General features: G+C 43.4%; 3 protein-coding genes across 14 annotated transcripts; 1 reads left to right on the top strand and 2 right to left on the bottom strand.

Moving 5' to 3' along the window:
* Window positions 1-38835: 38835 nt before the first annotated feature.
* On the bottom strand, window positions 38836-114902 carry ARHGAP40 (Rho GTPase activating protein 40). 8 transcript variants are annotated; one of them, XM_044986193.1, is made up of 15 exons: window positions 114842-114902; window positions 64535-64734; window positions 60171-60391; window positions 55528-55606; window positions 54253-54413; window positions 53047-53212; window positions 52598-52689; window positions 52410-52487; window positions 51962-52121; window positions 50355-50437; window positions 48997-49203; window positions 48210-48350; window positions 46483-46643; window positions 45438-45493; window positions 38836-42521 (listed from the first exon to the last, which is right to left on the bottom strand). In XM_044986193.1, exons 2-15 carry the CDS (start codon window positions 64713-64715, stop codon window positions 42415-42417), a joined length of 1893 nt encoding a protein of 630 aa, XP_044842128.1. In that variant the 5' UTR covers window positions 64716-64734; window positions 114842-114902; the 3' UTR covers window positions 38836-42414. The 8 variants fall into 8 exon arrangements, with proteins under 8 accessions (XP_044842128.1, XP_044842129.1, XP_044842124.1 ...); XM_044986194.1 differs by having other exon boundaries at window positions 64535-64731; window positions 114842-114887; XM_044986189.1 differs by lacking the exon at window positions 114842-114902 and adding an exon at window positions 85614-85780 and having other exon boundaries at window positions 53047-53209.
* A 1487-nt stretch (window positions 114903-116389) lies between these two features.
* Window positions 116390-123076, bottom strand: ADIG (adipogenin). 5 transcript variants are annotated; one of them, XM_044985529.1, is made up of 4 exons: window positions 121734-122635; window positions 121252-121336; window positions 118737-119035; window positions 116390-117700 (listed from the first exon to the last, which is right to left on the bottom strand). In XM_044985529.1, exons 2-4 carry the CDS (start codon window positions 121262-121264, stop codon window positions 117467-117469), a joined length of 546 nt encoding a protein of 181 aa, XP_044841464.1. In that variant the 5' UTR covers window positions 121265-121336; window positions 121734-122635; the 3' UTR covers window positions 116390-117466. The 5 variants fall into 5 exon arrangements, with proteins under 5 accessions (XP_044841464.1, XP_044841461.1, XP_044841462.1 ...); XM_044985526.1 differs by having other exon boundaries at window positions 121078-121336; window positions 121734-122629; XM_044985527.1 differs by lacking the exons at window positions 121252-121336; window positions 121734-122635 and adding an exon at window positions 122720-123076.
* A 204-nt stretch (window positions 123077-123280) lies between these two features.
* Window positions 123281-137410, top strand: ACTR5 (actin related protein 5). The gene is made up of 9 exons (XM_044985524.1): window positions 123281-123803; window positions 125056-125285; window positions 127112-127281; window positions 128333-128550; window positions 129109-129291; window positions 131243-131365; window positions 133802-133941; window positions 135007-135139; window positions 136733-137410. Exons 1-9 carry the CDS (start codon window positions 123414-123416, stop codon window positions 136988-136990), a joined length of 1845 nt encoding a protein of 614 aa, XP_044841459.1. The 5' UTR covers window positions 123281-123413; the 3' UTR covers window positions 136991-137410.
* Window positions 137411-144179: the final 6769 nt, after the last annotated feature.

Here is a 144179-nt window from a genome sequence, read left to right as displayed (position 1 = left end):
AATTAACATTGTAATTGCCTTTTAACTATTTATCAATCTGGAAAAAGAAAGAGAGGGGGAAAAAAAGAAAGAAAAGACCACAGGCAGCACGGATAGCTCAAGACTGCAGCTGTCAATCTGCACCTCCATCTATTTCTATTTAAAGCCAGCCACTAAGCTATGCTAATAAATAGCCAACTGCAGGGCATTGCAACTGCCCTACTAATGGACAATAAGAACATAGACTTAAACACATGCAGTGCACTCTGCTTACAGGACCTGATCCAAATACCAATGAAGTCAATGGGAAGTTTCCATTGACTCCAATGAGCTTTGAATCAGGTCCATATACAGAGCAGTAGGACATATGCACTTACTTGATATTAACCATGCATTACATTATTACATACATTACCCATATTATAGGGCAAATTAAAACAAGATGCCCAATATAACTGAGTCAATAAAGGATTTAATTTATTATGGTAAAATCATGGTGGCACAGAAGAACAATTCACTGCAGCTTTTAAAATGGTTCATCTGAAAAAATAGCCTTTTTATCAAAATAAATCTGCATTGCATCTGCCAGCCACTTCTCCAGAGCTATTATATGGCTAACAGCAGCATTATCTATACCACTCCTTGGCCTCCCTTTGATCACTAGGCAGCTAGCCATATTTGATACATGTACAGTCTAAAGGAGAGTTGGCTTGAGTCTGCCTGTAAACTATTTGCTCAAACAGATCATGCAATTAAACAATATGAACATAAATGAAATGGGCTATATTTCTGGAAGCCTTGCTCAAAAGCATTCATGTATGGCTCTGTTCCTTAGAATGTGCTAGCAACCTTATTTGGCTAGTCTACTTTTAGATATCAAAACATTTATACATTATAATGCAACCATCACTATAGTATCTGAATGGCAATTCTTTCTGAGGCTGGTAGAAATGCAGTAGTTGATGGTGTCACAGCTATCGCTCTCTTCTCCTTCACCCAACATATTTATGAATAGGGAAGATGTAATGTTATCTTCAACACTTTTGTTCATGATGTGAATTCTCCCATGGACCTCACTAAAGCTGCACTGAGAGAATGAAAGCAGCAAAGAGTCCTGTGGCACCTTATAGACTAACAGACGTTTTGGAGAGAATGAAGTGAACTCTAGCCTTCCTGTGCTTCAACCCACTTCAGCCTGTTCTTTCCAGATCCAGATGTTGTCAGATGATCCTGGTGTGGTGTTCTGCTCTGTTCAATGTTGATATCAATTGGCTGCGTGCGTGTTCCCTCTGTGTGCTGCCCCGGCTCTACGCAGATCCCTGACACAGCAGACCCCGAGAGAACCCCCAATGTCCAGCGACTCTAGTAAGGTACGAAGGCACCCGGGCCAGGTTTATTGTCAAATGAAGCACAGTAATAGTTCCCTCTAGACTCTACTCTACAGGACATACTACGAATATGTGCCCCCTGGCAATGGACTCAGCTTAGTCAGTGGCGGGACTTTCCACTGCCCCCTAGGCTGGACAAAGACATCCACTCAGAGGTGCATTCTTATACAGAGGTACAAACAAGTTACACATCACTCCTGACGTATTGAGGTGCAACCCCTCTACGTAGTAAGGTGCCATCTCTCACCTTGTACATGTTGTTTCGAACAAAACAACTCTATCCATCATATTCCCTTTTGGCCTTGTCATTGGGATGGGTCAGCTTGTTCCTTGTTATCTGTGTGGAATGTACAAGTATGCGAATATTCTGATATCTGGTGTCCGGTACCTTTTAGGTATGTCTCTTTCTGCAGCATCAGCCCTTTCCTTGCCAGCTTCTGTGAGCAGGGCCTGCCTCTGGCTCACAGCGTAACTTTGCTTTATATTAGCAAAGTCTTGACCATTACTTTAGTTCAGGACTTGGGCCTCATACCAGGCCTCTGATACCAAGGTTTATATCTCAGGGCCTTCTCTTACTACACCAGAAATCTTACACAGCGCTTTAACCTGTAGCAATTGATTGAGCTCCAGGAACAGGATCGGCAGGTCCAAGTGGTATCAATAAAAGAGGGAGGAATGGCATAGGGCAGCCAGATTTCACCTGCATGTTCTCAGAAAAAGGAGTTCTGGGATTTTGTCATGATACTTTGACAGAAGGAGCCCAAAGGAGCCACAAAGAGCTTTTTTCCTGAGTTTGGAGCGTATTTTTAGCATAATTTTGTTTGGGAGATATTCACTGCCCCTTTGTAATGTCACTTACCAGAAACACTGAACGTTACGTTTTCTTTTTTGTTCAGATACACCCATTAATTATCAGCCTGATGCAAGACATACAGACCACATTCTACCCCACATATAGTCTTAGTGAAATTAGGGTTATGACAAGTCGGCAAGGTAGATACTGTTGTCTGTTAGCCTCCTTTAGAGATAAGGAAATGGAGCTGCAGAGTAGTTAAAGGCCAGATATTTAAACAAACTATTTTACACTCATAATTTGCAAGTGCAAATAAGCCCTGGCTTATTTTTGTGCCCCTAATTAAGTATATCTGCAACTGACATTTAAGTGCCTGATTTGCAAGTAGAGCTGGGTGCTTAAAATCAAAATGACTTAAATTCAGCTGCAAATAACGGCAGGTATTAAATCTCACCTCTATTAGTGAGCACTAAATTACAGGAGCAAGAATAGAGGCTTGGTTCAGCCAGGCTGAATGTAAGGCCTTATGTTACTAGTCAATGGTCCCTGCAAACACAATATGGCCCAATAGCTTTAGTTTAGGACTGGGATTTATAAAAGTATGGATGAAAATTATGTTTCTGGTTTTATCTTTTCTGCTTAGGACTAAAGAAAGGGGAAAGGGAAGGGGAAGTGATTGTTGATTGCCCAGCTCTTTGTAAAGAGGATGAGAAATCTGTCAGAGAAACATCACTCCTGCGTCAGGCTGGGAACAAACTACTGGGGCCTGCCTAGACCTGAGCCCTTTTAAATGCATTACTACATCCCCACTTTAAGTAATGAGACATTTAGGCTGCCAGGTAAGTAACCTCCGGGATTCCCTAAGACTTTTCTAACAGGATGAGTCATCAGATGCTCTATGACAAATTCAGTTCCTCGGGTCCTTTGCTTCAGTGCAATTAGTCTCTGCTTCTACCATCCTAACCTTGCAATTGTGTCAGTTCCAGCTGCAACTGTATAAACCAAAGAGACAAAACTGAGCCATTTCCCCGTGTATCCAGTCACTAGCTAGTCCACATTGCTCCTGATTAAAGTTTTCCCTCCACCTTTGGAGCAAGAAGGATATGATATAGGCATGCGATCATCAGGGGAAACATTGTTTAAGAATATAAAAGCTCCCATGCTGGGTCAAACTATGGTCCATCTAACCCAGTATTCTGGGTCCAACAGTGGCTCATAAAAGAGCTTCAGTGGGAGTGTACAGAACAGAGCAATTTTGCAGCAATCCACCCATAGGCCACTCCCAGCTTTTGGCAGTCAAAGATTTAGGGTTGCCCCAATCATAGGGTTCCATCCCTAGCCATCTTGGCTAATAGCCATTGGACTGCCTGTCCTCCATGAACTTAACCAGTTCTGTTTTGAAACCAGTTACACTTTTGGCCATCACACCCACCCCGGCAACGAGTTCCACGGGTTAGTCACGCACTGGGTGAAGAAGTAATTCCTCTCGTTTGTATTAAATCTGCTGCCTAGTAATTTCATTGGGTGTCCCTCTGGTTTTTATACTGCGGGACAGGGTAAATTAGTGCAGCCCTAATCTTTTTAGTCTCCTCTAGTATAGAAGCTGTTAATAGACTTTAACTCCAGCTTTGCAAACTAGATGCTAAATCCAAGATGACGACACTGAAGGAAGATGGGATTTCACATGCAAAATTAGTACTGTGGATATATCACAGACAGTACCACAGTTCCAGAATTATTCTACCATAGGAACTCTACCATAGACCTATTAATCTCCTGTCAGTTAATTAATCTCCTGTCAGTTAATTAATCTCCACAGGCTCTGCATTAGCAGCGATGTTATCCTAGGCTTGGGTGGACACTTGGCCCAAAGATTCCAAATCATTTTTAATTTTGCAAGTGATATCCCAGATATTTCCTGATGCATTTTAATACCACTGAGACAAATACCAGGTAACCAGATGAGTTTATAACTAGATGTTTACACCACAACACAATAGAGTATCATGATAGATTCAGTATCATGGTGACAAGACACCAATATCAAAATGCCATGATACAAGGACTTTGTTCCAGAGGAAGAGATGAGAAAGTGACAAACCCAGTCCAGATCATAACCAAATACACTGCTAGCTTTTGCACAAAGTCTAATTTGTGAGGTCATGCCAGATGCAACAATGCTAGACATAGCACTTGCTGTGGAAGCTGGCTGTAAGACTTATTCTGAGGAATTTGTCTCTTTCATTCCACCCTCGCATTGTTCAAGACTTTCAAAAGTGATGAATGATTTTGGGTGCCCAGCCAGCTTGCAATTCTATAAAGGAATGTTCAGAAGCTTGGATCCTCAGCACTTTCTGAAAAATCAGGCTCCTGTCTCAAGTTGGACACCCAAAATTAATAGTCACACTTGAAATGCTTGGCAGAGGGGTCTAGAAGTTAATCCAATATTCAAGGTGTGGTCACACCAGAACCATCTAGGGAGGGACGAATGCCTGTGTGTCCTGGTACAGGGTGTAACAAATGCCTTCAGTCTTCTCTGTCCCCTGCCATTTAAAGACAATTCAAAGCTAAGTTGGCAAATTAACACGTTCTAAATATGTTTTTCCTGTATTAAACGACAGTCCCCAGTAAAATAGATGATGGTCATTCTGTCCCCTGCATTTCTAACCTTTGTACATTCCCCCAGGTTCCTTGTGCCTTCCTCCCTTTCCCCCTCCTCGTTCCACCGCTCACACATCTGATGAATAGGGTGGGATTTTGTACTCATTAAAATTTCATTTTATTTTTAAACAGACATGCTGCCATTTCAAAGGCTCCCTGATGAGAAGGGGATTTGCAGCCTGGGGAAGAAAGCGAAAAAGGGTGGGAGGGGGGAGAGGTTGGAGGCTGAGTTTGAGATGGGAGGCATTTAATGAAGTGATTGCAGAAGGAGCTGTCTGCAGGAGATGGGGTTGGCTTGTTGCCTGCTCTGCTGTCTGAAAAAAAGCAAAGCTAATAACCTCAATTACAGCCCAACCTCTCCCAGGGCAGATCATGACACCTTTTGTTTATTTGAATCCTCAATATGAACACAAAAATTGTTTTTCTGTTGCATCAGCATATGTTGTACAGACAGCAATGAAGCAAACAGACCTCATTGGAGGAGACAGAAATGCTATCAACAAAGAATCAGAATTGCTTCCAAAATGTGCCTTATATTCTGGCATCATTAATGGCTCTGTTGGGCTCCCAACTGTTTTAATTGAACAGCCTGAGGTCAATAGGACACCTGGGACTTGTCCGGAAGTGATGCAGTCTTCTCTTTTTTAGGGCTCAGTTCTGCATCCCTCACTCCCCTAGACTAGTGTTTGTATGTCTATTGACTTCAGTGGGACTGGACACATTCAGAGGACAGGCATTTCACTTCTGTGTGACTTGCTCAGGTGAATGATACTTGCATGAGTAATGGGTCTTTGGCTTTTCAAGCTTGTGGCCAGTTTGAAGCTATTCTGTAATCATTTATCAATATCCTACCTTGGCCTGGTTACTGAGATATTTACTGTCTGAATGTACTAGTTTAGCTCTATATGAGGCTGCCAGAAAAAACACACACCAGGAAGGAAGAAAATGGTTCAGGGTAGCCACCCCGCAGCAAACACATGACAGTTGTTCAGGGGCAAGGCCAGAACTATTAGCTTTGATATTTCTGCCTTCTCTCCAGCCAGTAATTTGGACCAGGATAGGGTGAGGCCCATGAACACAGACGAACAAGAAAACTCTGGGAGGACACCTATCTCAAGACACCTAGGCAGGCCTAAAGACACCTATCTCAAGGGAGGCACTAGTTGTTTGGCGGAATCAGACGCAGGGCCCTGCTAGGGTGTCTTTAGGCCTGCCTAGGTCACCATTATGGGATGATAAGACTTTAGGTAAGATAAATGTGGGTAGACTGTCTAGTGTTTTACAGGTTTCAGAGTAGCAGCCGTGTTAGTTTGTATCCGCAAAAAGAACAGGAGTACTTGTGGCACCTTAGAGACTAACACATTTATTTGAGCATAAGCTTTCGTGGGCTACAGCTCACTTCTTCGGATGCATAGAATGGGACATATATTGAGGAGATATATATACATATACAGAGAGCATGAAAAGGTGGGAGTTGTCAGTGTTTTACAATCCTTTTTTCCTCTAAACTGTGTTTGTTCCCACTGCTAAAATAACCAATACTTTTGTTTTAAAAAGGCTTTCTGGTCACTGTCCACCATTGATCACAGACAGCCAACAGGAAGAACCACAGGTGCCCAGACTCAATCAAACACGACTGAGCATAATGGTTGATACATAGGGTGCAGTAGCTCAGTGCCTGGTCTAAGTGGGAGAATTGTCCTATTCCACCCAGAGACACATAAAGGCAACAGGCCTAAGACTTAAGTGAGAGGAGTTCCCTTAGAGAGACCAGAAAGGAGGAAGCAATGCAGCTGCCCTGTAACTCTGACAAAGCTGCCATGAAGTACATTAGAAAAGTGGTCATGGTCACATGCCCTTGCTGTAATGTATAAACCACTGGGCTTCGCAAGTGCTGGGGAATTCTAACTGTAATTATTCAGTCACAAGCAAATACAAGAACGTTGCTAACCGTTTGAAATTTAAACACACCCTAGATAATCTGTTCTTCCCTAGCCCTCCATGTGGGCGGGTGAGATTCTGTGGCCTGCATTGTGCAGGAGGTCAGACTAGATGATCATAATGGTCCCTTCTGACCTTAAAGTCTATGATTCTCTGTTTTCCCTGTACCCATCACACCAAAGCAGACATGCCATTACACATGGTTTTCACAATATTGCTCTGAGTTAACTAAGTTTACTGTGTAAACTTCAGTAGGGGAAACCTTGCATGAATATAACTGAGGGCAGATTTTCATAATCACCAACAAAACAGGGGCAGCTATAGTAGATAGTGAGACCTTGTAACGCAAGTGCCAGAAGTCAAGAGAAACACACATCCTATATGCACACATTCACATGAATATAGTCACTGAGCCAAAAATCTGACCCATGTACACTTGTGTAAAGTCTGAAGGAAATATTGAACTACTGCAGATTCACAGTGGCAGAGTGTAGGGGACGGGAATACACACACACACACACACACACACACACACACACAGTGTTTCTCCCTTGTATCACTCAATAGAAATGTAAAATGCAATCTATTGCTTGACATTCTGAATAATGTCAAAGTCCATACTGTTATGTAACAGGTTACCGGACTGTGTTAAATTACACTTACACAGATCAATCAAAACCTTTTGCTCCCTGCATGGCACAAGTGTGGTGAAGTTACTCTGTCGATACATTTCACACATGAAAAACCCAGGACCTAATAAACAATCTAGCAGTTCAAGTTAGATATCCTTGCCTCGGGCTAGAAGTCAGAAATCTTTTCTTTGCAAAGGAAGCTTTGCAATTTAACCTTTGTCCGATTTCACACATGATTGGCTTGTAGCAGAAACAATCAGAGGAAAGGTTATTAAAAAAAGAGGAGGTTATTGCCTCTTTGGGCTTGTTTGTTTGTATCAGGTGCAAGACAACTGAGTAGTCAACAAGGTATGAAAGGGCAAAGGGACAGATGCTTGGAACACCCAGTCCAAAAAAAAAAACCCAGTCACAAGGCAAAATCCCATCATGGGAAGATTTTGAACTGTCCCCTCTTCTGGAAAACTGATCTTCATTCATTGGGGGTCTCATCAACAATTTGCCAAGAGCCCTAGGGAAAAATGTAATATCCACAAAATGGAGCAGATTGCAGCCTCCTTTTCTTCACTGTGGAATTGTAGCCTGCACAAACTACAGATCCCAGCATGCAGTACCTAGATCAAGACAGTGCATTGCTTGCTGGAGCCTGTAGTCTTGAGGGGCACCACCAGATCCAAAATCAAAATATTGGCCATATCTCTGGGGGCAGTGGCAGCTCTCCCCAGAGCTTGTTTGCTCATTTTCTTTGCCCAGTGATCATGACCCATGTGTTGATGTAACTGTGCATGCACTTTTGTGCACACCCTGATTACATGTGCACATCTAAATGAGAGCATTGTGCACACAATCCCTGGCCTGTGCATGCCTAAGAGCACAAGCACTTAGCCATACATTTCTTAGAAAATATGGGCCTGGTCATCCTCTCTGAGAATGCTACCTTGAGAATGCAGCCTGGACTTGATGAAAGGCTGCTGGCATTCTCTGGCACTACTCTCAGCCCTTGCTAGTATCTTCCTCATCTCTTAGATACCAATGCACTAAGAACTGCTGATAGACCATCCTTAGATTTCTTTAGGCATAGCTGTGGGTCAAGTGGCAGCATACTGTTCGAAAGCTAGCAGACCAATCATGCAAGCTACTAAATACTATAGTGCAAATTGTCCTTCTACTGCTGTCAGTGGGAGATCTGTCCTTAAAAATAATTTTCCATTCCACTAACATACAGTAGCTGTATTACTACACTTTAATTAAAACATGGTAGCATTTAATTTAAGACAAGTTCAGCTGGATATCAACCCAGAGAGGCAGTGATCACTTTAAAATCTGTGCTTCGGTTTTCTGAGGTTAGCAAAATTACGGCCATAAATTAAGGAGCAAAGGATGCTCTGTTTCCTTTGTTGGTGAGAACAGTTTTGCAAAAAAAAAGAGAAAGAATAAAAGAAGGAACAGGCCTGTAGCATGCATGTTGTGGATGTTTCTCAGAGGCCTGTGGACTCCAAGCTGATTAGCAATTGACAATGACCTTTCTGTGTCCCGGAAAGATAAGCCTGGAGCAGAACACTGCAGGCAGCTGATAGCAGCTATTCCCACAGCAGGGCACTAGGGCTCTGAAGAGAGGTGGAATAGGCAAGACTTCCAGCTCCTGTCAGAAGGGTGGGAAAATTGAGCGCTACAAGGATATGGGGAAATGAGCATTACAAAGGGTTTGAGTTAAACAAATAGAAGAAGTTGAATTAAAATTCTTCTTGTCCTGCAGGAACAGAGTTCTCTCTGATTCAAAAAGAAAGCAGTTTTATTTAATTCTAAACACCCAAGAGACTAATTCAAAACCATTTAAGTTTGCTAAATGACAACAGCATACTTAATTTATTGCATCATTTACCAAGAGGCAAGGAAATGAAGAGTTGAGGACTTCTATAAATCTTACACAAAATGATAGAATTGTAGAACCATAGGGTTAGAAGGAACGGCAAGAGTCATCTAGTCTAACCCCCAAATACATTTTATTAGGTATACAGGAATGCATATTTCATTACAACAAGACACCCTTATCTCTGACCCATGGATTGTGGAGGGGATTTTTATGTAAAAATTAATAATTTTGTTTGTACAAGATAAATAGGAATGATTATCAGATAATAAATATTTAATCGCCCAACAGTAGACGTTGTCCTTAGAGAACTTGCTCTTGAGAATTATTTTGTTTATATATTTTAATGTAATATTAATTCAGGGTAATATTAAGCATTCAGATGGACCCACGTTTGAGGCTGACCATCAAGGAAGACACTGTGGAGCCATTACTCATAACAAGTAGTTCCATTGAAGCTATTGCCTGGGTAAGTGCTCACCAGGGTGAGAAGGTCATACCTATATCTTTTTTAGGTTCCCCCCACCCCCAAAGATTTATTTATATTACATTAGAGCCCAGAGGCCCCAAATGAGATTGGTTCCCATTGTGCTAGGCACTGTGCAGACATAGTGAGAGAGAGAGATTCCCTGTCACAAATATGTTACAATCTAAATATACAAGGCAGCCCAAGGGGGGATTACTATCCCTTTTTACACATGAGGGACAGCACTACAGAGAGATTCTTGCCCACGGCCATACAGGGAGTCTGTGAACCAGGAATTTAACCCAGCTTTCCCAAGCCACAGTCCAGTGCCATAACCACTAAACAGTCTTTTCTGTATTTTGAGATTGCTGATGGAAGGATTGTATTTACTTCTGGTCTAAAGTTACAATCCTCCAGACATTTGCCCCAATTTTAGAATCAGATCTTTGAGATTTGGCTCTATTTTAGATTTTTGTTCCTCTCTCTCTCTCACACACACACACAATTTTTTGACTCTGCGTTTCTGGGCTCTGGCTAGGAATCAAAGTGCCAAAATTCCTTAGTAAAGATTATGCTCACAGAATTTCTGGCTGACATCAGAAGTGCCAGACTCCTCCCAAGGAATCCCATTTTCATGATTTTTTTTCAGTCTAGTTATGCAGGCTCGAGTGATTCAAATAATATGGAGAAGCTTCTGATAAGCATCAGACTGTATGGATTCTATTCTGACCCAAACCCATGCTCTGAACCCTTGCCCATCACTAGCAGGGAGCAGAGACAGCAATTCCAGTAGGGTCCTAATGCTGCAAGGTGCTGCGAGCCACCTCTGAGGTATTTAGTACCCAATGATTTAAAAGGGAATTGAGAGTGTTCAGCATTGTACAAGCTCAGTCCCCAAATAAGCTGGCACAGGACAAGCTTAAGATCTCAGAGAGCTTCAGTTTCATTTCTGTGTAGCAACACTACTGACTGCAGTATGAGGACTAAGCCAACGCAAGACCAGCAGCAGTCATTGCTCGGTCTTTCACTGCCCAACTCTAGCACACATACTCCTCCGTAACTCCCTTTCCCTCATGCATTATCTTTAATCACACGCATAATGGAGGTTCAATTTGAGCCCTCAGCTGCATTTGCTTCCTCATTATTCAAAGTGCTGTAATTTTCTCTGTAATAAACAATTTTCTCCTGCTCTTTTTGGCATTGTTCTTGCCTGGAAGTTCAAAGAGAGGTTGTTTAGTTTTTGTATTGTTACACCGGCGCCCTGGGCCGGTAATGAAGATAAAAACCCAGGGCTCTTTGCACGAGGCTATGAAGAGAGTGAAAGCTTTCTTTGTTCTCTGTCAGACAGCACCCTGGAAATGATTACCATCATTTGCAGCCATTTGCTGACACCATTTTCGATCCCCAGCCCCCATTCCACCTTAGAGGGCCGCTCCATTGTGTACACTGGCTGGTACTTATGATGCCCAATCTTCTCTTCAACACCCACCATAGTCCTATTTCCTCTCAGGTTCAGACTGGAGCCTGATCTCTGGGACACCATGAGTGGGGGAGAGTCTCAGATTCTGGGCTTCAGTCCAAGCATCTACAGAGCAATTTTTAGCCCCACATCCCAAGCTCTGCAAGCTGGAGTCAGTGTAGACATACCTTTAGAGAGCTGGTGGCCAGGAAGAGGTGTGCAGAGTGCGTAAAGCTCCCTGTTTACTGGGAGTAGAGTGGGGTTTGCATCTGGACCTGGGGAAGGGTCTCAAAGAGCATAGAAAGCGGGGGGGGGGGGACACAGGGAAGAGAGGGAGGGTCACTGGAGGAGAGGGGAGAGAAGAACAAAAACAGCACTGAATTAACTCACATCCAGCCCACTCCCCCCCCCCATACAGGGTGACCAGACAGCAAGTGTGAAAAATTGGGACAAGGGGTCGGGGGTATTAGGCGCCTATAGAAGAAAATGCCCCAAATATCGGGACTGTCCCTATAAAATAGGGACAGCTGGACACCCACATTAGAATCCCAAGGGGTGGATATATTCAGCCTTTGCCTTTAATACCAAGCAGCACAAATGAATTGCTGGGGTCCTTGCACCAACTGGCAGCTCACTAGCTATGTCCACCTCCTCTTTGAGTGGGACCAAAGGAGTAGATGCCTCTCTACCAGATCTCCCCATCTGGCAATAGGCCAAGGACCCAGAGGTGGAGGTAAAGTGACTCCTTAGCTTCACCTCAGGTAGCAGGACCAGAGGGAAGGTAGCTCAAAGCCCATTCTCTCTTCTGGCTTTGGGGCCCACCACTTGCTTGGGTCCCTGTACATGATAAGGCCAGCCCTGTAACAAACAAAGATACACAAAGTAATTAATAGCACTTACGATTTCTGTGCCTTAACAATATGAGGAGAAGGAATGTTTCAGGCAATATGAACCTGACTTACGTCTAGAACTGCAAGGTCCTGAGCTGCACCATGTGGTGCTAAGCACCCTCAACTTCAACCAACATCCATGGGAGAGGAGGATGCACAGCACCTCAAGGAGTGCTCAGAACTACAGGTGGTTGGAAAACAATTTCTCTCTCTCACACACACACACACACACACACACACACACAACCCAAACTATTTTCTGTAAAACAATATGAATTTTCATTGAAAAAACTAAAACTGGAATCTTTCCATTTGAAACCAAAACTTTTTTTTGTTTTTGTTGAATGCAAAAATTTAATCACAAAAAGTTCCATTTTCTGATGAAGTAGCTTCTTGAAGAAATTTCAACATGCTTTATTCAGGGATCAGAGGGAAGGTCCTCTCATGGTTCAGTAACTAGTTAAAAAGATAGGAAACAAATGGTAGGAATAAATGGTCAGTTTTCATAATGGAAAGTGGTAACTCGTGAAGTCCCCCAAAGATGTTTACTGGGACCTTTGCTGTTCAACATTCACAACTCATCTGGAAAACGGGGTGGACAGTGAGGTGGCAAAGTTTGCTGACAATACAAAATTACTCAAGATAGTTCAGTCCAAAGCTGACTGGGAAGAATTGCAAAGGGATCTAACAAAACTGGGTGTATTGGGCAACAAAAATGCAGATTGCATTTATCAACATTGAATTTCAAGTGATGCACCTGGGAAAACATAATCCCAATGATACATACAAAATGATGGGGTCTACAATAGCTGTCACCACTCAAGAAAGATCTTGGTGTCATTGTGGTTAGTTCTCTGAAAACATCTGCTTAACATGCAACAGCAGTCAAAAAAGCTAACAGAATGTGAGGAACCATTAGGAAAGGGATAGATAAAAAGACATAAAATATCATAATGTCTCTATATAAATCCATGGTATGCCCATATATTGAATACTGCATGCATTTCTGGTCCTATCTCAAAACAGATATTAGAATTGGAAAATATATAAAGAAGGGTAACAAAAATGATTAGGGGTATGGAACAGCTTCCATATGAAGAGAGATTTAAAAGGCACTGTTCATTTTAGAAAAGAGAGAGACAACTAAGGGGGGATATGATAGACATCCATAAAATCATGAATGGTGTGGAGAAAACATATTTACCACCCCTTCACATAACACAAGAACCAGAGGTAACTCAATAAAATTAACAGGCAGCAGGTTTAAAACAAACACAAGGAAGTACTTCACACAATGCACAGTCAGCCAGTGGAATTTGTTGCCAGGAGAGGTTGTGAAGGCCAAAAGTATAAATGGGTTCAAAAAATAAATAAGTTTATGGAGAATAGGTCCATCAGTGGCTATTAGCCAGGATGGTCAGGAATGCAATCCCATGCTCTGGGTATCACTAAACCTCTGACTGCCAGAGGCTGGGACTGGACAAGGGGATGGATCACTTCATAATTGCCCTGTTCTGTTCCTTCCCTCTGAAGCATCTGGCCACTGTCAGAAGATAAGATACTGGGCTAGACTGTAGCCCAGTGGGCTAGCTTACCTTTATTATATTCACTGCTTTGCATTCTATTCAGCAATAATGCAAGAAACCTACAGGCCTGTAAGACATTAGCTTCAGCAAGTTAAGGCTTAAGGCCTACGAACTTTGAACAGATGAACTTTGCACACAAACTGCCCAACAGAAAACCAAGTATTTGGGGAGCTGAAAATAGAGTTTAAAGGGAAGTTCTGACCCTGGGTACGAGTCAACCACAGAAGTGTCCTGGCAATGAACTGACGTACATAACAGGTACATGAGATACATCTAAGGCCAGCCTGTTTCCTTGCCTATATATCTTTTCTAATTTTCTTACAGGTTTGCTTATTTGTTTCATTATAATAGGTTTATATTAGAGCAGGGGTCGGCAACCTTTCAGAAGTGGTGTGCCAAGTCTTCATTTATTCACTCTAATTTAAGGTTTCGCATGCCAGTAATACATTTTAACCTTTTTAGAAGGTCTCTTTCTATAAGTCTATAATATAGAAAACTATTGTTGTATGTAAAGTAAATAAAGTTTCAGAATGTTTAAGAAGCTTCATTTAAAATTAAATTAAAATGCAGAGCCCCCTGGACTGGTGGCCAGGACCCGGGCAGTGTGAGTGCCACTGAAAATCAGCTCGTGTGCCGCCTTCGGCACCTGTGCCATAGGTTGCCTACCCCTGTATTAGAGTATATTTTGGCTGTAAACTAGGGGACTTACAGGCCACATCCTGTATGTTGAGCGAACGCAAAGTTAGCATACATATGTTTGGGACCTAGACAGATGGTAATGAGTTAAAGCATAAGGTCCATATATAGCTGCAACATTTAACATAGAGGATGTGTTGAAGTAGGTTGGCACAGGGGCTTCTTAAGTTCATACCCTTTTAAACTTAACAGGTACACCACAACTTGGAAAAAAACTGAAATAACTGGTTAGGACAGAAATAACAAATGTGATACCTAACAACAAAAGGGCCATGGTAACGAATTGACGTATATGATAAGTGGAAATCATTGATATACTAACCTATAGGAAAAAGACACTCCAACATTAGTAAGGTGAGGAAATACAAATAAGGGAAATGGGAAAAAAACCTTACTGAATATGCATCAAATATAATGGCGTCAGCAAAGCATATTATAAAAGTGGCATCACAGCCTAGGGGCAGTAGGAGAGGGAGATGTAGTCCTTGAGAGGTGCCAGAATGATGGCCACTGGTGATGATGGGGAAGGTGATGGTGATGAAGAAGATGGTGGCTAACATTTCAGGTTGTTCTACAGGAGATGGTGTGAATATATGGATGTGCAGATGTATGTTCTGTAGTATCTCTATCTACCTTACTGAGTGGGGGTGTTCGTGACTGTGCTAAATGTATTAAAAAATTATATTTGTAAATATAAAATACTTCCTATAGTGAGAGTGTTGCAACTTAGCACATTGGGGTTCCCAACTATATCATAATTTAAATATTAAACTATTAAATTTAAATAAATTTAACTGGGCCTGATCTTGGGGCAAGAACCTTTCAACCCTCAAAGTGATAACTAGGGATTCTTAAGTAATCAATATAATTAATACATAATCTAAAGATCAGGCAACAAGATGAACCATTGGTCTGACCCATTACAGCCATTCTTATGTTCACCATGCAAAATCAAGCCCATAGTGCATCTGATTATAGTGCTTCTTTAGGGAGAATGACAAGGGTATAAATAGTCTCAGTTGCTCAAAAACACAAAGTTAATCCATCCGATAGTAAATACACAGTTTTTTCTTAATTGACTCTTTAACTGTGCCCATGTTGATCCAGGCACCACAATAATGTGTCAGCTTGGGCGAGGGAAAGGTCTGTTCCTCCCAAAGGGTATCTGAGCTAACATTTCATAAATTACATTTCTGTTTTCCTTTTCTGTTGATACTTTCATTTCATTCAAAGGTCATTTTTTAAAACCAGAAGAATGTGGTGGAAGCAGCTTGTTTCTGAATGCTTGAAGTTTACAGTCACTCCTTTAGTGATGAGGAGAATTATAAAACTTTATTATGATTATTGATGTATATAGCAGTCAGTGCACAGATAGGGGTGGATTTTCAGTCCCTGAGGGGCATGCAAAACTGGGGAAGCATAAGTCATTGGTCTCTACACACACACAGCTACCTAGCTATCAGGCAGGTAGGCTAACATTTCAAAACATGGGTGCCTAAAGTTATGCATAAATATGGATTTAGGACCATGTAGATGGCTCTCCTGCCCCTATCCTGGTGAACTGAGAGGACAGCAGGCTTAGATTACTCCAAGACCATTGCGAATTCCACCCTATAGAGGAAGAAGCACCACGTTGACCATGCAGGAAGACAAAGGTGACCCAGAATATCTAGATTAGTCTATGACCCTGGTATCAATTAATGTCTTTTCTACAGTGACACCAACTATCTGAAACCATCAAAGCCCGAGCTTATCTAAGAAGCACCCGGTTGAAGAGTACATTATAGAGAGTTCTCATTTTTGCACCTACCTCTGGACAGCCTTGGATGAGAGATCAGTGAATGGTTAATTCACTTTACAAGGGTATTGTTACTCTGGCTGTTACCATAACTAAACTGAGGGTATGTCTGCACTAAGGGATTATTCTGATTTTACAGAAACCGATTTTTGGAAACAGATTGTATAAAGTTGAGTGCACGCAGCCACACTAAGCACATTAATTCGGCGGTGTGTGTCCATGTATCGAGGCTAGTGTCAACTTCCGAAGCATTGCACTGTGGGTAACTATCTCATAGCTATCCCACAGTTCCTACAGTCTCCCCTGCCCATTGGAATTCTGGGTTGAGATCCCAAAGCATGATGAGGCCAAAAATTTGTCGCAGGTGGTTATGGGTAAATGTCGTCAGTCCATCCTCCCTCTGTGAAAGCAATGGCAGACAATCATTTCTTGCCCTTTTCCCTGGATTGCCTGGGCAGACGCCATAGCTAGGCAACCATGGAGCCCGTTCAGCCTTTTTTCACTGTCACCATATGTCTACTGGATGCTGCTGACAGAGGCGGTACTGCAGTGCTACACAGCAGCATCCCCTTGCCTTTGCAAGTTAGCAAAGATGGTTACCAGTCAAACTGTACCATCTGGTGCTGTCATGGGTGCTCCTGGCCAGTCTCGGTGAGGTCGGTCGGGGGCGCCTGGACAAAAATGGGAATGACTCCCCAGGTCATTCTCTTCTTTAAGTTTTGTCTAATGGAGAGTCAGTCCTGCCTAGAATCAGGCAAACCTACTAAAGAACCAGCGAGGCAAATAGCCGCTGTGGGTCAGAGCCCCAGACATCCCACAGAAATGATGAGCTGCATGCCATTCTAGGGGGTGCCTCTGCAACAACCTCACCCGTTGCTTCCCTCCTCCCCCACCCCTCCTGGGCTACCGTGGCAGTTATCCCCCCATTTGTGTGATGAAGTAATAAAGAATGCATGAATAAGAAACAACACTGACTTTATTGCCTCTGCAAGCAAAGATCAAAGAGGGGAAGGGAGGGCAGTTGGCTTACAGCAAAGTAGAGTGAACCACCATTTTGCACTTGCTCAGCCTATAGCTGAAAATGGGAATCTGTGACAAGCACTAGGACAGAAGCACAGGCAGGACTGAATCTCCATTTGTGTGTGAGCCTTTGGTTGACACTGGTAAAATACAAAACGTCCCAGGATACGTATGTTGGGGGACAGTTCTAAATGGCAGCTTAATTTTTTTATTTGCAGCAAAATGTAGAGGTCTAAGTATCTGACCGTACGGTGCTGCTGACTGGGAGCGCAGCCTGAGGCAGAAGCCTCCAGCTTCCAGGATATTCCAGGCAGGACTGAATCTCCATTAGACAAAACTTAAAGAAGAGAATGACCTGGAGTCATTCCCATTTTTGCCCAGGCGTCCCCGGCCGACCTCACCGAGGCCAGCCAGGAGCACCCATGGGATGATGATGACGGCTATCAGTCATACTGTACCATCTGCCATCCACAAGGCAAGGCAAGGCAAGGGATGCTGCTGCGTAGCGCTGCAGCACCGCGTCTGCCAGCAGCATCCAGTAGACATACGGTGACATCGAAAAAAGGCGAGAAACAATTTTTTTCCCCTTTGCTTTCACAGAGGGAGGGAGGGGAGGGGGGCTGACGACATATACCCTGAACCACCCACGACAATGTTTTTGACCCTTCAAATGGTTTTCGGAGAGTGCGGGAACTGTGGGATAGCTACAGTCGTCAGTCACCTCTCCCTCCGTGAGCGTCCATTTGATTCTTTGGCTTTCTGGTACGCTTGTCTCAGCTCCTTAAATTTCATGCAGCACTGTGTTGAGTCCCTTTTGTGGCCTCTGTCCATCATGGCCTTGGAGATTTTTTCAAATGTTTTGCCATTTTGTCTTTTGGAATGGAGTTCTGATAGAACAGATTCATCTCCCCATACAGAGATCAGATTCAGTATCTCCCGTATGGTCCATGCTGGAGCTCTTTTTTTATTCTGGGACTGCATGGTCACCTGGGTTGATCGGCACTCCACGCTGGGCAAACAGGAAATGAAATTCAAAGGTTCGCGGGGCTTTTCCTGTCTACCTGGCCAGTGCATCCGAGTTCAGATTGCTGTCCAGAGCGGTCACAATGGTGCACTATGGGATAGCTCCCGGAGGCCAATACCGTCGAATTGCAGCCACACTAACCTTAATTCGAAATAGCAATACCCATCAGGGAGGAGTACAGATATCGATATTAAGAGCCCTTTATATCGAAGTTAAGGGCTTCATTGTATGGATGGGTGCAGGGTTAATTCAGTTTAACACTGCTAAATTCGAGATAAACTTGTAGTGTAGACCAGGCCTGAGAAGGTTTGCATGGCCATGGTGTCAGAGGCTTAATATTAATTAAATAGCAGATTTAAGGTTATCACTCATATCCACAGCTGTGAATTATTGCTTGATGATATTACACTTTTTATTTGCTTGCTGCCTTTGATTGATTATTTGCATTTGCTGGGTTATAATGTGCCGTATATAGCTTCTGGAATGGAGCCGCTGTTTTGATTCTAACTGTATTACATTCTCTGGTCAGATGATTGATTGGGCCTTCTGAGCTTGCCATAAATACTAGCCCATCTCTGCTAGCCTGATATGTATCTATAGCCATATTCACTCATCAGTGTATCCTGTATTCAATCATCCCTGTATTCATTTCTCCTGATATTATTATTAGCCTCAGGGAAGTTGTTTCATAGGCTATTTAGTTTGAATTAAGCATGTACGTCAGTCATTTCTTGGTCTTAATAGCACATAGATAGGATTCAAGCCTGGATCCAGCCATTTGACTAGTTTTGATCTTCCATGCTCCATAGCTAAGTGTTTATATTATTATTAAAATAGGTGTTAGGTCCTTTTCTGAAGCTTCTCACACGATTCCAGACATACTTTTTTATTAGAGAGGCTTTGAAATCGAGCCTGCTATTCATCTGATTCTGTAATTTCTGAAGACTTCCCCATGTAGTCAGATATCGTATGAACAGGAAAACAAATTTTCACCAAAAGTCCCTAGTCCCTAACCCAAAATAATGACTGGTTTATATTCTTTAGGCCAGATTCTGTCATTTAGTGTTTGCCTATACAAACTGTATTTACTCCTGATTTACACCAATGCAAGGTCTGTTCTGCATACAAACATGGACTGAAATAACCAATGGTGTGAATTAAAAGCAATTTAGTAACCTGGTTGCAACTTCTGCATGAACACTCTTATTTGAGTGTCCTATTTTGATTTTGCTTCCAGCTTAAATAAAATTGAGAAGCAACACACAGACCTGCACCTAAACGTCTGAATGAAGAGCAATTTAGTTATTTCAGTGTATGTTTGTATGCAGATCAGATCTGACATTGATGTAAATCAGGACTGAATACACTGAAGTCAACAAAACTAGATTAAGGGCAAGATGAATCATACCCTACGTATTACCCTAGTCTGTTACTGCCCAAGTTCCCCCATGTACTATACTCAGATTCCTGTTTTTCTAGATTATGTCCTCGAGTTGTTGAATCCTTTGCAGTCCATCCCTATCTTTATGCCAGTAAAGTTTGCATCCAGAGCAATATTTCTTCACAGTTAGTTGAAATACACAGCCTAAAGATGGGCCTGAGCTATCTTCTTCCCACAATAAAACTCATATGCTTTTTCTCCAGATTAATGTGCTGGCACTTTGTTCATATGCAGCCTTTACATTAACTTTCAGCTAAAGTTTTCTGAGGTTCTGACGAGTCTGGGTAACCTTTTTCCAGCTTACTGCATGTTTTTCCCCCCCATTCCGAAGCATCCAGACCAGAAGCAGAAACACCAAATCAGGAACATACCAGTAGTCCATCTAGTTTGGTATCCTGTCTCCAACTGTGGCTAGTACTAGAATCTTCAGCAGAAGATCTAAAGCATCCAAAATGGACCTCATGAAAGGTGGTGCTGATGGCATTGGTAGCCCAAGTTAAACCAGGAAGTGCCAAAACTTACTTAAGAAAAGCTGTTCTGAGATTCTTATTGTATATCCAAGAACTGTGGTTGGTTCAGTAAAGCATCAGAACTTCCTAGGTTTTGAAGAATATCCTATCTCAGAATCTCTCTGAGGTTCCCTCATCATGATATTGAATACATGAAGAAGCTGCTTTGTCAATTTATTACAAGTGCACACTGCTTTGAATGAAACATGAGACAACATTCAATCATGCGTCTTTTTTCCCTTTCATCTCTCTCCATCCTTGCCCCCCGCAAAAGACTCACAGAGCTTCTTTCGGGGATTTCTTTAGTAACTGACATTCTTTATGACTGAAGGAAAGGATGGTATTGTCTCTCCCTCCATCCTTGCATTGGAGGTGAAATGAGTCATCATTTGCTATTTCTGGAGTTAGAGGCATGAAGCCTGCAGATTTCTCTGCTGCTGCTGACGGCAACAATTGAGAGGTCATGTCGAAGGCAGAGGGTGGGAGGAAATCAAAACCAAATATAGTCATGTATATATATGGTAAATGTGTGCAAAATTCAGTGGTTTCTACTTGTTGTGATTCATACAAGCTTTTGCATGGCTTCAGTTCCGATGGGTTCTCATTGTGAATTTTGCTTTGAATTTCTGGTTTAAACTAAAATGAGATGTCTGAACAATACCAAAAATCCCACCTTCTTGGGCCATTAGGATGCAACATGGCAGGCTCTCCAATGTAATTCAACACTGTTTGGTGGGCAGCACACACAAGACCAAGCCACATATTAGCCATGTTCCCATACACAGCTATGGGCCTGCAAATGTTGAAGGTTAATAGTATGATTTGGGGAACTTGAGTAAAACACTGGTCCCATCTGCACGGAAATCAAACCGTGTCAAATGATTATCGTGTCTGAACTTGGTTCCCCCAACAAATGTAAGGATTAGAATGTAGATGGGTCTAAAGTCTCAGAGCTGAACTCAACTAAAACCAGAAGGTTTCACCTGCTTTCGGGACAAAACCACCATGTTTTGCATATTTATTTTCCATCAATCTGACTAGAGTCTCCAGGTTGTATGGACACCTGAAACTGGGTGCATTTTGCTTTGGGGCAAAAGTCTTCCTTAGTTCCAGTTTGGGGCAGAAAGGGCTTTTCAGGGTGTGTGTAAGCCACCAACCCTACTTCTCCCCCTCCCACACACACTTCTGCTGTGAAAATAAAGAATGGTAGGGGCCAAGTTGAGTACCTAAAAATTAGGGGCCCTACACTTGAAAAGTCAGGCCTAAGGAACTTGGTTAACACCACATATCAAATCAATGATTAAGTCCTTAGCAGAACCCAGATCAACAGCTTGCCAGTCCAGCATCCTATCCACTGGGCCACACTACCTTCTTCTAAAACCACATGGCTCTGAATTTAAGTATCTACATTGTAGTTAAGAAGTTGTTTCTCTCTACCCAGCCTGCTCTGCTCTCCTGGAACCAAGAGGGCCCACTTTACTAATTCGTAGAGATTCTAAGCAATATTAACTATAGACTCCAAACAATGGGGCAGTGTCCCTTGAAAGTCTAGTGGTTTAAAAAAAAAAAAGTTGGCAGTGCATGCTCCTAAACTAGTTAGGGGGCATCCCTTCATGGTATGCTGTGCTCCAGCCCTTTGACTATGCTGGGGATTCAATCAAGGCCCCCACAGCCAAACACATCAGGTGATGACTCAGAAGTGGCTTTGGGAAGAGGGACATCCGTGCCTGACAGGGGTGAAGGGGTCTAAGCATAACTCATGCTTTCCATTTAATCCCCATCAGTGCAAACATGCAATCCAGTTATTAGAACACTAGGCACAATAAGTAAATACACCTCCCCCACACACAAAACCAGCATATTTGTGTAGATATTTTGCACACATGCTATGGATTCACATAGGTGCACATATACATACACACTTTTTGTACAGACAGTTGCATGAGGAAGGGAAAAATAATTGTGTGCACAGAATAATGGAGGAAAGCAGAGGACTGTAGTCTGAGGTGAATTATGTTTCCATCTCATTAGCCTGCCAGCTGTAGCACTAGCTGTGCCCAAAGATTTGCCAAGAGTTCTGATTCAGTCAGTCATGGAGGTTACAACCTTCAGGATAGAAAGGAGAGGGAGGGAGGGCAGAAAGGGGCAAAGATCTTATCTTTATGCTGGACTGCCTCTTGAAAGGTCAGAAATTTATTTTTTTGAAACAGGTCCTAGTGTCAGGAACAGAGTTATAGAAAATGTTACGTCTCTGAATTATGCTATTATTTTTAGGTGCAGACTCTTGTAGTTTAATGGTTTCACCGGATGTCACAGGTGGATCACTGCCTGGAGGCAAAAAATATGCCTGAGGTGATATATATTGATGACATGGACAGAGTGGGTAGCGACATCTTCACTGAACTACCTCCTTATCCACCCCATTGCTAGGTACCACACTCTGCACCCATCACTTTCACTTCACAAGTGGTCTGTGAGGTGTCCCTCGCTCCCTTTCGTCTCCCTCCCTCCCCACATTGAACTCCATGTTTTTCAGCCTGTGAAATGAGAAGTCCACATACAAATTCATCCAGCTGCTGAAGTCTCACTGATTTCAGTGCAGCTGTTGCTGCCGGCATACCCCTCAGTCTGGCGAATAGAAAGACTCTTGTGGGAAGCCTCCTTAGAGACTAAACAATGCAGAGCAGAGAGAACAGATTCCCAGTATGCATGGCGAAGTGCAAACAACTCACAACAAGTATTTTAAATCAAATGGCAGCTTATGCAGGCTGAGAGAAATCCTGTCCTTGTGCCACAGAAATCCAATGAGAAGAGCACAGGTGGTAAGCCAAAGCTAGAAAACCTCGGTTCCCTGGAAGAAGAGACAAAGCAACCTCTCATTCCCCTCCACAGGTAGATACATTGACCTTCATTCTCCATTGACCTGAGGCTCTTTTCCTCTGCTCCAGCTGAGTAAACGCAGAGCTGGCCCTAGGTGTTTTGTTGCCCAGGGCAGCAAACATTTTTGGTGCTCCTCCTTCATACACCTCCCCCCACCCAAGCAGCCAAGTGATGTAGTGCCCCTTCCCCCATCCCCGGATGATGATTTGGTGCCCTTAAAAGTTGGCACCCAGGGCGACCACCCTGATCGCCCACCCTAAGACTCCATCTGTGTAACAGGGCCTTAAAGGCAACAGATTTATGCTAGGGAGGCAGAGGGGCTCCCGGGGCAGGTGTAGAGCTGCCACAACAACTCTGCGCCAGCTCTCTGCAACCCCTGGCATAGGGATCATGTGGGCAGGGGAAGAAAGAGGAAACCATAACTGGAGCACACTACAGTGCCTCTTCTCAGCTGCCTCTACCTCCTAAGGGACCACAAGAGCATAGGAATTGCTGACAGTGGCCAGCAGCAGATATTTCAGAGGAGGGTGCAAGAAACCTGCAGCAGGGAGATTTGGGATCATCTGCCCCACCCGTCTTTGATGGTTAGAGGTTGATTTTAGCCCTGAAGAATGAGGGTTAATATCCCTTTCAGAATAAATTATAACAACTCTGCATATTCTTGATATCTATATAAATGTCCAAACCCTTTTTGGCTCTAAAGTTCTTTGCCACAGGAAGTCATTGTGACCATGAGTTCCACAGTTTCAAGGTGCATGGCCCATAATTAATGTTTTGGTTTTAAACTTCTCACCTTTAAAATTCTTTGAATGACCCCTTGTTCTTGTTATGAGGGAGAACAGACATTCCCAATCCACCTTTTCTAGACCATTTGTTATTATACTTTTATCAAGTTTCCTTTTTAAGAAAGATTGGAAATATCAAGATGATTTTTCTTCATGAAAGATTTTCCAGGCCCTTGATCATTCTTGTTGCCCTTCTCTGAACCTCTCGAGCTCTGCAATATCCTTCTTGGCTAATACGGCACACAGTATTCCAGATGAGGCCAGAGCATTCATTTCTATGAAGGCATTAGGATAGTCTCTATTATCCACCATCCCATTCCTTATGTGTCTCAATATTAGCTTTTTTGACTGCAGCTGAGCATTGAACAGATGTTTTCATTGAGCTGTCTCCAGTGATGCCTGTCTTGGGCTGCTACAGTTAATTTAGAACCCTGTAGCATGTGGGATTCATTTACATTTTCCCCTCTAATGTTGGACTTCAGTTGCCATTGTTTTTGCTCATTCATCTACCTTACCTAGATCTCTGAAATTCCTTATAGTCTTCTCTGTTCCTAACTAACCTAAATCATTCTGTGTTACCTGCAAATTTTGTTACCACACTACTCACACTCACTACTCGCCAGTTCCACACATGAACAAACAGTTTAAACACAGGAACTAACACAGAACCATGAGGTACCCATTGTTAGCCTTTTTGCCTTGAAAACTGACTATTTATTCATTTTGTTTCCTTGCCAATTTTCATCCATCACAATACCTTTGTCTCGCACCTTATAACGACTTAACTTCTTCAGCAGCCTCGTTGGAGACCTTGTCAAAATGCTTCAGGGCCGCCCAGAGGGGGGGGCAAAGGGGGCAATTTGCCCCGGGCCCTGGGCTCCGCAGGGGCCCCCAAGAGAACAGCGGAGGCTCCCACCTCCACCCCTCTCCTGGAGCCTCAGCGCATCAAGCGCCGAGTCTCCGCCGGGGCCCCTGAGCCCCGCCCCGCTCAGAGCCGCGTGGTCAGAGGGCGGGGCCAGGAGCTCCGGGCTGAGCTCAGCTCCCTCCGCTCGGCGTGGAGCTCCCAGCCCCGCCCCCTCACCACGGGGCTCTGAGCGGGATGGAGCTCAGGCCCCGCCGGCCACACGCTGCAGCTGTTCCGGCAAGGCGCTGAGACTCCGGGTGAGGAGGGAGCCGGGGGTAAGAGGCTGGGGCCAGGGCGGGGGGGAAGCGGGACCCGCCGCCAAAGCGCAGCCTGGTCTTCGGCGGCAGGGGGCCCCTTCCGTTCCGGGACCCGCCGCCGAAGTGCCCTGAAGACCCGCGGCGGGGACCCTCCCCCGCCGCCGAATTACCACCGAAGACCGGGCTGCACTTCAGCAGCGGGTCCAGCTTCGGCAGTAATTCGGCGGTGGGGGGCTCCCGCCGCGGGTCTTCGGGGCACTTTGGCGGCGGGTCCCGGAACGGAAGGGGCCCCCCGCCGCCGAAGACCCCGGGCCCCCGGAATCCTCTGGGCGGCCCTGAAATGCTTTCTGGAAATCTAAATAAGTTATGTCTGCTGGTTCTCCTTTATTCACCCCTTTATTGGCACATTCAAAGAATTCTAAGAGATTAGCATGATACTATTTTCTTTGGCGAAATGGGCATTAGACCCCATCCAATCATGACCTTTCAGGTGTTCATTATTTTGCTTTTCATTGTTACATCAACCAGTTTGTCAGATACAGATGCAAGACAAACTGTTCTTCAATTCCGCACATCACTTCAAGAGCCTTTTTAAATATAGGTACAACATTTGCTACTCTCCAGTCTCCTAGAATAGTGGAATAGAATAGAATAAGGGATGAGGAGCATGTGTGTGTGTGTGTGTATAAATATATATATCAGGTGTCGGCAACCTTTCAGAAGTGCTGTGCCGAGTCTTCATTTATTCACTCTAATTTAAGGTTTCACGTGCCAATAATACATTTTAACTTTTTAGAAGGTCTCTTTCTATAAGTCTATAATATAGAACTAAACTATTGTTGTATGTAAAGTAAATAAGGTTTTTAAAATGTTTAAGAAGCTTCATTTAAAACTAAATTAAAATGCAGAGCCCCCCGGACCAGTGGCCAGGACCCGGGTAGTGTGAGTGCCACTGAAAATCAGCTTGCATGCCGCCTTCAGCACCCATGCCATAGGTTGCCTACCCCTGACACACACACACACACACACACACACACACACACACACTCGAACTAGAGCCTAACTTTTCTAGAGTTTGGTGGGAGAGAAGGGGGAGAATCCAGGGTTTAGTTCAGCTCCCTTCCCTAGTACTCAAGGTTGATTCTCTCTCTCTCTCTCCCCTCCATGTTGAGTTTACAGACTCTGAAAAGAATCATGAAAGGAACATAAAGAACCTTAGCAGGCACATGGAATTAACTGTTATAAAATGCTGTCAGGAGCCAGTCTCTTTCCATTATCCAGATAATTTTCCTCTTTTGTCCTGGGATGAATAGATCACTTCAGCACCAAAATTGCTCCAAAGGAGAGTTGTTACCAAGGCTTTCAGAGCAAGAAACTTAGTTATACAACAAGCAGTAATCAACACAAGCAACATGTTGCATCTTCTAGTTGTAATTTCCCAGTTACAGTGACGTAGACTATACAAAAACTGTCTCCAGTGTCTAACTAGGAAGCTGTAGAAGCTGCATACTGAATGTGTAGCATTGTCTGAACTACAAACACATAGTATTTTTCCAGATTTGTGTAACACTTACAAAAAGTTACACATAGGACTAATGAATACCTAACTTTTCTAGAAATATTTGCTCCAATAAAACGTTGTCCTTCATTTGTTTCTTTTCTAGTAAAATTATCATTTGGGAATATCTGTGGAAAGAAAGTTTGAATAGTCACAGCACGAAACTGAATCAAGGAGTTATGTTCATCCCATCAGAAACAAAAGCAGCACCATCTGACCCATATGTCCGGTCAGAACTAGCCAGCTTCACTTGAATTCGAATGAACAGCTCCGGCACAAGCTACACATAGTTATTCACAGAAGTTATCTGGCAGATAAATTTTGAAAATGAATAAATTAGTTTATTGCCTTGACTAGCTTATGGACAAGAGACAAAAAATGATCTGCTGATACTCCATAGAAAGGAATGTGGGTTCTCTCTCTCCCACTAGCCTCCAACCACCAAGGAGGATTCAGAAGGAAATGCCACAAATGGAAACGTGTGAAATTTCCCAACCCCTACACAGAGTCATAGAAATGTAGGGCTGGAAGGGACCTTGAAAGGTCATCTAGTCCATTCCCTTGTGCTGACACAGGACCAAGTATACTTAGACCTGCCCCAGACAGCTGTTTATCTAAAAACCTCCAATGTGTCAAACTGGACACCGTACTTCAGCTGAATTCTCATCAGTGCTGAGAAGAGCAGGAGAATTACCTCCCACATCTTACATACCACACTCCTGTTAATATGCCCCACAATCATATTAGCTTTTTTTTTTTTTTTTATTTTTTTTTTAAACACTCACCTTGTGCATCCCCTTGTGGTTGCTTCTGGGGAGTAGCTCCTCCCAGTCTGATGCTCCCTTCCTCTGTCACTCGTGCCACAACCTCTCTCTCTCTCTCTGTTACAGTGCTTCCTCTTTGTGACTTGACCCTTCTTCTTCATGCCTTGGCCCTCTGTCCAGGACACTTCCCCTTCTGGGGTATCAAAGTTTCACCAGACCAGCTGTCCCAGTACCATTCCAGCCAGTCTTCCAATTCAAGACTGTGCCACTCTCCTAGTGGCTGGTGGAACCCAGACCCAGCCACTACTCTGGGCTCCAGCCCAGGGACATACAATCAGCAGCCAAAAAGTCTGTAGCACCTGAAGCCTTGTAGCAGTTTCCCTGGGCATCTTCTCCACCATTCCTTTGAATAAACCTCTTCCCTCAGGGTCAGGATCCCAGGGTTTCTGGTCCTCACTTGGGTTTCCTCCTTCTCTCCTCACTAGGCCCAGAGAGTGACTGCCAACCTCCACACTGAAGCCCCTTCTGCTCTCACTTCCTGGCTTTAGACAAGCCCCTGCCTACTATTGCCCATCTTCAATTAGTGCTTGTCAATCAGGCCCAAATTCTCCTCCCAGGTGCAACCTACTAGGCTAATGAGCCCTTTCTGAGCCTCCTTAACCCCTTCAGGAATGAAGTGGGGTGAACACCATCACACAATCCTTTTATTCCAAGTTCTGTTATTGACTTAGCTATGTATTATAAATAATATATGCCTCAACCCCATTGTGCTAGACATGGTACAAACACAATAAAAGACAGTCTCTGCCTTGGAGAGCTCACAATCTCAGCATAAGACTTACTGTCATTGGGGTGGGATCTTCGGCAAGACACTTCACCTTTGTGCTCCTGCCTGCTTACTCAGCTTATTCTGTACTCTAAAATGGAGCTCACAAAACATACAAACATCACAGAAGGGGTCAGAGGCTAAATACATTAATGTCGGTGCTTGGATAGCCATAGCTGGAAGAAGAAATAAGTGCAAGGTGTTATAATTTCCCCAAAGACCTTTGCCAACTATTGAACATCCTACAGGGCTTGTAAAGGCTTTTTCACAGACAGTACCAGAGCCCTTTTTTCTTCCTGTGGGATATTGATCTGATTTTTTTTTAAAACAAGTGTTTTAAAACATACTGTAGTGTGTTTTTTCATTGCTTGAATTGGCATCAGGTCTCAGGTGCAAAGAACTGCCTGAGGTTACATGCCTGGCTCTGCAGAGGACTCAGCCGCAGGAAGAATCCAGATGAATACTCAGGGGCATAGTTTCACTGTTATAGGAAACATGAAGCTATGAGTTTGTTCAAGGGGCAAAGCTTCCTCTAATTTCTTGCTTCCCTCTGCCACCCACCTCCCCAAAGCTTTACTTTCTGCTAATACCCTCAGCAATGCAATACTGATGACAGTAGTTAATCAAGTTAAAGAGTTAATCAAAAGAGACCATTATTTCTCCCTGAAATCCCCATTATTCTCTGCATTGACAAGCATGTTTGCGAGGATGCATTGTGGACTGAACCACATAGGTTCTTTCCATTGAAGCTAGCTCATTGCCATACAAAATCTGCCAGCCTGGCTTGTTTATTTATTATGGACCCGTCATGGTTTGGAAATGTAGCTTAAAATAAATGAGCCTGAATGCCACCGACTCTAGAGTTGTTATTAAACTGCTCGGTCCTGAGGAAATTGCTTTTCAGAAACATCCTAAGCTCTTATGGGTTTCTTTTAAAGTGTTTAATACAGTGAGGGGCCTAGTTAATCTGAATCAATCTGCAAACTGCATCACTAATGAGAAAGGAAAATGTATTATCGTTTGATATTGGAATAGTAGTGTGAAAAGGACATGGCTAAAGAGATGGGAGGGGATGCACAATAAATATATATTGTCCTCTTACTAGTTGATGCACCAGCCTATTCTTAAAGAAAATGCCTTTAATTTTTTTTCTTTAGTAGCCTCAAACTTTATGTAACGCTTATTCCAACCTTATTGACATTGTCTGCATGGTGGCCATCAACCCTCTGATTTTATCAACTGAGATTGGCTGTGTTCAGACAGTTGTTTCCACCTGACAACAGCTGATGGCCTACATTAAAAGAAGAGCTGGGCACAGGGCAGTTCTGAGTGGATTTCCCGATTACAGAGCCAATACCACTGCCTAGCTTCAATCTCAGAAGTGCAGAAGCCACCTTCTGTAGGTGCTCATTTCTTATTTGATATTTGCACTATGGTAGCACGTAGAAGTCCCCTATCAGGCTCTGCTAGACACTGTACCCTCACAGGAAGGAGACAATCCTTGCCCCAAGGCACTTACAATCTAAGCAAGTTCATCTCTAAAAAAGGGTCCCATGCATTGCACAAATGAACGAATGGCAGCTGGATGGTACAGTCCTACAAGCAGTGCCATGGCTTGGGAATAGTGAATCCAGACACAGATTTAGAAGGATGACCCAGATGAGCTCTGAACACTCAGCAGCTCCAAAGCCTTTAGGAGGGAGAATCCCTGTGTTCCACGTCTGTTCCCTACACACCAGCAAGGTATAGAAAGGAGATGTCCAAGTGACTGGAGTGTGGGTACTTGTGAAGCCAGCATGTGATGGCTACTCCTGTGAAGTGGATAGTGTTACACCCAGTGAAACTACCTCAAACTCCCTCCTACCCTCCAAAAAAAAAAAAAATCCTTGACAGCCTCCTTTCACCCAGTCCTAGGGTGACCAGATGTCCTGATTTTATAGGGACAGTCCCGATTTTGGGAGCTTTTTCTTATATAGGCTCCTATTACCCCCCAGACCCATACTGATTTTTCACACTTGCTGTTTGGTCACCCTACCCAGTCCCCACCTCCTGGATTTCTGAAATAATATCAGTGGCCTGTAAGAAGTGAGTTAGTGGGTCTTAGTCCAGTCCCCACTAAATATGTCCAAAAGTGAAAAAAGCCACATATTGGCAAGTCTCAGAAGAGGCAACAAAGAGTGACCAGGTTATGAAGAGTGACCACCTCTCTTCCTGCCTCTCACATCAGGGTTGAGATGCATTGCCGGGGAGGAGGAAAGGAGGGAGTCTTATGCCAAGCTTACCTTTCTGCACTACAATAATGACTTTTTGGAAATTTTTCCAATTAAAAGATTTTCCTTTAAAAACATAGCCTTTATTCAAGAATGAGATTTTCACAAAAGATATGTACTTTTGTGAGAAATTGTGCTTATAAAAATAGTAAATGAACTATTTCAATAGCTATTTTGCCCGGCTTTTCTAAATACATTTTTAATATTCTTGAAAAAAAAATGAGGGGAAGGAGTTAAACTGAGAAACAGGTCTGTTTTGAACACTTCAGAATGAAAAGAAGGTCTAAATTTTACCTACATACAGGTTTTCATTTTTTTGACCAGCTCAAATTCTTTGTATTCTAGTAACAGAGAAAATTCCAATAAAAAAAAATGAAGGCTACATCATGCTAGATGTCATGAAAAACATTTAATAAACTGACAGATCCTGAGAGAAAAGACTTCAGTCTCCAGAGCTGCCCTGCAAAATGGGTACAAAACAGAACAAATTAACCAGCAGATGCTCCACCTTCCATAGCTTTACAATCTGAACTAGACAAATGACGTCAACCTTGCATTTTTCCCCTCGCTGACAGATAACATGATACAAGAAAGGAATTCTCTAGACCTGATCTTGCATCTGGCTTGAGAGGAATGACGCAAGTCCCAGCCCTTGTCACATACCCAACTTCTGCAAAATTGAAAAGAAGAGATGAAAAATAGCAGCTAAAAGAAGAAACGAACTCCAGAGTGCCTGACCTTCAAATAAATTCATGTGCATTAGTGCCTGTGCAATACCATGGAGCCAAGTCTCCTTGGCATCACATTTTTTAAAAAAGTAAAAACTAAGGATCCGTAGCCAGGAATAAATTCTTATTTGCATTGAGACTAAATTGAAGAAAACGATGTGCATTTTTCCTCCCGGAAAATGGGCGATGTAGACCAATCTGGGTTGCTATGCAACCAAGGCCTGCACATGGCTGATAACACTCAAGGCATTATCTGTGTGCCTGACTGCACTGAATCAGAACAAAGCCTGGCTAATGAAGCTTTCAAATGCTGTTGGCTCTGCCTTTGACGGTTCAACACAGGTTCTCCCTGCATGTATGTGACAGTCACAGCAGTGATTCAACATCCCCTCCAACCATGGATGCCTCTCAAGCCTGGACAGGAAAAGCCCAACGGAAAGTGACAGACAGACAGCAGCGGAGAGGAGTGGCAAAATGTCTGACATATAGCTCGTTTTCAAAATGGAGGACAGCGACACAGAATGAGAGAGAGAGAGAGAAAAGAGGGGATAAAAGAGCAATCAACAAGCATGATCTGCAAAACGACGAGCCGCCTGCACCAAAGACCAAGCGGATTTTGTTTAATCATAGAATGCAATAGTCCTAATTCACCAAGGCTAGAGTTTATATTCATGGTGGAACAGAGACAGGGAGCAGAAACCTTTCTAATAATAGCCTAACCAGGAGGAGGAGAAAGAGTGAGCCTTCTCCTCTGGGTTATGTAGTTCAAACACCCCCCTGCTAATGCATGCGCTAATATGGAGAAGGGCACCTAAAGACAAAAATCAAGTCCTTAAAAAATGCTATGTTAGAATCAGTTTGGTTCTGAATGTATTTACTCCATTCATGGATGGATGCAATTTCTCTTGACTATCCCGCAGTTGGAGAAACAGATCCAGCAAACAGGTGAATGCTGTCCCCAGCAGGACAGCGTACATTGTTTTCCCCACACCTTGTCTGTCCCCACCCACCCCCAGCTCTCCCAGGTTATACTGAAACGGTCCCATTTTGTAATTTTTACTGCAATATCTGATAGTCACTACCAATCCCATTGTTAACAGGGAAACACACTGGGGATATTCTTCTTCCTTAGAAAGGCCAGTTGATTAGATACCCTCTCCTCCTGCTACACCTCTGTCCTGGACAGAGCTGTCATTGTCTTTTCCCAGCTTCTCTGCCATCCACCAGACAGTCCATTTTCTGGTAGGAGAGAAGATACCACAAGAAGGAAGGAGATCCTATTTGTTCCATTTCATGAATTTCTCATCTCTTTTGAAAGGATCATGTTAGGATGCAATGTGCATATCTCCAGGGATCTTTTACCTGCAATCACAGAGCAGTCTGGGTAAAACACTGTACTTCGTGTTCTCTGTCAGCAAAGAAAGCACACAGCTCTATCAAGCTTAGGGTTCTCTACTGCTGCTCATCACCATAATATTGGAATGTTTCCACACACAAAAAAATCAATATCAGTGATCCTAGTAGACCCCATAAGCATCTGGCTCGTCTTCATTTTCAGGGTAAAAAAAAAATCTCTGCTTGTGTATTGAGATGGGGTTTGTTGAGTTGCAGAGGAGATTAAATGAAAGGGGAGCCATGTTGCATCTTCTTCTGTTAGAAAGACAGGGTGAAGCACAAGCGGGGAAGAGGGAAGAAGAGAGCCTATCTAAATACCTAAATGTAAAACAACCTCTGGGTCTGATCCTGCTGCCACTGAAGTGAACATGAGTTTTGCAGATGTCTTGATGATTCAGTAGGAAGCAGGTAACCTACTGAATCAGCAGCACCTTGGGTTGTCACAGGATGTGTCCTATCCAGCTATTAACCAGGCTCAACCCTGCTTAGCTTGGGTGAGCTGGGGCAGGTGGAGAAGGGGGGGGCCACAATTCAAGGCTCTATAGCTGCAGAACAAATTTAACAAGAGACAATTATGCAGCTTTGCCATTAAGACCAACATTTGAAAAGCTTTAAATCCATGCAGTGTATGCCACTCCTGAAATTTGCAAACCTCTTCCCCACTTTCCAACTAAATAACGCTCTTTCAGTCCATTTGTTCTGTCACAGGCAGCCAAAGTGCAGCCAGGCTTGATCGATTTGCTAATTACAGTAATTTTACCTTAAATGCAGGCAGCTGAGTGTTCATCAAGTCACAAATTCGCCGTTTAGCAAGAGACCTCCCCCCAGCTAAATAATTAGGGATAATAACAAGTGGCTCATAATAAATGCAACACACAACAATATGTGCTAAGGACATGATGCAGAGTCAGGAGGGTTATTAGGGAACCCCCATGTCTATTTCTCCTTTTGAAAAAAAACAATGCAATATCCTTAATTGTCTTGCTTGAAAACTGGAATCTAGCTCATCAGCCAGCTCTGTTGGTTTGTTATAAGTAATACCCAATTATTCCCTTTTTGGCTGCCTCTTATTGTGTCCGGAGAACAGCTTACCACAAAGTCATCAGAACAGGCCAAGAGCATCTTCTTCGATGTACACTGACAGATATGAAAAGCTGTGAAGCAAGACAGCGGGAGACACTGATTATTTATGGAGTTCCTCACCTCACAGCCCTCCAGTTTTTATTTAGTAATTAAAGTAGCAAATTTGTGAGCTTCCTCAATAACCTGGCATAGGTATTTGGGCCTCTCTCCCCCCACCCCCAGCCCATCAATATCTTCCTGGGGCGGGGGGGAGAGGCAGTAGATTTTGAATTTGCATACGTTTAACTAGGCAGGGGATTTGCCTCAATTACAAGGGTCGGAGTGGCTGTACCAATACAACACTACTGGTACTGGTGGAGCTTACTGTAGGGTTTCAAGTAAGAGATAAAGGCTACCAAAGCAGATAGTGGTTTTGTCCAGCTACACTAGTGGTTGCACCAATGTAGCATACTAGCTATATTCAGGACAACCCCCTAGTGAAGGAAAGGCCTTAGAGTGATTACCAGTGATTGGGAAAGTAGTTTCCATGCCCTCCCACACCAATGGAGAGAAGCTGAAAGCTCCAGCATAACCATCACACCAAGTACAGTACTCAGTCTTGTTGCCATTTAGGGCGGATAGGGGGCTCTCAACACCTTGAAAGAAAAACACATGCAGCTCTGGAATTTTGCCCTTGCCAGTTCCCCTGTTGACCACTAGAGGCTTCTGTGCCACATGCTCTGCAAGCTACCTGCAGTGAGCGAGTGCTTGCGAATGCCTGAAGCAGAGTGGAGCCGTGAAGTAGGTACAGCATAGCCGAGCCACCCTGCACCCACAGTGTTAATGGATCTCAGGGCCTAGGGAAGCCCCATCCCATGCAAGTTAGAGACAGGGGGCAACTGCTGGAGCCTGCCCCAAGAGTGGGTGCCTGTGGTAGTCTGCTGGGAAGGAGGGGTTTTGCAGAACTCTGCCAGAGAAACCCCTCCCTATAATATAATCTGCTCTCTCTCTGTGTGTGTGTGTGTGTGTCTATATATATATAGACACACGCACACATATTATAGGGAGAGGTTTCTCTGGCAGAGTTTTGTGGGTGCAGGGTGGCTCTGCTATATATACACACACACACACACACACACACACCCCTCATGAATTAATCTGCCTCCCCCTTACCCAGCCTCCCAAACACTTGGGCAGATGCTCCAGATGCGCCCATTCCCATTGCTTTCCTCAACACTAGGATTTTCTGCTCCATCCCTAGCTTCTTTGTTCCTTCAGTCCCCTCTTAGTGCTGTCTGGGACACCTGGGAATCTCACCTCCATCCCCTGCCCAAGCCACGGGGTGGGGATAACAGGAGAGAGTTTATTCATCCTGCTGTCCCAGCCCAGGGACAGGGCCATGTCAGGAACCTGCGAGGAGGTGCTGGAGAGCCGGCTACAGAGGAAGGAAAGGACAAGTGTTTCAGGCGTGCTCCTGGGCCTTTCAGAGTGGTGGAGCTCAGCCCATTCCAGGTGGTGAAGGACAAAGAAGCTGCCTTCTCCCTCTCCCCCACCTCCCAAGGAAGGACAGCCAAAGGGATGTTCCCATAGAGGAACAGGTGTTCCCCATAGACTTCAGAAAGCCTGAAAACCTGTGTCTATGGGGAAAACTATGGAAACCAGAGCTGCCAACTCTGCTGTCACCACCTATGTGGTGTACAGCCACTGCAACTCTGCATTATCTTTAGCGGGACCTTGATAAGTGGCCTATGGTTTAAGAGGTTGGCCATAATGCATCAGTCTTGCCCAACTGGGACAGTCCCACAATCCAAGAATAAACCTTTATGGCACTAAAGGATGCACAAAACGACTTTCACATCATGTTACTTCAATCCAATCAACGGCTGCCCGAGACATTAAAACCCAGTGAAAAATGTAGACAAACACTTGAATTCATGCTTTATTAATCAGGTCTTAACGTACAAGGAGTCACCTCACATTTAACAATCTTCCCAAATTAGGTTTGGGGGTTCCTTTCATTTGTATGGTGTTCCCCTCCCCAACACCTCAGAGGCTGCTTGAGAATATCTGCAGAAAGAATTTTCAATTCATAACCCTGGGTGTTTGTTCTGGAAACCTCCAGTTTTAACCAGCCCGTCACCACCACCTCCAACTAAAACTCAAAAATGTATCCCAAACCAAACATTTTTTTTAAAGCTTACAGTTCTCCTGAAAATCATGACCTACTGGCAGCAATTTGTAGAAATTATGACATTTTTAGTGAATAAATTTATGGGGAGGAAGTCAAACTCCTCACAGTCAAGTAGCAAAGGGGGGGAAAGCATCTAAATGTGATGGATAAATTATTTGCTACGAATTATTCATGTTGCTTTAGCAAATGCATTTGTTTAGCAGAACTGTTCTGTTATCTGGCTGTTTTTCTATGGCATTCATCTCACCGTGCTAAAGTTTCATTCAGACACTGAGCTTCTTCTTGTTCAAGACTTCATTGTATTTCTACACAGATTTTGTCCTGGGGCAAATGTTTTTTAAATAGGTGACATTCAAGTCAGTTCCACTTTATTCATATAAATCTGTTTAACCAACATTTTGCAAAGCTCTCGCATGCTATTTCCAATTATCACCTCACGTCTCACTGTGACCAGTATACAAAATAAATACTGGGCTTTTATTCAGAGCAGACAAGATGGCCATGTAATGATCAATCAAAAAAATGCCCTTGGGAATGAGAGAGATTAGCACTTTGATAATGTGGAAGATGAATGGGTGGACTGAGTTTGATAAACTGGTGTTTTCCTCAGATAATCCCTCTGAAATACTTAAAAGGAGAAAAGCAGCCTCGAACCACTTGGGCTGTTTTTCATTCCGTTCGTCTGAAAATCACTTAGGGAATCCTGATCTAGAGTGATAATCCTGTGCCCACTGCTATTGCTTTTTATATAAACACAACTTTGGGCTTATGCCATATTTCACAACCCAAACACTAGGCAATTGCAGCACCCAGCAATAAAACAGCAACTAATCATAATTTCATTCCACAGATAATGTGTGAAACCTTTAGCTTCCCTTAATCTTAGTTAATAGTTGGTTATTGGCTGTTAACCACTAGCTGGACTATTCTGTACTATGCGTAACCACAGACATGGCCCAACGGAGGGTGGGGGGCAGAAGGATAGAGGGGTTTTGGCTTTAGTTGGAAGTTGTAGGTGAATGAACATGTATTGCCTTTCTAGGGCCTGTGGCACTCACCCTCTTCTTGGTTAGGTCAGGATGTCCATCAAGAAACCTAATGTCTCTGGCCATGCGTCTCATTGTCCGGAAACACTGGAGACAGAGCAGCCCAGCCTAGCACAGTGGATAAGTGACCAAGTGGCAGAGGTAGGAACTAGGAGTTGTGAATGAACACACACACACACACACACACACACCATTCCCAACCCAGCTGGTTCCTTTTGGCCTTAAGAGGACAAGGGAAGTCATTGAAGGCTGAAGTGTTCATTTCCAAACACAAGCCATAGAGATCGTTACAGGACAATAAGGCTCAGAAATGAAACAATCAGCAGTCTGGTTTCCTTCCTTGTTACAAGATCTTACCTGGAACCTCATCAGGATTGCCATGCCTCAGTTTCCCCTTGTGGCCCAATGTCTCCCTCCAGCTGGTAGGATGCTTTGGGTGCTTTAACATATGGCCAAACCAAAAGGATCCTCTCCCAAAGTAAACGAGTTGAACAAAACCATCCCTCTCCCTCCTGGGTTGAGTCCCTTTCTCCTGAAGATAGGGGTTAACACCAGTTCTTGCCCATCCCTGAGATAAGTTCTTCTCCATGGCTGCAGGGACTGGATGTTGGGGGGCTCCTCCCCCTTCTTCCACAGTCCTGGCCTGGGACCCCCTAACTGAAGAGCAATTGCACAGAGCAGGTGTCATCCCCATACTGTGCCATCTGTCCAAGCCCAGACCATCCTCCTCCTGCCCCAAATCACCACCAGAACGAGAGCTCCTTACATCTCAATGCAGGGCACACACCTCCTTGGCCCTCATAGAAAAAAAAAACAACCCTGTATCTCAGGGTGTCTTCCAGAGGCCTGTGATGGAGACCCACAGATAGCTCCAGGCCTCCCTGCCAGCTTTCGAGCCCAAACTCCACCCCTTCCTTGGGTGCTTCCTTTCCCCAGCTTTTTGGCTGTTTCCTCAAGGTTGCCTTGCACACATTTCTTTGTTCCTTCAGTCCCCAATTAGTGCTTTCTGGGGCAGCTGCTTCTGTTCCCTTCAGTTCTTCCCTTCCCAGGTCCAGCTGTGGAAATGCTCCCAGCAGGGGTGCTAGAACTCAAGAGTGCTGGGGGTGTGACAGCACCCCCAGCTTTAAATGGTTTCCATCATATATAGGGTGTAAAGTTTTGTTCAATGGCTTTCAGTACCCCTGAAACTGTGCCAACACCCCTGCTCCCAGGTACATCTTGCCCTCCCTATCTTCCTCTTACTTAGTGGGAGTCATGCCATCACACGATTCCCTTCTCAGTCATACAACTCATCCAAGTTTTAAAAGGGCTTAGGCCCTACAAGTGCGCTGGTAGCAATTTACCTTTAGATGGCCGGCTTGCCCTGTTACAGACCTCATCACTTCCTGAGAATAGGTCTGAAGGGCACCTCATCTTAAGTGAGGTGGTAGCATCTACAGAGAGTTTCAGTCAGGTCCCATGCCACAAGGAAGACAGAGACAAGTTGGTAAGCTTTTGTACATCTTGCCAATGTCTGGAACTAAAGACATGGGGAAAGTCAAAAGTTACTTAAAAAAAAAAGTTAATTTGACTGGTCTTTTTGCCATTGAGTACTAAGACTTACAGTCAATATGTTTTATTGTAATATTGATAATTTCACTTCAAGACCTGTAAAAATGTATTGTTGATATTTTGACTCGAGTCTCTGGTTGACCAAATCTTGGCCCCATCTATAGGAGTTTTGCCATTACCTTCAATAGAACAAGGATCTGTCTCTTTACAGCCTAATCTTGCAAATATTAATGCACCAAGGTTTTACTCACTGTATGCCGCCAAGACTGAATTTGGGCCACTGTCTTCAAATGAATTTAATAAATCCAGCGTGTAACTGAGATCAGAATATAGGCTAGTATCTCCAGTAGACAAATATAGTAGCCTGAATGTATTTTTGTCCAGTCAAGCTCATAGTTGCTATCCCATCCTAAGTGTGGATTTCATACCCTGCTGCTGGAACATGGGACATAAGAAAGCCATTTATCTAACATCTTATGATTCTTTGTTGCTTTATTGATTAAGTGGATTTTAAATACACCATTAAAAATATTGTAAAATGTTAATAAAAGCTAACATTCCAAACAAAACTTTTACATTTTGGTGACATTTTTCTAGCCTCACCAGACTTGGTCTTTTTTACAAAATTAGGAAACTGTAAATACGAAAGAACATCAAATTCTATGGACAGAGATGGAGTTTGACATACAATTTGAATATAGTTTTATATTCCTAGCCTATTTGCCTCATGAGATATTCCCTCTAACCTTGTTTTTCACAGCACTTATTTCACATTTGGTGAGTTTCTCAGGAAACCGAACAGAGATGAGTTGTTTTATAGAAGTGATGGAGTAGCATTTTCCTTTGTCCCCACTCTCTAGCCCTTATAGCCAATCAGAATGCACAGTTGTTATAGTACTATAAGATGTTCCTCATACCAAAGCAAGCAGAGTCCTGTACTGCAATTTGGACTATCCTGCTGCTGCTGTCCGTCTTTTTTTTAAAAACAAGCACACCTCGTTCGCTATGTTCACCAATGCCCTTTGTTTTCATGTATAAAGGACCGCTGTTGTCTCAAAGCACACTATTATACTTGCCAATTTCATGTCAGACTTTCAAAAAAGTGCACAAAATGTCTGTAATTTGCATGCACAAGCCAGACAGTTGTACCTGCAAATGGATGAGGAGCATTTGAATGTTCAGTTAAATTAACTGTGCATGCAAATGAGGCATGCATTTTGTATACAGATTTGAAAACTTTGGGAAAAAAAATGAGCCCAAGATGTGGAGTATCCCTCCTCCTGATAACTCTAAATCACTACCCCCAGCAACCAATTGATCAGCATTTCCCAACATTTTGAAGCATTCATATCTTACCATCTCTCTGAACAACCACGCTGAGGTTGGGAGAAGGGGGAATGCAAAGTCAGCTGCTTATCGGCTTGGGAGGGAGGGGAGGGTCATTTGTTTGCATCTGGTAGGAAAGCTCTGCTCCAGTTCCCAATGGAGAGATATTGTAATGACTTATGAAATGTCACTAGACTAGTTTTACATTGAAAAAAAACTGAATATATAAATAAAGCCACCTAGGATACTAGCCTATGGGTGAAAAAGAAAAAAAAAAAAAAAAAGCCCCGTGATCGAGAACTATCAGGAGTGCATCTTACAGTACGAACACCTTTAGTAGGAGGGCATGAATGTGCTCATCTACATACTTCTAACTCCCACATTATTCATGAGATGGTCCCCTGGTATCCAAAAGACGTGTCACCATGCAGCAGCAGCTATTACTTTAGAATATTGTATTCGTGGTTTTGTAAATCTCCACTGTGTTTTTGTTCTTTTCTTTTGCTAATGCTCATAACAATCGCCTTGGCCAAGATTTTCGGAAGTGACCAGTAATTTGTGGCCCTTGTGTTTTGAGGGCCCAAACTAAGAGCAGCCTGATTTGCAGGAGTTGTGAAGCATCCTGCCTCTGAAAACCAGGCCCCTCTAAGGTAACTTAAGTAGCCCCTCCCCCCTCCCAAAATTGAGGCACCATAGTCGTTAGCCACTTTTGAACATCTTCACTTACAATTTCAGATTATTTAGGCTCTTTAAAAAGAGGATCAGGAGAGTGGAAGAAATGAAAGTAATGATCCCTCAAATCCGTGCATCTGCACATCATAGCTTTAATCTAAAAAACAATCAAAAAACACAACAACAGACATTCTCATATAGACAACATTTTAAAAAGTCAGCAGCGTAAATACTGGAATGACATCAGGACTAAGAAGAATTAAACAGAATATGGCTCAGCTGTTTCTCAAGTATCTTAATCCTCTCAAAAGAATTTAACTGGGATGGAAAAAGGAAAAGAAATCTATAATTGAAGTGCTCTTATAAGAAATTTTATGATTCCAAGACAGGGAAGAGTAACAGCTAAATATCAGCCTGAGAAAACAGGAAAGAGGATCAATTCAGATGGCAATGGAAACAACTCAATTAGTGAAATAAATAATACTGAGATCGTCTCCAAGGTGGACAAGGATAGGCAGAAGACGACTTTCTGAAGTATACTTGAAGGACAGCCCTGTCTGTGCCACATGAATGTTTAAAATACATTATATTGCCTGCTGGGGGTACAGTTAGACGGACAGATTTGCTGCACATTCCACATTCTACCAGTGTGTATAGTGGGCTCCCTCATTCTTTAGGGATTTCAGCACCACTGTAAGGACAGTGACACTTCTGAGGTATTCTTCCAGAGCTGCATTCCAGTTCCGATCTTAAGGAAGCCAGTACACAGATGTTTATGCTACCAGACAGGCCATAACTATTCTGGGCTCTCCCCAAACCCACAGCACGCACACTCCAGAGTCATGGAAGGTTGCAGCCAGTGTAAAAGAGCCCAATTCGGTGCTCACAGTAGCCTGAGGGAGTTTGTAGTCAAAGATGATCTCCACCCATCACTTAGATTACCTTTACCCTGGCAAGGACTATAAGAAGCTGTGTGGAACTGTGGCCAGGTCAGACTAAGCCTCACATTAATATTGATTTTGCAGGCTTTAACATACGATCTACCTCACCCAAACCAAGCCCAGTTTGGCCCCTATATCAAGATAGAAGTTCTTTGAAATACAATAATAAAAATTCCTCAAATACTGTTCCAGAATTTCTCCTCTGCCACCTTTTACCCTGGAGGTTTCACAAAGATGATTAAGCAGCAAAACTAGATGCTGGTCTTCCTTTCAGTACTGGAGCACTTCACATCTTGGGTGTATCTATTATGATTTCCACTGTGCATTACCGACAGTACATGTGCAGGGACAGGCAAGCAGCTCCTCCTTGGCATGTCTCTTCTATCAGCTGGTCCCTCTGAGAAGAGCTGATACCAAGTCCACGTCTTTCCAGAAACAATTACTTTTTCTTGCGTGCAGCTTTAACTGTAGATGTTACATGAAGAATGCAAGCCTCTCCTTATATCTGGCCACTCATTACATCCCTCCACAAACAAAACCGAAAGCATCCTAACACTTTTCAGAGAAACCATGAGACTTGAGGAGTGGGGGTAGGGGTGAAAACGAGTCTAGTTCTTCCAGCACTGTACATGTGACACTCAGTGAAAAGTCCATGAAACTTAACACATGCAACACAAGGAGACTAGACTGTTGATAGTGCTAGTTGATTTGACCATCTCTCTCCTCCAAAATGAGGACGTGGTCAAAATAAAGAACAATGCAAACCCAAAAGGATTAAGAGACATTCTACCAGGTTCTTGCTCCAGGACAGGTCTCTCCCCCACTTTCTCTGCAGCTCTGCTTGCAGGTGCTTTACTAAAAGTATTCACACCCTCCGGATTCTGTGACCTAATGTTGACTTCCATTGGTTACCAACTCTCACATGCTCTCTTTTTTTCAGCCTGCTGTAACTGAAATAGTAAAAGACATTCCAAACCAACACTGCTTATTTCGCTCCAAAGTAACAACTTTCCTCCATTCTGGGACGTCACATTCATTAAGAAAAGTTCTAGCTTTCTGCTCCCGCCCAGAATCTTGAAACAAAAGTCTATTTTCACTCTTTTTTTCCCTAGAGCATCCGTGGAAAGGACGGATTTTGCCTTATAATCCATTCAGCATGGGGGTTGATGTGGTACAAGTCTAAGAGATATGTATCTGGATCCAGGCAATGTTCACCTGTTGGATAAAAACACAAATTTTAAAAAGAAGTATTTTGCACCCTCAGTCCCATAGCTATTACTTTTTCCTGTGTGTAACACTATTCAAATTACTTTAAATATATATGTATAGCTATTTAGAGCAAACAAGTTCCATAAGTCTGTAATAGCTACCCTTGTTTTTAGAAGGTGTATCTTGGGTGTATCTATTTTTTAAGATCAAGTTTTAAGAAGAACTGGTTTTCATTTGTGAACATGCAACTTTACACATTTTAGGGAGGGGGTAGGATAGCTCAGTGGTTTGAGCACTGGCCTGCTAAACCCAGGGTTGAGAGTTCAATCCTTGAGGGGGCAGTTTAGGGATCTGGGGCAAAACCAGTACTTGGTCCTGATAATGAAGATGGGAGACTGGACTCAATGACCTTTCAAGGTCCCTTCCAGTTCTGTGAGATAGGTATCTCACTTCAGGACCATTAATGCTTGCAGATGAGAGAAACAATTCTACCTCTGTGCTGGTGATGGGTTTTGCATGTATGAAGTTTGTGCATTGCTAGAATCTGATCTGAGGCCTAGTCTGCATTAGAAAGTTTTACTGGTATAACAATTTGGTTATGGGTGTGATTTCTTTTACTGAAATAATTATACTGGTAAAAGTCCTAGTGTGAACAGTTATACGGGTATAAAAGTGATTTACCAGTATAATTATTCCCTTTCCCATACAGGAATAAGCGATATCAAAATTACTGCGCCCCCACTAGAGGGGTTGTAGCACTAACTATACTGGTGTATTTAAAGCAGTACAACTCTGAGTTTAGAGATGGCCTGAGTGTGCAGGCAGTGGTTTTGGAGAAGTTTAAGCACAGAAATGGGTTACAACCTGATCTTCCCTTTAAAAACAGTTTTTAAAATAACGAAGTTTCCTTACTAATGCTACCTTAGCTTATAAAGATAACAGAATTTGTATTATTTAATTTAGCTTTCAATATCTATGCTGTTTATTTCATTTTTCATTTCAGCTTGGTCAATTAAAAGTCAGATTTGTAATTTTCACGTGTTTCCAGTCAATTTCACTTTCTGGTTCTCATACACTAGTGAGTCTTTGGGTTTATCACATTCCAGTGCAACGTTTCAGAAATCAACATCTACTCTTTTTTAAAATCAATCAGAGATCAGGTTACCTTTTACTTTTCTTACACAGTTCTGCCGCATATAGAAATGGCAGATCAGAATAGAAGCATTAGGAGTAATGCAGCAATTTATCGACTGTATTAACTACTATGGCCCTGACTCAGCAAGATAATAAGCACGTGTCTAATGTTAAGCATGTGAGTATTTTTCATGGAAGTCAACATCATGAGCTTAAAGAAAGGCATGTGGTTAAACACCTCACCCTCTAATACTTACATGTGACAATAATTTGTCCTGCCAACTGTTCTATGTATTTTTAATAAAGAACTGGCAGCTAACAAAAAAAATTAAGTTCATTCTAGATCATGAATAATTCCCCCCAGTGTTGTGTGTGTTTAAGTTCTGGGGTAAGTTGACAGTGTCCCTTAGAATAAATGACACTTACTGGTCTATCCTCCAGCATATGAATTGGTAAAGATTCCTGAACAGATACACTCTTGTTGCCAACTTCAGTCACTACAGAGAACCAGCCTACCACCCTCAGTCCTAGCTTTGGCCTTTTATCACAATAAAGGCACCATAACACAGTATTAACATCCAAGAACTTTAGTGCTGGTAAAGACCTTCATACAGATCACTCGCAGCCTTTGGATCTGGTAGAAGGGATTTAGTTACTTCTATCAAGCAGGCAGAGTCCCTTTCTTCTGTTGATACTATAATGGAGAAGCGTTAAAGACAGACCTCTTCTGGTAGATAGAGTTATTCTCCTGACAATCCTGTAGCTCATTATAGATGGGCATTACAGAAACTCCATCTTTGTGCTTAGTCCATGTTGCCTCACCTCCATGTCCTCTGTACTCATTAGCAGAGACCATCTTTAAAGATTCCTAATACCATAACAAGCCTTATCAGTCCTCACAAGACAAGCAGTGACCCAATTAGAACCTTGAATTTGTTGAGCCAGCTGCTATCACGGAAAGACAACCCAAACAGGTTGTTACTAGTTCATTAGTGAGCAAGCCTTCCAGCAGCATTAGCCTTCTCCTTTAATAGATGATGATACTGTACATAGTATTATGGCACAGGTTCATTTTACTAATGCTGCAGACTCAGTCTTTAAACAGGATGAGGTGTACAATGGAGACGGACTCACAAGAATAAAGTTAGGTTTGGTTAGAAAACCTGTATATGAATTAGACAATGGCAGAGGATGGAATGGCTTTGCTCTGGATAGCTGCGTAACTCAGGGTTAAAACCACAAGCAAGTTCTGCAGGTCATTCAGAATTAGTGCAAGAAAAGTCTTTGTATCACCGTGAAAAGAAGTAGACACGTACCTAGTTCTGCTGCATTTCAGAGAAGTTCCTTTAGAAAGTGTAACTATTTTTAGGGTCACATTTTAAAGAGATCTCTACTGTAAGCACCTGCGCCAAGTGGACCAATTTTAAGAAGAGTTCAGCACCCACAAGCTCCCATTGTTCCAAATGGCCTTGTTCTCAAGGGGAGCTGACCACAACTTCGGAATGTCTGGGCTTTAACACTGTTTATTGGGCCCATTTTTTAAATAACTCCCCTGTCTATCAAGCTGGATTGCCTGGATAACCACTTCAAGGCCCCTTTAAACAGCTTAAGTGGCAGAGGATTTCATATGGGTCCTGTGTACTTGGGTGAATTTCACCCCTGGGGAGTAGAGTTTGCTCCATCTTTATCAGAACCCTCTCCCGCAGCCAGACTTTCTTTCTTAATTCCCCACTAATGCCCCAGCACCAAGAAAAGATCTGTAGCTATTCAGCATCCAATCTGACATACTTATATTGCCGCCTACTTCATAGAGGAGCAGGTTCATCGACTCGACAGCACCATTACTGCAGGAGACAAAGAAGAAACACAACATTGTAACTGGACTTTGTACAAGGCAGGCCGGAACAATCACATCCAGCTCAGCAGTTCATGTTTCTAAGGCCAGCAGGGGTAAGGGAAGCTACAAGGCATAGGGCAGTAGACTCCCCTCACTCTCTAGGAGTGCAACTCTTGAAAAGATCACCCAAGAATCAAGACTGAAGCAAGGGACATTCTTCTCTGCTACGAGACCCACAAAGGGCTGGCAAAGGACTAGCGTCTCAGACAGAAGATAAAAGGCACAAAAATCAATGTCTATCGGCAGCGTTCACCTTGGACCAACAGCCTATTTGAGCAGCACTCATCTGTGTAAGGAACGCTGCAGCAGCCTTTGGCAGGGAAGGCAGCTGGCCATTGGGATATTAGTGCTAATGCTTTCCAGTCTAACGTGACAGCTTTGATTGCTTTCTCCCCTGCTCTCCTAAGCCTGGACATACCCTGCCTAGGGATGTGGTGCAAGAGATGCATCCGTGTGTGCTTCCTGAAAACACTGCCAGATACAAGCAACTGTCTGGATTAGCACAAAGGGTGATATTTTGGCTGCTAAGTAAAGCTGACACCACCTCTCTTGGTCTACTGCAAACTTCAAAAGGGAAGCCAATAAGGGTTTCCCTCCCCGCTTTCCCCCCAAAGGGCATCCACTCCTCCTCCCCAAGAGGCTCTTGCACATATTGTTACAGTTCACCTGCTCGCTAGCACCCAGGGAGCAGACGACCAACAACTGCTCCACATCCCCAAAAGCCCATACGATGACGCAGTCACAATTTAAAGGGAGATTAGGGTTTCCTCTTCCCCCTCCCAAACACACTTCAAAAGGTTTAAAACAGCAAACCAGAGTCACTGAATGTAGTCACTATATAACCTTTCTCCCCTTGCCAGTCTCCCACCCCTGCAAGAGAAAACATATGGAAACTGGACTACTCTGTCTGCTTATAACGAAGAAAGAGCCTTTTACCGTTTGATGAGGCTGACTTTGTTGACAATACTCCAGCCATTCTGACTGAGGTGTTTCTGAAACTGCCTCAGGACATCGGCAGCTTTGGTTCCATTGTTCAGATGAACCTCCAGTGAATCCTTCAGTAACAGAGACGTCTGTACTTTCACTGTCTTGGAAGGCTAAATATAGAGGTGGGGGGGAAATGGTTTTAAAAGAAAGATACTGACAACTTAGAACAAGAGAGATGCCAGTTTTCTAAATGGAGGTGGGAAATCATGTACAAGTACAAATCCAATGGCCCATCGATGGGATTTATACCAGGTTGAGATGTGAAAATACAGAACTGTCTAAAAGCGGTGAAGACTAAACAGAGAGATCGACTTTTGTTTTAATACTGTAGCCAAGGATGGAATTGTTGGTCTTGGATATAATTTGGAATAGAATTAAGTGTGGGTGCCCTCTGGTGGTCATGAATGGTCTGGGCATTAAAGCTGGTATAGAAACTTTGACGTAGCTAAAACAATCAGTTCCACTGAAATGGAAAAGCTTAGTGAAATTGGGTTGATTTTGCCTGAATTTCATTTTAGAAGAAAAACTGAAAAGGAGGGGGTTCTGAAAGCACTGAAATGCCCCACTGCAGCATTTTCCAAACAAAACATTTTGATTTTTCAAAAAATTCAGTTTTGGTTCCAATGAGAACAAAGCCAAAATTTCAGTCTCAAAATCCTTCATAAAAACTGAACTTCCGTTCTCTGCACAGTCCTTTAAAAGTTTTATAATGGATGTCCCAACGCACACAGTTCTTCCTGCTTAAATTATACCTGTTTGCTCCATATTGGATGGATAGTTGCCAACTCTATAAAGCAGCAGCTTTTCAACAGTGATAACATGCATTGCATAATGCAGGATTTGAGAGTGACTCGTCCCTTTTGTTTAATTGATTTGTGGTTTCTAATTGTTTAATAGTAAAAGCCAAAATTTGCAAGTACACCTCAGTCTGTACATCGCTTCCTAACTTTGGCATATTTTTTTAAAGGAATAAATGGGAGCCTCTCTTTTTTAACTGCTATTTTAAACAGAATTTGGATAGGGTCTGTCAGCACCCTTGGGAAAGAAAGTGGTACGGAAACAAGTGCAGTGAACCACTATTATTATTTGTGATATCTCACTGCCTACGTGCCCTAGTCATGGACCTACTGTTTGCTAATATCCAGCACCACTGCATGCACCTTTACTCATTAACGCTAGTGTCATGCAACCCTACTGATCAAAACAAGTGTTTGGAAGCACAAAAGCAGGGCAGGAGAGACAGACAGGTACCTGAAGGCTGCTGCCCTCATCTCTAAGTTTCTAGGATTTCTAGCTGGCACTTGTAATAAAAGCCAGTGTGTATCAGTAAGATAAGCCAGTATGTCCATTGTGAGCATACAGAGCCAGATCCTCAGTTGTGTCAAGTTTACACTTGGTGCAGCTAAGACGACAAGATTCGACTGCCAACATTTCAGATTTCCCTCCTCACACACAAGCTTGAGAGCACATGACATCTAGGGCACAGCATTTGCACAGTTTAGTAAGGGAAATGGGGGTGTTTTGCTGCAAGCCAGTGAGACGAATTTTCGAGGAGTTTGTTGTAATGTTTGTCTGTTTCTCTTTAATTTTTTGTTTAAAGAGAATTTAACCCCCTGGCATACACTCATCAGGAAATCTTCATTCAATCCCATCCTCAGAGGGTTCAGCTTACTTACTTCTGCCTGGTTCTTCTCCACTTTGTCCTTGTCTGTGTGAATCTTCCGTAGCAAGTTTTTGATCCGTTTGTCATAGAACTGGTACCTCCGGCTGCTGCTCTCATTCAGTTTTCTCACTTGAGCTACCAGGAAAGAGGAGATCTAAGGGAAATAAAAACAAACCAATAAACAGACCCAATGGAGAGGGGTGCGTGGATGGATACATTCAAGAACTAGACAGTCATTCTATAAAGATACTCAGAAAGCACTGGGCTCCAATATATGTTGACAGTTACACTGGCGCATGCGTAAGTTTTCCCTACATTGAAGAGTTGATGGGGTTAAGGAGAACATGGTGAATGTGGAGTGGCACATCCCCACCCACTTTCAACCCTGAGGAAGTGGAATGCCTCCTAGGGCATCTGCAGAAAGTTACTCCTGCAATGTCCACTGCTCTTTAGGGGACTTTTGGTGGGGCTTTGTTTCTTTTTTAAAAAGGGAGGCTTTGTGGCTTTATGCATATCACATCCACAGGCAAGGTCGCCTGCAGAGAAATCAGTGAGACTTTCAAAGATTTCTATTGTAAATAGGAAAAAGCCCCTTAAAAACAACAACATTCTGTAGACATAATATTTTGCCTATGTGCCTTCAAAACAGCAAAGACAACAAGAGAGTTTAGCCAAACAACTTTTGTCTACAGAGTTCTATTTTGTTTAAGATCTCCAGGATTATCTTATTCTTCTGAGTTATAGCCCAGTCTGGTTAATGCACAGGTTGCTATCACCCAGCAGCCAGCCATGTGACTTACAGTCCAAAGCAAGTCTTGGTAATGGATCATCATCCGCACAACATCAGCTGCCCCCTCTGCCAGCTGCTTCTCCTTCCCTTCTGGGATCTTATTCGCCAGTCCTTTATGCATGAAGAGATTCGGAGCGATGACTGTGGAAACATTCCAGAGATTCATTTTGTTCTTTTTCTCCCTAGCAACCACTTTACTGAGAAATTCCAGCAGAGCCTGAAAGAGAGAGAAAGACGTGTTTTCAAGACATCTGTGCACAGTACAATTCAGCAAACCTGATTGGGCAAGTGCTGGGTGGCTTAGCTGGTTAATGTCAATAGCTTCTCATTTCTGGAGACCCAAATGCAAATCACAAGTGTAAGTGGGCTTGGTGGTCAGGTCCTAGCACTAAGGAGGTCATCAATTATTTGTATCAAGCTGTGGTGGCGGCTTTTCGGGCATCAAATCCATAAGTCAGGAAAGACAACAAGATTTGCACAAGGCAGGTAAGGTCTTCTTCCCTGACTCGTGGCAGGCTGCATCCTTTGGAATTCACTCTGAATTTCAGATTCCAAAGACCCCTCAAAATTCAAAGCTTCACTCAAACAAAACAGACAAGCATCTCCTGTTTCTACCCAAAACCATAAGCCATCCAAGCTGCCTCAGAACACTAGATCTTTGACCAATTGAGCCGGAGTTTTAAAGTTACAATAGTTCTGCAGGACTATGCAGATATAGCACTTCGATCATCTGGAGGCAGCACTATCGAGCGACTTGGGAGGTACTTGTGGGAATTAAGGACATGGCTTCTACAGTACTTCTGACACCTGGGTCCCCAAACTGCTAGAGAACAAAAGTAAAATCCAAATGTCCTGCACGGCTACAAAACTGCCCCAGAAACAACATTCTCTTGTTCAAAATTAGCTACAAAGGTGAGAAAGGGATTTTAATGCAGTCTGATCTGTAGGGGATAGAAAGTTAGAACTTCTGCAGCACTTTTTTTCCACATTTTAAACAGATATTATATAAGAATCACAAAGATCAGCTGCATCTCGGTATCCAAGAACTAAGGAGACTTTGGTCAATGGATATTCTAATAGGAAGAGCCAGATTTTCAAACATGGGCATAAGATGTACCCTGACAAGGTATAACTCCTGCTGCTCCTGCATTTGCATGCATAAACTTGGCAATCCCACTGAACTCACACAGGAGTGTGTTTGGCCCCAGGCATCCACACCTAGACAAGTTAATGGAGTTGATGCGAGATCAAAAGAATAAGTCCAGATTGCTTATACCTCTCTCTACATGAGGTATTAAGACATAGGTTCTCTGGAAGGATTCACATTTTCTCACACAACTAACTGATACAGTAGAAGGTGGTTATTACCTTTAGGGTGTTTCTATTGGGCTCTGGCAGAATCAGGATAAGCAGGTTGAGAGCTTGCAATCTCTGCTTCAGATCTGGGATACCTACAGTAGGGAGAATGTACTGTGTCCCATCAAACAGTAAAAGCATACATGCAAAATAATCTGAGTCTAGTTAAACATCTAAATCCACCTGGCTCCCACATGGAATCAGCTCTGAACATGCTGGTGCCCTATTGTGAAACACATACCACTACTATGGGCAAAACGCAGGGGTAAAACTTTCCAAAGCACCCAAGTGATTTAGGGCTTGTCTACAAGGTACTGCATTCTGGACTATGAGGGTGTGAACTGTAGAACGCTCTAACTGCCCTGTATTTAGTTTGCTTCAGTAGGTCTATAAACGGCAGTTAGAGCGTTCTACAGTTCACACCCCCAAAGTCCAAACTACAGCACCATGTAGACTAGCCCTTAAAAGCCTGAATCCTACTGACTCTCGATGAAACTTCAGAGCTTACGTCACTTTTGAAAAATGGCAATTAGTTTCCAAAGACTGAGGGTAAATTTTTCCAATGAACCTCAGTACATTATTTCGATTCTAGGATAGGCACTACAGAAACGTGAGAGTGTTTTACAAACTTAATTGAGCTCACAGCATCCCTGTGAACAGACAGATAATAACTATTTCAGAGATGGGTCAACAGAAGCACTGAGGTTGTGATTTGCTTTAATTAAAATAGCAACTCTGTGGCAAAGCCACTCGCAGCACCCAAGAAACCAGATTCCTGGAATGGGCTCCAACCGCTACTCCATATTTTCTCCAGAGTCAGAGAGACTACAAGTACAGAAATGTAGGGAACGAATGAGTTTTGTTCGACAGCAATAATAAAAATGAATTTAATAATGCATTTATGTTCCACTACAGCAGCTGTAGGACTTAAAAAAAATACACTACACTAGATGGACTGAAAAGTGAACTGGTTCCACATTTGTCTATGTTTATGGTAGCAACAAGTTTTGAGACAAAAGCCATGTTCTATCTGAGAACCAGAAGGGGAAAAAAGGGGGGGAAGGGGGCAGTGTCTGGGCATGGTCTTGTCCAGAGGTGTGCAATCCATGTGTTAAGGCAGGCTAGGGAGGAAGCATCGTGGTTCAATGGAGGGGGGCGGGGGGCAAAGGACTGGGATTCAGGAGAGCTGGTTTCTACTCCTGGTTCTGCCACTGACCTACTGTCTGACCTGGAGCAAGTCACTGCCTCTCTCTGTGCCTCTATTTTCCCTCCCATCCTTTATCGGTCTATCTTAGATGATAATTTTTACCATATGTTTGAACCATGACTAGTATAACAGGGCCCTGATCTGAACTGCGGCCCCTACACCAGTAATAAATAATGCTATTGGGATACTTGAGTGCCATGCAAACGACTTTCGTACACTATTGGAAATAAGAAAGAATCTAGTGTTTCCAGCACACTGGGTGCGGTGTCCGTATTTATTTGACTGATCCTAGTTCACATCTGTCTAGAACACAAAAGTTTACGTGGCACATATCAAATAGGAGATCACAAGACCAACAGAACTTTGAATAAACCAAGGCTGCTAAGGCCAGGCTGCTTGGAAAAGGACTCACTTTGCACAGCAGCGAAAGCCGGCAGATACTCGGCTGTCAACAGAGGGGTGGGCAGCTCTCGAATGAACCTCTTCAGTAAGCCAGACACATCGTTCTGGCGGACCTCATCCCAGCGGAACAGACCGGTATAGAAGTCACTTTCCAGCTTTTCCTCCAGGCTCTGTATGGGAAGGAAATACCCCATCACTCTCACTAACAAACAGAATGGGAATCCAACGGGGGTCCGGGGGGAATCTGGCACAGGGCAACCCCTCAACAAAGAAGACACTGCAGAGTGCTTCACAACGTAGACTTACTAGCAGGCTCCCCAGCAGTGAGTTTTCCCTATTGTGTTGGCAAGGTGAGTGGGGATAATTTTAAATAAGGCTGATACCATACATCAGGCTCATGCAACATGATCACTTGACATGTACTCCCGTACTTTAGAGTATTACCGAAATGACTGTACCTTAATCCTGGTCTGGGACCCAGAAACTCTCAGGATGCCTTCAGTGTCAAGCCCTTTCTTTTCCAAACATGACAGCAACTACAAGGGAAACAGAAAGCTCTCAGGTACAGATCTGAAGGCAGCTGTTCCAGCTTATGGTTCAAGGCCAAGGAGCTATCACATGCAAGTGAATTCTGAAGGTAACTTACTGCTTGGAGAATCAGAGGGACCTTGGCATTGGGGATGAGTTTTTGGTCATTTTCCAACAAAGTGCTGAGTGGAACTCCAAAGAGTCGATTCTCTGCAGTAAGGACAATACATGTTGTAATTCTTTACTACGGTTATACACCAAAGGGGCATTTCTTCTATTGAAACCAAGAACTACACTTTATCAATACCCAAGTTGTTGGAGGAAAGAGAGGAACAGAAGCTACAACAGTAGTTAGCAGAGCAAGGGTATAGGGGAGACCCACAGAAAGCAGCAGTGAGAAACAAGGACCCATGTTCTGATCTCAAGTGACAGCTGTGCAAGTCTGGCATATCTCGATAGTCTTTAGTCTGGATTTACGTTTATTAGACTGAGGGAGTCTGCAATGAAGTCTAGCGTTACCGAGACCCATTGTCCAGCTTTGATCACAAGAACTGAGATAGAACTGACCTTTTGCCTTCTGTTTGGCTGCCTTGTTCCTCTTTAACTCCAAGCCCAGGATGTCGCAGAGAGCAGTCAGCTCAATCAGGGCCAATGTGGGGATCTTCTTCATGTCCTGTGAAGATAAGTCTCCTATCCGGGTCATTCCCAGCCTGCCCTTGGGAATCTTAAACTGCTAGGGAGAAAGAATGGAAGAAAGTTTGTAAGGTTTGAGGCAGATAATTCTGTTGATTTTCTTGTGTGTCTTGAATTCCTTTGTGTCCCTACCACTTCCTTCCATCGCTCTTATGGCTGTAAATCTTCCTCTCACCAGCCACAAACCACTGCCCAGGAATACCACTACTTCTGCTTCACCTCCGGGGAAGTTCTTAACCAGGCATTCACTGCCTCTTGTCTCCACTATTGCAATCACCTTCTCTGTGGTTTCCCCAGAGTCCTAATCTGCAGGTTTCCTAGCAGCTGTAAAGTTTCATGCTGCAGCCTGCTTTGCACCCAGAGCTCTCAATAGTGTAGCAGAATGGATTGAATGCAGTAGCTCAGCTTCTTGCCGCATCAAAATGCATCACCACCAGTTTGGATGGGACTCAAATCAGATTACAGTTTCAGGGTGGATGCATACAAGACGTTGATAATTTAAATAATGCTAAGAGTGTGTTTTAAATAAATAAGGGGATTTGTTATGCTCTGGAAGAGCTCACTTCCTTCAGCATTGCTTTTCCTTGATTGTTGTCTTATTTGCAATCCCAATTTTGTCAGGCAAATTCAGTACACGAGACCATCCCAATTCACTGCAGCATTTAGAAAGGGGCCTGATAGCTTCATTCGGCTTTGACAGAGTCTCTTTTCCTATGCAAGTCAAAATTCCCCAACACGATACCTTGGGTCTGGTTATTATCCTTCCTCTAATGTACAGTGAAAAGAGGAAACACAAGTGTCCCAGACACCAACAATGCAGAACTGTAGTTATGTCAGCCAAGATTTGGTGCAGAGATACCTCCTTTCCTGACTTCTACCACAACACAGTTCCTTTTATTTATCATTGCATTACAAGCACACAAACTCCCACATTCACATGTACACAGTTCTGCTATGCTTACCCAGAAGTCTAACCTATTTAATACCCTGAAAACACAAAATTAACTAAGCTCCCAAGGCTCTCTCTATAAGAGGGGAGCACAACAGGTTCCGAGGGTAGAAGTGCCTTAAAGCCCTTACAGTCAGGGCGCTCTCATCCTTTATCTTCCTAGGCTCCCGTAGAAATGATCCCTTGAGCAAAATGGCTGCTTGCTCCGAGTAGGCAATGTCAGTACAGAATATCTCCTCTTTTCCAGGGCTTCTGAGCATGCAAGAAAAATCCTGGAGTCCCCTTGAATCTGCTATGGATAGAAGAATCTTAGTTGAGGAAGTTTGGAAAGCAAAGAGGACACATGGGCAAACTAACCTAGGAATGTGTATTAAAGTGCAAGACTTGTGGAGCCACCATAAACAAGTAACATCCCTGGGTATTTGAGCTGGGCAAGGTTTGTTAGCACACAGTATTATGTCCATGTTCAACAAGGTAGACTGGCTTAAAGTCATGGTATTATAGCTACAATCTACCAGGTCAGTGACATGCAAAATGTCTAAGATGTCCTTGAAATGAATGAATGTCTAGATGGACAACTTCTTAAATAAGACACACAATTGATTTTGGTATGATAGCATGTGTTAATCTCTAAAACTACTTATTTTCATAATCTATAGCAACTACCCAAGTCCGTAACGATATGATACTACTCCATAAACTCTATCCTCTAAAAAACCTAACACCACACAACACTATTTGAGCATTGGGGCAGGTCAGGCAAACCCAGGACAGATTAAATGTTTGGGTTAAAAATCTAGGCCAACGCTCTGCCGTTACCAGATGGCATTGGACCTAGATATTGTAGCACACAGGATGTGTGTTACATAAAGATAATATACTCTTCTCAGAAACTTTAATACTGGAGGCAAAGCCGTTTAAGAACTTAGATTAGAAACATGTCCCTCCTGGATTTTTAGCCCTACCTAGGAATTTCCTTGCTGTTGGAGATGATAAACAAAAGGTCAACACATGTATGTAGTTGCACATTATCTGAATATTGTACAGCTAAACAAGCGCTGTACTTCGACTTTTTTTTAGACCAAGGATCTATTAGGAAAACCCGAAACTTGAACAGTTCTAAGCCTTGGCCTTTGCATATGTGAAAAGAGAGAGAAATTAAATAGTGTGAATTATCTCTCACGTGTATGTTTTAATCCCTTATAAAGAGAAGAGATTTGGATGGAAGTGGTGCAGGTACAGCTCTTAGTTTTTCACTGCTGCTAACAAAGAGGGCTGAGGGATATTTGCTTGTGTTTTTATATTGTGAAAAGGAGCTGATCATAGATGCTCTGTTCCCAAAACATGCTCCCTTCCTAAACCGCAATGACACACTGTAGGTTTACAATACAGTAAAATTGCCTTACGTTTCTGAGTGCAGTTTGAAGTCTCCACACTGTGCTGAGACCGATCCTTGTCAGACTCCTCCATCTCCACTACCTTCTCCTAGAAAAAAGGATGGAACATAATATGCCACATGCAGAGCAGATCAGCGGCCAACATGGGGCATCCTTGTTTTGGCAAAAAGTATCATGTCAAACTATCTTGCTCTCTAGCATTGAAGAGCTATAACAATGCCATTTAGTTGAGTTGAAATCGGCAAGGTCTGCCATGGATGCGACAATCACTTAAAGAACTGCTATGAAATAAAATACTTCACAAACCCCAGTGTACATGTCTTCGTTTTATAGTATCTATAGCTTACTTTCTTCTGCAGCAGAAGCCTGCAATTAGCACTCCTCTCCCTGCCCCTCCCTCCATAACCCGTACACTCACATCATTGTTAAATCACCAATTCTTACTCTTTCACAGCTTCAGGTGTCAGTGGACATATGCAGAAAAGTCTCAATGGCCCCATTTTATACAGTAGTTTAAGTGTTCTAACTGGCTGTCAAAATGCACCAATCAGCAGTCAGTTTTCATTCAAACAGTTCCTCTGACATCCACCCACAGCATGATCCATCCATGGAATGGTGGCCTTTGAGGAGAAGTCACTTTCTTCAATTATATGCCATTTAGCCACATGGATGAAAATGCATTAAACAGACTAAGCAACACAATGTTTCCCTTTTGTCTGCTTTACAACAACACATCTCTTTGCCACAAGTCATATAGGTCCCTAAAGTGACGTGTGTCTAAAAGATCAGTGTGATCCAGACATCGCCGAAGGACATGTTGACAAAAATCCCATGGTCAACAGAGTTGGCTGTGAAACAGGAAAAGGAATATTTTCATTCAAGTTTTTTGCCTCAAAAACTTTAATTAAGACTTTCTAACTAGCTCCAATTGCAACCTTACTGTCCAGTTAACCCAGCAATAAAGAATAAGGAACCTATGCTGAGCCATTGCAAATAAGTAAAATCATCCAGGTGCAGAGAAAGTTTTTACTTCTTTTCTTGAACAAAACACGCGACTGATTAACCTTGTGTATAGCTGGCCCAGTGACTTAGGGGGCTGGAGCACATGACTTATGAGGAGAGGCTGAGGGAACTGGGATTGTTTAGTCTGCAGAAGAGAAAAATGAGGGGGGATTTGATAGCTGCTTTCAACTACCTGAAAGGGGGTTCCAAAGAGGATGGATCTAGACTGTTCTCAGTGGTAGAAGATGACAGAACAAGGAGTCATGGTCTCAAGTTGCAGAGGGGGAGGTTTAGGCTGGATATTAGGAAAAACTTTTTCACTAGTAGGGTGGTGAAGAACTGGAATGGGTTACCTAGGGAGGTGGTGGAATCTCCTTCCTTAGAGGTTTTTAAGGTCAGGCTTGACAAAGCCCTGGCTGGGATGATTTAGTTGGGTTTGGTCCTGCTTTGAGCAGGGGGTTGGACTAGATGACCTCCTGAGGTCCCTTCCAACCCTGAGATTCTATGATTCTATGACTTAGCAACTATAGTCCTGCACCTAACAAGCACACAGCTTGACGTCAGAACACCATGGTCCTTTCCAGCCTGGCATGCCTGTTCTGTGAACAACAATGTGGGTGCATCCACGTGTGTGAAAAGCTATGCTAGAAATGCAAGTCATTTTGAGGACTGCAAAACTGCAGGATAACTCTCACCGTTGACATATTTATTGGGCATAATACTTTCCTTAGCTCAAATGTGGCACCTAGAATTCACAGTAAGAACAGCATCAGAAACAGGAGGAAATGTGCACCTGAAGGGGAACAGGAACATGGGCGAGGGTCTGATCATAGGACTAGGTTTTCAATTGTTACTCTCTGCCTCTTACACTGACTTTTTTCTGAGCTAGAAAGTTTTGTGATCAAGGCAGTGGACTAAGACTCAGAGGATCTGGGTTCAAAACTCAGGATGCAGTAAACTTCCTATGTACCTGTAGAAAAAAAATCAGATTACCTCTGTGTGCCTCAGTTTTCTCATCTGTAAAGTGGGAATAACATTCAACCACCACACAAAGGGATATTGTGATTGCTCATGTTTGTGGAAGTACCAGGAAGGTAAGACATGCTAAGTATATTTGTTTGTACAGGGCTCCCATAATCTTCAGCAGAAAACCCATACTTGCATTGGAGGGCAGAAGTTGGCTCAGCATTCAAGGTGTTCTGTGAAAAAAAAAACTCGCTTGCTCCAAAGCCTACTGAAATAAATGGGACTCTGGATCAGGGTCTGTAAAAGGGTACCAATCAACACATTATACAAGTTGTTTATGATCCCAGAGCATTAAAATAGGAAGAATTAAACATTACAAATAAATACATTGATTGCTCTTTAATGACCAGAATTAAGAATCTGATATTTCCCTTGCAATGGAGGAGGGTATCGCAAAACTCAGAGAGAACAGATTAACTGCCCTTTTTATTTTAAATGCTTATGATTTCATCTTCTCTTCCAATAAAGGGAAAGACAACCCAGGAATATGGAATTCAGGTCTTGGCAAGTCAGTAAAAGAGGAACAAGTTTTCCAACAGCTAGCTTTAAAATAAATGTATTTGCAGTTCTTAACTTTGCTCACCCTGTCCAGTACATTCTGCTAATGATTGGGGATCGTAAACACATGACTGCAAAGCTTTGAAGTCCAACAATATTGAGAGAGAAAACATGAATAATTCCAATGGCTCTAACCAGGGCCTGTAGAATGGTGTCTAGAAATCTGGCTTACAACTAGAAATGAGATGGAACATTCTGTTTTCTTATCAAGTTAAAAGCTATTTAAATAAGCAGGTTTGGTATCTTTGAATGTGCACACAGTATACCAAGTATTTTAAAGCATGAAGCTGGATCTCAGTTGCATGGATTGTCAAATGTAAATATTAGCAATATATCAAATGCACGCAGGAGACTGATCTTTATAAGCTCGGCAAATGCTTTAGGAGCAATGGAAAATGGAATAATTTCAGAAGAGCCAATGGGATCACATTACATTTGTTGCTGGTAAGTCAAAACTAAAACATTCAGCATTAAATTTTCAGACAAGCAACTAGATTGAACCCCAGGGCACAAACAGTTACAGTAGCGCCACATAGGGTAACCAGGCATCGTGATACAAGGGGCTTTATCTTATATATGCTCCTTTACCCTCCCACCTCCCTCCCCCCCCAAAAAAAGAGTGTCCCAATTTTTCTGCACTTGCTATCTGGTCACCCTAGTTGCACATGCAAAATTACTACATGTGTGCTGTTACCCACTTGTGCATGAACAAGAACAGTCTGCATTTATACAGGATTATTCATAACCTTATCTCCGTGCAATTAAGCATGCTAGAATTATCTCTACCTAAGAACAGTGAGAAAGCTACAAGTAACATCTGCCACTGGTTTCTGGCCTTATATTATGGAGACACTAGTTTATTTTTCCACCATGTATTTAAACAATCATTTATACTATTAGTGTGTTCAAGTGAAACCTATCAGAAAGGTCATCTGGAGAAGTATGAAGGAACAGCTCATTCCTGCAAAAGGTCTTTGTTATAAGGATGACACCAGGCTAGGCTCAGCTTGTATAAATGAGGATTCCAAATTTTTAAAAGGCACCAAGCGGAAAGGAAGGAATTGAGCAACTTCTATTGGGTAAGCTCCCTGGGTGAATTCACTAGCAAGTCCACTTTCCAGGGCTCATAATGAGGTAGGTTTAAGGACTGTGCTATCCTGCCTAATGCTTTTTTAATAAGATTGATACTATCAAGTCTCTGAAGGCAAATTAATTAGAAGAGGAGCAATTAATCCAAATGTTCCACTTTAATGGGAATAAGTTCAGGAACATGTTAAACGGGGCCTGCATTATGATCCATTCTCTCACTCCTGACTAGGCACTGGTCCCAAACTCCATAGCAAATTGTGAATTAATTCCTCTTTTTCCTACCCTTTGTGTCCATGTGGTCAGCTTAGACTCTCAGCTCTCTGAGGACTGTGTACATGCATACATTGGGGCCATGATCTCAGCTGCGGCCTCTAAGTGCTTTTGGAATACAAATAAAATACTAATGTTTTTGTGTGTTATACATGGAACATGTTAACTGTGTTGGCCAGATCTGAATTCATGACAACAAGTTGTCACTGGTGCTGCAAGCTGTGGAAAGCGGCTCTCTTTCTCCAGTACATAAGTGACAAGTATCAAACATCACAAAGATCCCCACCACAAAGGACATTAACCAAGATGCTTGTTGGCAGTCTGCAGGAAGGCTATGGACACTGAAACAGCCCCTCACCGCGAGAAGTGTTAAGGCATATTGGCAGAAGAGTAGCTGGAAAACTTGTATTGCTGCTGCCCATACCATTCCTATTCTGTGACTACAGAGAGGTCTTCAGACTTACAGAGCTGCCATTCTGCTACCTTTCGCTAGCGATCCACTGACTAGAGTGAAGTCTCTAAATCCTCAGGTTCTAGAACACTGTTTTACTGTATCCCTGAGGCATTAAACTCTGCAAGATACACTTCCGCTTAGGCTCAAAGGTGAAATGTTGCTAGTTCACAGTCATATAACCCCACAGAGCCAGAAAGCGAAAGCGGCTGCTAGGACGCATGGAAATATTCTGGAAGTCAGTAAAGCAACATACCTCAGAGCCGACCACACCAAAAATGTCTCTGACATCACGCACGGGTGGTTTGTTCTTCTTCCGCCGTGACCGCGAGTAAGTATCCAGCCTTCGCTGCACGGCTGCAGCCTGCGTCTTGGTCAAGGTGGAGAGCAGCACTATGTTGTCATTTTCTGAGGTGTCCTCCCCAATTAGGTCAGAGAGGCCTGCATCCTGTAGCCACTCAGCTTCGGCTTCTCCCTCTGAGAGGCAAGGGATGAGGAGAAAAGCAGTGTCTGTGAGAAAGCAGGGTAACACTGCAAACTAACAGATACAGTAGGGACAAAGCAGGGCTAGAAAGACAGTCAGATATGCCAAAAATCCCAACAGCTCACTTCATTTGGGTCCCTCAAGGATTGTTTCTCTTGAACTACCAATTTATGAAAGCTAAAGGGCTTTGAGCCACAACCCTGGGTTGGGGATGGATCCAAGCCACATCACCTCAGTGGGCACCAGGAGAGACTGGGCTTATCAATTAGGAGTGGGGGGCGGGGAGGGACATGCCCATTGCAAAAGCTGCACCAAACTCCTCTCTGCAGCTGGACAGCTCCACTGAGCCCTGGGGAGAGAAGGTAGGCCCTGCTACCACCAAGTCCTCTTTGGGGCAGCTAATGCCACATCGTTCCCTATTCAGGCCTAATCTTTACACTCTGACAGTGCACGGGCTGTGATTATGGCTGAACACTGGGGATGAGGGTGGAGGAGGAAAACTTGTGCTCTCCCATTACACAGCTGCCAGCCACAGTCCGGCCTCAAAGGAGCTTCCTGGGCAAAATTCTGCCCTAGCATAAGACAGCACACAACTCAGTGACTGCAGCGGGGTCAGCACCAGTTCACTCCAGGAGTAAATCTGATCCACCGACAGCTTTCTAGAACAATCAAGAGAAAAGCTCTGTTAAAACACACCACCACCTGATATTCCCTTAGATGGCTTTTATGCTCTTACTATTTAGATTGTTCCTTTAACAGCTAGATACATAGTTAGATTTACCTCAGAATATATCCAGACTGCCTGGATTCAATTTTATCATCTTTTATTTAACTTCTTATGCGCAGTTAACTTGGTGCAGTAACATTATACTTTTACCACCACAGTTTATTTGCCTTTACATTTTAAGTGGGCCCAGACATCTTTGCAGTATTTCTACATGCAGGTAGAAGTTATGTATTTAATTTACAACTATATTCTTTTTTTTTTTAAAAATACTACTACAGTCAAAGCATGTTATGGGTCCAAAGTGAAGCTCTCAGAAGTCAGGATCCATAAAGTTATCTGCAAAAACTTAACTCTTTCCCCTTCTGCAAATGAATCAAGTCTGAGGACTCGGCATATTTTTCCTGCATAATTCATTCTGTGTGCAGGTCAGACAGCGCTATGTGAACGAGGCAGCTGTTTGAACTCTGAGGACAAGCATAGTCATGTGTAGCTTCAGCCTTAATACATTGTATGCCATACAACCTCCTCTCTTCCTCAGCTCTGTCTCTGCATACTGCATTTATTCACTACAGGGAGGTTCACAGACATTCTGTACTTATCCATTTACAGACATGGCCGAAAAATCACTATTGAACTGACTGAAGACCGAATATTTGTTCATGCTCTTCCTCTGACAGAAACTGATATTTCCTCTCCCGGGACAGCTGCTCAAGCAAACAATGACTGTCAAATCTATTATACCATATGTCTGTTAAATGTTTTTATAGGAAGTACCCCAGCCTTGTGAAGTTAAATTCACCTAACAACTGGATAAAGCTAACATCTCATCACATAGCCTTAAAAAGTAGTATATTGAAGTAAAAGAATCCATATAATGAAGAAAGAGGAGACAGCTCATTATGGAGTCACAGTTGCAAGATATTTTCCACGCTAAACCTTATTTCTTAACTTGGTGAAAATAGAACAAACAAATATCACTTGCTTTGTAGTCTAGATTTGCTATTCTGAGGTTCAACTTAGTCAGCAAGATTCCCTCCCGCCGGTGAAAAATATCAATGAAATGAATTGGGGGTGGGAAGTTCCCATTTTGTCAGATGGGCATTTTTGCTGGAAAAAGCGAACCAAAAAAAAAAAAATTTCAGCCTGCTTTATATTAAACCCCCAATCCTATAAACACCTGTGCACGTGATTCATGCCACTGAATTCAATGGGAACTCAGGTGTTTGAGGTTACTCATGTATTTGCAGGATTGGAGCCTTAATCTAATTAAAGAGCCTTGCACTAGACACCTTATTCTGACAAAAATTCTGACCTCTGAAGTCAGTGGGAGCAAGGCATGCACAACAGGGCCTCCCTTTTATTAACTTTTGGTGATGAGGAGAAATGTCAGTGTAATTTTTGCAACTCTGAAAGTTTCCAATTCTAATCATAACAGGAAACGAAAAACTGACACACAGCTAATTAGGTATCTGATTTATGGTCTTCTATTAAACCGATTGGCCTATCTGATGCATCCAAAGTATCTTGGATATAATTCATCTAAATAATTTCCATTTAATAACCTTGGGCTAAATTACATTTACTGCTGGCATACAAGGAAGCAAGTATGACTGGTTATTTCTCTGGGAAACTCCAGTGGGAGGAACTGTCCAGTACACAGGTTAATGAAAATCTGGCTTCGGTGATTTAATCTGGAGAATAATTTCAAGGCTGACCCAAGCTACGTAGGTGCTAGACAAAACATTCCCAGGGAGAGAAGGGGAATATGTAACTGAGGAAAACACATGGATCTGGAAATTTAAAGAGAACACTGACCATCGTGAACACACCTTTTGAGATGTAATTTAGCCAAAAATAGTAGTCAAAAAGGAACATTACCCAGAATTACCTAAAGAGATTTAGCCCATCCTGCATTGGACTAATATATGTTGTAATCCCAAAAGCTAAGGGAAAATTTCTGACACGTGGGTTTCAAAAAGTTTTAGAGAAGCTGTAAGAGGAGAGGGTTTTCCCTTGCACAGACACTTTTCTTAGGCATATGGCAAAGTCACTCAGCTTCAAGCTGGGCAGAAGACAAAGAACTTCTGAGATTCAGTAATCTCACAATCTTTGTAACATCAGTTTAGTGCCAGCCCAGCACTGCTTTCTACATCGCACAAGTTCTTGACCTCTTATTTTATCATATTCTCTCTGGAAAAAAAAACTGCTACTAAAAATACCCATTTAAATCTACATGCTTGTGACTGGACAGCTAGCAGTTGCTAGCATTGAAGATCGTGAACTATGAGGACTGGGGAGGCAGCACAATGAACAGGTTGTGATTTAAATACAATTTCAGAAGCATGGAGAAAGCTGCCATCTTCCTCCCCACACAGCCACAGAAGGACTTGAGGGGCTTTGGGAGTACCCGGAGAGCCAAATAACCAGAAGGGTCCTGGCCATCTTACATACATGATGAAATACAAGTGCCCTGCTGACAGTCTGTGGGGGCGTTCTAGGATTAATTTTTCCACAAGAGATAAACCACTTCTTCTCAGGAAAAAAAAAAATCAGGATATTTTTCCATGTGTGTCAGCATTTTGGGGAGCTCCTCATTTGTGCATAGCCCTCAGTTTGTTTCTGTTATGGTTATTTATTGTTTGCTAAGCTCCAACAACATGCCCTGCAGTGTATGCTGCCTTAGCAGTGCTTTAAACTGCAGTCTGGAATCCAAACTCTTCCTTTGCACTTCATGATCTGCAAAAAACATGCAGTGCTCTCTTTTGCTACACAAAGCTTTGAAGAGCTCATGCTACAATGCCATCTAGTGGGCTGCACTGACTGCAAGGAGAAACTAGTTCCAAAAAGAGAATGAAAGTAAGAGGTCATTGGGAAATTCATAGATTTCAAACCCAGAAGGGACTATTAGATCTACTCCAGGGGTGGGCAAACTATGGCCCGCGTCCAACCTATCAGACCTTTTAATCTGACCCTCGAACTCCCATCTATCTTTCATAAAGGACCCCCGTCTTGAAGGCACGACTTCCCTTGGTAGTTTATTCCAATGGTTAATCACTCACACTGCTAAAAATTTGTCCCTTAATTCTAGACGAAACCATGCTGCACAATTCCTTTCGCACCCCAGAATCTTTTTGCCCTTTTCCCCATCCAAATAGTTGCCCCTACCCTTTACCCCCTCTACCCCCAAAAAATGTTAATAGGGTGGTTTTTTTGTTTTTGGGGGGGGATCCCCAGGTAAAATTATCAAAAAGTACCTATGTACTTAAATGACTTAGGAGCCTACAGCCCATGTTCAAAATGACTCAAGTACAAAAGGTACTTTTTGAAACTTTACCCAGTGAGATTTGGTCCTTGCCAACATACATTTTCCTCCTCATTGCTCCCTCCACCCATATTCCCAGTGACCTACCCTCTGGGGTTTTGACATCTGCAAGGTTGCACTCCTCTTGCTCAGCTTCAGTGCTCTGTTTGATGTTCTCCACCTCCAGCCAAAAATTGTCCATTGACAAACTGTCCAAAGAATCTACTCTGGAATTCATGCACTCCGACAATGGGGGCTCCATAGAACTCTTCTGAGGAAACTGGCTCATTTTGCAAGGGCAACTTCTGCTGAGGAGAGAGGAAGGAAATAAATAAATCAAGATCAAGATATCTGGGCTCGACTTTCGTGCTCAGTGAGAATAAGTCAACAGTTCATGATTAAATGACTGCAACAACCAAATAAAGATAAGTGTGCGACGTCCTATTGTTTTTGTTTAGCGATAATAGGAGGTTGAAGGCTGGAAACAAGCTCATTAATTAGTCTAGCTACATGCAGTTCCTTGGACTGTCTTTCTGATGACCTAATAGAGAACACCTGCCAGTGTAAAAGAGGAGTAACAAAATCTTATACTAGCTCAGTTCAGCTAAGCTGTAGGCCTCCCTGAAGAAAACTACAGTCCTGTTGAACGTGGGACTACATTAGTGCAAACTAGGTACCTTTTAGAACATGCCAGCAGAGTCTACACGGGGCAGTTAGAACACAGGACTTTAGAGCACTCTACAAATCACGTCCTTCTGGTACACTTTGTCAGTGCCGCATGGACAAGCTTTAGGAGACCAATATGGAGACCAGAATTCCTCCCCACCCCCCCCGGTTGTCTGCTGAGCAGCAGATTATTAGGCTGTAAGCAAAAGATACCTGATGTATTTTGAGAATAGAAAATGCTCTAGGCATAGTCTCAGAAGTGAGGATTTAGGAATTAACGCTGCCACAGCACTCAAAGTGAGCAAGAGCAACTTAGATTTTTCACAAACAGCTTTGACAGCTCGATAGTTACAGAACCTGGATTCAGCCCCAGTCCCTACACCAGTTGACTGACACTTGCCTGGTTTTCATAGGTATTCCCAAATTCCTTTTGAGGAAAGAATGATTTTAGATCACTCCTGACTCAGAATGCAAACCTTTTGCAGTGCAAGCAATATATGCAACAGAGACAACCAAAAATGAGAGTACCACTCACTTTACCATAAACTATATAACCTGATCTAGTCCTACGTAACCTACTAACTAGTACGATAACCCCAAACCTCTGTGTTATGTCACATCACAGAGATTTTGCTGGTATCAAACTCTGCTTTTCAGAGGGCTGTCACTAGCTCTGCAGGCAAAATCAGTGTTGCCAACTCTTGCGGTTTTATCACAAGTCTCACAATGTTTGGTCTTTTCCTTGAAGCGACAGCTCCTGCAGTCACGTGATTATGTCAGAAACTCGACTTCATTTAAAAAAAAATCATGGTCAAGGAAAAAACCTAAAAGGCTCAAAAACCAAAAGGAGTCTTTACCCCAATTTTTTTTTTAAATCTCTGTGTTTAAGCCAGTCATGATTTTTGGGGACCCAACTCATGGATTGTTGTTTTTAAAACATTTGGGACTGGCAATACTGGGAATTAGTAAGAGAACCAAAGCAGCTAGGACATAAGCCTGGTCTACACTACGCGTTTAAACCGGTTTTAGGAGCGTAAAACCGATTTAACGCCACAACCGTCCACACTAGGAGGCACCATATATCGATTTTAATGGCTCTTTAAACCGGTTTCTGTACTCCTCCCTAACGAGAGGAGTAACGCTAGTATCGGTATTAAAATATCGGATTAGGGTTAGTGTGGACGCTGATCGACGGCATTGGCCTCCGGGAGCTATCCCACAGTGCACCAGTGACCGTTCTGGACAGCATTCTGAACTCGGATGCACTGGCCAGGTAGACAGGAAAAGCCCCGTGAACTTTTGAAATTCATTTCCTGCTTCCCCAGCGTGGAGATCTCATCTCATCAGCACAGGTGACCACGCACAGCTCATCAGCACAGTTAACAATGCAGTCTCCTGAGAATCGTAAAAGAGCCCCAGCATGGACTGCACGGGAGGTACTGGATCTGATCGCTATCTGGGGAGAGGATTCAGTGCTAACAGAACTGCGTTCCAAAAGACGAAATGAAAAAGTATTTGAAAGAATTTCTAAGGCTATGACGGATAAAGGCCACAGCCGGGACTCAGTGCAGTGCAGAGTGAAAGTTAAGGAGCTCAGACAAGGCTACCAGAAAACCAAAGAAGCAAACGGAAGGTCCGGGGCAGGTCGAAAAACATGCCGCTTCTATGCTGAGCTGCATGCAATTTTAGGGGGCTGCGCCACAAGTACCCCACCCCTGATGGTGGATTCCGAGGTGGGGGTTGTAATCTCTGCCATGGCTGAGGATTATGCAGACGGGGAAGATGAAGAAGAGGAGGAAGACATAGCAGAGAGCACACAGCACTCCGTGAGCCCCAGCAGCCAGGAGCTTTTTATCACCCTGACGGAATTACCGTCCTCCCAGCCCTCACAAGCCACTATCCCAGACAATGACGCCATGGAAGGGAGCTCTGGTGAGTGTACCTTTGCAAATAGCAAACATTGTTTTTTAAGCAAGCCTTTTTTAATGATTGATTTGCCCTGAGGACTTGGGATGCATTCGCAGACAGTATAGTTACTTAGAAAAGTTTGTTAACATGTCCGGGGATTGAGAGGAAATCCTCCAGGGACATCTCGATGAAGCGCTCCTGTAGGTACTCCAGAAGCCTTTGCAGAAGGTTTCTGGGCAAGGCAGCCTTGTTCCGCCCACCGTGGTAGGACACTTTACCACGCCATGCATGTAGCAAGTAATCAGGTATCATTGCGTGGCAAAGCATAGCAGCGTATGGTCCCGGTGACTGCTGGCATTCAAGAAGCATCCGTTCTTTATCTTGTTCTGTTATCCTCAGCAAAGTGATATCGTTCAGGATAACCTGGTTAAAAATCAGGAATTTAAGTAAGGGGGGTGGCCATTTTTCTACTGGGTTCGTGGACTGCATCAGCTTAAAAAAAAAACTTTCCTGCACGTAGCGAAGCGGGGGGAGGGGAGGAGTGAAATGCCGATGATCTTTTCTGTGTTTGGTCACCGGCGATCTTCCCCAAGGTACCAGACACGCAGTGGGTAGGGGGGGGGAAAGGTTGTTGATTAGCAGGGAGCTAGCGTGGTATTAGCCATGCGTTGGGGGGGAGGGGTACATCACTACAGAAGCAGAAAGACAGTGGCTTACCATGGCCGCATGCAAGCTGAATTCTGATGCCTGGACCTGTGTCTGTGAGATCTGTAACTCCAGAGCTGCAGGCACTCACTATTAAGATTAAAAATGCGACCTTGTAGGGAAATCACATGTGCTAGGTGAATACTTCTTTTCACTGTGAAAGAGTATAATCATTGTTCTGTAAAATGTATCTTTCTAAATATTTATCTCCCTCATGCAGCTGCAAATTTTTCAACCATCCCTCCTCCATCCCAAAGGCTAGCACAGATAAGGCGGAGGAAAAAGAAGACGCGAGATGAGATGTTCTCGGATATTATGGAAGTTACACGCAATGAAAGAGCTCATCTGAATGAGTGGAAGGACGTGGTTTCAAATTACAGGAAAGAGGCCAGTGAATGTGAGGACAGGAGGGATGAACGTGAGGACAGGAGGGACAACCGAGATGAGAGGTGGCGGCAGGAAGACCGGCAGGAAAATCAGCGGTGGCGGCAGGAAGATCAGCGGTGGCGGGATGCAACTCTGGGGCTGCTGCGTGATCAAACTGACATGCTCCGGCGTCTTGTGGAGCTTCAGGAAAGGCAGCATGATCACAGAGTGCCGCTGCAGCCCCTGTATAACCACCCTCAACCCTCACCTTGTTCCACATCCTCCTCACCCAGACGTGTAAGAACGCGTGGGGGGAGGCTCCGTGCACCCGCCCACTCCACCCCCGTGGACAGCCCAACCAGAAGGCTGTCGTTACTGTGAATTTTTTTTTTAATGGCCTTCTCCATCCCTCCTATCCTCCTCCCAAACCACACCCTTACTTCTCTCCCTCTTTTTATAAGGAATCAATAAAGAATTCATGCTTTTTAAATGAGAGTGACTTTATTTGCATAAGTAAGCTGTACTCGAAGGGGGTGGGGGAGTTGCTTACAGGGACTGAGTCAATCAAGGGGGTTGGGTGTTCATCAACAAACACAGCAGTCACACTGTACCCTGGCCATTGATGAAGCTCGTTTTCAAAGCTTCTCTGATGCGCACCGCTTCCTGGTGTGCTCTTCTAATCTCCCTGGTGTCTGGCTGCGCGTAATCAGCGGCCAGGTGATTTGCCTCAGCCTCCCACCCCGCCATAAAGGTCTCCCCCTTACTCTCACAGAGATTGTGGAGAATACAGCAAGCAGTAATAACATAGGGGACATTGGTTTGGCTGAGGTCTGAGCGAGTCAGTAATGTCCGCCAGCGCGCCTTTAAACGGCCAAATGCACATTCCACCACCATTCTGCACTTGCTCAGCCTGTAATTGAACAGATCCTGACCACTGTCCAGGCTGCCTGTGTATGGCTTCATGAGCCATGGCATCAAGGGGTAGGCTGGGTCCCCCAGGATAACGACAGGCATTTCAACATCCCCAACTGTTATTTTCTGGTCTGGGAAGTAATTCCCTTGCTGCAGCCGTTTAAACAGAGTAGTGCTTCTGAAGACGCGAGCGTCATGAACCCTCCCTGGCCATCCCATGTGGATGTTTGTGAAACGTCCCTTGTGATCTACCAGTGCTTGCAGCACCATTGAAAAGTACCCCTTGCGGTTTACGTACTGGGTGCCCTGGCGCTGCGGTGCCAAGATAGGGATATGGGTTCCATCTATCGCCCCCCACAGTTAGGGAATCCCATTGCAGCAAAGCCATCCACTATGGCCTGCACGTTTCCCAGAGTCACAACCTTTCGTAGCAGCAGCTTAGTGATTGCTTTGGCTACTTGCATCACAGCAGCCCCCACAGTAGATTTTCCAACTCCAAATTGATTCCCGACTGACCGGTAGCTGTCTGGCGTTGCAAGCTTCCACAGGGCTATCGCCACTCGCTTCTCTACTGTGAGGGCTGCTCTCATCTTGGTATTACGGCGTTTCAGGGCAGGGGCAAGCAAGTCACAAAGTTCCATGAAAGTGCCCTTACGCATGCGAAAGTTTCGCAGCCACTGGGAATCGTCCCACACCTGCAACACAATGCGGTCCCACCAGTCAGTGCTTGTTTCCCGGGCCCAAAATCGGCGTTCAATGGATAGAATCTGCCCCATTACCATCAGGATCTCCAAAGCGCAGGGGCCCGCCGTTTGAGAGAATTCTGTGTCTACGTCCTCATCACTGTCATCGCCGCGCTGCCGTATCCGCCTCCTCCTCGCCTCGGATTGAAGGTCCTGGTTCACCATAGACTGCACTAGAGTGCGCGAGGTGTTTAAAACATTCACGATTGCGGTATGGAGCTGAGCAGGGTCCATGCTTGCTGTGCTATGGCGTCTGCACAGTTCACCAAGCAAAAAAAGGCGCGAAACGGTTGTCTGCTGCTCAGGGAGGGAGGGGTGAGGCTGTACCCAGAACCACCCGCGACAATGATTTTTGCCCCATCAGGCACTGGGATCTCAACCCGGAAATGCCAAGGGGCGGGGGAGGCTGCGGGAACTATGGGATAGCTACGGGATAGCTACCCACAGTGCAACGCTCCAGAAATCGACGCTAGCCTCGGACCATGGACGCACACCACCGATTTAATGTGTTTAGTGTGGCCGCGCGCAATCGATTTTATAAAATCTGTTTTACAAAACCGGTTTATGCAAATTCGGAATAGTCCCGTAGTGTAGACGTACCCTTACTGAACAAAGAGTGCGCTGCTATCATTCCATGAAAGAGAAGTTCAAGACAGTAAAGCCCTGTTAGACCATCCAGCCGTCCCGCAATGAGCATTTGCTTCCCCTCCCCAGCTGTTGAAAGTTGTATTACTCTCACAGTCACAAAGTAAGAGATTAGTGTTTGCCTGTTTGGGAAGTCCCCTAGAAAGGAGAGAAATGCTTACAAAAGGGATCTGATAACCAGCTCTTAAGAAGAGGAAATGAGCATATTACGGTAGGAGTTGGGGAGATGAAAAAAGAAATATTCTTCCCCATTGACCCAAATGGAGTAGTTCTGCTTGGTATTCCCCTATGGCAATTCCAAATGAAAGTAATGGTCACTTGATCAAACACTTGCCTCAGTGAGAAGATATGTTTCTCATTCTACAGTGGTCATTGGCTTCACCAAGGAAGTATTTCTGGAGAAACAAATGACAGCTCACGGCTCTTCAAAGTGAAATCAAATTGGAGTCAGGGACACAGAGAAATTTATTTCTGTATACACAACACAGATATTGATATGTAAATATGCACAAGTAATCATATTTAAATATACACACACACACACACACACACACCACATGGACTTGATTCTACATTGGATCCCATTACAGAACATAACGCAAGGTGTACAAGAGAATCTGAACACTGACTCGAGGACACATAGCCTTGCTTTCCCTGTGAGGGACTGTATAAGACATTTATTCACACAATTCTGAACAGGATGCCATGTCTAGAGCCAGCCCCACATTGTTAATTACACTAAATCATTCCCACCCCAACCCCAGAAAATTCAGAACATCTGTGTTTTCTGACCTATTTACACCTGATGAGTAACTGACACCACCATTTTCCTCACTGAATTTGGCCCACAGACATCCATGGGTTCCATTCCCACTGACATCACATGTGTGAAGTTAGGCTGCAAGCTTTTTGGTGCAGGGACCATCTTTTCATTATGCATTTGTACAGCATTTAGCATAATGGGACACTGCTCCCTGATTGGGCGCCCTATTTAAAGTACTTCTATGACCTGTAGTATCTGGTTACCTCACAATCTTTAATGTATTTATTCCCAACACCCTTTGAGGTTAGGAATTGCTATCCTTTCCATTTTACTGAAGGAGAACTGGGGCACAGGGAGGCTAGATGATTTGCTCAAGGTCATGCAAGAAGTCTGTTATGGAGCAGGGACTTGAACCCAAGCCTCTAAAGTCTTAGGCTGGCACACTAACCACTGGACCACCCTTCCTCTCACACTACTGTAAGGCAAACAGATTTAAAGACCAATGGTTTCTCTAATCTAAAGAATGTTTTCTTTTGATTTTTCTAAAGAACAAAATTGACTGTTTAAAGCTGCTTTAAATATGTGACTGATGAGGCAGAGGCATGCATCACATTAGCTTCAGATTCCAGACATTTATAAGATTATCCCTGTGAGGACAGTGAGCGAGGAACATTCAGTAACCTACACGAGTAACAGCAGTTTAGATTGGAGGTGGAGATTGTATGTTTTAAGCAAAGAGTAGGTGGAATAACCAAGTTCACTCAGACAAACCGTAACCATAACAAAAAGTTTAACACTTAGAAGATTTTTTAAAAAATTAACTCGACAAAGCAATTGGCTATAAAATCAAGTTAGTGAAGTGCATAGTTTAAAATAATAATAAAAAAATAAAACCACACACTCATGGCAACCCTCCATCTTGAAAAACAATGGTGCAAGTGCCAAACCAGTTCAGTTGCTGCATGTCATGCTTGCAGCATCACAAGTAGCTAAAAACTCCAATTCTAAAGTGAGAGTCATTGCAAGAGATAACGTAGGCAATAAGGTGCAGGGCCAGAAGATAAAGCTGACTCACTACAAGAATTTTCCTTTTTCCAAGTACTTCACTCTCAGACACCTTGGTTCCTCACTTGATATTGAAAATACGAGGACAGCAGGTGTGGAAGCTGTTTAACCTTTTCTCATGCCTGCTTAGGTGCTCCAAGTATTGCCACCAGGCAGCAGCATGCTCAAAACGAACATCTGGAAGACCCATATCTTGGTGTTTAAGTGCTTAGCCAGTTGACTGAATGTGGGTGGCAGCCCTTCTCAGAACTTATCTAATATCAGGTATCCAATATAACTGACCCGAGATGGCATATCCCCCCGCCTTAGTTTCTAAGATGAACTGCCAGCCTTTTTACCGTCTCTCATAAGAGAGCTGTTGCATACCCCCAATCATTTCTGTTGCCCTTCTCTGTACTTTTTCCAATTCTAAATGTATGGCTTTTTGAGATGGGACAACTAAAATTACATGCAGTGTTCAAGGTGTGGGCATAAAATGGATTTATACAGTAGCGTTTTGATATTTTGTCTTCTTAGCTATCCTTTTCCCAATGGTTCCTACCATTGTTAGCTTTTCTGTCTGGTGCTGCACATTGAGCAGATGTTTTCAGAAAACTATCCACAATGACTCCAAGATCTATCGTGAGTGGTAATAGCTAATTTAGACCTCATCGTTTTGTACGTATAGCTGGGATTATGGTTTTTCTATGTGCATAACTTTGCATTTAATCAACCTTGAATTTCATCTGACATTTTCTTGCCCATTTACCCAATTTAGTAAGATCCCTTTGTAACTTTCTGCACTCAAATTTGGACTTAATTCTCAAGTGATTTTGTATCATTTGCAAAACTTTGCCACCTCACTATTCGGTGTTAAAAATGACCCATGTGAAAGCCTTACCAGCAACACTAATGACAGAAAGTCCTCTGTAATTGTGGAAATCACTCCAATCTCCTTTTATACTCTGTATTATGATGTTAGCATCCTTCATGTCTTGTGGTACCCCCTCCTTCCCTTCATCAGGCAAGCAAGGCATTGTGCAAATGTTCAAGCACAACTTCTCCATGTTTCAGTACTTCAGCTGGAATTCCATTTCCCCCCCTCCCCGGTGTCCTTCCCTGATGCTAGGGAGGTGATTGCCTTTTCAAGCACATTTATAGATGGCTCTATATTGAACTCTTCAGTAATCTGGAATCTAAGGATCATGCTTAGCACTGCTTCAAAAACAATGGTTTCGCGCAAGTAGTTTGTAACTGATGCAACACTGGGTGGAGCACTGTTTGCCTCCATCAGTAATGATGTCTCCATTAAGAGATTTGAGTGGGACAGTCTTCTTGGCAGAAAGATCTATTGCTTTCTTGATTCCATCATACATACCTCTTAGATGTCTATTCAAAAAGGAAATCTGCATCTTCTCGCACAGACCAAGACAGTGTGAGGATATTGCAATGCACCCTTGACCACTCTGGGGTTAGCACAGGTCTCAGGATAGAGGTTAATATCTTCGATAAAATATGCTCTGCACTTTGCTTCAATAACTGGAAGTATTGTAGGATTAAAGCAATAAGGACTAGGCCCAAAGGCTTGAAGGCCATGATGTTTGGAAGCCAGCATAGCTGCAGGAGATGCTGGAGGGCAGAGCTGTACTACAGTGCCAACCACCTGACATTTTCCCCACAGCAAATTTGATTCAGGGTTTTCTCCCCTGGCCTTTGTTCAGTCAAGAACCAGCTGCAAGGCAGCAGCGCCAGCTGGAGTTACTCCTTTGTGGACATTGTTTTTTATTCCTAACCCTATCCCTAATCCTCCTAAAGAAACTACTCTATAGTGATGTGAGCCATGTCAATCCAGCCTTCTCCATGAAACAAACGAAGGGGGAAAAAGAGGAGACAATTCTTCAGCCATCTCTACAGCCAATTTCTTGTAAGTATCATGGAGAGGGAAAGACACAGCCTTAAGGATCAGTTCAGAGAGGGCATTCGGCATGAAAGGGGCAAAATGAAAAGCAGTGCTAACATCGTTATGGGAAAAAGCAGACGAAACAAGATAATTAGGCCACCAACGTTGGTAAAGCTGAATGAGTCAGGGTGAGAGATGCAACAAGGACACTGCATTTAGCCCATTTCAGCAAGCCATCCATATTCAGCAAAGCATGAATATAAAATGGGACTTAGGCACATGATTTGGCATTCACTTGACATATGCAAGCCACATGAGACTTTACTTACTAATCAACATCCCCACAGATGACATACCAGCACGATTTAACATTTCCATGTTTGTCACCCTGTCTTGTCATCTTATTCGAAGAATTTTACACAAGCATCTGATATGAAAGCTGTTTAGTTTTTTTGGTATGTTTAGCGTAAATGCCAGATTACAGGATCCCAAAGAGTGCACTGTACTCTGAAGCTCGTGATGGGCCTAGAAAGAGAGGCAGACCGCTGTGGAGATTTGAGGATGCTTGCAAAGATGACTTGGTATCCTTTGGAATCTCTGTGGATGATTGGGAAAGGAGTGAAGACTGTCATGCTGGTTAGCAAGGCCAGCTTGTAGATGGAACGAAGCAGACTGGATCAAGCTTCCTGATGACCAGAGTCAGAGGAGGAAAGAATCTGCTGCTCTGATTCAAAGCAATGCTTGTGTGTGAGTGTGCCCTACCAGTGGGGATGTCATCTCACTAACCCTCCCCTATGATGCTCAGGTCAACCCTGGGCCAAGTGTTGTGACAGTAAGAAATTAGGGAGGGGGACAGGAGGCAATCAGATCTGGAATGACATGAATTTTAAAGGCACAATCTCTCAAGAGGCTATGAGGACCAGAAAGAAATGCTTTCTGCAGCACCACTGGAAAGAAAAGGATTCCCCTCTCTCCAACAGCACTTATTCCTAAATCTGGTGGCTTGTAAGGTTTCATTTTTAATTAGTAGACACTGACAAACACAAAACAAAGTGCATCATAAAACACTCACATAACCCAAGCTCTTCTGAACCCAATAAGAAAACGGTGTTGCTGCGTATTCATTTTGTTCTAGTGCTGGATCATTCCATCCAGAGAGCTGCTCTCAATGGGGTGTTAGCTCCTTGGACTTCTTCCCCACTTGCTCAATGTTCTTTCTGTATTGAGAACTCCTCAGACTGCTTCTCTTTCATCAGATGCATTAATAAAAAGGTTTCCTCCTGTTGTGCTGAACTACTTCAAAGGGGACACTTGCTACCAGTTTAAGCCAAAAAAAAAATTATCCACTTTAAAACTGTTCCAAACCTAACCAAGGTGGGAACAGGCAGGAGATGGTGAAGTCTTCCAGATATTAAAAAAATGCAAGACAAGATATCACTCAACTTAGAAGTATTTCCAAGAACATGAGCCAGGCCCAGAGGGACTCCTGGCACCAAGAAACAAAACAGCCAAGAATGAGTTTGAAACTAAAATGAAAAACTAAACATAAAATTGTATTAACTCAGAAGGGAGGAGTCAGCAGGGTGCAGTGCTACAAAAATCACAGGTTTTAAAGAACAACAACATTTAGTGTGGAATAAAGAACAGTTCTTGAGAAGGGGAAAGCAGGAGTTGATTGTCATTAGTTGGATAGGCTATTAATTTAGAGGAAACAACTGAAGCCCGTCTCTTGTTGGCCTTCAATTTATTTCTCAAGGTCGAAAAAAACCTCTAAAAACAAATCAGCTGGCACAGGAGCGCAGGATTAAAGGAAACGTAGGAGGCCCATGCAGTGGGAAACTAAGTCCTCTTTAATTTGCTTCCAAGTTTCAGCCTGGAACCATGAGTACAAATCCTAATGAAGAGGCGTACAAGTGAGTTCTGAAACAGAGCTGCACATAGGACAGATCAGCTGATAAGGGCTCACAACAGGAGAGATTCTCCTTTGCATTCGGATCCCTTTGCTCTGTGACCTGAGCTACATGAAGGGGCTGAAAAGTAGCTAGGTCTAGCCAGCTAAGCATTCCCCTCACTGTGGGGGAACTGTAAGCCATTAAAGAGCCTGGAAACCCACCTCCATGCCATGACCAGCATAGAATACAGTTAGCAGGGAAAGGCTGCAGCCAGAGTACAATGCACAGACAACATTCAGTGGTCATATGGCCCCTCCAGCATCTAAGTTGGTCTACCCTACACTGGAGTTCAGTATGGCACAGATCCATCCCAGACACTTCCCCCTTCTCACTGAGATAGGAAGCTTAGTGAAGCAAAGATTCTTGGCCAGCATGTTTAAATAGGCCACTTCAAGCAATCCAGTTCACATGTATATTCATAGATTTTAAGACCAGAAGAGGCCACTGTGATTCCACAGTCTGACCTCCTGCATAACACCGGCCCTAGAATTTCACTTAGAGATTCCTGTACCCTGCACCCCAAAGAGAATCTCTGTCTTGATACAGCAAAGATACACTCGAGAACCTACAAAGGTAGCTCATTTGAGAAGCTGAAGGGAATCCTGAAGGAAATGAAGTTGTTTCATTTGATTCAGTAATATTTTTAAATGTTTTTGAAAAAAAGAGAGATTTTTTGATCAATTAAAAATAAACAGATTTTCAGTGCACAAAAGGTCACTTGTATTTACAATATTGATCTGGCTGTCAGCTACCCAATGCTTAGATTAAACTATCAGTGCCCTGGCAAAAGCATAAGTCTTTTAAAAAAAAACAGGTTTCATTGTCCGCTGTAATCCCCAAATTCAGTTGACTTAAAGCACTGTCCTCAATTCATGCTACCAGTTGTCTCTGAGGTTTGACAGCATAACAATACAACTCACCCCTTTAGAGAGGCTGATAGCCAAATAACAAGGCTGGTGCAATTGTTAGGTCCATAACCTAGTTGTAGTCCAGGCCATACTACTTGTCAACTGTGTCACAGTTGGGGTACCTCAAACCCAGACAACGTTTGCATATGCAAACAAGATAGGGTGACCAGACAGCAAGTGTGAAAAATCAGGATGGTGTGGGAAATAGTTCCCTACATAAGACAACGCCCCTATCATCAGGACATCTGCCCACCTTAAAACAAGAGCTTGTGTATGCAAATTACAATGCCTTGAGCGTACCCTATTTCTGAAACAGTGTTCGACAGCCACCTCCTAACCAGTGTTTTATACACTGATAAAATATAAAATCAGATGTTCTTCAATGGATTCATTTTCCTACTTTGCTTTTAAAACAAATCTAACTGCTCCCATACCAACACAATAGGCATCAACACTAAACCAGAGCAAGTTACGCTCCTCTCGGTTTAGACTGTTGGAGCGAAGGAAGAAGAAACAGCCTCCTTGCTAATGTAACTACTGTTCCTATAGTGTTTGAAGGGAAAGGGAGAAAGAACAGCAAGAAGGAAAAGAAAAAACACCATTTGTGACAGGATCACCTTGAACAAGATGAATTCCTGCCAGGGCTATTTTAACTTAGCTTAACAAACAGAAGGCTAAGGGGTGATTGATTACAGCCTGTACGTACTTATGTGGGGAGCAGATACTTGACAAAGAGCTCTCTAGTCTAGCAGAGAACGGTATAACATGATTCAATGGCTGGAAGTTCAAGCTAGACAAATTCAGAAAAGAAATAAGGTGTTAAAAATTAACAGTGAAGGTAATTAACCATAGTAACAATTTACCAAGGGTTGTAATGGATTCTCTATCACTGGCAATTTTTAAATCAAGATTGGATGTTTTTCTAAAAGATCTGCTCTAGGAATTATTTTGCGGGAGTTCTCTGGCCTGCGTTATATAAGAAGTCAGACTAGATCACAGTGGTCCCCCTTCTGGCTTTTGAATCTATGAATAAAATCCAATCAGTGGTTAACAAGTTCACACTGCACTATCATACAAGAGAGAAACACAAAAATCTCATTCCAGAGACTAATTGCTGGAAAGCAGAAAAAGGGTCTTCAAAAGTAGCTAGAACCCGTCTCTTTCTTGGGGCTGTCTCAGCTGATATGTCTTAGAGTGCTTCGCTTTTTTTGTATGAAGGGTCATTATAGCCAAGTTGGTCCCAGGATGTTAGAGACACTAGGTGGGTGAGGTAATATCTTTTACTGGACCAACTTCTGTTGGTAAAATACTACCTCACCCACCTTGCTTTTTTTGCACATACGCTCATATTGCCCTGATTTATATTTTTCCAAATACTTTCTAGATAAAATGACACATCTTTGTACTGATAGCCTTTATCTTGAACAATGATTTTTTTAAATTTACCATGGGCCTTGTGAACAGGAATGTCAAAGTTCAACTTCTCTAAAGGTATGTCTACACAGCAAGTAGACCCCAGCCGACTTGGGCTCACGGGGCCTGGGCTGTGGGGTGGCTTCATTGCTGTGTTGACTTCCGGGATCAGGCTGGAGCCTGGTTGGGACTCTCTCACCTCACAGGGTCGTAGAGCCTGGGCTCCAGCCCAATCGCAGAAGTCTACACAGTAATGGAACAACCCAGCAGCCCTGATCTTTTTATTTACTTCAGTGGGAATTGGACTGACTTGGTCCCGGAGATTGTTTCGTGAAGATAGTAATAGCAATAGTAGTAAAAGCTGCTGCCACTGCATCCCTCTGAGAATAAGAATAGGTATTGGTAACAACTTCCATTTAAAAGTGATAGCAGAACAAAGAATAGGACACAGGATTAAGACAGTTTGTAGGTGATTTTGCCCACTACAGACCACTCTATGTACACAGAATCCTGAATTAATGGCGGCATCCCAGTCTTTCATTGCAGTTTCAAGACCAAGTTTGTTGGGTGCAAGGCTAACATCACTTTACACCACATCACTAATGAGTCTGGCCTTAATGCCAGTATAATCAGCTCAGGGAGGATCAACCCAGTGCAAGAGTGAGCCTTCAAAGCCATAGCTGGCGTAGGGGCATCCATACTGCCCTTCCTCTACTGCTGGCATTTCAAGGAAAAGGGGCAGGGTCAAGATTCCTCTAGTCTAGGCCAGAGGTGGGCAAACTACGGCCCGCGGGCCACATCCGGCCTGTGGGACCATCCTGCCCGGCCCCTGAGCTCCTGGCCCGGTAGGCTAGCCAGCCCTTGGCCCCTCCCCTGCTGTTCCCCCTCACCCTCAGCTCGCTCCGCTGCCAGTGCAATGCTCTGGGTGGTGGGGCTGTGAGCTCCTGGGGCAGTGCAGCTGCAGAGTCCGGCCTGACCCAGTGCTCTGAGGGCCCGGCTCCAGCTGGGCAGTGCGGCTGTAGTGCTGCCAGACACCGGTGCTCCAGGCAATGCAGTAAGGGGGCAGGGAGCAGGAGGTTGGATAGAGGGCAGTTCGGGGTAGTGGTCAGGGAGCAGGGGTGTGGATAGGGGTCAGGGCAGTCAGGGGGGAACAGGGGGTTGAATGTGGGCAGGGGTCCAGGGGCACTCAGAAAGGAGGGGGGTTGGATGGGGCAGCAAAGAGCAGTCAGGGGCCAGGGAAAAGGGATAGTTGGATGGGGCAAGGGTCCCAGGGGGGCAGTCAGGAATGAGCGTGGGGGTTGGATGGGGCGGTGAGGGGCAGGGGTTCCAGGGGCAGTCAGGGGACAGGGAGAAGGGGTGGTTGGATGGGGCAGGAGTCCTGGGGGTCCATCAGAAATGAGAAAAGGGGTTAGATGGGGCGGCAGGGAGCAGTCAGCGATGGGGGTCCAGGGAGCGGGGGGCCATCAGGGGCAGAAGTCCCGGGAGGGGCAGATAGGAGGTGGGGGCCAGGCCACGACCCCCTCCCCTAACCCACCCTCCATACAAAATTTCTGAAACCCGATGTGGCTTCAGGCCAAAAAGTTTGCCCACCCCTGCTCTAGGCTATGCTGATCCTCTACTTGTGGTTTGAAGCCAGTGAAAGTTAGAGCTGCCTCCAGGCTTCTCTAACTCAGCACAGCTGGATCAACTCTGCAGAACAAGAGGCACCAGTTGCAGAGCAGTACAAAGCTGAGCTTTAAGCCAGCTTTGCACATACCTCCCCTGACATGCTACATGCAGGTCATCCACAGCCCAGGGGAGCTGCAGCATTCATGCTTGTGTCAAAATACTTTTATCAAGATTGCTTGGCCATAAGACTGTAGACTTGCCACTCTCAAGCACTAGCAACAGTAGCTGGATTTTATTACCACCATCTGCCTATGGGATTATGGTTTGTGATCAGAGACATGACAATTGCTTCAGCATTGACTTCCTCTACATTGGGAACAGCTCTGGAGCTGGCATTCTCTACTTCAGCTGCCTTCATCCTGATGTCAAGCACATTTTTCATTGTAGTAGCATGTTTGCAGCCCACTGATGATCCCTCAGCACAATAGAAATAAGAGTGCAATGCTGGCTGACTGCCTCCATCTGTCAGCTGAATATAGTATTGTGCGGTACTTGTAAAGCAGTTTCTTCATTTGCACACAGGGCCTCCTTAGACAATAAGTGTTCCACAGGCTTGGCATACCTAGCACGTGCACTAACTCATCTGTGCAATTCTCCCCTGCTCTGGCTGAGTCTTCTTCAGGAAAAGGAGAGCATGCCCCAACTGCTGGTCTCACCCCACAACCCTGCCCAGAGCAGGGAGAGAACATAGTGGCAAAAATAATACCTTGCCCTGTCTACATGAGGTGGTGAACAATGAGGCCCAAGAGCTAAATTTGCCTATAAGCGCATCCTTAGATCAACTTGTACTGCTGCATCCAAGCAACAAAAATGCTTTCTGTTCCAGATCTAATCCGCTCCAATTTCTATTTCCATTTCAGCCGTGCCAATGAAAGAGCAAGTCAAAGTTTCATGCTAAATTACCTGAGCCCTGGGAAACTGCACCTCAGTCCTCTCCTTTCTGGGCTACATCCCAAGAAAGCTACCATTACACGCTCAGGGTGTGGTGGTGCAGAAAGGAAATAACCAAATTAGAGGCGAAGGAAACAGGAGATTTGCACACCACTATTAAATAAAACTACCTTAAGCATAATCGATACACAAGAAAAAAATCAAGACACGTTTTGCATTTAAAAGTGATTTGTTAAACAAAAGGAAGTATTATTGTAGTTAGCAAAGTGAACGGATTGTTTCTGGACACCATACCCTTCAAGATTTCAGTAGATTTCATCCGCTCACGCCTACTTTTTATTCACGGATTGGATTAGAAAAAACAAGCTTTCCAGCTTTCTCAACTCTCAAATCGGATTTAACTAGTTGAATAAACTGGAATGAAGAAAACGTTCTCTCTACCAGCAAAAGGGGTTACTGCTGTCAAACGCTGGCACACTCAACCTCTTCCATCACTTCAGTGTTTTGACTTTCTTTAAAAATATGGCAACAAACATGTACTGCTTGATATTATTTTCTGAATTTAATTGAAATGATTTTAATAGATTATAATAATTTTTGGATTTAACATAACTTAATTTCAAACTTAATTTTAAATAGTTTTTAAGTAAACCTGCATTTAGTTAAGATTAAATAAAGACTTGATTTTTTAAATCAATTTATCCCCTCTGCAACCACACAAGCAACTATGATTTATTCACCATCCTACCCACAAGTGGGAGTAATGATGATCTACTTCACATCACACATAAGGTAAATAAGGTAACTGGGGTGCAGCATTTCAGTTATTTGACAAAAGCCAGAGAGTCAAGGTATCCTAGCTCTTAGACTTCCGCTCCAACCTGTGGACCATGCCTCTGTGTTAGAGTAAGGGAGCTTGGTTCTATTTCCATCTCTGCTGTACAACCTTGGGCAAAACACTTAACCTCTGTATACTTCAACCTTCCCATGTGTACAGGGACAAGTTATCTGTCTCTGAGGGGAAACTAGTCTGTGTGTTAACATGCTTTGAGATCCTCAGACAAATAGTGCTAGGAGGGTACGCCAAGGATTATTTTCTGTTTGGGACTTTGTTTATTAAAGAAAGGCCTCCTTGGAATTACAAAGATACATATCACATGTGGTTAGTACGTTTCTAATTTGCCTTACAACTACTCCAGTGCTGAACACCTACTTAATCGGTGTAGTAATTACTATGAAATAACTCACCAGCGCCAGTCATTTCCTGTTGCAATCCATTCTAGAAGCTAGCCAATTTCACTGTGCATTAAACCAGATAGAATAGATAAGCATAGTTTACTGCTCAGGAATGCTGGGAAACAATTGGCAAGAGGTTACAAGGAAGGTACATGAATTAGCTACTGACCAACAGCATTAAAAAAAAAGGACCAGAGAAGGATACACTGAAGGATCAAGTTAAGCTTCATGCTTAAGAGATTTAGGGTCAGTGGAAAACAGGAAGGGCAGAAACATAAGCTCCTTACTTGGATTGCTCAGGTTATGTCTACACTTAAACAAATAGAGTGGCACAGCTGCATCACTGTAGTGCTTCAGTGTAGACATTCACTATAGTGACAGGAGGGATCCTCCAGTTGCTGTAGTTCAGTGGTTCCCAAACTGGGGTTCATGAAATGTTACAGGGGGTTCTCGTGAAAAAATTCCCTAATGGTGGACAGAGCTGTCCCTAGGGACCCCGGGCAGCATGGGGCCAGCAGCCCGGAGCCCCTGAACTTCCGAGAGCTACACATTTCAAAACAAGCAGATCTATCACACTGAGGAGATTTAAACTTCAAGACTCCTTATAAGAAATGGAAAGGGAGGTGGAGATTTTTTGCTGTTTTTAAAATTAATTAGGCAGCTACTATTGTTTTTAAAATTATTATGAAGAACAAGTTTAAGCTTTGTTGTAACGTGCGTTGTTTGCCTGGACTGCTCAAGACTTGAATGCTTGTGTAGGAGGAACTCTTTGAGTTGGCGTCTTAAATAGCTTCATGCTGTTTAACATCTGATACTCCTTGATGAAACATAGGAGCCTTGTCTTATAACAGGCTTATTCAAAGTGATACAAGCTACGAAAGTGAGATCTTGGAAGAGTGTTGCCGTTTTCATAATGTAATAAAATTACTGTAATGATAAATAATAAATAGTGTGTAATAAGCATATCATAAAAACAAATTTTATATGTCCAAGATCACTGCTTTTATGAATTATACTCATGTAGAAGAAAAAAATCCCTGGAAATATTCATATTTAGGAGGGGGTTCGCGAGACTTGACTTTTCGAGAAAGGGGTTCACAGATTGTTAAAGTTTGGGAATCACTGCTGTAGTTAATCCATCTCCCCGAGAGGCAGTAGCTAGGTCAACAGAAGAATTCTTCTACCACGCTCCACATTGTGGGGTTAGGTTGGTTTAACAACGTGGCTCAAGGGTATGTATTTTTTACCCAGAGCAACATAGCTGGGTTGATTTCACTTTTTCAGTGGCATATGCTGAAATAGTAAAAAAATGTTGATTTTGCACAGAGATAGAAGATTCCACAGCTTGGTAACTGTTCTCAGACGTTTAGCAAAAGCAACTGCCAAGGACAGGTTAACCTCACCATTGTTCATGATGCATGAACAGTTCCTGTGTGCAGGTTGGTCATCTCACGGAATGTCACTAAGCAAGTTCTAGAGCTCAGAGAATGCAAAGCAGCTGGCTTCCAGCATGCAGAATAGGGAACTCACCAATACTCACACATGGCCTTTGTCTGCCAGATTTAAATAGAAGGGTTAGAAGTAATAGGGGGAGGTGCACTAAGGGAAGGAAAGCTGGATCAATAGCTCTTTTCCAAGATTGCTTGAGAGGAATGGTAACAAAGGTACCATTACAGGAGGTCCCGGGTATACATTGGGGTTGTGTTTCTGAAAAGGGCGACGGATACTGAAACGACGGATACCAGGGAATTTTTCCCCATAAGAAATAATGGCCCACCCTGCCACTTCCTGCCCCCCATCCTCCCACCCTGCCTCGTTCCACCCCCTCCTCCGAGCATGCCCCATCCCCGCTCCTTCCCCTCCCTCCCAGCGCCTCCTGAACACCGGGGGAAGCACCCAAAGAAAAGCCACACAAAAAGTGAAGCGACGGACATATGGATCAGAACCGATACAAATTGGAACATGTTCCACTACTGATGAGCGATGGATAGGTGAAACAACAGATAAGGGGGAGACATATACCAGGGACCCCCAGTACTGGGTAAAATATTTGCCATTAAGATACCTATCCAATACACGTTGCATAGTTACCACTGCAGGAACAATGGATAATTAAAAACGATTAATATGAACACTGGGATTTTCGGCACATCATTTCACAAACATCACTTCATTGTACAGCAATCAAATTCTATGTCTATAGGACTGCTGTAGAGATTAGTTATACAAGAGTTAAGTAGTTTACATGATGGCTGGACCTGAATGAGTGTTTCTAACTAACACCTGGCATTCTGCCTTCAACCTATTGTTTGGATTTAACGAGAACTACTTCTACTCCAGCACCTTCAGATCGAGCAATACAAGTATTACGTTGGCAGTCTGGAGAATTAAGAACAGGTGGCTAAGTGGTTTTTCAAAAATACCAAAGAGTTCAAAATATTCAATAGCCAGCTGTCTTAAAAGAAACCCCTCAACTGTCTCAAAGAGGTACTGCTGGCTTAGAATCTAGTTCATTTTTTAAAAATGTGGAATCTAAAGTAGTAACCCCCGCCCCCCAATGGTTTTTACAAACATGTTTATTGTTGTCCTCCTTTATTGCTATGTGAAAGACTCAGACTGATTATACAGCAAAACAGACCACACAAAGTACTGTGAACTTCAAAAGTAAACAAACTGAAAACAGAGAAACATACATTTTCCTGTAAATCCTTTCAGATGGGATAATCTACCCTGCTCATTCTAACGATAAAACATTTTCAAACAGAAGCATGATTTTTACATAGAAGGTCTCTTTCCAGCACTGGTGCATAGTCTAGATACAAAGTGGTAAGCTAGCTAACTAGATGAATCCAGTAAAAGATGCTCTCATATGATGCAGCAGGTCAAAACCACAAAACAATCTGATTTAGTAATAAATTATGTTGTAAACTAGTGCAACAGACTCACTGACTAATATACATACTACACATTGTACAAAAACACACCATTCCTGTCTCCTGTGTTTAGTTTCACTGACAAATATAGAGAATAACCTTTTATGACCAAATTATTACAAATGCCATTTTATTTCTGAATCTTGGATAAGGAAGTTTTCAGATGCTATAAGTTAGTCCCCTGTGATGCTTCCCACTCCCCACTCCTCACCCCCATCTTTTATAAAGTTTACTGCATTGATTCTGAAGATGTATTCTGTTTCATACAAGAACTCAGAGCCAAGAAGCGTACTTATGTGACACTGATTTAAATTAAAATGCTGTATGAGAATTTGTGGAAGATCAAGATGGCCAAAGTGTGTTTTTAAAGGAATTATTAACTACTCTTGTTCATATTCCCATTAGGGTTTCAACTTGTTTCCACTCATTTGTATATTCTACTGAGGTGCAATATTGTTCTACCTCTACATCCTCCTTTCTGAACAAAACTTAAATGCACAGTAAAAAAGAAAGTCAAATGTGAGCACTCCATACCTGCAAATGCCAGAGACCTGCGAATGGGAAGGAGGCTGGATTGAATGGAATACAATTTGCGGTCTGGGAATTCGAGTTCTGGCAAACCCAGAACCAGGCTTTCCAAGTTTATCCATGGTCTTGGTTACAAGAGGAATCAATGTTGGCTGTCTTTCAGCAGCAGTAGTCCATCCGTGTGCCTTTGACAGTCACAGAGCAAGGGAGTTGCTGTTACTCCTTGTGTTACATCTGCAGCTGATTGCAAAGAAAGCAAAACCACAGCACCACCTACTCATGCTGCAGAAACTCTGCTAATTGGATGGTAATTCCCTCCTCCTCATCCACCCAGCGAGACTGATGTAATAAAATCATGGTAAACATACCTGTGACTTTAAATATACAGCTATGCAGCCTGTCCAAGAGCTATAATCATCTGTCCTGTGCTGGGAATGCAATACATACCTGAAGGACATAGTGAAACCAGCTTCTAGCATTTGAAAATTGTGTTGCTATGTGTTTAGATCTAGAGAAATTGTTCGCTCTACCATTTTCCACATAACTGATGCAAATCAGACAGGGAACATGCCCAAACCAGGGCTGGTTAAACAATAACTAAAATCTCAACCATGTGAAAAGTAACTCCCATGAGTGACATAAGTAGCAGTGAACAATCAATCCACTTGAACTGTACCAAGGGTCCTCACAGACTGGAATACATTAGCCTTTCAGTAACCCCAATGAGAATGTCATCTGACCTCTGGTAGATAATTCATTAACAAGTGCACAAATTGAAGGGCAAGAACTCTTGGAGAAGAGGAGAAAAAGAGACAGTTATATGGCTGTTCCAAGCTTTGGTATCATGTGCTGAACCGATTTCCTGATGAGTTAGGAGTGTAAAGAGCAGTATTAACTGGATTACAGTAGTACCAACAACATGCAACCAAACATATGGCAAGATGCAAATCCCAGGCCCAAAAACTCATTTAAGACAAGCAATATACGACAGGAGAGGGGGAAACGATAAAGCAGTCATATTCCCTCATCAGCTTTCTTCTTTTCACCTTCCATCCTCAATTGTTCTGAGATTTTTCCTGGCTGATTTTCAGTGTTTGTTTTCTGCTCCTTGTCTTTTCACTAACATTGAGTTACCATAATCGCTGCAAATCTTATAGAAAAATAAAATCACATTTGAAATGTATTCAGTGAAGCCATGTGAGGCTTGTCAAATACTAACAGATCTTCCCGATGTGCCTAGCACTAATGGTTCTATGGGTCATTCTCCTTATTATTGGGTCAAGAGAAGGGGCACCACCAATGGAATTTCCTCAGAAGGACTCAATATTTAAAGTAAGAGTCTTCTAAGGCCATCTCATTTGTGGATTCCTTCTACTTATTAACACAGCCACTATTCCAACCTGTGTACTTGTAACTACAGATCCTATGTGGGTGATTCCTAACCACTGGATCTGCATAAATTTAGATCTAGCGGCCAGTCTGCACTAGTTGATTCATTGCAGGCAAACGTGGCCCATGGCAGCAACACGTGGCACTCTACCCACATTGCCATCCCTCCGCAGGGCTAACTTAGGAACTGAGTGAGGCACGGGGCTATGTGCAGATTCCCTGCACCCGGGTGAATTTCACCCCAACCCAATTGTAGAATTCAGTAAGTCCGTCGCTTGGGAATTAATACTAGCTAGGAGGGGAACATTTCCAGTTTTCCTAAGTGTATAAAAATTACCCTCACTTCTGTCCTCCTGAAGAATTTGTCCTTTTGATATTCTTGGAGCTTGACAGAATGAATGTTGTTTATTAGATAACATTTTTGCTCATAAAAATAAAATAACTGAGCCCAAACCTGGAGCGCTCTCATATCTGTAATATATTATGAGAGACATCAACTTTCTTGCTCAATTAGAGCCTGATCCAATGCCCAGTGAAGTTCCCCCTGGCTGGTCTATCACAAAAAAAGTCACTGGTTTCTATTTACCAAATAAAGGCTGCACACACTCACTGCATTCTACACAAAGTTCTTTCAGCTTCTTACACCCAAGCACACATCACTCCTCACAGGACTTCCCTCCCACACTCTCACAGATTTGTTTCATAACTAAAATTTAAAAAAAAATCAATAAGCTTCTATTTTAATTTTGCAGTGATTCCACACTACAAACGGTCAGCTGAAAAGAGGGGAAAGAGTCTTCATGAACTACACAAGACCACTCAGATGAAGAGCAATTATGTAAAATGGTAACATCTTACTCAATAGATCAGAGCGAAGACACAAAGGGAACAGATTTGCTTACAGCAGTGATTTTCACTAATTTTTGTCTTAGTGTGAGGTGACCTACTTTCCTATAGTGTAGGCAATAGGGCTGTGCCCCTTCGGGTTGTGTTTTGTCTCACAACTCCCATTTGACTTATTTATTCACACGTAAAACTAGCCCCCAAAACATTTCAACTGATCACAAAGCACTCAGAAGGCGTTGAATCTGAACATAAGGCATCTTCAAGTTTATTTTTAAAAGGGTCCCTCCCCCCACCTTTTTGTAGTTTAAGGGTTTTCCCTCAAACATGCAAGACAGACAGGAGAATGTTTTCAAACGCTGCTGAGCATGTGAAAATGGGAGGGTATAATAAAAGCCTAGATGCCATCTTAACTATAGCTTTCACAACAGTAAAAGATAAATTACACAATGTACTATCAAATTAAATCCAATAGGCCAACAACCAAAATTACGGATCTGGATAACCCACAAAAGCCAGGGAAAGGAATTCAATTCTCCACTCGAACCCAGATACATACACGAGATGCATCTACAAAACCTGTTCTCACTTTGCAGGAGTATAATTTGTAATCAATGGGCCAGATCTTCAGTGGATGTCAACTGGCATCACTCCCTCAGTTGCTCCATTGGCTTCAATGATCTGTCCTACAAGAGGTCTCATGACAAGTGCATGGTGCTCCGACACAGGCTGTAAAATTCACAGCCTTTTCTTTGCCTTTTAGAATATCCCTCCACAGCTCCCCCTTAAAATTCCTATGAAAGAAAACAAGTGCACATGACTACCATTGCTGAAAGAACAGAGGGCACGTCACACCCCACAGACGCCTTCTCCCAGCACTTGTAGGCAGCCTCAACATGTCTTGCCTTTGCCAAACAGGTTTTCCAATAATACAAGTTGTCTGCAGGACACTCAATAATAATAATAATACAAACTAGCTTCACAGTCCTGGGTTTTTAGAGGACAGTGACTATACAAGAGGATAGTTCAATCAGGTAAATTACAAAATGGAAGAGTTTAGAGTACATAGGATGTACTGAAACAGGAACATGTTTCAGTTTGTTTATGTAACTTAATTCCTGGGAGCAGGGTAGCTTGTACACAACAACATTTCAAAACTGAGTTTAATAACAGGGGTACATGTATGCACCTCAGAGTTGCTCCACATCTTGTATGGGGCCAACTGGGTGAAAGTGTTCAGCCTATCCTGTATTCATTCCTTTCTGCATTAAAGTTGGTGACTTGCTGGCATCTGGGAGGGATAATTCGTGTGAAATGCTTTCCAAAAAAGGATAGTCACACTGCCTGCTAAGCTTGAGCTCTGGGTGCAACTCCACTGTTCTGACTCTGATCTCACACCACTGAGAATCAGGAATCTCTCCAGTGAAGTCAGTGGGATTACACGGGTATAAAGCCAAATTGGGTTCAGAACCAGGCCCCTCACGTGCATCCTCAGTCATGCATCTTCTAGATGGAAAAAAAGATGAAGCTAAAAGGAAAAAACAAGAATTCATTTCTGGCTTCTGTGAGCATTTGAATAAGTCATAAGTGCAGCCCAGCACTGGGATTCTGCTGTTAACAATATAGGCGACTCCAGCTTCAAAACATGAGTTGCTGCTTAGTGGCTTGCCAATGCTGAACTTGTTTTCAGACGAATTGGCCAATACCAGTAAACCCTGATTTCACTAAGGGAGTGGGTGATGAAGGGCACAATAAGAGGTTCAGATAACCAGGAGGTTCAGTCAAGCAGACTGCACATGCCCCACAGGGCTGAAGCCTCCGGGTAAGCTTATGTGCAACCCCCAAGGTCTCTGTAGCTACATTCCTGGGAGAGTTTTGCTCCTGCAGGATAAGCTCTGCAAGAACAGTTTCAGATGGTCCAACACCTTTCTGGGTACGTGGTGTTAGCCTGCATCCACACTGCTGGTTAGTCATGTTAGAACCTGACGGGCTGCGCTAACTCGAGCGGTAGCCTATACCACTGTTTGGGCCAGCCAACTTGAGTCAAAAAACACCACCATATTTCAGTTAAGAGTATGCGTGGGCATGAGACTCAAGTTAAGGGCACCACTCCAGTTAAGACAAGCCATTAGAAGCAATAGCAGAAATAGATATTGTAGAGCGCCTTTTAACCATTCAGACTTCATATATGCTCCCAAGTGAAAGACAGTGTTTACCTGGAGTGAAGGGTGAAAGTCTCACGTCAGCTGAAATCCCATAAAAGAATTGGGTCCTTTGCTCAAAAAGCAAAGTTTAGAAAGCCTGGAAATTCCAAGCTAAAGCTCCTGTTTACATTTTACAGCGTGCCCAGTAACACACACTAGGGACTTAACATTTTCTTAAGTCAAAGTAATTTTAGCTCTTCCCCCTGCTCCTCATCAGAGATCAGGAGAAACCTCAAGCTACACTATCTATCCATCCACACATCCTTATTAAGATTAAGAAGTAATTATAGTTTTTGTAGTCCCTAATGAGATGAGCCTATGTGATGGATGGATAAGATTATCCGAGTCTCTGCTCGTTCTCAGAGTGATGCTACAGATAGAGCCCTGAGCGGATACAAAATTTGCACCCGCATCCAATCCACAATCTGCAAACATGCAGATGAGGATATCCGCAGATTTGCAGGGCTCTAGCTACAGAGGCATAGTTGTGGTTTGGGATAGTGTAAAGTAACAGTGAGGTTTATTTATTGGTAACCAACCAGCAGCAGTAAAGCAGCTACAGAGATTTTTTTGGACCCGCTGGAGCTCCCAAGTTTATGGTTCTATAGCGCCTCCAAGAGTCAGGATCTTGATTTTACATTTTATCTGGAAAATGGCACCTCACGCAGCCCCATGCTATGCTGGGGCATCAGTTCAGCGCTGACTCAGAGGGGAAAGCATCACCTTCAGTGAATCGCCAACCTTACTTTACATCATGTAGCCACCTGGCTTTTAGTCGGAGGATTCAATCCAAATACTGAGCAGGTGAGAGCCTGCTCAATGACACGTATAAGACCCAATCTGATCCCAGCCTAAGACTGTAAATCAGAGGGCATAATCCTCCATTTGTGGATTCATAATCTGCTTTAAAGCACCTACATGTTATGTGACAAACAGAGGATCAGAACTTCAAGTGAGAATAAACAGCAGGAGCAGATGACTCAGAAAAGCCGCGCAGATTCTGTTTTCATGCAAATAAACTTTAATCTTGCAATTGATTATTATTTTTTTAAAAGGCATGATGGTCAGGGAATACACTAGCTGCTGGGGAAAATGGGGTGGAGTGAGAGCTACAGACAAGCAGTGGAACCCAAAGTTACTTCTGTCCATTCAACACACTATCAGCAGTTGTAGCTGTGCTGTTCAGTTGAAAGTAGAGCAGAAGCTGGGAGCTGCCTGCACGCAGCAGGAATAGATTGCATACCATGGGAGGTGAGCAGAGGGGAAAAAGAAACATTTGCAGGATGGGGAAATGGAGAAGAGGGCAGGAAGAGGCACTGCAGAGCAGGCTCTGCATTCCCAAGTGATCTCAGGAGTATCTGACCAATTATCTCACCTCTTCTGCTGTTCTCCAGTGTGCCTCTAAAGTGGCACATGAGAACTAAAGAATTAATAGTGAAGAAGAAAAAAAATGCAGAAAATCTGTACACAAAAGCCCAGACTTTCAAATATTGTATTCAGATTTAGCATACAACATCAATGATATTTCAGTTATAAAAGTACCTTTGGCCCTAACATAGCAGTCACCAGGCTTGAGAGATATAGTTAACGCTGAAGAACCTTTTCCTTTACAACCCACCCATGTTGACTTACTCAGACCTTTGTCAAACATTCTCTCCTTTTGAGTTAAAGCTTTCCATGATTGCTCCTACCCAAGGTAGAATTGCAACCTGTATTTCTCTTTCTTAATCACATGCAACTTTCCAAATACAATAGGGTTCAGGGGCGGGGCATCCAAAGAGGTATGGGTGTGTGTAAGTAGAAGAGAGTATATATGGGAGAGGCTAAGGTGGCAGCAGCTGTACTGGGAGGAGGTGTTACACAGAAACATTATAATTATCAGGACCTAACACAATTTTTTTCCCCCCAAATGTCTTCTCTCATACTACACCAAAAATCCACTGAGTCATACACTTCCAGCCCCATACCTTGTATTGGGATGCTGTATCATTCACTATGATATTTTGCCACTAGAGCTTATTTAAATTCCGATGTGAGTAGTTCGGACCCAACTTTGTACATTTATTTTAAAACATTCTGCACTCTGAATTTGATTCAGTCCTGTTTGTACGGAGCATTCATTTTTGGTGACACTTCAGGCCACCAAAAATTGATGAACTTGTGCACAAATGTACATTTGCTTGGAAGTTTGTACTCAAAATTAGTTACTGTCCTGTTTCAGTCATCCATTCTAGGAACCAGAACACTTTCAAAATAGCTGTTAGGAAACAGCACCAATTTTATTATTCCTGCATTTTTCATATGCCATTTAAGAGAATGCATTTCTGCAACCATCATTTCTGGGCCCCATTAATGATATCATTTCACACTCAGGCCAAAGCTCTCCGTTCAGTTGTAAGCAGCTCTACAATAACGTTTATCTAAACAAATGCATGTCTAGTCACTACTGTAAATAATGAGATTTAAGCCACCCAAACCATTTCCACTGCCCAAGGAAAAGCTGTAACAATAGAAGGAAGCTCGAATACATAAAAGCCACTATTGCTTTGATGAATGAAGTTATTTACTAACCTAGTTGCACAAGTTTCTGCCTCCAGGGCATTTTTCAAAGTCTGTAAAAAACTGCAGCTCTTAAATAGATTTCAGGTTATGACTTTGTTTACCTAGCTGTTGAACACACACCCCACTCGGCCCCGTAGGGAACTAAGAATAGACAACAGTAAAGAAGTTAATGGCGTACAATATCTTGTATCAGGTTACATCTTTCCAGCTGTACCTTCAAGACAGATACAAACCTGATGGCAGAGTGGCAGGGCTAAATCCTCTCAACAAGACTATAGTGAGATATCCCATTGTGAGCAGTGCCCGGACACAAGAATTAGCACAAACTTTGAAGTCAGGATATTTTTTTTTAAAAAAGCAAATGCTGCTTCTTACAAACTCAGTAACAAATTGAAAACAAATTTATCTAGGTGCCAAAATCCCTTCTGGAATTCAAAACAGCTTGCAGCTTGTTCATTTGTTCCAAACCAGCCGCTGGTTTCGTTTGCCATCATTCTGCTTTGTAATAATGCACAAAGAGCTAATATAAATTGAATTTGCTTCTCCAGAGCAATGTTGTTTCTCTCAGTACCCACAGAAAATTAGCTCCCAAGCAAGCACCCACACATCATCATGGCCATGGTTACCTCCAGCTCTCAGTATTTTTGGACACAGACTTTGTTTTATTTTTCTCTCTAGTTTGTTTTTTGAAGAAAATGCTGCTGCACTGGTTTGGAGTTTTTGGATACCAGCCAGCCTCTCTTTGCTGAGCCAAGTATGACAGGAGTGCCAAACGAGAGAGAATACATTCATCTACTAACACTGTCAACAGGGTCCTCCGTCTACTGAAAAGCAGATAAACTGGTACACGCAGACAACTTTAACTCCCTCGCCACTCACCCCCAGAGATTGCCCTCTGAGAGCTCTTGTAAATTCCCTCCTTCTGCAGTGAAGAACAGAGCTTTAAAAGGACATTGTGCTGCAAAAGCAAGGGAAGGTTTTGTTTCCAATTCAGAGGAGCTGGGGGCACTTTCATCTCCGGACAATACTCCCAGTTTCACCAGGGCATTGATGCCCACTAGTCTCACCCCCAAAAAGAAGTCTATTTATTTCTGCTCCTTTATTAACTGCATCACTTGTCCGCTGCCTGCAAATTAGAAGCTTGCTGGGGAACCCCTCTCCAAGTAATATCAGCCAATTTTTGTACACAAAGGCACAATTACTGTTGCATTGGTGTAGCATAAGCTACATGTCTAAACTTGCAGCCTGCTTCCTCTCCACAAGAATTTTGCCATCCATCCAGTGGGAGCCAGAGCAGGCCCCTGAGGAGGAATTCAATTGTTTTCTTAGTCATATAATTATTTTCTTATGGCAAATGTCGTGTGACTGAGATTTACACTCATTTTCCTCATTTGCTATTCATGTCAATAGCGATTTGGGACCAACCTAGGACAGCATCATATTTAGCATATTGACCTTTTTCCTTTGAAAACTGTGCAGTTAAAGACAACTTGGTTGCCTCAGTTTACCCCACAGTAGGTCTTCAACAAAACCAGTCAGATCCTTGCATCATGCACAAAAAAAGCTGCTAGGATGACAGCTGGAACAAGCTCGCTCTCGGTACCTGCAATAAGAACGCAACAGTGGTTTTCACAATACGGCTACCAGTTTCATGAGGGGGCTATGAAAGATGACATCAGATACAAATCACTTAGTAATAACCGAGCATCTTTATAATCCTACCTCAACAATCCAAAAACATCCCTCAGTGGAATTTCTAGTTTTATTTTTCAAGATATTTTAGAGGAAATAATAAATGGAATTACATTGATCTCAATGAAAGTCAAGATGGGCATATTGCATAGGTGATCTGAGGAAATACAGAATCTAGTTTTTGAAGTGAAGTGAAGACCTTAAAGAGAGATGACATAATAGTAAGATCTGATATAGCTATTTTCATCAATAAATCCCAAAGTGTTTTACAATGGAGAGCAAGTACTATTAGTCCCAATTTACAGGTTGGAAAACTGATACAGAGAGGTGAAATGACTGCTCACGGCTACACAGAAGGTGGTCAATGGTAGAGGCTGGACTAGAACCCACATATCTTTACTTCCTGTCCACAGTTGCATAACGTGCATCATCCTGCATCCCTCACATGTCTACAGGTTAGAGCAAGGAACTGGAAGCCACAACTCCTTGTTCTGTTGCTGACTGGCTGTGTGGTCTTGCAAAGTTACTTAAGCTTCCTAGACTTCAGTTTGTACCCAGTGTGCAATATGGAAATAATACTTACTTGCTTGACAGTGGTGTTTTGCAGCTTAATTTGTTTAAGATTCTCTGATGAAAGACATTGTATGAAGTACTAGAGATGGACAAGGGGACAGAATTCCATCCCATACAATTTAGCATCATTTAACAATTTTTCCCCCTCCTCCTAACCCCTCCCCCCCCACACACCCTGAATTTCAGGTATCTCTAGATTAAGTTTAAATGAGCACACATCCATTACACAGATAGATATGCTATAGCAGTGATTTGGTTTCTTGGTTCACAAATCCTGCATGTCACCATAATTGTACTATCTGAACTTCAGATCAGCTCTAGTAAGTGTTATACTCCATCAGTTCTAAGCAGCAAAGCATGTCCTTCACAATGGATATTTCCCCTACATGTGCGTGACTCCGTTCGGATGTTTTATTGTGTTCAAATGTTATTGTGAACTTTGTGTTGCGCTCAAAGGTTACAAATCTTTTTATCTACGTTCACAGATGTCTCCTCCAGCAGCCAAGTGGTGTTTCCTTTACCTTAGGAAGTCTTCCCTTTCCTTGCCCTCTGCACTGACCGCAATGGGATGCTTATTTCTGCTGTACGACTGCACGCGTGACTTATATGCCAAGTATACAAAGAGTAACCTTGGAGAAGCAATTCTTTGGTCATGTTTAAGGTTTTTTTTCTGGCAAGGCACTATATCATGTATTAGTAATAGCAAAGTTCTCTCTCTCTCGCTCTTCTTTTACCCCCCCACTGACAAAAGGCTTTTTTAGTATGTACTGAAGTTTAGTAAAACCTCAAGTTCTTCTGCACTAGTGACTTTAAGTAGTTCACGTATTTATTTTACCAGCAATGAGTGATGTAGTTGCGTAACGTGCTTACTCAAATGATTTTTAAAAAGATCTAGGGTGCAAAACTTCAGACACTTAGGGTGTGATTGCTCCCCTATTGGAAGTGCAGCACACTGAGGCACAGCTGGGTGTGGAAGGGACAGCATAAACGTGGCTTTAAGCCATTTTTGTGCCCCTGGGATTCGGGATTAGTTGGGAACTGGTGCGGCCCAGGCATAATTCTGCTATTCAGAATGGAAACAGAGCTTTGTGCTAGGACTCCACTCCCTCGTGCCCCCTACAGGCCCCTTCTGCCTACAGCCTCACCCCTAGCACATTCCCACACACTAGGACTGGCCAGGAGCTCCGCGTATACTGGAATGCTCCCCCAGTCCCCGTACACCAGCACAGTGCTGCACAGAAACTGTAGCAGCAGAAATAATCTCTCCCTTACTAGTGTGTCAGAAGACAACATTAATTGAAGACAAAGGGACTGCTTACAGTAATAAACGTTTGCAGGATGAGGTCCATAGTTACTAGAGACAGTGGTGCTGTGCATGTGCCACCTACAAAGGCTATTGGAGAGATTTGTGAATTGGGTCATATTTCCATATATTGAGCCCTAGAACGTCACATGGATTGAAAATAGCTTCTACAAGACTAATGTATCCATTCAGATCATTCTTGGTGCCAATTTATTCACAAATCGGAAGACATTACAAATCCTACAGTAGACAAAATAAGACAGTGCAGCCAGCCATTGACTGGAGTATTTTTAGCTTACAACACCTGTACTTCACCATACATCCGCAAACAAAGTTTGTCCCAACAGTCTTAGAAGTGTTGCTCGTAACACCCAGGGGAATGCCTTTAGCTCAGGTCCCAGATGGACATTTGTACTCCGCAACCGTTTCTCCATGGTGAAGATGGGAAATCACAGGCATTATAGCCACACCAGTTCAGCCAGCCCTCCTAATTTTACCCTGCAATGCCTTGCCTCCTGTTTGCTCTTATCCAGAACCCCTATTCTCAGCTAAAGTGCTGAAGCACCTACCCCACAGTGTTTCAACAACCCCAAAATGCACCAGGTACAGGAACAAAATCTACGTAACAAAGAATCCTCAAGCCTCATCCCTTCGGTCCCCCTAAAACACATGCTACTCACAGCACTCCATGGTATACAGAAATACCTCTGCCCACAGCTATGCATCCACCACTCCACACCACTTGCACAGCAGAAAAGCACCCAATTTTGCTTCACCCTCAGACAACCTGCCCCTGACTAAATATAAATGCTACTTAAGAAGAGCCCACAGCAATGACTGTCATTTGGTGGTGCAAACTTGAGCCTGGGCAGTAGTTTTGGGAAGTTGTGTGTGCAACTCCTAGTGAACAGAGTGTTATCTCTTGAGCATCATGTCTTCTTGTGACCCATCAACTGCCCTGTCAAATGTTTTCAAGATTCTAAATCCTGATGAAAGGGTTACAATGTAACCATGAGCAACCACTCATCCAATCATTAACAAACAACTTACAATGATTTCTGCAGATTGTGACCCATCCAACACACACACACACACACACACACGTTACAAAACATCTAGACACACAAGGCAGGGGAAGGCTTGATTGCTCACTGGCTTTTTTTTTTTTTTTTAACAGCTTTAATCCAAGTCCATTTCTTTCTACCATTGAGGGTAAGAAAGTTCTTGGGGGATTTTTATGTGGCTCAATTTAAAAATAGTTTAGGGAACAAAAAGTTGAGTGTGTTACCCCCCCTCCCTTTAAAAATCTTTTAGTGAAGCATCTCCCTGGCACTTCCCTATTGTACATACTTATGTCAGATTATTACAATATATGTGTAAGTGTTATGTGCTGGATCCGTCTTAAAACTTCAGGCCCGATTTTATTACTACTGACATAAGAACAGAATTGAAGTCAACAGAGTCACACTAGCATAAGTGAAAAGAGAATTAGGCCCTTCATTATTATTTCATATTTACAACGTGGTAGCATCCTGAGGCTCCAATCACAATCATTGTACTAGGTGCTGTATACTGAAGCTGTGGCCCCCGCTCTAAAGAGTTCACATGTAGTGAAGGATGCTTTACAAGCTTCATCCAGCCATGTGCTGGGAAAACTGTTGCCAGAAGAGCACTAGGTACAGTTTCTACACTCTGATCTTGTCTCCTCCAAAATCCATAAGTCATACCTTGCTAGCCCTCTGCATGTCAGACCAATGGAGGGACATTCCACCGAAAGGTTTAAAGGCAAAGGGTTATAGGACGTGTGTGTTAGCACACACCCCATTCCACCCATGACTTCTATGCAAACTCAGACACTCAATCACTCCTCTCTCTGGCTCCTAACCTGCCTTAAAGCAGAGGGATGTGTGGACAAACCCAAAATGAGTGAAATATGCATTCAGCATGATGCTATTTTTGCAGCATTTTTCCCCTCACCTGCTTTCAGGCTAGAACTTGAGTGTCATGTTTCAGGTCTGAAAAGCTAAAACCATCTCTCTCAAACCAAGCTGCTGGGGATTCTGCTAAGCACTCTCTAGTACCACCGCAAGGTTTGGCTCCAATTTTGTTTTTACAATTCTTTACAGAAAGTAGTTTTGCAATGAACAGAAATTACCAAAGCAAAGATCGATGCTACGGACTGTCTGCTTTTACTGCGGTTAGAAAACAAAACCCAGAGTTGTAACACACTAAACCAAAATCAGAGAAGTTCTTATTCCTGCTGCAGATCAGAATGTTTTTGGTTCTGTCACATTATATGTTGGACAATGTTACCGTACTGTTCAAAGTCAGGAGAAAACTCCATTACATCAAATGGGCGGGGGGATGGGGGGGGGTCACACTTAGCAGATGTTTTAATACTACTCTTGAGTCTCTTCTATGCTGAGGATTGGTTAGGCTCCTGTTACAGGTTAAGATCAGCATTGAGGTATGCACTAGTTGTACTTGGCTCCAGACTAGGGGCTGTTCTGGAAACCAGAAGCCTGAGCACCCACACTGTCTCCCAATATACTCCCTGAGCATGGGCTGGCATAGAGTTGTTTACACCAACTCTATAGGTGCTGAGGTATTTCCCTGTGCTGGAATCATCTGACCACTTTATAGCTCCATTACTTTGGCAGAAAGGAGCCGAGGGCACCAACGAATTGAGCCCTGAGACTCTTGAATTAAAGGCATCAACTATCTCCTCTACTGCTCCCAAAAGTCACCTACCTCTCCTGCTAGTTACAGAGGAAATGCTGCCTTTGAAACAGAGCGGTTACCATTACTTCCTTGTTTTTAACATTCATGTGTGCACACTGGAACAAGTCCAGAGATTATGGAACTTTAGCCAAGCAGCTGCATTTCAGATCAGCTGCGGGATGTATATGCAGCAATCTCACGCCTACCTTCCACCACAAGGTAGTCAGGGATTTCCTTCCACTTGCTAGCTCTGATTTCAAACATTAACATTGTCTGAGATTTACGTTGGCGGAGAAAAACAACCCTTCATCAGCGTATTTGTTTATCTGTTGCCCAAAAAGGATATCCTTCCAATTCCATTATACAGTGGCCATCTGTTACCGAGCTAGTGGTGCTTGGAATAAACTGATCCCTATTCACTAGAGAGCGTTACAAATCAGCTTCTCGCCGCTCTAAACAGGACCTTGATTAGCTAATAGACAGCTTCTTCACAGATCTATCTATTTATAATGATCCACCCTCCACCTCAGAAAATTAACTTGTATAGTGCCACAACGCTGTATTTCAACTTTTACAATGCAGAAATTATGTTCCAGGTATTCTTGGACACCGGTACATTTACTTTTTCTTTTTTTATTTTTAGATGTCAATCTGTGTAACAAAATTAGGCTACAGTGTGCAGATACATACAAGATGAATACTGCATGGGCACATGTGGAGGGAGGATCATGTTCCTAACTCAAAACATTTCAAACCCATCAGCAAATAAAACGCTTTGATCATTTTTCCTTGCCACATGGCAAGGCACTTATGGCAGGCTTGTTTGTTTCTGAGACTTCTCTGGTAGTTAATTCCCATTAATTCAATACAGATATTACTCAAGCAGCACAGCCATCTATCCCCAAACTCATGACATGGCACTGGACTAGGAACCTTGTGGCCGGCACGTAATAGCTGTACTGAGTGAGGTGAAAGGCATCCTTCCCTTGATTCTTCTGCATAAAGTTGTCTTGTTGGTTTCTCCCTAGAAGATCTCCTGGATTATGACTAAAGATTGAATACATGATGAGGCAGGTTGGAATTAAGTGGAATTCTGTTCTCGCTCTGCCATTAACTTCTCTGTGGCTTAAAGCTAGTCACTTAGGGTACATCTTCACTGCAAAAGACCCCCAGCATGGCCGCAGCTGGCCCGGGCCCATTGACTCAGGTTGATGGGGCTTAGGCTATGGGGCTAAAAATGGCTTTGTAGACACTCGGGCTTGGGCTGGTCCCCAGGCTCCAAAACCCCACAAGAGGGGTGGGGGAGGCTGTTTCAGAGCCTGGGCCTCAGCCTAAGCCTAAATGTCTACACTAAAATGTTTAGCCCTGCAGCCCAAGCTCCGCAAGCCTATGCCAATTGACCTGGGCTCTGAGACTTGGTGCTGCGGGTTTTTTATAGCAGTGTAGACATAATCTTAGGGCCTGATTTTCAGAGGTTGGGGTGGGGAGAGGGAGCTGAAAGACACACTAATTTTTCACAGACAAATGGCCCCGTGAGAATATTGCAGCCCCCAGAACTGAAGGTTACCCAGGAACAAGTTAAAACAAAAAGCCTCCTGGTTCCCTTACACAATAAGGACCTGATCCACAGCCATTCGAGGCAGTCCGTTGACTTCACTGGGCAACAGAATGGGGAATAAATATTTATATGGGCTCTTCAGTCAAGCAGAGAAAAGTAGAATACAATCTAATGGCTGGAAGTTGAAGCTAGACAAAAATCAGACTGGAAATAAGGCAAAAATTTTAAATTGTGAAGGTGCTTAGCCACTGGAACTATTTAAAAAGAATTCCATCGCTGACAATTTTTAAATCAAGATTGAATGATCTTCTAAAAAGATATCATTAGGAATTATTTTGGGGAAGTTCTCTGACCTGTATTATACAGAAGGTCAGACTAGATGATCACAGTGGTCCCTTCTGGCCTTAGAATGTATTAATCTAGATCAGGACCCTTAGGTCTAAGCTCCTCATACTGTTTAGCGTGTCAACAACGGAAGGACAGTTTTGGCAAGTCACACCACATCTGAAACAAACGTTACTATTTTAAAAGGCTCACATCCCCATTCTTAGAAGATTTACTTTTACTTCATAAAGATGCAGACATGCCAAAAATAAAAGCCCTCTGTATCGGAAAGAATTTGTTCCCCATACCGAGGCCTCTCGGCGGGATGCTTCTGATTTCACTGTCAGGATGAACCAAACTGGTATTTGCAATGCTATGTTGGCCTAAGGAAACCACAGACACACCCAGAATACTACATATCAGAAAGGACTGTCTCACATGGATTCACTTGTTTGAACCCACAGATTCTTTCAGATCACAAAAATTAATATCCAAGTGAGGATGGTTATGTTGCATCTGTCATCTGCAAGTGTTTCACAGACTACGTACACCCAGCACCAGTGAAACGGTCACTTTTGCAGCAGACAGCAGCAGCTAGACCAGGGGTGGGCAAACTTTTTGGCCTGACGGCCGCATTGGGTTTCATAAATTGTATGGAGAGCTGGTTAGCGGAGGGGGTCGTGGCCCGGCCCCCACCGCCTATCTTGCACCCCCCGCGGGACTCCTTCCCCATCCACCCCACCCCCATTCCCTGACAGCCCCTCTGGGACCCCTGCCCCATCCACACACTCCCGCTCCCTGTCCCCGACCCCCGCCGCCCCATCCCACCACTCCTCTCATTCCCGACAGCCCGTTGGGACCCCTGCCCGCATTCAACGCCATTTCCCCACCACCACCACCACCCACACCCCCTGACAACTACCCCGAACTCCCCTGCCCTCTATCCAACCCCCCTGCTCCCTTACTGCGCTACCTGTAGCACCGGTGGCTGGTGGCACTACAGCCACGCTGCTTGGCTGGAGCTGGGCCACGCTGCCGATACCATGCAGCTCAGAGACCGGGTCAGGCTGGGTTCTGCAGTTGTGCCCAGGAGCTCACAGCTCCGCCACCCAGAGCATTGTGCCAGCGGTGGAGTGAGCTGAGGCTGCGGGGGAAGGAGGGCAGCAGGGGAAGGGCCGGGGGCTGGCCTCCTGGGCCAGGAGCTTGGGGACCAGGCAGGACGGTCCCACAGGCTGGATGTGGCCCGCAGGCCGTAGTTTGTCCACCCTTGGGCTAGATAGACAAGTGCAGTGGGTCCCACAACTATAGAAGCCTCTTACTGAAACAACATAGCCAATCATTTAGATCTACTGGCACCAGCTTGTTCTTCTGAGGCTGACTGTCCTGGGTGTAGCTGGTTGAAATTGTTCCGTCAGAAATCAGGGATTTTCAGCTAAACTAAATATTTAAATTCAGAAATGCCACTGCAGTGTCTTGTGGGAGTTGTAGTTTGAGTGCCTCATGGCCCTTTTCTCCTCTATAGGCTGGGCTCCCTGATTGGACTACATCTCCCATGAGGCATAGTGGCCATCCAACCACCATGATGCACCATCTTCCTTCACAAAGCAGACTTTGGTGCATTTTGGGAGATGTAGTCCAATCAGCGAGCCCAGCCTGTAGAGGAGAAAAGGAGGGCAAGGCACTCAAACTACAGCTCCTATGAGGCACTGAAGTGGAATTTCAGAATCTAAATGCTTATGTTTTCAGACAAAGTATTCTGTTTGATTTTTCATGGAAAACTTGAATTTTTGTATGCAAAATAACCCATTTTTTGCCCTACACTAGTCTTGGGTTCAGTACCCACAGATTACCACGGTATCTTATGTACTCCAAGCTTGAATAAAAATATGGCAGTTGGAATATATTACTGACCACCTGACCAGAATGGCAGCAATGATTGTGAAAGGCCGAGGGACGTTAAGAGAGGCTACTAAAGCAAAAAGTGCAATAATAATGGCTGATTTCAACTATCCTCGTATTTACTGGTATGTCTCACCTCAGGGTGTGATGCAGAGATAAAATTTCTAGACACCAGAAATGACTGCTTCTTAGAGCAGCTAGTCCTGGAACCCACAAAGGGAGCGGCAATTCTTGATTTAGTTCTAAGTGGAGCACAGGATCTGGACCAAGAGGTAACTATAGCTGACTCGCTTGGTAATAATGACTCTAATGTTATTAAATTTAACATCCTTGGAGTGGGGGGGGGGGAATACTACTTTAAAAAAAAACACAAACAAAAAACACACACCAAAGTAACAATTTTCTTTAAAAAGGGGAACTATAAAAAAATTACAAGGCTTTATAGAAAGAAATTAAAAGGGCCTGTCACAAGAGTTACATGCCTTCAAGCAGAATGGGGACTATTTAAAAACACCATAATAAAGGCTCAGATATCCCAAATCAGAAAAGAAAACAGGAACAAAAGACTGCCACCATCGCTAAACAGTAGAGTAATGGAGGCCATTAAGTCAACGTCTACTGAGAATAACAGCAAAACTCTAACAGGTTAAGTATAAGCAGGCAGGCCAAGAAAGAATTAGAGAAGCAACTTGCGAAGCACACAAAAACTAACAGGAAGAATTTTTTAAAAGTATCTCAGAAGTAAGAACCCTGCCAAACAGACACTGGGGCCAGTCGAAGATAAAGGTGCTAAAGGAGCACTCAACCAAGACAAGGCCATTGCAGAGAAGCTAAGTGAATTCTCTGCATCAGTCTTCACTGCAGAGGAGGTGGAGGAGGTGTCCAAAAAAAAACTAGCTCTGATGTGGGTAACAAATCTAAAGTATTGCCCCATACTGATGTGTCAGTAGGAGAGGTTTTAAAATAAATCGATAAATTAATGATATATTGCAGGGGCAGGCAAACGGGTATGGAAATTGTATGGTGGGCCACGAATGCTCACGAACTGGGGATTGGGGTGCAGGAGGGGGTGAGGGCTCAGGGGTGAGGCCAGAAGTGAGGAGTTCAGGGTGCAGGAGGGGGGAAATCAGGGCTGGGGCAGGGGGTCGGGGTGCTGGAGGGGGTCAGGGGTGCAGGCTCCAGGTAGCACTTACCTCAAGCAGCTCCCGGAAGCAGCAGCATATACCCCCTCCAGCGCCTATGTGGAGGCGCAGCGAGGTGGCTCTGTGCACTGCCCCGTCCGCAGGTGCCATCCCTGCAGCTCCCATTGGCCGTGGCTGCCGTATAGCCAACGGTCAGCCTAGCCCAGTAAGCTGCCTCTGAGAGTGGCCTGTACTGGGGAGTGGAGGGGTGTACAGAAGAGGGCAATTTTGGAGATATCCACCATCTTCCTCTCCCAGTTTCTGGTAGTCAGAGGTTTAGTGTTGTCCGGAGCATGGGATTACATCCCTGACCATCCTGTCTAATAGCTGTTGATGCACCTATCCTCCATGAAATTACCCAATTCTATTTTGAACCCAGTTATATTTTTGGCCATCACAACATCCCATGATAATGAGTTCCACAGGTTAATTGTGCATTGTCTGAAAAAGTATTTCCTCTTGTTTGTGTTCAACCCGCTGGCTATTCATTTCATTGGGTGACCCCGGGTTTTGTGTTGTAGGATTGGGTAAATAACACTTCTGTTCAACCACACTATTCATGATTTTATAAACCTCTATCATATTCCCCTTTAATTTTGTCTTTTCTAAGATGAACAGGCCTAATCTTTTCAGAACTGGACACACTATTCAAAGCACTCCATGGATTTATATATTGACATTATTATATTTCAGTCTTATTTTCTATCCCATTCCGAATAGTCTTTTTCACTGCTGCTGCAGATTGAGCTGAAGTTTTCAGAGAACTATCCACAATGACTCCAAGATCTTTCTTGAGTGGTAACAGTTAATTTAGAATCCAGCATTATATATGCATAGTTGGGATTATTTTTTCCAATATGCATTTTTTTGCATTTATCAATGTTGAAATTTCATCTGCCACTTTGTTGCCCACTCACCCAGTTTTGTGAGATTCCCTCTTCAGTCAGTTTAGGATATAACTATCTTGAATGATTTTGTATCATCTGCAAACTTTGGCACTTCACCGGTCACCCCCTTTTCCAGATCATTTATGAATATGTTGAACAACTCAGGTCCTAGTACAGATCACTGGGGTACCCTGCTGTTTACCTCTCTCCATTGTGAAAACGGACAGTTTATTCCTACCCTTTGTTTCCTGTCTTTTAAACATACAGCTAAGGGTATCATAAAATCCCTCCTTACCCTGTAAAGGGTTAAGAAACTCAGATAACCTGGTTGGCACCTGACCAAAAGGACCAATAAGGGAGAAGACACTTTCAGATCTGTGGGGGAAGGTTTTTGTTTTGGGTTCCGTTGTTCTCTCTGGGTCAGCAAAGAAAATACATCTCCCTAAGCCATATCTGAACTAAGCATCTAATCTTACAGAAATAGTAAGTAATAGCAAGGAAATGCATTAGATTATCTTTTGTTGTAGCTTGTGAATTGTCCTTGTGCTAAGAGGGAGGTTTATCACTGTTTTTGTAACTTTAAAGTTTTGCCTAGAGGGGAAAACCTCTGTGTTTTGAATCTTTTTGTTACCCTGTAAAGTTATCTTCCATCCTGATTTTACAGAGGTGATTCTTTTATTTATTTATTAAAATAAACTTCTTTTAAGAACCTGATCGTTTTTCAGTGTCCTAAAGACCTAGGGGGAATTGATCTGTGCTCACTTTGTAACCAATTGGTTAGGATATTATTCTCAAGCCTCCCCAGGAAAGGGGGTTTAAGGACTTGGGGGGATATTTTGGGAGAGGTAGGGCTCCAAGTGGCCCTCCCTGAATGTTTGTTTAAATCATGTGGTGGAGGCAGCGATACCAAGGGCAAGGAAGGAATTTGTGACTTGGGGAAGTTTTAAATCTAAGCTGGTAGAAATAAACTTAGAGGGGGTTTCATGTGGGTCCCCACATCTGTACCCCAGAGTTCAGAGTGGGGAGGAAACCCTGACAGAGGACCTTCTCCTGACTGCTGTACATTCCCCCCAATCTAGAGAAAAGATACCACCATTAAATTCCAGGGTTTTATAGAAATTACTCTCTCATTAGTTTCTGTAGGCCTTTTCCATAAGAAATACACAGACAGCAAGCAAAGGATGAACTGAGGAAACGAGAGCAAGAAGGGAAGTGAAAATAGCCATTGCCATCTCGTTAATTAATGGCCCAAGTTTTATTTCTTCTTTGTCTCAGTGCAGAGTTCACGTAGGCCAGGAACGGTTCCCATCTCTGAGCAAGAAAAGCCATCCATCATGCTGGACTTTCACACTACAGGAATTGTTTCACAGCACAGCATGAGGCAAGGCTAGAAAAATTCCTGTAACACATAGGAGGAGAAGAGTTGTTTTCCCTGCAACTAAAATTCCCTTGATTGGGGGAATTTGACATAAATTTTGTCAAGAAGAGGGAAGACATCACTGAGTACTGTGGTTGACAGTCATCTTGTTGGGAGATCATTATATGCACATCAAAAACATTCATGCGCATATAATGATCTCCCAACACCAAAAGACAGGTCTTTCCAACTGGAGGTGAAGCACTAAATCCATTAACTAAGAGGAGCAGCAGGGCAGCTATTTCTCTGTGAGCCAGCCACAAAAGGATGCATAACACACTTCACAGATGTGTTACATTTACGTCTTCCAATATTACTTTGGAGACAGTGTTCTCCATTGCCATGAAGCAGACCCAAGTTTAACTGCCTCATTGCTTGATTCCTAAGCTTCCAGTGCTGGATAGCTGACAGAAATGCTATTCAGATGGAAACAATTATCTTGGCGAGAAAAGAACTCCTATGCAGATGGAGCAAAATTTCAGAAGATGAAAAAAATTGAAAACATTCCACACTTGTAGAGTAACCTACCCTGGGGACTGGACTTTTCTGTAAACTATGCTAGCTTTTAATTTCCTTTGTCTTCACAAGCATCCACCATAACCCTGCCAGTCTGAAAGCCAATGTAAAGAAAGAAAGAATATTCATACTAGTCAATAACAACTATGAGGACTTATTATTAGATCTGCCAATAGATTCCAGGTTCACATGTTAATACTATCCCAGGCAACATGGACCAGCTCTTCCCCAAGGACTTTGCAGCTACAGTTTGTCAAGTATGAAGTTATGACCTGCCTTTAGTCACGTACAATTCAATACCAAAGCCAAGTGCATAGATTATTCCTAAAATCATCTATGAACTGTAAAAGGAAGTATATTACTATACACAGATTAATCATTAGCTTAATTGATCGTTTCCATACTTCATATTGCTCAGATTTAATTAGCTAGCAGTCTTACTATGCTTTGTAATGGCTCTGTTAAGTAGAAAAATAACTTTAGGTTAACAAAGCTTGTTCTCTTTTGTAAGCTATGTTGCTGGTAAAAAGGGAGAACTAAATTAACGTAACAAAGGCTATTACAGAAAATTAAACCATGTTTATGTTCCTGACAGATTAGAACAACTCGAGCGGTTATTAATTTGGATACAAAATCCTTACAAAAAAGAGTTAAGAAGAAAGATGTTTTATATACTATGATGTGGAAAAGAGTATCCTACGCAGATGTCACTTTAGAAGAAAAAAAAAAAAAGACCAGTTAAAATCTCAGCTTTGTTTTTTTTTTTTTTTGAAGATAGCTATTTAGAAAAATCCTATGAATTCAAGTAACATAGAAAACCAAAAAAAAACCAAAACAGTGAGTAAGATAGTTAAAAAGTGATGTCATAGATTTATTAAGATGTTTTTGGTAACATGGCTCATACAGGATATCATTATTAAAACATTTTTAGGACTTCAACTCAATCAACCACATAGGCACATTATCCATGTGCTCACGTTTGAACTATGAGCACATGGATAATCTCACCTCTATTAAATATGTGCTTTGCTGAATAAGAGACCTACGTTTCATCTGGAACCATAATACACTGAATTTATGGTCATGCACTGGGCCTTTCCAATCTCAAAATTAAAAAAGAAAAAAAAAGTGTGAATCTGAATAACAATGTGGTTTTGTATGTTTGCATTCTTTTGTTCTGAGTTATATCTGGCCAAAACTGAAAAGCAACAGTACATCTCACAGTAAACATCTAACAAAGACCAAACAATTATTTATGATTTTAGGTTAGCCAAAATAAGGACTGCTCCCAGCATGAATCCATGTCTGCTGTTTCAACCTGTTGCAATTTTCTCCAGCCAGTTAATCCAAGCCATCAAAAACCTGGAAAATAAGATTTACAATCAAAGCGTCACTGCCAAAAATCTTCCTGACTGAAGTGTAAACTGTGCTGCTGTCACTGCACCTCCTGGTGGCAAAGTGAATACCACCAAAAAGTCTTAGGTGTAATTTTTCTACTTACAGTTGAAAATGGGCTGGTCCAAAGAGCCTAATAATGATGGTTGCTTTTCATTAAGCACAGATGTTACCACAAGCATTTGCAGCTGAAGTTATTCCACAACTCCTTTAGGATAAGGATGCAAATAACTGTGCTACATCACATCCTGACACTAGGATCAGGAACAGACTCCAATGTAAAATTACACAAGAGATAGATCCTCAATTACACAGTGTGTAGCCATAGCCTGAGTAGGATATACTTATCTCCAACAGATACCAGATAGCTGATGGGAATTGGTTTTTTGTTTGTTTATATTTTTTCTCAACCGCACACTTTTAGCAACGCTTATAACCTGCATCATTTGTCATGCCAATGAAAACTTGTGGACCTAAAAATTAACTTGTGAGCAAGAGATGAAAACCCATCTTGCGTTTCAAAATATTGCTAAGCAGAGAAACATGTTGTTTCCACTGGACTCCGTGGCAAAACTACCACAAACATCAAATGGAGCGAGACTGAACCTGAGCATGTAAAATGCTGAGCTATATCTTCCTTCAACAATGGTCGCTCCTGATGGTGCAAGGACCCTCAGTAGATTATGCATGTTTGATGATGACGCACTCTCCTTCACTTTCAGTTGAGGGCACTAAGTGCCTCAACAAATTGCAGTCTCAGCTAGGGATGTAAATATCGGTTTAAAAAGTTAACTGGTTAAACGATTTTGTTTAACCAGTTAATCATTAACTGAGGTAGCTGGAGGGTCTTGGCACGGTGGAGGCTGTAGACAATCCGGCTGGGGTCCAGCTGGCGCAGTTGGGGCTGGGGTCCCGCCAGCAGGGCCGGGGACCCACTCCAGCCCGGTGGGGGCTGGGGCCGCTCCTGCTAGCCCAACGTGGGGCTGCTGGGGTTAACAGTTAACTTTGGTTAACCGTTTACATCACTAGTCTCAGCAGGTAAAGATTTTAAAGAATTCATTCCGATCCTAAAATACCGTAAATTGAAACAAAATTGCCCTTCAAGGATGCTAAGTTTGGGTTTTCTCTGCATAATAAACATATATATGTTATACTCTATATACAGACACATGCATAGCATAGTGACAAATACCACACAACTCAAATGGAGATTATGTTGTTTCTAGGGCTGTCGATTAATCGCAGTTAACTCGCGATTAACTAAAAAAAATTAATTGTGATTTAAAAAATTAATCACAATTAATCGCAGCATACTGTTAAACAATAGAATACCAATTGAAATATATTAAATATTTTGGACGTTTTCTATATTTTCAAATATAGTGATATCGATTACAACACAGAATACCAAGTGTTGTGTTCACTTTATATTATTTGTATTACAAATATTTTCACTGTAAAAATGATAAAAAGAAATAGTATTTTTCAGTTCACTTCATACAAGCACTATAGTGCAATCTCTTTATCATGAAAGTTGAATTTACAAATGTAGAATTATGTAAAAAAAAAACTGCACTCAAAATAAAACAATGCAGAATGTTAGAGCCTACAAGTCCACTTAGTCCTCATTCAGCCAGTCGCTAAGGCAAACAAATTTGTTTACATTTACAGGAGATAATGCTGCCCACTTTTTATTTACAATGTCACCAGAAAGTGAGAACAGGTATTCACACTGGACTTTTGTAGTCGTCATTGCAAGGTATTTATGTGCCAGATATGCTTAACATTTGTATGCCCCTTCATGCTTTGGCCACTATTCCAGAGGACATGCTTCCATGCCGATGATGCTCTTTAAAAAAAACAAACAAACAGTGTGTTCATTAAATTTGTGACTGAACTCCTTGGGGGAGAACTGTATGTCTCTGGCTCTGTTTTACCTGCATTCTGCCATTCATGTTATAGCAGTCTTGGATGATGATTCTGCACATGTTGTTCATTTTAAGAGCATTTTCGCTGCACATTTGACAAAACATAAAGATGGTACCAATGTGAGATTTCTAAAGACAGCTACAGCACTCAACCCAAGGTTTAAGGATCTGAAGGGCCTACCAAAATCTGAGAGAGATGAGGTATGTAGCATGCTTTCAGAAGTCTTAAAAGGGCAATAGTTCAATGCAGAAACTACAGAACCCAAACCACGCAAAATAAATAAATAAATAAAGCTTCTGCTGGTGGCATCTTACTCAGATTATGAAAATGAACATGCTTCAGTCTGCACTGCTTTGGATTGTTATCTAACAGGACCTGTCATCAGCATGGATGCATGTCCTCTGGAATGGTGGATGAAGCATGAAGGGAATATGAATCTTTAGCACATTTGGCACGTAAATATCTTGCGACACCGGCTGCACCAGTGCCATGCGAATGCCTGCTCTCACTTTCAGGTCACATTGTAAACTAGAGGCCTCCAGCATTATCTCCTACAAATGTAGACAAACAAGTTTGTCTGAGCAATTGGCTGAACAAGAAATAGGACTGAGTGAGCTTGTAGGCTCTAAAGTTTTACATTGTTTTGTTTCTGAATGCAGTTTTTTTTCTTACATAATTCTACATTTGTAAATTCAACTTTTATGATAAAAGCATTATAGTACTTGTTGAGGTGAATTGAAAAATACTATTTTGTTTTTTACAGTGCAAATATTTGTAATCAAAAATATAAAGTGAGCACTGTACACTTTGTATTCGATGTTGTAATTGATATCAATATATTTAAAAATGTAGAAAACATCCAAAAATATTTAAATAAATTGTATTCTAATATTGTTTTAAAAAATTAATCGTGATTAATTTCACTGTTAATCACTTGACAGCTCTAGTTGTTTCATTAAAAACAAACAAACACAAGTTTAAGCACACTGGGGTGTCCTTGAGGACTATACCATGTGAAAAAGTCAGTGAGAAAAAAAATTAAAAGTTATCCACTGATACAAAAGAATACGCATCTAGCAGCAAGTTATGCCTCTTAAAAGGCCAATTGGGTACAAGAGTGTGAGGGGGGTTGAGGTATTTTTAAAAGCAAACCACAAAAAATAATTGCATGCTCTTGTTTTCAAAGGCTGAGAATGCTTACATAAATAAAGGCAGTGCCTAAGATTTTCTAATTGATCAGTGATTTTGGTGTCAGACTTGAGACACCTTAAAAGGATCTTGTTTTCACAAAGCAGATGCTCAGAAGTCTGAGAACCAAGTTCCTTAAAAGTGTTAAGTAAAGTAGCCAAAAATTAAGGGATCATAATTAATCAGCCCCCATCTTAATTCAATGGGTTATAAAGTGATACTACTACAGCTAGATTTCTCAGCTTTTATGAGTGCTCTGCTCTATTTATATCTATATCTATCTATAGCATTTGGTGGTAAGTCAATAACATTTTCAGATCACAATATTCCTATACAAAATACCATCTTAGCTTTTATAAGAACAAACAGAAATTACTTGTACAATCCACACTTCTCCTCCCCACACACGCACTGTGTATTACGCCATTTTAATTTCTTCCTTGATAGAAGTAGAGTGATCCAGGAGACCATTTTCCAATTTTTCCTGTTACCTGAGCTCCAAGGACACCTTTAAAGATCCGTTCATCCCAAAACCAATAGTACCTTCTAGAAGAGAATCCCAAAACACTTCACAAACATGAACTAAGCCTCATAATATGCCTGTGAAGTGGTGGTTTTGCAGATAAGAAAACCAAGGCACAGAGAATTTAAGTGACTTGTCCAAGGTCACACATAGCACCTGTGGTAGATATATGAACATAATCCATGTCCAGGGGCAGCTCTAGCCACGGGACCAGCGGACCCTCCGCAGGCATGTCTGCGGGAGGTCCACCGGAGCCGCGGGACCAGCGGACCCTCCGCAGGCATGTCTGTGGGAGGTCCACCGGAGCCGCCTGCCGCCCTACCGCGGCACGCTGCCCCAAGCGCGCGCTTGGCGCGCTGGGTTCTGGAGCCGGCCCTGTCCATGTCTCACAATTCCTAGTCCTGTGCTTGAGCCTCAAGAGCACCCTTCATCTCATATACCACCATATACTAACCTCTACTCCAAACTGATCCCCAAAGGTAGACTGAACAGAGATTCAAACTTTTCAGTTTGGAGAACATCCTAGGTATAACAATACAAAGGGTTTAAAAACAATCCACTGACTTGCCAGAGATGAATAGAATATCCTGTTAGTAATGGAGCTCAAGCCAAAAATGTCTGCAGCTTTTATTAAAAAAAAAAAAAAGTTTCTACTCCCCGTGAATGCAGAAATAACCTTCCAGATCAGAAGAGGTTCTGCATCAGTTCTTGAGTCTGCACAGACAGCAGCGGTGTCTCTGCTTATAAAGTACCCCTTCCATGCAGCAACAGAATAAAATTATGACAACATTGTAAAATTATGACAACATACTACTGTTTAGGTACCTGTGGGAAGCAGTGAAACTAGAAAGAATCATGACACTTGCATCAACAGAGTGTAACTGTTTGGCAAAGCTATAGGCAGTAGCAGAGGCAGGCACTGGAGTTATTAGCAAGGAAGAAAAAAATTAAGAATTAAATGCAATATTTGGAAAGAGAAAGGAAATAACTGATAAGATGGAGTCACAATACTTCACTTCCAGTAAGAAATGCAGCTGGGCCAAAGCCAGAATATCAAGACTCTTGATGTTTCACAGAGAGAAGGGTTCAGATTTGAATCTTCATGCCAACAGTTTTGGTTCTTGACTGAATCCAAAGCCAGAAGGGCCAAGTCTCTGGGCCTGGTTTGAATGCAGCCAGAAATCTTACGAAAATAAGCTTCAAATCCAAGCCTGAGCCTAAATATCCTCTCATTTCTTTCTAGTAGAGCCAGGTGGTGGCACATCATTATATTCAGGTATTTATGCACATCTTTGATTCAGTGACCAGGAAAAACAAACAAACAAAAATTTATTTGCCCGCCAACCTTAAAAAACAGAATATAGCAATCCAATGCAGCAGATATTAAATACCCAACTATAAGATAATATTTCAGGAGCCCTTTAACCAGCAATAATTTATCCACCCATTCATTATAAACATGCTTTCCCAAGATCACTAAAAATAAATCACTGTGGTGGTGGCACTGGCAACTGCTGGAAGTTACCATGACTCAAAGCAAGACTTACTAACTTAGACTCCGATGCTGCAATTAGATCCAGGCAAACGATCCCGAGTTAAGGGATCTCCACGTGGGTGAGCCAGGGGCTTTTGGGCAAGAATCCAACTGCAGGATCCTTGCTAACACACGCGTGGGTGCGCACACGCTGTATGCCCAGGCCAGGAAACGCTCTTCCTGCTGGCCGAGGGAAGCGAACATTCCGGGAACACCAGGGGGCTTCGGAGCAAACAGGAACAGGGCTCGCTCGCCAACATGACAAGAGACGCTGAATCTCCAGGGCTCGCAGCAGTGTAACGGTCCAGCTGCACCGCACAACCACTTGCGCAACCCCATCAACACGGACGATTAGGCAGATCCTAGAAATATGCAAGCCTGGTGCATAGGGGAGAGAGTAAACATGGGGGAGGGGGAGGGGGCTCCTATCCCACTGTTCCCACAACTTTTCACTTGCCCGTAACGGCTGGACTAAGCATTCCCACTCCTAGATGTCTGCCACACACACTTGTTCGCACCACTGCCATGTCCCCAGCCAGCGCTGCAGCCCCTCGCTGAACAAGGCTGGGCCATGGGGCGGGGGTAGGGTGACCAAATGTCCTGATTTTATAGGGACAGGCCTGATATTTTGTTTTTTTCTTATATAGATGCCTATTCCCCCCACACACACACCCCATCCCGCTTTTTCACACTTGCTATCTGGTCACCCTAAGTAGGGGGGGGAGACTCACACTGGGGATTTTCGGGTGTTGCAAAACCCCCACTCATTACTGGGGGCTGTCACTCAGAGGGTCCCACACGCCCCCTCGGTCATAGCCACGGGGACAAGGCAAACCTCTCACCACTAGGTCCCCTGGACAGCGAGAGCAACCCCCGGCGCCCAGAGCCTCGCTTGCAATGCCCTGGCGAGGGGCGCAGCGTCCCGTCCGAGCCCCGCCAAGGGACCCTGCAGCTGCGCTCCCCTCCCCGGGACCCTTAGGAACCAGCGGCTGCTGGGGACACAAAGGCATCGCTCCTCCAGGGGTCCCCGCTCCTACCTGCTCTGCCTCCGCGGGGAGCCGGGCCCGCAGCCCTGCGCAGGGAGGGAGCGAACCCCCGGCTCGGCGAGAACCAGCGACGTGAGAATCCGCGGGTCCGGCTGGGCTCCCCCGCGGGCTACTAATTGCTGGCGCTGGGCAGGAGAGGAGGGGCTTGGGCGGGTTTGAAAGGAGCCGGGCTGCAGGGAGAAGGGGTGGAGTCAGGCAGAGAGAGCTCGAGGCATGACCCATGCAAGGGAGGGAGGAGTAGGGGGATGGAGAAGCCTGGGCAGGGACAAGGAAAAGCTGCTTTCCATCCCCCGCTTGAAACACGGCGCTTCCCCTTCCTCCTCCTGGCTGCTAGGGAAATACGCGTGTTCAGAGAGAGTAGCTTGGAGCAGGGGCTGCGTGGCTGTTGCCTTGCTTTGGGTTAAAAAAAAAAAAGCACAATTCAGTGAAACTGGAGGGAGATCGGGTCCTGCAAAACTAGCCTCCTTGCAAAAGTAACTACTACTTCTTCGTGTAAAGCGACGAATCCCCTCCGCTATCTTCAAACACAGCGAGCTCGCTAACTACGAACCTTTTTTTAGGCTCTGGCACCTGGCGATGTTGCTGATTGCTGCTTCTGGGGGCTGGCCCGGGCCACCTCGCACCCAGCAGTTTCTCAGGCCTTGAATATGTGATTGCTACTGCAGAAATATTCAAGGTGAGCCTGCAGCCGCTTACGCCCGTTTCAGTGTTTGCCGGATGAAAGCCTTCAATGTGCAAAGAAATCATTTGTTATCTTCAGTGACTTGCACTGGTGCATGAGAACTTAGGAGAAACAGTCTTACCAACTATCCTTCATTCCTATGCCAGTCTGAGATGAAATAATTAATGTATGGGATAAGTGCTCTGCCTCTTGTGTATTTTTTTTTGTTCCTGTTGCAAATTAATATTTTGTGGGAGGAGGAGCTCAATAATCCTTGGGATAAGGGAAAGGACTTAGATGTCTAATGGTGAAATACTGCATTAAAGGGGCTCAGCTCACTTGAAAGTTGCAGCAGTGAGGTGTATACACAAATTAATTTTGAAAAAGGCAATAAATGAAACTGAGTGCACTAGGATCATCTTTATAATAAAGATCTATGCAAACCCACTACACTAAATCTATGTTTCTTCTACTACTGGAAAGCATCTGCAATAAGGTTCAAAACCAGCTCAATGCAAATCATACCATGGTCTTAGGGACTCCCATTCATCTGATGTTTCAAAGCTAGCCAGCTGTGAGAGGGAGTGGTTCTGTGTGCTATTCCTATTTCTGTGGTCAGAAGAAGCTGCTGCTCAAATAACTAGGGGCATGCAGGACTCAGGTATATACTGGCAATAGGGAAGAGCTCACTACCAATACTTACTTTTCTGCTGCTTCAGTGGAACATGAACTAGTTAGAATAGAAGAATACAAAAAAATTAAGTTGAAAGAAACAAGAGGAATATCTCCTTCCATTCCTTCTACTTCTTACTGTTTCATGTTCCACTGGAGCAGACAGAAGAGTAATTACTGGTTCTGAGCTCTTCTGAAGAATAAGAGTGAAATTCCAATGAAATGGACATAAATGTTGCTTTAGTATTCTGTTAACTATTAGAGCTCAAATCTGCATTGGTACATTTGATTTCCTAATCTGTTTTGTAAGTTTCACTTACTACTTCAAGGAGGGAGAAATGTCAGTCATTTAAAGATCAGGAAAGCTCAGACAACCTCCTGTTGTACCTAGAAGCTACAGCTCATGTTAAAAATAGTAGCAGGCTGCAACTACCGTTCCACTCCACTGGCACCTATCTTAAATATTTAAGCTGGCCCATCTTCCTGAGACTGTGGTGTCAGACACCTGCCAAGCCAGTGATTGGTACATACACACCACTGTGAACTGGGGAGAGAGAACAGACCTTCTTCCAGTCACTTTCCCACTGTGACTGCACTGATTTAGCATGGTCAAACTGTGAGGCAAAATCTTTTACTCATCCTCATTGGAGTGTTCTAAAAGGAGAACCATCCCAGCCCTATTTTCACCTTCCAGGCATGGATACTTTAACTAGCCCCAGCCATCTGAGGAATGACAAGTAAACTCTTCTTAAATAAACTATTTATTCAATCTTGTGCAGTTTTCCACATGCTTTATTTAGAATTTAGCAACCAGAAAAGTCCCAGGAAATGTAATAGCTGTTTTTTATGAGTGTCTTAGGAGAAGACAACATACACTCAAGACATGCTGCATCAATAGCATAGGTTAATACAATAATTCTGCAGTCCTTTCATGTACTTCTGTGCAGGGCAACTTATTTACAGAACTTCTCTAGGAAAAACAAAGGTTCTTACAAACTCTGTGAATGCTTTTATTGCTGAACAATGATACAACTTGTGTGTGGTTGTAATCTGCTGCCCTTTTAAAGATTTGTCAAGAACTTATTGACCTCAGTGCAAAGTCAGTGTCCCTTCTGCTTATAATGTGTCTAACAGGTATTCCCTTAGGGCACAAATTAGTGGCTCGCCCCATTTTCATCAGCCCTCCAGTCCCTGAACCTAAATTTCTGAGTACAAATGTACCCCTTTGGGGCACAACCTGACATCATATACACAAGATGCTAAGTGCTTAAAAAGAATGCACCAGGAACACTGGGCAGGAACGGAGAAGTCTTGTGTCCACTGTCTCTGTATATTGTGCAGCAATGAACCCATTAGCAATCTAAGGTAGGTTTGTTCCATTTCTCAGGAGCTGGGAACTGAAAAATCTGCTAATCTCTAACGTTTGGGGTTTTATAAATTGGAGACCAAAAAAACAATGGGCTGATTGAAATATGAACCGTTATTTTCTGTCATTGGAGCATAATTGTGCTTGAACAATCAGTGGACGTTCACTGTCTTACATGTTGGAAATGAGAGCTTGGTGCTGGCAAAAGGTGTCAGCTCAACTGACAGTACTTGGTCTATTGATATTATCCACATGGAAGCCAGTTGTAATGTGTGTGTGGATGCTGTGTGTAGATTAAAAGAAAAGAAAAAAACAAAGGAACACATAGTCAAGATTAGAGAATTCCTATGCCTTTGCTCCAAACTAACAGCTCTCAAGGACATTGAATAGGTTACTGCTAGTGGCAACATCCCCACTTGTTTTATTTGCACACCAATGTAGTTCTCCAGTTTGGAACCACCATGCATATTGCTGCATCACTTTGCTTCAGTTTTCTCATATCTCCTCCCAATGAATGAAGCAGACAGCCCTCTGATTTCTAGTCTCAGGGAATCCAAGATTTTCACCACCTTTTCTCTCAGCAGGGTGAAAAGCTGAGCTGTCCAGATAACCAGAGATGATGGCAGCCGCTGAATCGTCAGGACATTAGAGATCTCGAGCAACTGGCAGCCAAAGTTCCAGATGAGAGAAAGAAGCAGGGTGCACAGTAGCTAGCAGAAAAAAGGGGGAAAGAGATTTTTCCTGGTGAAGACATTCTTTAAACTGATGGCATTTCCAATGGGATATAAAAGGTCTAAGACCACAATGAGCATCTCATCTGGTTCTCCCCCCACGTTCCCCCAGCAGACCTGACACATAGCAAGGAACTGCTCTAAATCACATAACAAAGAACTGATCTAAATCCCCAGTCCCCAAGCTACTCCACGTGGACAGACCCCTGAAAAGCCCCACTGAAGTCACTGGATATCCAACTGCAGGATCAACACACAAAAAACAAGATAAACAGAAGATTTATATTCATGTACTTTATAACAGGCTTTCATAGCATTTGAAAGATATTTCCTACTTTACTGACATGCCAAGACCCCTTAGGAGTGGATGATGCCATAAATACTTAGAGAACAGGTAGCACTGCATTAAGTGCTCTGAGTTAGATGCTTGGGACTTCAATATTAGCAAGGAAATTGGAGAATCCTGAATTCAAGTCTTGTCAAGTAAGTGAAAAGGGCAAAATAATTTTTGAAGGAAGAGCCTGTATCTGTCAATTTTAGACTTACATGTATTCCATTATTTAGAGTCTAGAACAGCTTTAAAAACTATATTATCAATACATTCAAAAGTTACATGCTGACATGTTATATCAAAGGGAGTTTGTATACACAAGTGTAGCCTTTTAGCTGAATCAGATCACTGAGAAAACTAAAACAATGAAAGCTACTGTTTACGTGTTGTGTCTGTCTTTTGAACTAGAGCAGCTCTGCAATGCTCAGGATATTTTTTTTAATATATATAAAGGCACTCAAGTGTGTCCTTACATAGCACCTTTATCTACTAACCAGATCAGGAACCATTGGAAATGGAGAAGAGTTTGGTATGGGACAGACACAAATAAATTGCTACTTTCTGCCCTGCTGATTAAACAATCAGAATCTGAGTTTGGTTGAGGTGGTGGGGAGGAAGAGACAGGCATAAGACACACACAAAAACAGCCCTCGCATAAAGAGCTGGTATGGCCGGTCCACTCACCTTTATGGTATTATACAGGGCATTCTTCTCAAAGCGACATAGCCTTGTCCCCTGGGCCCATGACAGACTATCCGAGATTGCAGTAAAGAGGCCTTTCGTTTGGACTCTTGGTTTTGAACTCAGATAAGCCGGCCTGGGCCCCATAGGGGCCTTCATCCACATGTCCTTTTGGAACTCCACAGCAGGCATCTCACTCCAGCTTTTATTCCCTGTGGACTCATTCTCAGATTTAGGGTCTGCATTGTCATCAGACTGATCAGAAGATGGCTTCTTTATTTCTTTGGCACAGGGCAATTGGGCTGAAAACAATTTTTTTTAGTTAAATGTAAAGTAACTGTATGGGGTTGGGGTGGGAAAAAAGAGAACAGAAGTGTTAAGTATTAGGGTACAGCAGCTGCATTTAAAGTATGGCTCTGCTGTGAAAAATGACTCTACAATTTCAAATGTGTTCAGGTTACAAGTTAGAGATGTGTTTTCCTTCTCTAAGTGCTAGTCCTACAAGCTCAGCTTGAGATCTGAGAGTCAAGTGGGGTTCCTTACCTCTAGCATATCACCACCCATAGTAGAGGTTTTGAAAGCCAATCTAGGCTCTCATACACTTGTACTTTACTATGAGACTGAACAAATGTAACCCTAGAGTTTAGTGAGCAATTCTCTTGAGGTATGAGTAGAATCCATCTCACTCTCCCACAGTTGTGCTGACTCCAAAGTTAACTACTGAAAAGTAATACGAAACATTCCACACCATGCTAGTTCAGCTGATATGATTACTGGAGAGTGATCTGCTATTGACTGGCAGATCTTCCCTAGACCCACTAAATTGACCGCCAGTGGATCGATATCAAAGCATCAATCCCAGCTGTAGTATAGACCTGCCCTGAAATTTATACTGGTGGTGTAGCTTCATCAATGTAGCCATACCAGTGCAACCCACTAGATGCCAGTGAAAACTGTCACTTGCCCTGGGACAGCTTATGCATACCCACACCTCCACACAGAATAATTTGAAATGGCAATGAACTAAACGTGTATGTATAGCCATATCCAGACCATTATATAAATACACATATATGCACACATGTAGGCCATGCCCTCAGCAGCATTTCCATTCCACCCAGGTAACTTTGTGCTACCATCACCCCTAAGCCCTGAACCTTTCAATCACCCCCACAGTTCAGTTATATTATCCATAACAGTAAGCTTCAGGGCACATATAACAGGACTTTACTTACATGGTAACCAGTGGGCACTGAAATATGGTTGTCACCTGCCCGGGTTTGACCAAGACAATATCAGTTGTAGTCTTTGTCCCAGAGCAATCTAGCAATGGGATCCCAAAATCCCCAGGTTCCTCCCTCAGCAAATCTGTATCTACAGGACAATAAAGTGGTGAATCGTAGTTTCTGCAAAGGGGGACTCCAAGTCAAAATATAACATGTGGATGTCTGTGCACACACATGAGGGGATAAAGGATGGTTGGAGACTATCATCCTCCTTAGCTACCAGTACTTCTCATTCTGCTGATGCCACACAGTCCAGTAAAGTCCATTCTCACTATTCCCACAGAACCCACTACAGGACTGGGCCTTACACAAGTGAAAGAAAAGCAAATTGCATCAATTTGAGCTAAAGACATGTTTTACATTAGACTTTATTCTCTTTGAAGGCAGTGCTTTTCTGAGCCTAGAATTGATTCCTGTGCGCTAATCCAGTCAATTACACTCCAAGGTTAGAACTAACAATGCCTTATCCCTTCAGGGACATCAGCAAGCCTGCTGTTAGCCACTGATATATGAGAAGGTGGACAAATACCAAGGGGGGAATCCCGAAGTGAAGGGAAACACATCAATAAATGAAAACAAACACTTTTCTCCCTTACAAAAGCTTCGTTTCAGTCCCTGTACTATTTGACAAGGCATCAGCGCTGGCACTCCTAAATAATATCATAAGTGACTGAGGAGAAGAATAAATACTCAATAGTTATGAGATAACTCCATAATATTTGAGGTTTTACCTCAAAAAAAAGGAGGGGAGCTTCATTTAAAATCCACAAAACACTCTTCCACAACTTTGTTAAGTTAAACCATGCTTTTCAAAGAAAGATTAACAAAGAGAATCCACCATTAATAACAGGTCCTTCTAGCTAGACATTCTTGACTGATAAAACATCTTATATTGAGCTTGATTTTCCACATACAACCTGCTGCACTGAGAAAGCCTTTAGTTTCTTTAGGAGACAAGCTGCATTAGCCTAAAAATAGCTAGCAGAGTGCTGTAAAAGGAAAGCTAATACTTAAAGCCTTTATACAAAAGCATTTATCTATCTGATCGTAAAACTTACCTTCATTGAGTAAAAGGTGAAGCCAGATAATCAGTAGGATCAACAACAACCCAAATGGCAAACAAAACCAAAAAAAGAGAAGAGGAAAGGTCAAATCATTCACCAAAGGAACCAGAGGATACTTCATAGCTAGTTTCAGGTCAAGCTGCTTGCTTACTCTGCTTCGGTAGCTACCTTTTGGTAGCATCACAGTCTGTGTCACAAAAAGACTATGCTGTCATTCTCAGCTTAGCTAGTATGAAGGACAACCCCTAGCCCACTGAGGAAGGAAACAAAAAGGATTAAGGGCAGGATGAGAAAAATAAACTGGATAGAACCTGGTTTAATTGCCCCTCCTTATATTTGCAATTAGAAGATAGCCACAAATTATGAGCCCTCCAAAGCCTATAAAAATATAATAAACAGTACTTCCATGCCTACTGTGAAAAAATAGATGACAAAGCACTTTAATATTTGTCAAAAACAAGGTGACTAGTACACCTTCCAAGGAAAGAAACCACTGCAATCAGAATCCAACCTACAGAGATGGCTAAAGAAGAAAACTTATATTTATTGAAAAGTTCTTATGTCCGGCTCCCACAACTGAGATGAGCAATAAGCAATTTTCAGAGAAACGATGGATAGATAGTATAACCATCTCAGTATGTTTGAATCACTTTGTGATTCTTTTCTTTCCTTGACAAGTATTGTAGTCAGTAAGATCACTGTCCTTTAACTATTATTTTTTTTCCTCTTAAGAAAGGTAAAATAATTCCTTTTTATAGGAATTGTGGGTTGTAGCTTATTTCTAATCACAAGGGAGTTTGGCAGTGATTAAAGCAGGAATACTAGGAAAGAAGCCCTCGCTTTCTCATTGACCTATGGTGCAACTGTGGAAAAATCACTTAACTTCTCTCTGTGTGTTTCTCCATCAGTCAGATAAAACCATTACTAACCACTCATCTCACAGGGGGTTTATGTTGCTTAATTAATTGTTTGTATAGCACTTGGAAAAAATGTCAGATGAAAGGGGGTATATAAGTGCACATTACTAATATTTGCATGCTTTTAATTTTCTTGTTTGTGTATACATTTGTTTTCTACAATAGTCACAACCTTTTAAATTTTTTTATCACAGGTTCTCAAGGTGCTTTGTAAATTCTAATTAATTAAACATGACAACACCCCTGTGAGCTTGGGAAGTCTTGTTATTCCTACTTTGTACCCTGAGTAAACAAAGAAATCTGTGACCTGAGTTTCAAAGATGCTGAGTATCTGCAGCTTCCATTGACTTTCATGGGAATTGTAGGTACTCAGCATTTCTGAAAATCAGGCTATTAGTGAGTTGCCTAAGGCTAGATAGTCAGTCAGTGCTAGAGGAGGAACAAAACCCAAGACTTCTGACTCAGGTCTCTTGCTCTAACTAGACAATGCTTCTCTTAGTTACTGGTATACTAAAAATTTAGTTACAGTAAATATTTCTAAAGAAAAACTGTAGGATTAAGGCTTTGAGATAAAGTACTAAAAAGATTTGACTTCCATAATTTTTAGCTGGATGGGCTTAAGGGGAAAGCGTAGTCAGAAGAGACTCTACTCTGATCCTAGCATCATGAGTTGTGAAACTGAGAAGGGTGGCAAAGCTTGGCTTTTAAACCAGTTTTACCAGGTGTATCCTTCCAATACTGAATTGTTGCTTCTTGTACGAGTGCTTCCTTCATATAATTCTTCAAGAAAGTACTCATCGTTCACATTATCCTTCCTGGAAAGCTGCTTAGAGTGACTTCTAGTTTAGCCACTACATTTTAGGGCCCCTTTGATACCCCAAATCTTCCGGGTTGTCACATTTATTCTCTGAAGTGCTAGACACGCTCACACGACAGAACCGTGTTAGGGACACCTGAGGAGAGAGAGGAACCAGATCAAACAGAAGTGAAACCGACGAGTCTGTTTTCACCCAGGGGTAGCAGTAAAGACATAAGATAAAAAGTAAAATTTGATTTTAAAACTTTATCCATCGGAAATAAGCCGTTATTAGTAACAGTGGGATTTCACACTAACACAATCAAGACGTTTTTAAAATCGGTCGGTGGTTTTTAATCTCGATCAACGTTACTTGACGCTCGCTCTGTTTTCTGGACTCTCGCTTAGGGAGTGCGAGAAGCCTGTTGCCCCACATGCTCTGCAAGCTGCATTAATGCAGAGGCGGCCACCTACTAAGCATTAAGCCTTCGCGGTGTTGCCAGCAGCTGCCTACCCCCACCCCGAGGCCCGTTTCACCCGCCCGAGCTCCGCCCGGCCCGGAACGCTGGTGGCGGGCTCCTGTTCCCGGCCGGAGGGAGCGCGGCGGCGGCCCCAGGATGGCAATGGCGGCGGCGGCCCCGGTGTTCCAGTTCCGCGATGCCCGCTGGCTGCCGGACCCGGTGCTGGGGCCCAGCCCGGCCGTGCGCACGCCGCAGCCGGTGCCGCTAGTGATCGATAACGGCTCGTTCCAGGCGCGGGCGGGCTGGGCCTGTCCGGACCCCGAGGTGCCCGGGGAGCCGCTGCTCCGATTCCGCTCGCTCGCGGCCCGGAGCCGGGGGGCCCGGGGCGGGGCTGGCGCCGAGACCCAGGTGGGCAACGACCTGGGCAGCCCCGAGCCGCTGCGCTGGCTCCTCCGCTCGCCCTTCGACCGCAACGTGCCTGTGCAGCTGGAGCTGCAGGAGCTGCTGTTCGACCACATCTTCCAGCGCCTGGGCGTCTCCTCGCAGGTCCCGCCCGGGAGCGGGGGGCAGGGTCCGGGCGTGGGGAGACCGGGGCGGGATTTGAAACCTGGGCCCCGGGGAGAGCAGGGACGGGGGCGCTAGGCCCAGGAGTAGTTGGGGGGGGGGGTACGAGATGAAACCCAGCAGAGAAGTCTGGGCAGAGGGACCTGGCTTGGGATGGTTGTGGGAAGGAGGATCCAGGAGGAGCAGAAGTGGAGGGGAGTTTCTGGTCTCGCTGTTGGGGTGGGGAGGGATCGGGATGGGGAGAGTGAAGAGCCTGGGGTGGGACAGGGTTTGTGACTGAGCAGTAACGGAGGGAAATGGGGGAGTTCTCAGGTAAGGCTGCAGGTGGGGTGAGACGGCCAAGGTACGGAACAGGGCACGGGTTACGGTAGCAAATCCCAAGGCACTTCTAGGTTTCCCTTTAGGGGGCTGCGTTCTGATTGTGTCCAGTATCTTGGGTTCTTTGTTGTAAAACGAAGCGGCCCAGTCCATAGTGCACTGAGAACTGCACTGGGAGTGGGGCATTGGCTTCAGGGAGGCTCTGCAGAGTTCTTGTTGCAGGATCTTGGTTGAGAACAGTTGTTTAGAGCCAGCCTCTAGCAAAGAGATTTGGGGGTCTAGCTGAGTGACCATCCCTCCTTGACCTAGCTGTCTGTCTTATATATCAGACTGCATTTTGTTTGTGTAGCCCTTTACCATAGTGTGTGCAAAAATTCCAGCCCTTTTAAGCCTTGGGTAAAGCTTTCAAAGGAGCCTATATCCCACTGACAATGAGACTTAGATTCCCAGCTGCCTAAATCCATTTTGGAAATGGGAATTGGGATCTTAAGTTACTTAGATGTATTAAAAATCTCTCTTCTTCCTAAAATTAGGACCCAGCCCATTATTCTCTACTAGTTGAAGTAATGGTGGAATGTATAGAGTAGACAGGGCTCAGATATTTTTATTACTCTGTCACTTAATCCTGACTTTTATAGTTGTTTATTAAAAAAATAAATAAATAAAAGTATACCAATCATTGTACTGCCTTGCTCGGAGGTATTGCTGGTACCCATAAGTATTTGCATTATGCTCCTTAAGTAGGGTTGAGGGTGACTAATAAAAGATATATGCAGATAAAGAGTGAAAGTACTTTTCATTTAAGTTCTTTATGCAAAATAACTAGAAATGAGAAAAGACCCATCTGTATTATGTGTTGATCACATGAACATCATAATTCTCTTATTATCTTCTCTGTCCCATGGCTCTGCTACAGGGTTGTGTTGACCATCCAGTCGTTTTAACAGAAGCAGTGTGCAATCCTCTATATTCAAGGCAAATGATGTCAGAGCTCCTGTTTGAATGTTACCAGGTCCCAAAGGTTTCATATGGAGTGGACAGTATGTACAGCTTCCACCACAACAGGAGGCAGGAGTGGCCTTGCAACAGTCTGATAGTGTCTTCTGGTTATCAGTGCACGCACATTTTGCCAGTCTTAGAGGGCAGGTGAGTGACGCTCTAGCATAGGTGGCCACTGGTTTCTACAAAGTGATGCACAGCGGTCTTATTTAGAATACAGAAGTGCAGGCAGCAGATACACCAGGTTTCCTCATTGTGTGTCTTGCTCGAAACAGATGCTGGGACCTGAACTCTTTGCAGGCTCAAATGTCTATTAAAGACAAGAAAGGATGGGTGCGGTCAACCTTCCAGTAGCAAGATTTGGGCTCTAATATACTTGAATGCTGGGGTGAAGCATACTCTTTGTGGAATACACACAATGCATTTCTTTATTGTTACAGTGCGTAAATCCATGTTTCTAAAATAAAGGCGCACAATAATCTTTCTACTAGTAAAATACCACACACAGTAGAAAAGGTACATATGTTGTGTTTACTGAGATTGTTTAGACAGTCAAAAAGACTGGGTCAGACTTGTGAAGCCCTCACCTGGGCTTTGCCATACTGATCAGACCATTGATCCATGCATTCCTGTATCCTTCCTGCCGTAAGTGGTCTGTGGTCTATACTTGATGCTTCAGGGAAAATCAAACTTTGTTCACATGATGCACATGGCCAGTTGTGTAATGCTGTACAGGGAAGGGGACTTTCTCTAGCAGTCAGTTACTCCATGAAGTAGGAAAATTTGGGCTTCTATTAGCCAGCATAGCTAGACATACTGTTTTTCACAAAATAGTATCGTCCAGTGTTTCTCAACCAGGGGTACACATACCCCTGGGGGTATGCAGAGGTCTTCCGGGGGGTTCTCAACTCCTTTAGATCATTGTTTCTCAACCTAGGGGTTGCAACCCCCAGGGGGAATCACAGGATGGGTTTAGAGAGTCGCAAGTCAGGGCCAGCCCTAGGGGGTGGCAAGCAGGGAAATTGCCTGGGGTACCATGTCATAGGAGGCCCTGCAAAGCTAAGTTACCTGTTTCAGCTCCGGGCGGCAGGGCTCCAGCTTCAGACATGGCTCACAAGTGAAAAACAGGCTCAGGTATCACACTGGAATGTAAGTGGAATATACATATTGTAATCAATTTATTTTATAATTATATGGTACAAATGAGAAAGTAAACAATTTTTCAGTAATAGTGTGCTGAGACACTTTTGTATTTTTGTCTTATTTTTGTAAGTAAGTAGTTTTTAAGGGAGGTGAAACTTGGGGTACGCAAGACAAATCAGACTCCTGAAAGGGGTACAGTAGTCTGGAAAGGTTGAGAGCCACTGGTCTAGTTGAGGTGACTCTGAACCTCATGGCCATGGATTCTGCAAGCTTATTGTACATTGGGGGAAGATTAATCCACTGTGACCAAGTATTTCCTTATGGTGTTAATTTTGTGTTATATGCTCTGTTGGTAATCTACTGCAACTCTTGTATTCAAGTATTTCTTAATCAATTTTCCCCCTTTCCAGTATTCCTCCCCCCCTTTTTTTTAATGGAGCTGAAACGAATGTGACTGTACCTGTTTTGAGTCCCATTGCTTTAGAAGTATTGTGATCCTTTGGGATTTCCAGGTCTCAGTGAGCACAGAAACTTTCTGTGCCCAATCATCTTTGATATTTTCCCTTCTGTAAAGCCAATTCTACACCTGTTCTGTCCCCCCGCCCACCCCTGACCTCCCAAAAACTCAGCAAACCAACACAAGCTGACAGTGGGGGCTTTTTGCAAACAAAAGTGAAACTTACAAAGCTTTTTGAATATTGCCTATAGTTGGATCTGCTATGTATTTGCCTACTTATTTATAATCAATATTATTTCCCTTGTGATTAAAAGAGATGTTCCATGCTGTGAAGTTCTAGTTTCCTTTGTCTGTCTTTTTTGCATTGTGTTAGATTGGATGCTAAAAACTGCAAACGTATCAATCTTGGTGGATGCCAGGCAGCTGTGTATCTTCAGCGGCTTCTGCAGCTGAAATACCCTGGGCATTTTGCTGCCATCACTCTCAGCCGTATGGAGGAAATACTGCATGAACACAGCTATATTGCAGAGGATTATATAGACGGTAAGGCTGGGTGTAAATCATAACCACACAATTTTCATTCAAGTTTCATCCTGTCCTCTACCTCATTGTCAGGTAGACAGAATTCTCCTTTTACTGAGATTCTGACAGTCTTCATATATAAAGCAGTTAAGCCTTCATAGCTTCCTCTGCGTTAGTCCAGCTTGTAGAACATGTGGGACAACAGTTTCATAGCAATCCATAAAGGAGAGTCCATAAAATAGAGAAAATTTAAAGTAATGTTTATCAAGATAAAACTCAAATGCTATGTTAAAAACATTTTATTGTTAGTTTAAAATCCCTCTGTTACTAATAGCTGGGATTATTTCAAATGGGTAAATTTTAAAATCAAATTTTACTTTTTATCATTTCTTTACTGCTAGCATTGGGTGAAAATAGATTGGTCAGCTTCACTTTGTTTCTGATCTGGTTCACTCTCTGCTTCTTATGTATCCATAATACATTTCTATCAGGTTAGGGCTACTAGCATTTCAGAGAATGAATCTGATAGACTAATACACACAATCTTGTAAAGGAGCCCTAAAATTGTTGTAGCTAGAAATCACTCTAGACAGCTTTCAAAGGAGGATGGATTCAAAGGATGGGTACTTTCTAGAATAATTTTATTTATATATTTTTGTGTTTTAAAAAATACTACTTCAAGAAAAAATCCTGCACACTAAAAGAGTCTGCAAGGGACTGTGGAAATGCAGGGAGACATGCAACCTGGGCAGAAGGGCTTTAAGAATGAATTAGGGCTCTGTTCACCACTTCTCTATTTCATGCTTTTTGCATTCTAGCGATCAGGATGCAGTGAGACAGACTGGAAGACACTTGATCTGTGTATGCAATCTAATGCTCTTGCATTCAGTAGGTGCTACTTTGAGGGGGCAGCTACAGGGAACGATGTTTGGCTAGGCAGTAGGGAAGGGTCCCAAACTAAATTGCTGCTTCTTACAGTGTTCTTTAATGTGGGAACTTGCAGAACGAGGTGTGCACAAGATAAAGTGTCAGCCTGGCAAATAGATTATTTGCTTTCAAAATATTCCCACAGAGCTGCAGAAGTGGAGGTCTCCTGAGTACTATGAGAGCAACGTGCACAAGATGCAGCTGCCCTTTTCCAGCAAACTCCTTGGTAGCACCCTGACATCGGAGGAGAAGCAGGAGAGACGGCAGCAGCAGCTACGTAGACTCCAAGAGCTTAATGCACGCCGGCGGGAGGAGAAACTGCAGCTTGACCAAGAGAGGCTGGACAGGTTGCTCTATGTACAGGTAGTTATGGAAGATGTGTTTGGGGGTGGAGGGTACTGCTCTCAGAGCCCTAATAACCTGGGAATGTTTCTGGCACTGTTTCACGTACAGCACATTGAAGACTTAGGCCTGGTCTACACTAGGGGGCGGGTGTCGAACTAAGGTACGCAAGTTCAGCTACACGAATAGCGTAGCTGAACTCAAACTACCTTAGTTCGAACTGCTCACCCGTCCAGACGTCGCGGGATCGAAGTCCGCGGCTCCCCCGTCGACTCCGCCACCGCCGTTCGCGGTGGTGGAGTTCCAGAGCCGACGGGAGCGCGTTCGGAGTTCGAACTATCGCGTCTAGATGCGATAGTTCGAACTCCGAGAAGCCGAACTCTACGCGTCAACCCGGCAGGTAAGTGTAGACCTACCCTTAGCAGTTACCCTGTTAAGGCAACAAGTCTGCATCACAACAGATGGGATTGTGCGTTATTTACAGCAGCGAGGGGAAATGTCCAGTGCCTTTCGCTGCACTTCTAACTGTCCTGCACTGTTGGCAACCATTACCTACTTATTGGGGAGATCTCTCTGCAGGAACTGCTAGAAGATGGTCAGATGGATCAGTTTCACAAAGCTTTGGTTGAACTGAACATGGACTCCGCAGAGGAACTGCAGTCATACATCCACAAGCTGAGCCTGGCCATTGAACAAACCAAGCAGAAGATCCTACAGGCAGAAATCAGCATTGAAGTGGATGTTGTGGATAGCAAACCAGAGGTACGGCATTGAAGCCAGGTTACTTCTGTTACTACATGTAATGCACTCAAAATTACATATCCTGAGAGTGTCTCCATTCTCTAGACTATTCTTGTGACTGAACAGCTCTTCCCTTTAGCAACTTGCAACTCCCTATTGATTTGACTACTGGTGCCCTGCCCCACTGCCACCCCTCTTCCCACCTGGCTACGGGTAGGTCTGAAGCTGGCTTTGTGGTTTTGCCTGAAATTCACAACTCTTGCTATGTTCAGCACCCAGTATCCTCACACATCTCTTAGGTGTCTGTTTAGTTTATATTCCAGTACAAAAATCAGATCAGCCATCCTGACACCTTAGTTAAACTGTACAATTATCTGGGATGAACATGCTTCCCTGGTTCCTCCCAGAGCTGATTAGGAGGGTGGGGGAAGGAGAAAGTATCTTCATTGGGATTGGGGCAAGGGCAGTCAGAGGGGATGAATGTTTTCCTTTCCTTCTTTTCAACACATGCTCTAAGCAGCACCTATAACTTAGTATCGTTATACAGTGTATCCCTATTTGCAGCACCTAGCACCACCTTCTCCCCTCCTCCTTTGTACTCCAGGCACAGCACTGGGCCGAACCCTACCCATAAAAAAATTAGGAACAATGTATTGTTAGATTTATGAAATATGAGTGGAAGTGTCCATCCCATGTTCTGGGTATCTTCACATACTCCTGTTTCAGAAGGCCTGGGGGAGAGGGGAGGGGAATTGCCCCCAAAATCTGCTCAGAAAGATCGGAATGGAGAGCCTGTCTATCCTAAGGGAATAAAAGCCAGGATTCAGGAATAGTTAATTACATTGTGTACCATGTGCTGTGCCTGTGGCCATCCGGCAACTGGCCCACATTTTCCTATCTTTTGCTACTTTCTTCCCTCTTGGGTATTTGTCTTATTTTGTCTTTTAAAAGAAACCTAAATGTTTAACAGATCTTCAGCTAACAGCATCCATCTAAAATTAACTCTTCCCAAAACCATGGGATGCTATTTAAGACTTTTGAGTGAGAGTTTTTTGGTGTTGTTTTTTTTTTAAATTCCTCTCTTCCCATTTTAAAAAGGGAATGAGGGGATTTGTTAACATACTCAGACCATCTTAAAACTTAGCTTTTTTCCCGTTGTTTGCTCAGTGTTTCAAAATAGCCTGTTTGGTGTGCGACAGGCAAAGCCAAGTCCTCTACAACAAACCCAAACCCAAATTACTGTTTATTGTAGAAGTAAATGGGGTAATTTAAAAAGTTACCCTAAAAATCTTTCCCAGTTCTCAAGAGTACTGTAGGATCACAGCTGAAGGTATCATTGCTCAGCAAAGAGCTTTGAAGCCATGACCATCCCTATGTCTGACAGAATGTCCTTGTGGCCTTTTTGGCACAACACACCTAGACTGTTGCTTGTCTGAAACTAGGCAACTCCAAGACTCATGTGGCAGCTATGTAACCAGTAAGTGTTTATTTTCCAGACCCACACAAACAAGGTGAGGAACTGTGGTAATTATAGAGCAGTTAAAATCTGGTGCATTTCCAGTTCTTTTAACTGATCTTAAAAATCTATTTTAATAAGATTTAATGTAGACTTTGGATAGCAGAGACCTTTTCTTCTAACAAGGTTAATTCAGGGGGCTGGGTGGTCGGTCTGTTGAATAGGAGGCTTAATGTGTGAGTTGGCATCTTGATCAGGAGTTAAAGGGCTTTATGGAATTTATTCTGTGTCTATATGTATGTATATATAATAATTTAATGTTCTCTGGTTTGGGTTTCTCTTCAGTGCCTGAGAATTTTTAATGCTTGTATAAGCATATTGCAGAGATGAGGTTTCAGGCAGCAGGGCAGGATCAGGCTAATAGGCCATTGTTTCATCAGAATCCCAGCCTGTTATAGACTGTTATCAGAGCTAAGGTCAGTGAAATAACTGATCCTCTTGGTTTCCTTTTCCCAGACCCTGGACCTGGACCCTTTGGGCAGTGAACAGTCCCTGGAGGATGTGGAAAGCATTCATGAGTTTGAGCCTTTGTTTGCTGAGGAACAGCCTGAAGCTGAGAAGCCAATTACCACAGTGGAGGTTTGACTCTTTATAATCTTTCCTCGCTTCATAGGGATTGCCCTACCAGTCGAGACCAATTGTCCAGTGGGTCTACTATCCTAGCTCAATAGCAGCCAATGCTGGATGCATTAGAGAAAGTCTAATGTTCCAGGGGACAAGGAACCTATGGAGGAAACTTCTTCCCAACCACAGTTGATCAGTTATATTCTGGTGCATGAGGATTGATGGCTCTTGTGATTTTTTTTTTTGTCCTAGCTAATGTAGCTGCCCATGCTTACTCAAAAAGTGTAATCATACTTTGAAACTTACTGTTTGCCTCTGCAGCCACAATTAAATAATAGAGGCATACTAGAACTTTGCGTGTTTCAGCTGACTGATTTGAGACTGGTGTGCAGCCAAGAAACTAAATGAAAAGACTCTGATCTTTTTTTACTCCATTAAAAAGATGAACATTAGTGAGGAGAAATGTTTTACAGCCTGTGAGAATCTCTTATAAACAATGGTTCATTAGAAAGAAATATTAAATGTTTGAAAAATAGAGTTGATGGTTGTCCTCTTGCGGTCAGCTTGATACATTGCACAGATGCTTTAATTTCATTCTTTATGAATATGTCCTTCAAGCAAGCGAGACTTGGCTGCTAGCATTGTAGCTGACTGGGCTTCTTGCTACCAGTTTAACCCTGTCCACACTAGAAACACAAACATGTTAGCTACAGCAGTATGTCAGTGTAGCTTTTGCTAGTAGGGTTCTGACATTGTTTCCCTCAACGACATAGGCAGGGATTTATTTTTTTTTTCCCTGAGAAATGTTAATTAAAAAAATGGTGCTAACAGGCTGTTGCCCTACGTCAGGTGCTGGTCTATAGCACAGTTCTGTTGGCAGCTTCGTCAGAAAAAGGTCCCTGTTGATGTTGGCGAGGCAAACAGCGCTAAAGCTCTACTAACACGGCTCTGTTACCAGTGACTTTGGCCATATCTAAAAAGGGCAAACAACCCTGCTTAGCTGACTTTTACAATAGAATCTGGCTCGGTAGCATGGATGGGGATAAACCCAGTGCTAACAGGCTAGACCGCAGCTCCAGCCTATGTCTCTATTAAGCTCTTGTCTGCATTAGCCTTGTTCTTTCATTTGACTGTTGCTGCCACTGATGGTAGCAACAGCGAGAGCACTAGTATAGACAAGGCCCCAGTGGAGGTTTTAATAAAGTAATATGACTTCTAACCTTGCTTAGGGCAGACCTATGTGAAACGGTGGCTTAAAAGTGTGGGCAACCATTAGTTCCTTCGAGCTCAAATTGTAACAACAGTAAGAAAAAGGTCCAGTATAGATGCAGCCTGTTAGGGCTGAAGCCTGGCTTTATAACATGATTTGGCCCTTCCCACGCTGGCTGGCCAAACCATGTTACCACCTGGCATGCCCAGAACTGTACTGAAAGCGCGGTTGTCAGACCTCTGCCCTGTGTAGCTGGTGCCTTTGTAATCCATTTAAGCAGCAATCTGCTGGGCAAATAGGAAACAGGGAAACAAAGTGCATAGTGATTATGGATTACAACACTGATGTTGCCTGATGGTCCCTTCTGGTTTGTCTGTCCCTAAAATCTCAGGGCTTCAGCCAGTCACCTTCAAGGGTCAGGAAGGGATTTCCTCCCCCCAATGTAACCTGGATTCTTTTTGTCTCCTTCCTCTGAAGCATCAGAGATGGCCATAGCTGGGGCACTGGATGGGGACGACCAGTGCTCTCAGATGGTACTGAGCATGCTCTTTCTCAGGTGCTTGGCTGGCTAGTTCTTGTTCATGTGGTCCATGTCTAACTGATGGCTATGTATGACCTGTTGGGGGGCTAGGGGGAGGCAAGGTGCGGTTGCCACCTTCAGCCTGGGATGCAGGTCTCTTGCCAGGATAATCGAGTATACCTCACTTAATTCCCTGCCATTGCAGAAACCTCAAATTTGGTGCACCTCAGTACATCCTATTCTCTGCCTGTGGCACATAATAGTTTAGTCTTCTGAGGGCTGTAATATCTTGGTGTCATTTCAGTTGTTGGGTTTTGTGTGCCTGTGCCGGGTGGTGTTGGTGGCCTGTGATGTACAGGAGATCAGAATAAATCATCTGGTTGTCCCTTCAGGGCTTAAATTCTATGACTCTGACACTGTAGTCCCCCAACATGATTAAAACACACTTTGGCCTTGCAATGTAGATAGAACGGAACCATGATTCAACCATATTGAATATGTTCTACAGACTTGCAAGGCTCAAGCCCTATTGCACTGTAGGAACACAGGTAAAACATGAGTTAGTCCTATCTATGCTGCCAAGTTAAACTGTGTGTGAACAGTTAGGGCACTGCTGTTTTGTAATCAGGTCCCACAACATAGTAGTTAGGGAGGCATACTCTGAGGGAGGGGAAAACATAGTGGGAAAAGATAGGTAATATTTAATGTCTTGTATTTAAAGCCCGTGTTTAACCTGGCAGAGTACCACCAGCTTTTTCTTGGTACGGAGAGAATCAGGGTTCCAGAAATTCTCTTCCAACCCTCTCTGATAGGAGAAGAGCAGGCGGGCATAGCAGAAACCATGCAGTACGTCCTGGACAGGTGAGTTAGCAAAACTGTGTGGCTCCCTGCAGGCTTTGTTTGCCAAAATGGAATTAACTCCCTTAGGCTAAACTGAAAACAGATTAAGGGCCCAATCCCACTAAAATTCACTTTGGTCTGGGCATCTAACTCCCTTAAATTCCTCTGAAAATCCTCATCTTAGTTTTGAATTTCAGCTCTCACCGTTTGGGTCAAAACAGCTGCTTGCTTGACAGCACAGGTATTCAAATCCTCTTTTCTTTTGCCGGCCTTAGTTGATCCACAATGCTCCATGTGGCCTTTGTGTTCTGGATTGCATTGTTAGTGACCGAGTAACAATCCTGTGCTAGCCTAAGTAGATACAGATGCCAGCAATAAACCCTTCTAGGAATCTGAATCATGACACTACAACCTGGAGTGGGTCAGGATTAGAATAGCCAAGGGGCTTGCAAAACTGTGTAGAGCAGTGGTTCCCAAACTTGTTCTGCCGCTTGTGCAGGGAAAGCCCCTGGTGAGCCAGGCCGGTTTGTTTACCTGCCGTGTCCGCAGGTTCAGCCGATCATGGCTCCCAGTGGCCGCAGTTCGTTGCTCAAGGCCAATCGGAGCTGCTGGAAGCGGCGTGGGCCAAGGGACATACTGGGGAGGGATACCTCAGTGGTTTGAGCATTGGCCTGCTAAACCCAGGGTTGTGAGTTCAATCCTTGAAGCGGCCACTTAGGGATCTGGGGCAAAATCAGTACTTGGTCCTGCTAGTGAAGACAGGGGGCTGGACTCAATGACCCTTCGGGGTCCCTTCAAGCTCTGAGATAGGTATATCTCAAATTTTATATTATATATATATATATATATATTTATATTTGAGTTATACCTATTTTTTAATGACTTTGTCTGCCACCTCTGCAAACTTCTGGCTGTCTACAGGAAAACAAATATGAGCACCAGGTGTGGTATTCATGAAGCAAGGACTGTCTGCTTATGTCCAAAGAAATCTCGCTTGATGTTGAGGTGGCAGTATTCTTCTCCATAGCTATTCACTCGTTGCAGTGAGATGCTCCCAAAGTTGAAGCATTGGTTTTCTTCCTGCAGGTATCCAAAGGAGCAACAGGCTTTACTTGTCCAGAATGTCTTCCTCACTGGTGGAAATACAATGTACCCTGGACTGAAAGCCAGAATCCAGAAGGAGCTACTTGAAATGAGGCCATTCCAGTCGTCTTTTCAGGTGCGGTATTGGCTGTGAAAATGCACAAGCTCACAGTGTATTCCGTTAAAAAATCAGCAAGGTATGCGTAGGAGAAGTGTGAGATGAAATCTAAGTCTCCTGTATGTTTTTGTAATGACACTTGCAAGGTCCTTCCTACCCATCTCAAAACAACTTGCACAGCTTTTCCCACAATCTTCCATTACTTTTTAAATAGCAGACTGGCCTGTAGACAGTATAAAATGACTGATGTAATCATAGTCTATTAGTTTAATATCTGTTGCTTTGCAATTTGATGACTTTACATAGCACTGGCCTTCATATGACTGACCAGTACAGAAACGTGGATGCAGCCGTGTTTTTGGCAGTTGTAATAAGGGTTATTGTTGAATGCCACTCACTATTTTTCTGTATATTAACCATCTTTGGGTGGCTTTCTTCTAATCACGTAATCCCCTTCTTTGCTGCTGTGCTCCGTGTAGTTCTGCTGTACACAGCTGAAGGTGAATTCAGGGCTGCCAGCTTCCTCACAGCAACATAGTGCCAGCTTTTGGTGTCCCTACTTCTTTACTCTTTGGTCTCTTGATATAGTCTCTTCCTTTCTCTTTTTTCTTCCCAGCAACCTCCCTTGTCCCTGCGTTCCCATCAGGCCTACCCACCCCCCCATGAGGTGACACTCCCTGTTAGTGCACTACATCCAACATGCTTGCATTGCTATTTCCAGCTGCACTGTAGCGCCATACAGCTGGATGTTGACTTTCAGGGAGTGAGAGTTAAGTGCTTGGAACACAAGCAAGCAGGTTCCCAGCTATTTGATCATATTAAATGCAGGATCACTGTAGCCAATAAGTGAGGTAGAATAAGTCGGCAGTTCTTAAACTGTGTTCTGGAAAGCTGACTGGTTACATTGTGCTGACGTCTCTGGTTTCCTGCTGCTGACTCAAAAAACAAAACAAAAAACCACCAAGTAAAAAAACTAAGCACCCTATAAGTACTTCCTTATTAAGCAATTATTGTAGTTGCCGCATGGATTTTATGTGATCATATATGGGAAGGGAAGTGTCAACACGATGATCTTCCCAGTAAGATGTGGTCCACACTGTAGAAGCCCCTGCCATAAATTCTTCATTTTAACATTGATAGCTCTTGAATCAGGGGTGGTGCTGGGAGTCTCCTAGAAAAGGGCAATGCCAGTGGAATGTGATACAGTGCAAGCTTGTCCAGTACAGCACTCCTTCCTGTTAATCCGCAGTTCCTCTCTGCTGTTCTAGTCCTAGGTTCCCAGACCGTTCTGCCAATGCACTTAACCTGTGCTACCCACCACCACTGTTCTAATCTTGGCCTTCCACTTGTTCTGAACCCTGTGGTGGGATTTTTGATGTACCACCAAACCCACTGGGGATTTGTCTTCACGAGCCAAAGAACAATACTTTGACCTCCCCATGACTTCCAGGACATTGAGTGAGATTGGCTCAAACTTTTAAACGTAATGTATGGAATATTGCAGTATGTAGATTTGAAGTAAGTTAAGGGGCTACTCTCTCCCAGAGTCTCCCTTGTTTTCAGGGTTCACCTCCATTGACAGACCTCTTCTTTGTGCTTTCTGCTGTGTAGGTTCACCTTGCTTCCAATCCCATTCTGGATGCTTGGTATGGAGCTAGGGATTGGGCACTGGAATATGTGAACCATGAAGAAGGCTGGATAACCAGAAAAGATTATGAAGAAAAAGGGGGCGAATACCTCAAGGAGCACTGTGCCTCAAATGTCTATGTCCCCATTCGCCTTCCAAAACAGGCTCCACGGACAACTGAAGCTCTAGCACCCACCAAAGTACTGGCGGCTAGTGTAGGCAATCCCTGTGACCTGGCATAGCAGAGAGACTTTGACCACACACCCAAGGTTAAAGTGACTGCATGCCAAGCAAGGGAATAGTTGCTACCCCTGCACAGTAAACTCACCACGGACTGCAGGCTGGAGCCTAGCACAGAGCATTTAGCACTTTGGGTAGCAAGTTTCTCTTGAACAATCAGGAGTGGGAGCTGTTCTGTGTCTCTAGAGCAGCAGCTGGCCTTGTCAAAACACTGTAACATGGAAGCTTTCGGCAGCTCCATGTCTGATGTTGCCTGCACAGAATATGGGACTATGCATCCATTCTATGAGGAATCGAGCAAAAGGATGAATACAGAAGATAAATATTTCAGATGGAAAAACATGATCAACCTCTTGGAATTTGATAGTTATATTACAGAATATGTTTTTTAGAATTCTTCTTCAAATAAAAGAAGATTTTTTAACTTTTTTTTGTGATGCTGTTTTATTAAATGACTTAATCTAGAAGCAGGATTTATAATGTAGCAGTCCAGCAGGGGTCTCTCTTGCCCATTACTGTATGAGTGGTTTGTAAGAAGACCAGCACACTTCATTGGTATTAGAAAACAGAAAGCTGGGCTGATGCACTGGCTCTAATCCTTGTTGCTTTGACCATCGATTTGTTTGTTTCCTCCTCCCACCCTCCAAATAAGTAATGTTTTGAATCCGCAGCCATAATTGGCTTTTATTAATGATTTGTTTTAATCACTGTCCCCTTTAGGAGTGGGGCCACTTGTGCTAATTGCAGTTGAAGTCTGAAGATATCCCCAGCCTAAAGACCTTACAATCTGATGGGCTTGCCAGATCCTTACCTATACCTAGGATCCAGCAGAGGAGAGGTGCAGGTCAGAGTGGCCCCTTGATCTACCAATAGTTTTGAGACAATAGGCCCGAGAGATGTGACCTGACTGGTTCTCCTCCTCTCCTCTCCCAGAGTCCGCCCCTGTTGTGGAATACCAGTTTAAGACCATCTTGCTGTGCCTCTGGGTTTTAGAGCAATCTGAAAGTTAAAAGCTCATAATATATGGACTTTGACATTGGGAACCCCTTGATCAAATGACCCCACCTCTGCACCACAAGCTCTACCCCAGCCCTTTTTCTGGCCCACTAGTCTTCTATGCATGTAGATCTGAAGTCAGCAGTTCACTGGGGAGGGGAGTCCTGTATCTGAGGAATCCCTGGACCAAACAACCCCAACTTGCACCATGAATTCTACCACAGCCCTAATGTGGCACAGCAATATTATGGTGGCATGGTGGTGCCACCACAGTTGAGGTTACACCAGGGTTTCCACTGTAATGGGGAGGAAAAGGTTGGCCAAAATTGTCTTGCATAACTTAGATCACTTAAAGTTTATTGTAGTTTGTGCACGGCTTGGGGTTTTGTTTTGTTTTCATAGAATCATAGAATCTCAGGGTTGGAAGGGACCTCAGGAGGTCATCTAGTCCAACCCCCTGCTCAAAGCAGGACCAAACCCAACTAAATCATTCCAGCCAGGGCTTTGTCAAGCCTGACCTTAAAAACCTCTAAGGAAGGAGATTCCACCACCTCCCTAGGTAACCCATTCCAGTTCTTCACCACCCTACTAGTGAAAAAGTTTTTCCTAATGTCCAACCTAAACCTCCCCCTCTGCAACTTGAGACCATTACTCCTTGTTCTGTCATCTTCTACCACTGAGAACAGTCTAGATCCATCCTCTTTGGAACCCCCTTTCAGGTAGTTGAAAGCAGCTATCAAATCCCCCCTCATTCTTCTCTTCTGCAGGCTAAACAATCCCAGTTCCCTAAGCCTCTCCTCGTAAGTCATGTGCTCCAGCCCCGTAATCATTTTTGTTGCCCTCCACTGGACTATCTCCAATTTATCCACATCCTTCTTGTAGTGTGGGGTCCAAAACTGAACACAGTACTCCAAATGAGGCCTCACCAGTGCTGAATAGAGGGGAATGATCACATCCCTCAATCTGCTGGAAATGCCTCTACTTATACAACCCAAAATGCCATTAGCCTTCTTGGCAACAAGGGCACACTGTTGACTCATATTCAGCTTTTCGTCCACCGTAACCCCTAGGTCCTTTTCTGCAGAACTGCTGCCCAGCCATTCGGTCCCTAGTCTGTAGCAGTGCATGGGATTCTTCCGTCCTAAGTGCAGGACTCTGCACTTGTCCTTGTTGAACCTCATCATATTTCTTTTGGCCCAATCCTCTAATTTGTCTAGGTCCCTCTGTATCCTATCCCTACCCTCCAGCGTATCAATCACTCCTCCCAGTTTAGTGTCATCTGCAAACTTGCTAAGGGTGCAGTCCACACCATCCTCCAGATCGTTAATGAAGATATTGAACAAAACTGGCCCCAGCACCGACCCTTGGGGCACTCCACTTGATACCGGCTGCCAACTAGACATGGAACCATTGATCACTATCCGTTGAGCCCGACCATCTAGCCAGTTTTCTATCCACCTTACCGTCCATTCATCCAGCCCATACTTCTTTAACTTGCTGGCAAGAATACTGCCTCAAAAGCTTTGCTAAAGTCCAGAAATAGTACATCCACTGCTTTCCCCTCATCCACAGAGCCAGTTATCTCATCATAGAAGGCAATTAGGTTAGTCAGGCATGACTTGCCCTTGGTGAATCCATGCTGACTGTTCCTGATCACTTTCCCCTCCTTTAAGTGGTTCAGAATTGATTCCTTGAGGACCTGTTCCATGATTTTTCCAGGGATTTTTCCTTCCCCTATAGCCATCTGTGGGAGGAAATAGCAATCAAGGTTTGCTGTGACCGCTTTAAAGAGGGGATGTGACTAAAAATTTTCTAGTGTCTGACATTTCCTTCAGACCCCGCCCCCCTTCACAAGAAGTACAGCACGTAGGGGGCTAGCTTGACAAATAAATTTCAGCTATACAAATTGATGTCTTGACTGACAGTATCCTCCTGCCATGTTAGCCAATAGTGACCTGAAACCAATCCTTAGAATAGAAGACTTTCTATGGGGGGTACTTTTCCTTATGCTCAGAAACTCTTTGGATGATGCTGGCATTGAGAGTCACAGTCACTTGCTCTTTTGCTCACACAATCCCATAGATCAGGTGAGGAGCCTGCAGCGTAATTACACTACCCTAATGTTGCTGCTTATTAGAGTCTTCCTTCTCTTTACTGTTTTCCTTGACCATGCTTCTGAAGGAACAAATAAGCATGCATGTGTATTTTAGAGCACTTTGGAAGATCAGCTCTTAAATCAGAAGCTTTGCTCTTAGGGCAGAATTTCCAGAAGAAGCCTCCACAGAATGCAGGCAGAGAGAAACTACTGCACACAACACAGGTTCTAAGAAAACTGCCACGCGCAGGACTCAGACTCAGTATGTGGATGTGCTCATCAGATTCAGCAACAACGGTGCAGCACCTTGAGCCACCCGCTTACTGTCAGGCTGCCTGTAAACTGTCTTGCAACAGAGTCCCAGTCCTGCACAAGTGCAGATTACTTTCTCTGGCTTGTCGGCTTGGCTTGAACCTCATTTTACCCCCTGCCTAACGGGTTGAGTATTGCTTGCCCAAAGACTAGCTGAGATCAATCCCAAGCAGGTGATAACAGTTTAGGGAGGATGAGGACCATAGTTTGAACTCCAGGATATGTTTAAAATTTTAGTTTGTTTTTTTTAATGTCTGGCTGTTTGGGGGGTTGAGGGGACTATATCTTAGGAACCCCTTATTCAAGTGACCTCACATTTGGACCACTGATCTGAGTCCCCAGGAAGGCACAGCAGTTTTCAAAACAATCAGAGGCAGCATGTGGATTTCAGAGAATTTAGAAAAGTCAGCTGTTAAGGCTGATACTATTTGCTGTTTAATTTGCTCTCCCACTATAATGAAGTAGAGATGAAAGGCTGACCATCCCTTAGCTGTTCACTCATTTTTGACAGATCCCTAGCTGTGGGGGCAGCACGACTCTTCGCTGAAATTCTTTAATAACAGTGGGAATTCATTTAGACTCCTCGAGACTGGAGTAACAAAAGACTCGCTATGCTGAATGTTCCAGCTATTGTCTGTAGCTTAATTTGGAGCAACACAATCAGTGTGATGGAACCAGAGATGCCAGATCAGCTGCTCAAAGAGTAAAATTGTATAATGCCCCAAAATAGCAACTATTGATTTGTCACTTTACACCATCACTAGCTGTAGTAGCCAATGAGAACTCAGAGGGATGGAATGCAATCATTGGCTGCTAAAAATGCATTCCAGCCTATGGATGTTGCATGGGTGAGATTTTCAAAGTCTCTGAAGGGTTTTGAAGGCCTTCATTAATTATAGTGGGACTTGGGCATACAAATTCCCTAGGGCTCTTGGAAAATTTAAGCCTGTAACTGGGCTTTGTGCCAGGTGGGACTAGAAGATGCAAACTGTGGAAGGATCCGGCCCAGAGGTGGAGGTTTTTAAGCTTAGTTTTGGGTTGTGTAATTGGTAATAAGAGTGAATTGGTGTTGGGGGTGCTGCTGTACCCTCTGGTTTGAAGTGGTTTCCACCATATACAGGGTTTACAGTTTGGTTCAATAGCTTTCAGCACCCCCACTATACAAATTGTTCCAGAACCCCTGTCAGAGTGACTTTTACACAGTAAAAAGCCCTGTGTCTTAACTGCAAAGAAATCCACCTGCATCTCCTGGGTGTAACCTGTAGGCTTGTGTAGTGAGTACAAAGTGATGCTCAAGGCAGCCTTCCACAGGGGATTTCTCACAAGTGCCCATTACTGTATAGCAAGTGCCTCAGAATCTTTAATGTATTTATTCTCACAACCTCCCTGTGAGCTAAGGAAACACTATTTTATCCTTGTTTGACAGAAGGGAAATTGAGGCACAGTTGCCTTTAACATGTGAATTCACAGCAACATACAGCTCTAAAATGAATGGTGTGTTATTGCCTCATTCAGGTAAAAGAATGCAAAGACACAAATTACCACTTTGTGACAAGCTAGGTGAGCTCAGTCTGTTGTTTAATCTGAAAGAGGCAATCTTCAACTGGGTTCCACCTTTCACAGAGTTGTTTAGATTTGTTCGAGTGGAAACACCACATCACCGGGAAGCCCTGGAGACTGAGAACATGTGCCACTTGTTTAAATGTCCCAGATTTCAGTTTGAGCTGCAGGCAGGTTTGTTTTTAGTGCTTGAGGCTTCTTACTCTCTCTGTCCCAATGTAACTCCAATGCTGTGACTCATTCTCAGTCTCCACCAAAGCAGCCCAAGATCAGAACCTTTTGCTCCAATTACCAATCTGTGAAACATGTAAGGTGCTGTATAAGTGAGCTGTCCAGAGAAATGGGGGACACCCCTGAATTATCACTGCCCTCAAGGTTGGAATGCAGGATTCTCCCTCCCAGGGAGAGGTTACAATGATCCTGTGACAATCAGTGGGAAAGCAGGGAGTCAGAAATGGGGCTGAAGGAGAAGTGCATGAAAAGTTGGGAAGGCAAATGGTGCAATGGATTTTTCCCTGTAATATAATATATGGAGATATACCTATCTCATAGAGCTGGAAGGGACCCTGAAAGGTTATTGAGTCCAGCCCTCTGCCTTCACTAGCAGGGCCAAGTACTGATTTTGCCCCAGATCCCTAAGTGGTCCCCTGAAGGATTGAACTCACAATCCTCAGTTTAGCAGGCCAATGCTCAAACCACTGAGCTGTTCCTCCCCTCCTGTAATATTACTATCCACAAACCCATAGCATGTATTTTCCCATGGGTTCTACGCATCCTGAGAGAGTACTATCCTGGGTCTTACCCTTCATTCCCATGTGCCACCTCTGCTCTTTTCCTTCAGGTGTGAAATAGTCCAGGCCCTAAAAGTTCAGCTTCAAGAAGAGTTTCCTTTCAGAGATGTAAAATGCTTGAATTCCTCCTTACCTAGCACCTCTTAGCAGAGCAGGTATTCTGCAGGCTGGCTCTTGCTCCCGTTTTCAGGTGCTTGGGTACCTATATTTAGCTGGTACACAGCTTTCCTCCTCCTCCTCCACACATGCCCAGCACTGGCTCTCTTAGGCAGTGTTGTGTTAAGTTATTTTTATGGTAAATGTTCTTTTTTTACAGTCTTTTCTTCTTTTTCTTGAACACTAGTACTAGGGGGGCAGTTTCCCTTTCAGCGCACTGTGTGGTTCAATGAGCAGAGCACTAGACTGAAAGTCAGGAGATGGGAATTCCACTCCTGTCTCTGCCTTGTTATATACACGATGATAAACCAGAGGCTATTTGCTTTGGGACCTTGGGCAAGTCACTGCACTCTTCTGTGCCTCAGTATCCCCCATCTGAAAAGAAAAAAGAGAACTAATTTCTTAGAGTGTAAGTTCTTTGGGGGCAGAGAATGGTGTTTTTTACTTTGTTTGTACAGCCCTTAGCACAATATGGGCCTGGTCCATGGCTGGGGTGCCTAGGCGCTATGATAATATAAATAATATCTAGCCACCTTTGTAAACTGCTTTAGATGGAAGTATCAAGTGATAAGTCTTACTTCTTTCATAGTCTTATTTGATTCATAGCCAACTGCAGGTCGAGCAGGATTATTAAAAGTTGGCTTTTCCCTTTCTAGACTCAGACACAATGTACCTGCAGGATCTCCCTCTTTGTCTTCCATTTTCTTTAGCAGCGTAGTGCAGTATCTGCTTCATTTATTGTTCAACTTACTGGAGTGACCCTCTGATGGCATCTACGTTCATGTGTAAATGGAGGCAATCAGAAAGAAGAGTCAATTAAAAAAGAACCCAACCCACCAATGAAATTCAAACCACCTTCCTCAAAAGGGCTGGCTGAATAGACCAGCATTGCAGCATGCCAGAAAAATGTGGCTTGGTTCAGGCCAACCTCTGTTATGGTGAATTCAATGGAGGAGAGTTCTCTCTCGAGCACACCCAGGCTCCCTGTGTTCAAATGCAGTTAGCTTGTGTGCCTCAGCTGTTCTCAGCTAGGTAATGTACGGGGAGAGAGGCAGCCTGTAATATAACCAGAGCTCTAACCATGTTCAAAATAAAGACCTTCCACTGCACTTGGAAACCGATGAGTGAGTCAGTGCATCCTAGAGAGCTTTGGTGTAGTGACAGAAACCTGGCTTGGCAAGACACCAGGGCTTTTCTAGACTTCAAGGGAAGTTTTTCACTTTGGCAGAGGGCTTGCGGTTCATTTCCTACTCCCCCTTCTCTCTAGGCTCTCCATGTTTA

This window comes from Mauremys mutica, chromosome 13, assembly GCF_020497125.1.
Source record: "Mauremys mutica isolate MM-2020 ecotype Southern chromosome 13, ASM2049712v1, whole genome shotgun sequence".
Classification (NCBI taxonomy): Eukaryota; Metazoa; Chordata; order Testudines; family Geoemydidae; genus Mauremys; species Mauremys mutica.
The sequence above is the reverse complement of the archived record's forward strand: the minus strand, read 5'-3'. Positions and strand labels throughout refer to the sequence as shown.

Bases quoted from the DNA above. Each gene is read 5' to 3' on its own strand.
- ARHGAP40 (XM_044986186.1), bottom strand. From the start codon at position 85,729: ATGGATAAACTTGGAAAGCCTGGTTCTGGGTTTGCCAGAACTCGAATT. The intron at 60,392-64,534 runs GTAGGTCACTGG...CTTGCCTCTCAG, and splicing joins AGATGTCAAAACCCCAGAGG to AGGGAGAAGCCGAAGCTGAG. The intron at 46,644-48,209 runs GTAAGTAAGCTG...CTCTATATTTAG, and splicing joins TGGAGAAGAACCAGGCAGAA to CCTTCCAAGACAGTGAAAGT.
- ADIG (XM_044985525.1), bottom strand. From the start codon at position 121,264: ATGCTACCAAAAGGTAGCTACCGAAGCAGAGTAAGCAAGCAGCTTGAC. The intron at 119,036-121,077 runs GTAAGTTTTACG...AATTGTTTTCAG, and splicing joins TCACCTTTTACTCAATGAAG to CCCAATTGCCCTGTGCCAAA. The intron at 117,701-118,736 runs GTGAGTGGACCG...TTTTTCTGCTAG, and splicing joins CCCTGTATAATACCATAAAG to CTACTGTGCACCCTGCTTCT.
- ACTR5 (XM_044985524.1), top strand. From the start codon at position 123,414: ATGGCAATGGCGGCGGCGGCCCCGGTGTTCCAGTTCCGCGATGCCCGC. The intron at 125,286-127,111 runs GTGAGTGACGCT...GCATTGTGTTAG, and splicing joins TTGCCAGTCTTAGAGGGCAG to ATTGGATGCTAAAAACTGCA. The intron at 131,366-133,801 runs GTTTGACTCTTT...TTGTATTTAAAG, and splicing joins AGCCAATTACCACAGTGGAG to CCCGTGTTTAACCTGGCAGA.